Source organism: Cetorhinus maximus, chromosome 9 (genome assembly GCF_964194155.1).
Source record: "Cetorhinus maximus chromosome 9, sCetMax3.hap1.1, whole genome shotgun sequence".
Classification (NCBI taxonomy): Eukaryota; Metazoa; Chordata; class Chondrichthyes; order Lamniformes; family Cetorhinidae; genus Cetorhinus; species Cetorhinus maximus.
In genome coordinates this window covers 17,701,198-17,824,610 of record NC_135887.1, presented here as the reverse complement: position 1 = coordinate 17,824,610, position 123,413 = coordinate 17,701,198, and the positions used below count along the sequence as shown (strand labels likewise).

The 123,413-nt window shown below is 44.5% G+C and overlaps 2 protein-coding genes across 2 annotated transcripts in view; both read right to left on the bottom strand.

Annotated features, from left to right (window-relative positions):
- Nucleotides 1-48,714: 48,714 nt before the first annotated feature.
- Nucleotides 48,715-94,366, bottom strand: LOC144684162 (multidrug and toxin extrusion protein 1-like). The gene is made up of 17 exons (XM_078547823.1): nt 94,220-94,366; nt 93,518-93,619; nt 92,093-92,196; nt 88,055-88,222; nt 87,582-87,624; nt 82,129-82,173; nt 78,757-78,854; nt 78,545-78,642; nt 77,865-77,978; nt 71,372-71,439; nt 68,060-68,168; nt 57,240-57,315; nt 57,065-57,134; nt 53,677-53,809; nt 53,036-53,130; nt 50,288-50,410; nt 48,715-49,010 (listed from the first exon to the last, which is right to left on the bottom strand). Exons 1-17 carry the CDS (start codon nt 94,364-94,366, stop codon nt 48,843-48,845), a joined length of 1,761 nt encoding a protein of 586 aa, XP_078403949.1. The 3' UTR covers nt 48,715-48,842.
- A 14,354-nt stretch (nt 94,367-108,720) lies between these two features.
- LOC144684291 (multidrug and toxin extrusion protein 2-like) overlaps nt 108,721-123,413 on the bottom strand; it is a 63,841-nt gene continuing 49,148 nt past the window's right edge. Inside the window, 4 exon segments of the mRNA XM_078547919.1 lie at nt 108,721-108,959; nt 114,080-114,155; nt 115,674-115,767; nt 115,880-115,977. Coding sequence (XP_078404045.1) covers nt 108,721-108,959; nt 114,080-114,155; nt 115,674-115,767; nt 115,880-115,977 — 507 coding nt within the window.

Sequence of the window (123,413 nt, the reverse complement as noted above, 5' to 3'; positions counted from 1 at the left end):
TAGAATTAGGGCCCGAATCTTCTTGTCGGTGTGTGGGGCGGGACCCGCTCGCCTACGCGTAAAATCACGCGTGGTGATGTCGGGCGTGCGTCCCGACGTCACCGCGTGTCATTCCGATCTTCAGTTCGTCGGGCGCGCACTGGAGTCAGCTGTGTGCCCCCCGAACTGTCAAAAGCCTATTAAAGCCATTTAAATAGGAATTAAAAGAATTAACAGAGCTGCCCATCCTACTGTAAGGTTGGTGGGCAGGTGAAGAGCCCAGGCGGCCTTCGCATTTATCATGAAGCCTCATCCATGGTCAGGATGAGGTTTCATGAAAGCTTCATAAATCAAATAACAATTTTTATTAAAATTCATTGACATGTACCGGCTCATGTGACACTGTCACACAAGGGGACATGTCTGAATAATTTTTTTCCTTTATTTCAAATGATAACCAAAATAATCTTTCTGAGGCAGCTCCATGCCTCGGAGATTTCTGTGCTCGTGCACGCATGCACAAAAGAGCGCAAGCCCCGACTCTCCCTTCCTCCCCCCGCCTGCACAGGGAGCGCTCAGCGCTTCCGGGTGCGCGTCACGCTGGGCGGGCCTTAATTGGCCCGCCCACGTAAAACGGTGGCGCGCAGCCAATCCCGGGCGGTGATCGGCTGTGTTCCTGCCTGCCCCCCACTCCTGCTCAGCCCCCCTGACGAGGAGAAAATTCTCCCCTAGAAGTTAAAACGTTCGTAAGTGAGTCTGGAGGGCAGAGGAAACAGGCTAGATAAGAAAGAAGTGAGTTTAGCAAGGCTAAATGGAATATATTTTAATGCAAGGAACCTGAGGAATAAGACAGACGAGCTGAGGGCACATATAGGTACGTGGGAATATTATATCATAGCTATGAGCGATATTTGGCTAAAAGAAGGGCAGGATTGGCAGCTCAACATTCCTGGTTAAAGGGTATTCAGATGAGATAGAGCAAGGTATAGAAGAGGAGGGGGGGTCGCAATATTGATCAAGGAATCAATCATACCATTGAGGAGGGATGATATCCTGGAAGGATCATCAAATGAGGCCCTATGGGTAGAAGCAAAAAACATAAAGAAGGGGCAAACACGCTGTTGAGTGTGTGCTATAGGCCCCCAAACAGTCAGGGAGAGATAGAGGATCAAATATGTAATCAAATTTCAGAGAAGTGTAAGAATAATAAGGCAGTAATGGTAGGGGATTTTAACTACTCAAATATTAACCGGTATAGTTTTAGCGTGCAACGTAGGGAGGGAGCAAAATTCTTAAGTTGCATCCAGGAGAACTTTCTTAGCCAGTATGTAGAAAGCCCAAAAGGGGAGGGGACAGTTCTGGACCTTATATTCGGAAATGAGCCCGGGCAGGTGGAAGGCATATCAGTAGGGGAGCAGATTGGAGATAGTGACCATAATTCAGTTAGATGTAGGGCAGTTGTGGAAAAGGATAAGGTTGGGCCAGGAATAAAAGTTCTAAACTGGGGAAAGGCTAATTTTACTAAGATGAGATACGACTTGGCCCAAGTGGACTGGGAGCAGCGACTTGCAGATGAAACTGTCAGAGCAGTGGAAGGCATTCAAGGAGGAAATAGTGAGAGTACAGGGCACATATGTTTCCGTAAAGACAAAGTGGGGTACCAAATCCAGAGAACCCTGGATGTCAAGGGACATAAAGATTAGGATTAAGAAAAAAAGAGAAGCTTATGGCAGGTACCGAGGCCTCAATACTGCAGAGTCCCGAGAGGAGTATAAAAAGTGCAAGGGGGAATTTAAAAAGGAAATTAGGAAAGCTAAGAGGATGCATGAGAAAGCATTGGTAGATAGAATTAAGGAAAACCCAAAGGGTTTTTAAAAATATATAAAGAACAAGAGAATAACTAGGGAAAGAGTAGGGCCAATTGGGGACCATAGAGGTAATCTGTGTGTGGTCCCGGAAGACGTGGGTACAATTCTCAATGAATACTTTGCGTCGGTCTTCACAATGGAAAAGGACGACGCAGGTATAGACACCAGGTTGGAGGACTGTGAAATATTAGAAGAAATTGACATAGAGAGAGAGAGAGGAGATACTAGCAGGTTTAGCGGCTTTAAAAGTGGGTAAATCCACAGGCCCGAGTGAGATGTATCCCAGGCTGTTGAGGGAGGCAAGGGAAGAGATATCAAGGGCCCTGGCAGTAATTTTCAAATCCTCTCTGGCCACAGGTGAGGTGCCAGAGCACTGGAGGACTGCTAACGTTGTCCCATTATTAAAAAAGGGAGGAAGGGATAGACCAGGAAATTACAGGCCAGTCAGTCTAACCTCGGTGATGGGGAAGTTACTAGAAAGAATTCTGAAGGACAGACATATCTGCACTTGGAGAGACACGGATTAATCCGTAACAGTCAGCACTGATTTGTTTAGGGAAGGTCGTGTTTGACAAATTTGATCGAATTTTTTGAGAAGGTAACCAGGAGTGTTGATGAGGGTAATGCATTTGATGTGATCTACATGGACTTTAGCAAGGCTTTTGATAAGGTCCCTCATGGCAGACTGGTCAAGAAAGTAAGAGCCCATGTGATCCAAGGCAAAGTGGCACCTTGGATCCAAAATTTGCTGAGAGGCAGGAAGCAGAGGGTGATGGTAGAGGGATGTTTCTGTGACTGGAAGTCTGTTTCCAGTGGGGTTCCACAGAGCTCTGTGCTGGGGCCCTTGCTGTTTGTGGTGTACATAAATGATTTGGAATTAAATGTAGGGGTATGATCAAGAAGTTTGCGGATGACATGAAAATTGGTAAAGTGGTAAATAGTGTGGAGGATAGCCGTAAACTGCAGGAGGATATCAATGGACTGGTCAGGTGGGCAGAGCAGTGACAAATGGAATTCAATATGGAAAAGTGTGAGGTAATGCACTTGGGGAGGGATAAAAAGGCAAGGGATTACACTATGAATGGTAGGACCCTGGAAAGTACTGAAGATCAGAGGGACCTTGGTGTGCATATCCACAGATCCCTGAAGGTAGCAAGGCAGGTAGATAAGGTGATTAATAAGGGATATGGAATGCTTGCCTTTATTAGCCAAGGCACAGAATACAAGAGCAGGGAGGTTATCCTGGAACTGTTTAAAACACTGCTTAGGCCACAACTGGAGTACTGCATGCAGTTCTGGTCACCACATTATAGGAAGAATGTGATTGCACTGGAGAGGGTGCAGAGGAGATTTACCAGGATGCTGCCTGGGCTGGAGGGTCTGAGCTATGAAGAAAGATTGGATGAGCTGGGGTTGTTTTCCTTGAAGCAGCGAAAGTTGAGAGGAGACCTGATAGAGGTGCATAAGATTATGAGGGTCATAGATAGGGTGGATAGGAAGGCACTTTTTCCATTAGTAGAGGGTTCAATAACCAGGGGGCAGAGATTTAAGGTAAGAGGTAGAAGGCTAAGAGGGGAGTTGTGGAGAAATATTTTCACCCAGAGTGTGCTGGGAGTCTGGAACTCACTGCCTGAAAGGGTGGTTGAGTCAGAAACTCTCATAATATTTAAGAAGTATTTAAATATTCACTTGCCTTGCCATAGCCTCCAGGGCTATGGGCCTAGTGCTGGAAATAGGATTAGTGTAGTTAGATCTTTGTCGACTGGTGCGGACACAATGGGTCTAATGGCCTCTTTCTGTGCTGTAAACGTTTATAAATCTATGAGTCTATAACCAAATCACTGAATAGAGCTTAACAGTTTCACAGCAGTCCCTTAAATGGATTTTGTTCCCTCTGATTGAAAAACTGTTCATGTTTTATTGAGCCCTTATAGAGTGGCATCCTTGAGAGTTAAGAGTTTTCCCAGTTTGAATAATCTTTTTTCTAAGTTTAAAAATAGTGGTGAAATCAAAAAAACTCTTCAAAATGGAGATGTTACGGCATAAACCAGTGTTTTACAGATTAAAATAATTGAGTTATTTTCAATTTAATTGTAAGATAAACTATAAGAGCAACTTGCATCACTTTATTCAAAAATAGAGGGAGACAGAAAGCAGGAAACTACAGGCCAGGTAGCTTAACTGGCTTGGGAAAATGTTAGAAGCTATTATTAAAGGCATTATAGCAGGGCACTTTGATAAATTCAAGGTGATCAGGCAGAGTCAACATGGTTTTGTGAAAGGGAAATCATATTTAACCAATTTATTGGAGTTCTTTGAAGAAGTAACATGTGCTGTGGATAAAGGGAAACCAGTGGATGTACGCTTCTTAGATTTTCGGAAGGCGCTTGATAAATTGCCACATCAAATGTTATTGTGGAATATAAAAGCTCATGGTGTAGGGGGTAACATACTAGCATGGATAGAAGATTGGCTAGCTAACAGGAGACAGAAGTTAGGCATAAAAGTGTCTTTTTCTGGATGGCAAGGTGTAATGAGCGGTGTGCCACAGGGATCAATGCTGGGACCTCAACTTTTTACAATATATATAAATGACTTGGGCGAAGGGATGAAGGTATGATTGCTAAATTTGCTGATGACATAAAGATAGGTGGGAAAATAAGATGTGAAAAGGACATAAGGAAATTACAGAGGGGTCTAGATAGGTTAAGTGAATGGGCAAAGATCTGGCAATTGAAGTATAATGTGGGAAAATGTGAAATGTTCCATTTTGGCAGGAAAAATAAAAGAGAAGCAGATTATCTCAATGGTGAGAGATTGCAGAGTTCTGTGATGCAGAGAGATCTGGGTGTCCTAGCGCATGAATCGCAAAAGGCTAGTATTCAGATACAGCAAGTAATTAGGAAAGCTAATAGGATGTTATCATTTATTGCGAGGGGAATTGAATACAAAAGTAGAGAGGTTATGCTTCAGTTATGCAGGGCATTAGTGAGACCACATCTGGAGTACTGTGTACAGTATTGGTCACCTTATTTAAGAAAGGATGTAAATGCATTGGAAGCAGTTCAGGGAAGGCTTACCAGACTAATACCTGGAATGGGCAGGCTCTTTTATGAGGAAAGGTTGGACAGACTAGGCTTGTATCCACTGGAGTTTAGAAGAGTAAAAGGCGACTTGATTGAAACATATAAGATCCTGAGGGGACTTGACAGGGTGGATGTGAAGAGGATGTTTCCTCTTGTGGGAGAATCTAGAACTAGAGGTCACTGTTTTAAAATAAGGGGATCATCCATTTAAGATAGAAATGAGGGGAAACTTTTTCTCTCAGAGGATCATGGGTCTTGGAGATCTTTCTCTAAAGACAGCGAAAGCAAAATCTTTGAATATTTTTAAGTCAGAAGTAGATAGATTCTTGATAAGCAGGGGGTTGAAAGGCTATCACGGGTAGGTGGGAATGTGGAGCTGAGGTTATATTCAGATCAGCCAAGATCTTATTAAATGGCGGAGCAGGCTCGAGGGGCCGAATGGCCTACTCCTGCTCCCAATTCGTATGTTCATAAATATGGAAAGGTATTTGAAAATGGTTTGCATTAAGGAGAAAGAAAGGAGCAACAAAGGGGAAATTAGAGAAGATTACAATGGAGGTGCTGAAGGCATGCTTTGAAGAGAACTGTTCTAAATTGGATTCTGAAAACCGAGAGGAAAGTGACAGACAAATGGACTAAAGTAAGCAGTTCCGGAGGACAAGTGCAGGGTAACCATCAATAATAGAGTGAAGGGAGTGGTACCAGGAGTAGCACAAATATCAGAAGAGTGGCACTGACAGATGTGAATGGATATGTAAGGAGGATATCACTGAGGTACAGAGAGGCAAGGCCTTGAAGAGATTTGACAGCCATTGTGAAAACCTTGACATTAATTCAATTTCACATATAAACCCTGTGGAACTTGGCAAGGGCTGGGGAAGTGGAGGCTCACCCATACAAACAGGCATGTCCGCAAACAATTGGTCGAATTTTATAAGTATGATATCTGCATCCATAAACACAACAAAGTCTAACATGCCCTGAGACAGGATGTAAAAATACCTGTAACACTTGTTATGCCACAAAAAATTCAATCAGCATATGACATTGAGTTATATTGTACCATTTTGTATCCCTCTATCAGGGAGTTGAAGCCTTTAGTCTGAGTACATTTTCTGTCCATTGACTAGGAATGGACAATGAATTGAGCACATATTTTGGCAGAACTCCAACTTTTCTTTTCCAAATCCTAAATTTTAACAATGACATGCCTGTTAACTTCGATTGAAATATTTTTTTTCAGCCACACTGTACAATATTTCACATGCACACAAAACACAGACGTATTGTATAATTTGGAAACAATTGTTACAAATACAACTGTATTGAAGTTTTATGCCTGATCACATCAAACATGTCAGGAAGCAATGCATCTCGTTCATATATTGATTAAAGAAACAGTCTATTTATCAATATGCAGAAACAATAAGTAAATAAAGCGCACAATTCAAACTCTGTTAATGGCGCTGGTTTAAGTATCATTAATTCACTTTGTGCTGGTCCAGACATAATCTGGTCGGGCAAAAAGCAAATTACTGCAGATACTGAAAATCTGAACCTCTCCATCTCCTAGAAAATGTAGAAAACACTCAGCAAGTAAGGCAGCCTGAGTAGAGAGAGAAACTTCTTGGCAACTTGATCTTTCTCTCTGTGAGCATTTCTACCTTATTGGATAATGCTGAGATACAGATTTTCTCAAGCCAGGGCTGTTGACCAGTATAAATGTTTAACTGCAATAATAATTAATGTAGGTGTATGGTAAGCAGAGTGGTTATATACTGGCCGAGTAATCCAGAGGCTGAGACTAATGATCTGGAGACACGAGTTCAAATCCCACCATGGCAGCTAGGGAATTTAATTAATTAAATACATCTGGAATGAAGATCTAGTATCAGTAAGGGTGATCACAAAATTACCAAATTGTCATATGAAAAGATCATCTCATTCACAAATGTCCTACAGAGGAGGAAATCTGCCATCTTTGGCCTGGCTTATATGGGACTCTGGACTTATTGACTATCTTTACTGCTCTCTGAAATGGCCACTCACTTGCATTCAAGAATGCAACTCACCACCAACTTCACAAGGGCAGTCAGAGATGGGCAATAAATGCTGATCTTGCCAGCAACGCTCACATCCTATGAATGAATAAAATACTCCTTGGAAAGGACTTGGTATTATGAAGGTGTGAGATAGCTACTTCCTGATTACGAAAAATCCAACATGTGCATTTGATATGAAAACAGAAAGTGCCGGAAACATTCAGCAGGCCTGGCAGCATCTGTGGAGAAGGAAACAGAGTTAATATTTCTATCCTGTTCTGTGAAGAGTCACATTGGACTTGCGATGTTAACTCTGTTTCTCTCTCCGCAGATGCTTTCAGACCTGCTGAGATTTTCCAGCACTTTCTGGTTTTATTTCAGATGTCCAGCATCCACAAGTGTGTTGCTTTTATTTATTTACATACACTTGATATTTCTTTTCATGAATCCTAATGGAAGGCAAGTCAACGCAGGTCACAAAGGATTGACAATAGGCAGCAAGAATTTTATTAAACCGTTATTCACAAAGCTGGACTGATTGGGAGCACAACTATAATGAGAAATTCAGTGAGGCTTCACAGTAATGATAGGGTCCTCTACAAGTATATATGGTCTCAGCTGAGTGCAGAGTGATAGTGCACCAGTACAGAGTGGTAAAAACATCGATGTTGATTATAAATTCATTGAGGGATTAGCATCGAGTCATTTTTTTGTACAAGATGTTTGCACTGAATGAAAGCAACGGAACTTAAAGCATCCAAAAACAGGAGGTGATAAATAATCAGTGTGTAGTATATACCCAGTCAAGTCTCTTTAATTCAGCATGGCAGCAGTAGATCTTCACCTACTGGGGAAGGGAGAACGCTTCCCTTTAATCCAGTAGTCGAGCCATGTCAATAGTTTGAAGTGCAAATCAACTTTTAGCTTTGGAGTCAAAGGTTGGCTTTGGATTCATTTCAAAAGGGGTAAAGACTACGGGCGGGACTTTCCAGCCACGCCAGCCGCCATGATCACCCGATCCCGTCGAAAGTCAATGGGCTTTTGCCTGGGCCGGTGAATCTCCTGCGGAGCGTTCCTCCACAACGGGACCAGAAAATCCCAGCCTAGCATTTAAAGGGCACTTTTCATGAACACTTTACAGTCAATGAAGTACTTTTTGAAGTGTAGTCGCTGTTGTGGGAAACACGGCAGCCAATTCGCACACAGCAAACTACCGCAATGAGAAAATGATCAGGTAATCTGTTTTGGTGATGGTGATTGAGGGCTAAATATTGACCAGGGACAACTCCCCTGCTCTTCTTTGCAATAGTGCTTTAGGATCTTTTATGCCCACCTGAGAGGGCAGATGCAGCCTTAGTTTAATGTCTCATTGGAAAGACGCTGACAGGGCAGCGCTCTCTCAGTACTGGGATGTCAGCCTTTATTTTTCTGCTCAAGTCCCTGCCTTCTGATTCAGAGGCCACAGTGCTACCAACTGAGACACAGCTGTATGAAACAATGCACATCGAGCCAGAAACGTTCATTTAATAGTGTTTCCATAATATTGTACTTAATTCATTTTAGTATAATATTTGAATCTTTTAATCAAAATCCTCTTGTTTCAACTGGTCATTACCTGACATGGCTGTTACCCGCTGGCCTTAGGCATGCAAAGCTAAAGTTTGCCAGTTGACATAAATTAGATTTGAAATGATTAAGACAGAAACAAATTTGTCACTGCATCAAAATGGCAATATTCACTGCATCAATATTGCTGATGACAGAATTGAAAACAAAAAAATTCTGGAAATGCTCAGCAGGTCTGGTAGCATCTGTGGAGCGAGAAGGAAAAAAGACATTGGGTGGAATCATGTTGAGGAGTCGGGGTCTTGCCTGCTGGCTGGAGAGCTGGCGAGAGACCAGCACTGCCTCTTTTTGGGGAGGTCTGTCGAACCACAACAGATAACCTTTATTACAGAAAGCTTTTCAGGTACTATAAGTTCGATCAGGCCTCTTGCCAGGAATCTCCACCCCATCGAATGATCGCGCTTGGGGCTTATTGGTCGGAGCCTCCCATGACATCACATGACCCCCGGTAGACAGCAGGGAAGGCTCTACCTTCAGTTACCACAATTGTATTAGACAAACTAAATATATGATGAATAATTAATATATCATGAATAATTAATATATCATGAATAATAAATTAAATATATATGGAAGTTCATAACCCAAAATACCACTAAATTTGTTGGCAACTGCTTCAATTCTGCAGCCATGTTTAAAATAAATTTCCACGTCAAATCATAGACTTTAAAATCTCTAGATTAAAGAAAGACCTTCCTCATTTCCCAGCAAAGCTTAAAACCTGCTTCCATCTTGGGTTCTAAGAGACTGACCAGGAATTTTTTTGGATTATATAACTTTGGTTGCTTTCGTGCAAAGCTCTTGTACAACAAAATAACAATGCTAATGTTTAACATTAACAAGAGTCAAAATCTGATGATTGTGGCAGGTTTATTCATGTATCCTGAATACAGTAGGTTTTGAATAATGTATGTCTAACAGACAGAAGGGAGGTGAGGGACTTTTTTTTAATGCGGCGAGTTGTTGTGGTCTGGGATGCGCTGCCTGAAAGAGTATTGGGAGCAGGTCCAATGGTAACTTTCAGAAGGGAGATGAATATAAACCCAAAAATGAAAGAAGAGCTAACGAATGGGACTAATTGGAAAAATAGGCATGATGGACCAAATGGTCTCCTTCTGCATTGGAGCATTCAGTGAAAATCTACGAATGGCTGTTTTTCTGCAGTTTATTGGTTTGCTAGCTCCACTTGTGCCAGTGTTAGAGTTCCATGTAGAGCTGATAATGCTGAGTTCTACTAGCAGCCTGGCATTGACCTCTGGTCAGGCAAAATGTATGTACTGGCATCCAGATTCCGGTTAGCATTTTTGTAACATGAGCAAAGGGGACAGTTATGCGCTAGTGTAACATTTAAAAATGATACTTAAAAAGTTCCGCAAGCACGGCAAAGCTAAATTAATGCAAGATGACCTTAATGAGGTGGCTTCAAATTGTGACCCAAACTTCATATGACTTTAATTCATTAACTTCATTCCCCACTTTTGAACCTAAGAGATGCTATTTTGAGTAGTTTTATCCCTCATACACCCTTTGATTCAGTTTGGAAATTCAGGAGTACATATATATATATAAACAGTCATCCCATGTTAAATTAGGAAAGCATCCCTATTACAGGAATTTTAAACTACTTTAGCTGTACAGGATTATGTGTTTTATAAATAAAAAGAGTTGTGATGGGAGAAAATCTCTTACTCTTCAGAAATTAAGGTTGTCTATTGTAAACAGATAAAGTTGATTGTATTTAGCAGATAAGTGGAACTTTTCTACTAGGAGTTCAAATATAGATTGTTTTGTCTTTTGGCATGTGTAAGATTCAAAAGATGTTTGCCAAATTTCCCATTAGAATATGTTAAATTTCAAGGTTTTTAAACTTTTTTTTAATCAAAATGCTGCTATTAGTTTAAGATCAGTGCACAAGGGCAAAGTAGTTTGAGAACATCAATGATCTGGGAACATACATTTGAACCAACAGCCAGGATTAGATAAAGTGGCCATGTTTCTCTCAAATACCACTTCAATTGGGATTTATTAATACATTCTGACATCATTGACAAATAACTGCTTTGGCCTGGGGTTTGATGTGAGTGGTGGAGGAACAGTTTTTGCTGTTCATGTTGTGTAACACTTCCCACAGGCATTTTGTAGGTTTGTCAGTGCAGTTTTCCAGTCTTCCAGTGTCAGTTTGAATTCAGCGACCTTTATAGGTGACCTGTGGCAGGGTAAGCAGCAGGGAGATTGGTCAATCAATTGGACTGAAGAATCCTTACAGACAGCATAGCATAAAGTAGAAAACAGGAAATATAAATTACATTTAAATTATTGTGCAGGAAGCAAAGATTGGGCCATAGACATGGAATTAAGAGAAATACATACACAACAAAACTCAGAAAATTATTTCAAAAGTATATCATTTTAAAATCTGCAAAAGTAACATTTTCCAAAGGATTGAAACTTCACATTTTTAAAATTATTTTTTCAGGGCCAGAGAGGATGTTCATCAGGTATTATCACTTATTATGTTGTTTAAAACCTAGTCACTCTTGATGAACAAAGTTTAAGTTTTTCATCAGTCTTTAGTTTGACAGACAGAGCTAAGCAATTCCACAACCAATGGATCAGGTCTAAGCTCTATAGGCCTGTCATATCCAGTCATGAATGCTGGTGGACAATTAAACAACTAACTGGAGGAGAAAGCTGTACAAATACCTCCATTCTTAACATTGAGGAAGCCTAGCACATAAATGCAAAAGACAAGGCTGCAGCATTAGCAGCCATCTTTAGCAAGAAGTGCCAATTGGATGATTCATCTCGGCCTCCTCCTGAGGTCTCCAGTGTCACAGATGCCAGTCTTCACCCAATTCAATTAACTCAACATGATTTCGAGAAACGGCTGAAGGCACTGGATACTGCAAAGGATATGGGCCCTGATGTTCTGGCAATAGTACTGAAGACTTGTGCTCCAGAACTAGCTGCGCCCCTAACCAAGTGGTTCTAATGCACCTACAATACTGGCAACAACGCTGTAATGTGGAAAACTGCCCAGGAATGCCGTGTCGGCAAAAAGAAGGACAAATCCAACTTGGCCAATTACCACCCCATAAGTCTACTCTCGATCATCAGTGATATGATAGAAAGTGTCAACAACAGTGCTATCAAGCGGCACTTACTCAGCAACAGCCTGCTCACTGGTGCCCAGTTTGGGTTCCACCAAGGCCATTCAACTCCTGGGCCTGAATTTTCCTATCGTTGATTTGGGGGTGGGGCCTGCTCGCTGACGGGAAAATGACACGGGATGACATCGGGAGGAATCCCCAACGTCATCCCGGTCCCTTTAAATCTTTAGGAAGGCGGGCGGACAGTGAAATCAGCTGTCCGCCCGCCGACCTGTCAATGGCCAATTGAGGTAATTAAGATAATTAAAGACCTGCCCGTCCAACCTTAAGGCTGGTGGGCAGGCCAGGAGCCCCAGCACCTGATAATGCATGAAACCTCATCCACTGGCGGGATGAGGTTTCATGTCCGTTTTTAAACGTTAATAAATTTTATATGGTATTTATTAACATGTCCCATCTCGTGTGACATTGTCACATGAGGGGGACATGTTATTAATTTTTTTATTTTTCTATTTTTTAACTTTGTAACACTTTCACTGATCTCCCTGAGACAGCACTTAGTCTCAGGGAGCAGTGCACACTTTGACAGATGGGGAATCCCTCCCCCCCCGCACAGGAAGCACATAGCGCTTCCCGTCGGGCAGGCCGCTGGGTGGGCTTTAATTGGCCCGCCCACTTAAAATGGCGGCGGGGCCCACTTCGGCGGCGGAGTTCGGCTGCCCACCTGCCCACCCAGGGCAAAATTCTGCCCCTGAAATCGTTACAGCCTATGTCCAAACATGGATAAAAAAGCTAAACTCAAGAGGTGAGGTGAAAGGGACTGCCCTTGAAATCAAGGCAGCCTTTGACTAAGTGTGGCATCAAGGAGCCCTAGCAAATCTGGAGTCAATGGGAATCAGGAGGAAAACTCTCCACTGGTTGGAGTCATACCAAGCACAAAGCAAGATGGTTGTGATTGTTGGAAGTCAATTGTTTTAGTCCTGGGACATTGCTGCAGGAGTTCCTCAAGGTAGTGTCCTATGCCCAGCCATTTCAGCTGTTATCAGTGACCTTCCCTCCAATATAAAATCAGAATTGAGGATGTTTGCTGATGATTGCACAATGTTCAGCACCATTCGCGACTCCTCAGATAATGAAGCAATCCTTGTCCAAATGCAGCAAGACATGGAGAATATTCAGACTTGGACAATATTCGTAAGTGGCAAGTAACATTCACACCACACAAATGCCAGGCAACAACCATCTCCTACAAGAAAGAATCTAACCATCTCCCCTTGACATTAAATGATATTACCATTTCTGAATGCCCCATTACGAACATCCTGGGGGCTACCATTAACCAGAAACTGAACTGGATCAGCCATATAAGTACTGTGGCTACAAGAGCAGGTCAGAGGCTGGGAAGTTTGTAACAAGTTACTCACCTCCTGAATCCCCAAAGCTTGTGAACCTTCTACAAGACACAAATCAGAAATGTGATGGAATACTCTCCATTTGCCTGGATGAATGCAGCTCCAGCAACATTCAAGAAGCTCAACACCATTCAAGACAAAACAACCACATGTTGGCACCCAATCCAACACCTTATGTTATGAAAATATAATATTTTTCATAATATTATTGTGCTTTATTGTAAAAGTGGGTTAATAGTGGGGTTTGGATTAGTTTCCCTATGTGTATGTGTGTGGGGGGTGGATTTAATTGAATTGGAAGACAGCTGGTCTGGAAGCTTTGAGTTATCAACAAGAAGCTTAGTTTGAAATGCTGACTGTGTAAACATGGCTGAAGTTTTAGAATGTGAGGTGTAAGGAAAATGTTTTAGATAAATTAGGTTAGTTTGAATTTCAAAGAGATGGTAAGATGTTACACCAAGCCAGAAGAAGCTAAGCCAAACAGTGGGTTAATTTGTTCCCAAAGGTTGCTGATAAAATTAGCACTATGAAAATATTTATATTTTGAGAAAGGTAAAGTTCCAAAGACATATCTGAACAATGAAATTTGCATGAGAATGGGAGAAACATGTATAAAGGAGATGAGGCTATGTGTAAGAGGAGAAGACATTCTAAGATCGAATCACGCGTGAAAAGCCTCCACAGCCTCTGTGCATCAAGTTGTTGTCCACAGAAACCGAAGCTAAGGAAACTCACTTTGAATATCACTGTCCAGGGTATTGTGTGGCTTTGCCTGGGCCTGTTTAAATCTATTTGCTTTCTCTCTTGCCTCAACAGAGATGTAAATGGGAACCAGGTTAATTAGGAGTTTTAGGAGTAATAATTTGTAATAATTCGTAGACCTATGTATGTGTTTGAAATCTTTTCTTTTGTTAATAAATGTTTAATTTAGTTTTCTAAAAACCTCTGAAGTTGTGGTAGCCTTATTACTTCCGAATTCAGGGCACATATCTCAAAATAAAATACAAGTTGCAAAACAGTTGTGACAGTGTGATCAAGTTTCCCTCATGGATTTGATCTGCCTGGCACACATCATCTGCCACATCATAACTAATTGGGGGCTTTTTGCGGGATATATTTGAAATTCCTTGATTGGTTTGGAGTTGGTGAATCTTAAGGTTCGAGTACGAGAGGCACTTTGAATTCAGGATTGGTGTGAGGTATTTTTAAAGTGGTGAAACTGCAAAAATGGCTGTATCCATGGCTAAGATTTTTTTTAGGAGTAGAAGGTATAACTCTGATTGGTTTACAAAAGGCAGCTAAGGTAAGTTAACAAAGTTGGTGGATAAGCTGCAGTTGAGGTTACCTGTAGGGGCAAAGGAAGCAGAATGGATAGCATAGCATTTAAAGTTGGAAGGAATACCTGCCAGTAGTGAGTCACAGCTGCAGGTAGTGAGACTTCAGTTAGAAATGAAGAGGCTTGAATTTGAACAAGCAAAGAAAATGAGAAAGCTTGAACTAGAGGCAGCTGCAGAAAAAGAAAGGACAGAGAAAGGAAAAGAAAAGGAAAGAGAAAGTGCATTCCAAAGGGAACTGGCAGAAAGGCAGGAGAAAGAAAAAAAGACAAGAAAGGGAATTTGAAACCGTGAAGTCAGAAAAGAAAGAGCGAATGAAGGAAAGAGACAGAGTACCAGCTTAAAAAGCTGGATTTTAAAAAAAGAGACGTCAGATGCTGAGGAAAGTTCTGATGATGAGAAAACCTTTAACCTAAAACCTAGTGGGGAGATGTTTAAATTTGTGCAAGCTCTTCCGAAGTTTGAGGAAAGAGACGCATTCTTTATTTCATTTGTGAAGATAGTTAAACAGATGAACTGGCACAGGAAAACTGGACATTGTTGTTACATTCTAGGTTGTGGGTAGAGCACTTGAGGTTTATGCTTCACTGTCAGAAGAAATGTCAATGGACTATGATATGGTAAAAAAAAATAGGCTATTTTGAGAGCATATAAGATTGTTCCTGAGGCATACAGGCAGAAATTTAGGAATATGAGAAAACAGCCTGGGCAAACTTATGTTGATAAAAGCAAAACGCTGTGGATGCTGGAAATCTGAAGCTAAAATAGAAAATGCTGGAAAACCTCAGCAGGACTAACAGCATCTGTGGAGAGAAAGACAGAGTTAACATTTCGAGTCCGTATGACTCTTCTCTTGCTGAGTTTTTTCAAACTTATATTGAGTTTGAGAGAGTAAAACAAAGTAATTTTGACTGGTGGATATGAGCATTAAAGATAGAGACAACATATGCAGCTCTTAGAGAAGTAATTCTTTTGGAAGAATTTAAAGATTCAATTCCTTTGGTAGTGAAAACTCATGTGGAGGAACAGAGGGTCAAAACGGTAAGACAAGCAGCAGAGATAGCTGATTCATAGATCTAAACATTTTTTGTCACCCTTTTTAAATCCAAGAAGGTTGAGAAGGTCCTTGAGAGGGTGGAAGGCAGGAGCGATTCAATGACAAAGAGGATAATGATGCAAGGCCACAGGGAATGGGACAAGTAAAGAAATAAAAGATGGGTCTGGAGGAGGCATAAGCAGAATCAATATGTAAAAAATGGGGACAATGTTTATGATCTGAACTCGTTGATCTTAGTGCTGAATCCAGAAGGCTGTAAAGTGCCTGATTGAAAGATGAGACGCAGTTCCTTGAGCTTCCATTGAGAGTGGGGTGGAGGATTAACACACTGCTGCTAATGAACTAAAGCCAGCTATAATCTGAACTGTGATGAATCAAATGTCCAACAAGGAAAAGTCACCATAAAGTACTCCAGGAGTCACTGAAAAAATGCCCCACTTGTGTAAGGTATTGAGTCATGTACTTTCCCAGTTTTTGACCACAGTTGGAGTGTCAGAATACATGATAAAACACCTCTGCACTGCTGGAACCAAGGAATCTTTCAGGGTCATGTCCTTTGCAAACAGAAAGAGCGTGTCCATGCATTGTATCTTTTTCAACTAAACAAAAGCTTGGGGTACAGCCATTCCCTAGTTCATTTCCCATGGCAATGCTTTGACCAAGCAGAATCATCTTGTCTGGTTTCAATTTAAACAAAAGCTTGGCAGTTAACTGTTTCCTGGTGCATTCTCCATGACCAATCAGAGTCAAGCTGCCTGGTTTAAATTTCAAACAATGCTTGTGAGTTACCATCAACTGGTGCATTCTTCATGGCAACACCTCTACCAATCAGAGTCCACTTGCCAACCAATCAGCACCTTCTTCTCATGCAGTATAAATTGTTGTTTCCTTTGACATTTAGTATTCTTGCGCATCTGTCCTGATGAGTGAAAGATGAAAAGTTTCAACAGCATGTCTTTTATCAGCAATACTCAAGTTCTGTACTACCAAGTGACTGTACATAATAAAATACATGTATGAATTTACATATCAATGGGAAAAAAAATCAAAATTAAAATAGACCTAACTCTACATTATTGCATTTTAAAACTTTTTTACTATAATTCTGTCAGTAGAGTTATTTTTAAAACAAATTTAATTTAAGGTGTGTAGAATTAAGACAATGGGCAGAATTTTACCGTCGGCGAGCAGGGGGCGGGGCCCACTTGCTGACGCCTAAAATTATGTGGGATGACATCGGGTGGAACCCCCAACATCATCCCGCCCCATTTAAATTTTCAGGAAGGCGGGGGCACAGCGAAATCAGCTGCGGGCCCGCCAACCTGTCAATGGCCACTTGAGGCCGTTGACAGGATCAATTAACCAATTAAAGGACCCACCCTTCCATCCTTAAGGTCGGCGGGTTGGCCAGGAGCCCCGACGGCAACTAGAAAAAACATGAAACCTCATCCAGCGGCGGGATGAGGTTTCATGCAGGGTTTAAAAAATTGTAATAAAGTTGTTCTATAAATTATGAATATGTCCCAACTCATGTGACATTGTCACATGAGGGGACATGTAAGGGATTTTTCTTTTCTCTATTTTTAATATTTTTAAAAGTTGAGGCGATTTCCCTGAGGCTGCACTTAGCCTCAGGGAGATGAGTGCGCTCTTTCGTGCGCATGCACGAAAGAGTGCACTCTCGATTTTAGGGATTCCCCCCCGCCTGCATAGGGTGCACATAGCGCTTCCCGGCGGACGTCACGCTGGGTGGGCCTTCATTGGCCCACCCATGTAAAATGGCGGTGCGGCCCGCTTCGCTGGCGGGGATCGGCTTCCCGCCCGCTGGACATTGCGTTGGGCCCGCCCGTCCGACAGGCAGAAAATTCTGCCCAATATGTTTGGCTATTGATTCTCATGATAAAGAAATAGCTTCTAATAGAGTGACCATTCAAAAATTTATCATCTCACCTATATTAGAAACAATAATGATTGCAACCGTTAAACCTGATCGTTGAACCAGAGGCATTATCCATAACCAGCCGCGTAAAAATATCACTCAAATGTGTTAATTTAGAGCACAATGATGTTTTTTGTTAAAGTAACCATTTGGAACCATTTAAGTGCAGCATAGTGATTAACCTTTTAATCCCGCAATAAAAACGTGGCTCTTACTTTTCTTGACCTCATTTTTTCAGGCTTTTTTCATGATAATGTGATCCAACGGGAAAAGGTTGGGAGCCTCAACTGAGATGTTAAAAAGCCGCATGCAGCTCCCGAGCTGCAGGTTGCAGACCCCCGGCCTGGACAGTAGTGTTGGTGAGATATATGGAGAGCATCACAGCCAATCCTAAAGTCAAAAACAGAACACGATGGAAATACTCAGCAGGTCAGACAGCATCTGGGGAGAGAGGAACAGAGGCCAGAATTTTTCCCTCGCCAGGCCAGCTTGGCAGGAGCGGGTGGGGGTGGTCAGGAGTCCGGCCGCTGCCCGCGATTGGCTCCGCTCCGCGATTTCACACGGGGGAGGGCCAATTAAGGCTCGTCCTCATGGATAGCGAGCGACAGCGCTCAGCACTACCTGTGTGGGCGGGGGGGTGGATAGCGGGCCTGGTGCGCAGTTCGTGCATGCACGCAAAAGAGCGCTTCAATCTCCCTGAGACACGGAGCTGGAAAAAATAATAAAGACAGTAAAAATTTTTTAAAAACACGTCCCATCTCATAGTTCGTGTTTATTTGCTTTAGGAAACCTCATCCTGCTCGTGGATGAGGTTTCCTAAAAAAATGTAAAGGCCGCTTGGCCTTTTCGCCTGGCCCCGCCGACCGTTAGGTTGGACAGGCAGCGTTAATTTGATTTTAATTAGCTTGTTAATGGCCTTACTAGGCCTTTCAATTAGCTGGAGTCGGCTGCGCGTCCACCGAGCGAAATATCGCGCGAGTGCGCAATGACATCGGGACGCACGCCTGACGTCATCGCGCGGCATATTACGCTCGGGTATGTCAGGCGCACGCCTGCCCGTACCCCGAATGTAAAATTCTGCCCAGAGTCAATTCTTCAGGTTGATGACCTCTCATCAGCCAATTCTAATACCGTCATCACCCCGTTTTCCTGCAGAGATGATTGGCCATCATCACCAAGCTGAATTTTGCCCTTGCTTGGCACTGGGGCACTGAGGTAAATTGGAGTGTCTCTCCACTTTACCCTCAGCTTAGGTTAGCTAACACAGCAGTCACTGGGATTGAACCTGGGACCTTGATGGATGATATGGCACACTGACACATGAGGCAGTGCATTCATCTACTGAGCTTTCAGGCAGTTTCCTTTTATTAGCAAATGTAGCACACTCAGCACAGATTCTTAAGTTAGCCAGCTACGCAATGGGCTGTGGATGATCTGTGCACACAGCATACAGTCGACCTGAATGTTGGTCTAACGCAAGTCACACTCAAAATTCTGCACCGCATGTAAAAGTTGATTATATTTTCCATCCCGGTTGTGATCATTACACTAGCTGTTATCAACCCAGTCATTCGAACATTAAACCAAGGCCTCACCTGAACTCTTGCATGGAGGTAGAAGGTCCCATGGCATTACTTTGAAGAAGAGGAGGGGAATTACCCCGTGTGTCCTGCCAATATTATTCCCTCAACCAACATTCACTATAACAGATTATCTGGTCATTATCACGTTGCTATTTGTGGGACCTTGCTGTGCGTAAGTTGGCGGCAGTGTTTCCTACTTTACAACAGCGACTACATTTCAAAAAGTACTTCATTTGCCGTAAAGTGCTTTGGGACATGCTGAGATTGTGACAGGTGCCTTGTAAATGTAAGTCCATCTTTCTTTTAAGAACTTTTTTCTATGTTTGTTCTTAGGCAATATTCCTTTATCATTTAGAAATCAGATACCTTCAAAATCAGGTACAATCACTGAATACTAATATTTACATTTTAGAAGATCAATTTTAATTCATGTTTAACATGTATAATGAATTCTCCAAGTTTTATTTTGCTTAATTTGGTTTTTACGATGATCGATTCCATCAGCTTTGGTTGGCAATGCAATGAGCCGCTTGTGACTATCCTTCAAACTGAGTCCTCATATGTCAGAATGCCCATGATTGCTTTTTTACTGACTTGTTAATGGTTCTCTCTCTTCAGGCACTCTCACCTTTTCCTTCAAATCTGCTGACATTCCCCCTCTCCTCAGAAAAATCAACCTTTGACCGCACAGTGCTTGCAAACTACTGCCCATCTCCTACCTCCCTTTCCTCTCCAAAATCACTGAACCTGTGTTCACCTCCCAAACCCACGTCTATTTTTCCCCGGAACTCCATGTTTGAATCCCTCTAATCAGATACCTGCCCCTGCCACAGTATCATCCTGGTTTTTATTAAAGTCAAAATGACTTCTTATGTGGTTTTAACAAAGGTAAACTATCCTTCTTTGTCCCTTTCAATCATTCTGTGGTTTTACGCGGTTTACCACACCATCCTCTGATGCTCAGTGTCAGCTACTAATTTTTAATTTGACAACTCCCTGCTCTGGCAGCTCCTCAAAGTGGTCATTCATGTATGAACCCAGTGAGAACTGTCTGGGCGTGAGGATACAACATTCCAATGCTGTAACCATCTGACATTGACGCACATACTTTAACTCATCAATACAGAATAGCAATCGAGCAAAGAAACCCTGATTTATTTATATTTTCCTCTCACAGATTCGTGTTAAACAGTGCCACATTATGTGCCATTTTATGCTGTAGACTTGTGTCCACTGGGTAAGAACCGAGATCAGGCTAGCTCCAACAAGATCACATCCTAGTATCCAATCTTTGATCATTTTTTCTCTTCCTCCATAGCACTTAGTCACAATCCAAAGAGGTTAATGAGCTGTAGGGATTAACAGTCTTTTTTTAAAATGAGAGTATAGATCACATTGGATTATTTTATGAGGTCACACCTGCAGTTGCATCTCCTTGAAACATAGAAATAGAAAAACATAGAAAATCTATGGCTCTGAAGAAGGCCATTCGATCCATCATGTCTGTGCTAGCCATAAAAGAGCAATCTAGCCTAGTCCCGCCACCAACTCCTGGTCCATAGCCCTGTAGATTTTGGCGCTTCAAGTGCAATTTCAAGAATTAAAATGTGATGAGGGCTTTTGTCTCTAACACCCTTTAGGCAATGAGTTCCAGACACCCACCACCCTCTGAATAAATAGCTTTCTCCTCAACTCCCCTCTAATTCTCTGCCAATTACTTTAATCTATGTCCCCTGGTTATTGACCTCTCTGCTATGTGAAATAGGTCCTTCGTATCCACTCTATCTAGGCCCTCATAATTCTGTGCTTCTCAATTGAAGACCAATCCAAATAGTCCCACTCATCGACTCTTTCTAGATGTCCCTGCAGCTTCTCCTCCTTCAAGTATTTATCCAATTCTCTTTTGAACCTTGCATAAGAAAGTCCTGCCTCGTGTTGTCTCTGATTTTACCAATCACGTTCAATCTGTTTCCTCTGGTTGTCAACCCTTCAGACACTGGAAACAGTTTCTCTTTATTTACTTCATCTAAACCCTTCAGGATTTTGAACACCTCCATCATATCTCCTCTTAGCTTTCTTTGCTTTAAGGAGAACAATCCCAGCTTCTCCAATCTATTGATACAAACCTCCATCCCTGGAACCATTCTAGTAAATCTCTTCTGTACCCTTTCCAAAGCTTTTGCATTCTTCCTAAAGTGTGGTATCCAGAATTAGACATAACAATCCAGCTGGGGCTAAGCTAGTGTTTTATGTAGGTTTAGCCTAACTACCTGGATGCCTCCATTTGTTAAGCCCAGGATCGCATATGTTTTGTTCCCTACTTTTTTAACCTGCAAAGTGTTAGGGGGAAATTAAAAATGCTAAAAGAGAACACTGTAAGAAATTACTGAAAAACCCTAAAATCTCCAGGCAGACATGGCTGTTAAACATATTAAGAGTTGAAGATTACCAGATGAACATTGCACAGCCTTGAGAGTCAGACTGGAAGACACAAGCAGGACATAAATTAGATTAGGTGTACTCCCCTCTCTCATAGGGAAGGGGCAGATGGTTGTAGCTTAGATATGGGAAGACATACAATGGACAAAGAGGGGGCTTTGATGAAACACAAACAGTCTTGAGCTGTGAGAACCAAGGTCTTTGTGTATGTGTTTTAATTTTGATCAGATAATATAATTATGTATACCTCCTTTAGAATAGTTGGTTAACAAAATAACATGTTTATGTACTCAATAGGGTAGAGTTAGCATGAGACCGGTGTGTCGGTTACCGATTGGTTGTATTCAAATGTACTCAAATGTATTATGATAAGAAAAAGTACAAAAGTAGTGAAATGTAATCAATCTGGGAGCTGGGTCATTCTTAGGAATGATTGCGGCTCCCTTGCACATGCTTGAATAAAACTGGTTAAAGGAAGCTTGAGTCTCTGTGGTTGCTGTGTGATCGGGGATTGTAATTTCTCCTCTTCAACTGGCCTATGTGGTAGTTGCTGGGTTGGAGGGAGTACCCTCTTCAAAAGGTTTGTGCACAAAAGCCCCCAGGCCTTTCTGTTCTTGCACTCCCTAATTATACCATTTAGCATATCTCCTCGCCCTTCCGTTTCAACCAATCCCTCATTTTTTACTCCGTGTCTTCTCCTGTTGGATCTGTATGGTATATGTAACATGCCCATCCTGTCTATGGCGACACCATATCACATCCAGGTTATTTTTCAATTGGCAATACCGTGATTAACCGACTCTGCGTTTTTTGTTCTCACTCTAGGGGATCATCATGCCACAGATACTCACTGGTTTCATAGCCAACATTTTCAATGCTGCAACGAATTACCTTCTGTTGAATGTGCTGGCTCTGGGAGTGCAGTAAGTAGCAAATAAATTTCTTCTTCTTTGAAACATAGAAGTATAAACATCTGATTTGTGATCTTTCTTTAATGCAGCTTATTCTTGTCTTTGTTTTTCACTTTGCTCGCATGAAAGGGGGAAAGAGTGATAAACTGAGTATCAGAGTTGCCTATAACATTGGTGCCACTGTCACTGAGCTGGCAGCAGATGTGCTTGCTTCACAGAGCAATAGAACACGAGTCTGGTTTGGAATGTGGAGAAGATCCAAGTAATCTGAGCTTGTGTAGCACATGGACTCAGTTTCCAGTTACACTTGCATACAAGCATAGGAATTTGTACTCAGTAACCCTTTCCAATAGAGTATGGGCTTGCATCGCAGTTCAGTTGGCCAACACAACTGAAGAAGATTATCCTTCATTAGCCAACCGCCCCCCCACCCCCGGTCCCACTCCCAGCAACATCTTACTGTCATTTCCCACCATCCCATTCTCATCTCAACATTCCACCCCGTCACAAAGCGAGCAGACATGTAACCTGTTTCCAGTCTTTTGTCAATTCCTGTTCTTGTTTGAACATAGACTGCGGGTAGAATTTCATGTCCAGTTCTGCCGCTGTACATCAGCAAAGAGATTAAGGCCATGAAAGTGCAGAAGAAATTGATGATGCCTAAAAATGAGGGGCTACAGTTACGAAGAGAGGCTAGGAAAATTGGGCCATTTTAATTAGAACTGAGAGTTCATGAGGAGATGTTACAAAGACGTTCAAAATGATGAAATGCTTTGATGAAAAATTCTTTCCACTGGGTGTTCCGTCTAGAAGTTGAAAGCATACATTTAAAATCATAATCTAAAGATAAAGGGAGAAGTTAGTGGATTATTTTACGCAGAGGGTTAATAAAACGTGGACTACCCTATCAAAAACAATGGTGAAAGCAGAACGCATAATAACTTCTAAAGATAAATGTTAAAAAGGTGTAGGGAAAGCCCCTGGAGTGGATAGTTCATTCAGAGAACTGACACAGATGCATTGGCCTGAACACTTCTGTGATATAAAATTCCCTCATTCTAAGATCAGTCACGGTTAATTTTCCTCCTCATCCCCTATTCTACTTGGAACCTGAGTGACATCTTGCATTTTGGGCCTTGGTTCTTTGTCTTGGTTTTCCAGTTGAATTAATTGAACCAGCACAAGTTTAGTAAAGAACACTGGATGCAATTGTTGTGTTGCTGTAAAGATGTACCAATCACTCATAAGAGATTTGGTAAACATGATGGTGTGGGCTCATTTATTAAGATTAGGCACATGAGAACAGTTATACATAGGTATAAAGCTTGAAGACATCAGACTGTCTGTGCGCTCTGCTCAAAGCAAAAGCAAAACTAAGACTGGATCACATGACACATGACACATGTAATGTCATGCTGACATATCTTAAAGGCATATTACAACACCAATGCCACTGTACAGAAGTATCTTCTTCTTCAGAATAATGACTGACCTGTGAGAATTAAAACCCAAGACTAAGGGCAGAATTTTACAGCCCCGCTTCGATGGGGTCGGGACCATAAAATGCAGCAAACCGTTCAAAAATACATTGACTTCGGTGAGACCGTAAAATCCTCCAGGCATAAAATTTCGCCCTAAGATTAAGAACTTTCAGAAATTCTCTTATGTTCATTTAGTTTACCTGTACAATGTATTAGTGGACCATAGTGTAGAATTGGTTCACATTCTTATTGCCCCGGACATTGAGCTGTGTGTTTCTGTTGGGCTTATAGGTGGAAAGTTGCTTAACCAGAAAAAGTGAACATTTGGCAGGATTTCCAATCCTTCGTTCCCCCAATCGCTATGGCACAGAAACATTGGGTTGGGTTATGGAAGCTCCCACTTGTACATAGAACACCAGGAACAATGACATCTTTTGTATGTAAAGATAGACTTTCGAGTCCTCAACTTGGGAAAGACACCTCTTACAGTCAGGCATTTGGCACACAGCGATTGCACATTGGAACATGGCAGACTCTAGTGAGCTTATACAGAATAACACCCGGTCGGCAATGTATTCCAAAGCAGTGGAATGTCGAGGAGTTAAAATGGCATTTGCCAAAGCTGTGTCCAACTCATATCGTGTTGCTACCTTGAGACATATTACATTTTAATTAATTAGATGTTAAATTTTGCTGTATGATGTACACAAACTGCTTGCACCTGTTTACGGTTTTCCATTTTTCTATGAGGAACAGGAGCAGGTCATTCAGCCCTCAAGCCTGTTCTGCCGTTCAGTTAGATCATAGCTGAGGCATATCAGAATGCCACCGACTCTCCTTGGCTGACAATGATAAACACCCAGCTCAAAACACATGCTTTGAACACAAGGTGTTGAGCCGTTAGTTGAGTGGTAATATCAGACTCCACGGGCAGAATTTAGCCCTCGATGGGTGGACAAGCAGCTGAACTCTGCCGCCGAAACAGGTCCCACCGCCATTTTGAATGGGCGGGCCAATTAAGGCCCGTCCAGCGACCTGCCTGACGGGAAGCGCTATGCGCTTCCTGTGCGGCGGGGGGGGGGGATTCCCCAACTGTCAATGGTCAACTAGCACGAAAGGCTCACTGAAAAGGTTCAGCGCTGCCGGGGTGAGGGTGGAAGGAGGGCGAGTGGGGTAGCCTGCCTATGCATGGGGAAGACAAAGGGAAATAAAGATTTAATAAACAATATAAACATGTCCCCACATGTGACTCAGTCACATGTTTAAAATGAAGTGGAAACATCTTTCTTGCGTTTTTTGCTGACCGTTGGAAACCTCGTTCCGCCCGTGGATGAGGTTTCGTGAAAAATGCAAAGGCCGCCTGGCCTATTTGCCCACCCGCCAACTGAACGGCTGAGTGGGCAGTGAAAAATACAACTCAATTAATCATTTAAGGGCCTTAATAGGCACCTTAATGGTCAGCGAGCGCGCTGCTGATACTCGCGCGTGCCCGCCCACTGAAAGAACGTGAGAGTGCACGGTGACGTTGGGACAATCGCCCGATGTCATTGCGTGTGATTTTACACCTGATCGGGTCGGGCTCGCACCCACCCGACAAATGTAAAATCTTGCCCCAAGGCTAATGGACCCCCAAAGCAGGTGAGCCTGGGGTCTTGGGCCAGGTGGATTTGGGTAGGTCTGCGAGATAGGTGTGGGTTTGCGGTTGGGTTCAAGGGAGGGGGCATGAAGACAGGAAGCGGGTGGTTCAACCTAGGAGGCTGCCCCACAATTGGCAAAGGGCAGCCCCCGAAGAGCGACCCTCTTCCTTCCCACCCTTTAAACAGTTGAGTGAAAAATTCAGGCTTCGCACTCCTGCCTGGCTGCCATTGCCAAATAGTTTATGACATGGGCAATGTATTATCAGGGTCAATTGGCTTGATAACAAACCTAATTGACCTTTGATTACTCATTTAAATATGGCTGGTGGGCAGCCGATTTCAGTGCCCACCCACCCCCCCCATATTATGGGTGTGAGCTCGAGGATGGGCTAAAAGGTGGTGGGATGGGCACCCACCCTATTTTATGTGCCCCTCAACAGGAAATATGCCCACTGGAGCATGTAAAATTCAGCCCAAAGTTTGAATCCATTATAATAGGCTATAAAAATTCTCATCTTTCTTTTGAAATCCCTCCATTTTCTTCCCCAACTTAACCGAGACCTTTTCACCCTCCCTTCCGATTCTGGCTTCTCACCCATTCCCGGTTTTAATCGCTCCACCACTGGGGGCTGTGTCTTCAGCTGCCTGGGTCCTAAGCTCTGAAATTCACCCTCTCAACCTCACTGCCTCTCTCCGAGAGAGGAATGAGCAATGAATCACAACTCTGGTGACATCCTCGCTGCAGTGTGCCATGAGTAGAGGCTCTTGGAGGTCTGTGAGCTCTGTTGAGGTTCCTGGGCGATGGTGAGTTTGGCTGCAAATGTTTCGGAGTAAAACATGACTATGCCTCCTGTTTATCGGGTCCCCATCAAAATTTCTACTATGCTCCCACAAACCAACAGAGCCAATCTATCCTTGTTGCTGTTGTCCCACCTGCACTCTGATTCAGTGTCAAATATTCCGAAAGAGTTTTGGTGGGTTGAACTTTATTTGAACTCAACTTTCACATGCGAATTGGTGTTTCTCAGAGGCTCAGCTGCTGCCAATGTCGCCTCCCAGTACTGTTTAGTTATTCTCCTGTTTGTATACATACGATGGAGAAAGTTGCACGTTGAAACCTGGTCAGGTAATTTACAGACTATCTGTGAGTAACACTTGTTTCTTCAAATGACTCTTAATTATTTGCTTTGCACTTTTCTACGCCCCTCTGGACCTTGTTCAGATTCACTCCCCTGGCTCTCTGGTACCTTGCACAAGTGCCCATGCTGGGAGTGTAAACGTTATGTCCACCCAGGGGAGCATGGGCTAACTGATCCTGACCTGCTCACACTCAATTGTTGGGTGGGATCACTGGATGTAGAAAATAAAAGCTCATTGTGCAGGTGGTAACATATTGTCATGGATAGAAGATTGGCTAGCTAACAGGAAGCAGAAAGCTGGGATTAATTGGTCTTTTTCTGGTTGGCAGGATGTGACGAGTGGTGTGCCACAGGGATCAGTGCTGGGGCCTCAACTTTTTACAATTTATATAAATGACTTGGATGAAGGGACCAAAGGAATGGGTGCTAAATTTGCTGATGAAACAAAGGTAGGTAGGAAAATAAATTGTGAAGAAGACATAAGGGGGCTACAAAGTGACATAGATAGGTTAAGTGAGCGGGTAAAGATCTGGCAAATGGAATATATAATGTGGGCAAATGTGAAATTGTTCATTTTGGCAAGAAGAATAAAAAAGAAGCCTATTATCTAAATGGTGAGAGATTGCAGAGCTCTGAGATTCAGAGGGATCTGGGTGTCCTAGTGCATGAACCACAAAAGGTTAGTATGAGGGTACAGTAGGTAATTATGAAAGCTAATAGAATGTTATCATTTATTATGAGGGGAATTGATTACAAAAGTAGGGAGGTTATGCTTCAGTTGTACAGGGCATTGTTGAGACCACATCTAAAGTAATGTGTACACTACTGGTCTGTTTTTTAAGGAAAGATGTAAATGTGTTAGAAGCAGTTCAGAGAAGGTTTACTAGACTAATACTAGGAATGGGCAGGTTGTCTTATGAGGAGAGGCTGGACAGGTTAGGCTTGTATCCACTGGAATTTAGAAGAGTAAGAGGCGACTTAATTGAAACCTTTAAGATCCTGAGGGGCCTTGACAGGCTGGATGTGGAGAGGATGTTTCCTCTTGTGGGAGAATCTAGAACTAGGGATCACTATTTAAAAATAAAATTCTGTGGCCATCAAGGCCTGAAGTGAGACTTGAACCCAGAGTTTCTGGCGACATTACACTGTGCCACAGAACCCCCAGATAGTGCTTTACCATAGCAAAATATCTCAAGGCATTTCACAACAGTGTTATCAATCAAAGTTTGACACCAGGCCACAGAAGGAGATATCAGGTAGGTTTGAAGGAACATATTAGAGCAGGAGAGAGAGGCAGAGAGGTTTAGGGAGGGAATTCCAGAGCTTAAAGGCTGGGCAGCTGAAGGCACGGCCACCAATGGCGGAGTGATTAAAATCAGAGATGCTCAAGAGTCTAGGATTGGAGGAGCACAGAGATCTTGGAGACTTGTAAGGCTGAGGGAAGTTGCAGAGATAGGGAGGGATGAGGTCATGGAGGGATTTGAAAATAAGGGTGAGAATTTTAAAATTGGGATGCTTCAGGGCCAGGAAACAATGCAGGTCAGCGTGCATAGGGGTAATGGGTGAATGGGGCTTGGTTTGAGTTAAGATACTGGTTTGCTTTCTGCTGCATTTCATCCCTCTGTAACAAGGACAAGGCATGAAGCAGAGAGTGAGGGAGATGACACTGATAATAAGATGGGGCGGTGAGGAAGCTTGAAGGTTCCATTGCCATTAACATGAGTTGCCGGCAGCCGGAGCTATTTGGCAACAGTTCACTGAAAGGTATTCCAGCTGAATACTCCATAAGCAGTCTGATCCAGCTGGCTTCCATGATGGCCAATGGTTGAAATGGGTCCAGGCGTATTGTCGTTTTGAGAGATGGAAATGGGTTCCATTCTGCGACCGCCATTGGTACTGGACTTCAGCTCAGAAATCTGCTGAACCACAAAAGAACAGACTAAGACACCTGGGACTCAGGTGAAGCTCCTTTCAATTTGGTCTTCCAGGCTGCCCAAGGCACGTGAAATGGTGGAATCCAAAACCTGGCTTATATTTACATGAACATTCCTCAGAGCTTCTGTTACTGGTGCTGGTGTGAAGGCTTCAGCTGCCGTAACCTTTGAGTTGACCCCACCTTCATAGTTGACTGCAGACTTTTGATGCAATGCTCCTGGATCACACCCAAGTTGTTTGTGGACTTTTCCATACTCTCTGACAAATCCAATGCAATCAACGTTTGCTAATGCAGGGGAATGCTCTTGAAGACTGGGCACTCCAGTCGCTAGGATACAAGCTGACACTTCTGTAAGTTGGAGGCTGTACCGAAAAGAGCCTATACGGCTCCTCCCTAGAGGCCAGGATCTGGGATGTGAGGATTAAACGAGAGAGAGACTCAGCCATTTTCAGCCTGAGAAGGAAGCATCCGAGATAAACACATGAAATAGAAAATTGTATGGGAAAGTTAAATCTGAAATAATACTTGAAGTTAAATTGTGAGCAGGCCAAAGGTGCATAAATAGGTGCATGAAGGAGAAAGGAATGGAATAATACTTGGATGGGATTTGATAAAGAAGGATGCGAAGAGGCTCATGTGGGGAACAAACATGGACCGGTTGAGCTGAATGACCTGTTTCTGTGTAATCAAACACCAACCTACCCAACTTCTCAAAACCCCTGGCCCTTTTAATAGGGGATTCACCGTCTCTCAAATTGGGACGATGTTAATTACACTATAGGAATTGAATATGGACTGTAACTGCAATCCATTCATTTTAGGCTGGGGATTAATACCTTCTCCCCTTGTCAGCCACCCTGTTCTCTGTATCCCTTCAACACCTCATCCCTGTGAGGTCACACTGTTAAACAATACCCACTGTCCTTTATCAAATAAGGTGATTGAAAAGTTAGAGCAAAAGAAACAAATCAAATATCATCAAAGGCAACGAGGACTGACCAACTTCTCCTTCCTAACCCCACTACTTGATATTTGCCCTGGAAAGTGCAGAGCTGGAGGAGAGAACAAGTGGGCTATAAAAATGCCCCCTGGTCAAAAAGGGGGGCTGTGCATCATGGCTAAAACTTTTCTTCCCAACTCCATTGGCATTAACATGAGACTTATTGTGGGAAGAAAGGTGGCAAGGGTGTTTCTTCAAATTTAAATTTCGCTTGTGGATATTTCACTTTACATTTGTTTTAATTTTTTTACTTGTGCTTCACTGTTATCTGTTGAGACTAGCTTAGTCAGAAACATTCCTGGTCAGCCACATGATGGAAAGAAACTGGACCCTCTACCGTCACTATCCATAGCTCCTGGGCTACAACATGCTTGTAAAAATGTATGCTGCCACAGCTATTTGGACTCCTTGGGGGTGCTGGTTGGTTCAGTTGGCTGCAGGTGTGGATCAGATTGGTGCCAACAGCATGGGGCTCGATCCCCGTTCCGACTGCAGTGGATTCGGGACATGCCTCCTTGTCCTACCCATGGTGGAGGCCACAGTCACCAGCCTTCAGGCAGAGAACTGAAGAAGAAGCTGAGTTCTGATGGAGAGTCTTACGGACTCGAAACGTTAACTCTGTCTTTCTTTCCACAGATGCTGTCAGACCTGCTGAGTTTTCCAGCAATTTTTGTTTTTGTTTCAGATTTCCCAGCATCCGCAGTATTTTGGTTTCACATTAAAGAAGCTTAGTCAGTGAGCTAAATGTACTGGCACGCCTCATGATTGCCACGCTTCCCATCTAATGCAGCCACTCTGCATGTCACGTTTGTCACTCTTTCGGGCTCCATAAAACTGCACTCTCACCCTGCCCCAAGATTTTGCATGTGGCCAAGGTCAACCTAAGCAGCTCCAGCCCTTATCCCTTCACAAGAGAAAATCATCCCCACATCAGTCACAAGGAGGCATAAGTTCAAGGTGAGGGGCCGGAGGTTTAGGGGGGATGTGAGGAAAATCTTTTTTACCCAGAGGGTGGTGACGGTCTGGAATGCACTGCCTGGGAGGGTGGTGGAGGCGGGTTGCCTCACATCCTTTAAAAAGTACCTGGATGAGCACTTGGCACATTCAAGGCTATGGGCCAAGTGCTGGTAAATGGGATTAGGTAGGTAGGTCAGGTGTTTCTCACATGTCGGTGCAGACTCGATGGGCCGAAGGGCCTTTTCTGCACTGTGATTCTGTGATTCTGTGATCTGTTTTCCTAATTACATCAAAAGAAGATTGAAAAATCTTTTGCAATGAAACTTTTTTTTTTGAGGAGCATGAATGTGACAAGGTGAAGTGGTGGGGCACAGCCTCATTTCCGCAGGGTATCTGAGCCCTTGAACGTTGGTGCTAAGCACAGGATAAGCACGGCACCTCAGCAATTAGAGAAGGGAAGAATCTGAGGGGTGAGCCATCACCATGCCATTCTACCTTCATTATGGAGGTAGGTTCTGTGCAGCAATAGGAGACCTGGAAGCTGACCCCTCACCCACTCTCTCTCAGCTGCAGGAGAAGTGGGTCCCAGGATGAGTGGGGGGAGGAGAGAAAAATGAGGGAGGGGCAGTTAGAGGCTGACTTCCAGCTGGCAAAGGACAATAAACTTGGTTGGCTTCTGTTGAAATGTTAATTCCTTCTAAATACAGTTTTTGTCTCCTTTATGCTTATTCACTACAACCAAGTCTCTCATGTTTCATTTCTCATTCACAGGAATAATTAGTGAAGTTGAACTTGGAGCCCATCTTTTCCTTGAGAGTAGGTTTATTCACAGCATGCAGCATTACAGATCTCTGCTGCCTAGCTACCCACGCACCATTCCAGCTGACTCTCTTTATATGTGCTCTCAATGCCCACCAATCAACCATTAACATTCATCATTTTTCTCACTGATTGAATCAAATCAGCACAGCTTAAAGCAGGTTAAATGGAACCATTTGGATCATGTTTAGACCAAATTGCTATGGTTAATCAATTTTATTGTTCTCAGGAACCAATCTGTGAAAAATGGCTGAATTTTAAAAAAAAAATAATAATAATAGTACCTGTTTACAAAGAAGGGCATGTTCCCATAGTCTCAAGAGGCTTAAAAGAGGGTTTACACTTTCACAGACAAGACTATTTCAATAAGTGGGTTGGGGGGAGCAAGTATTGCTATTACTAAGGTTGGCTGGTCTTGGGTCTGGGACTAAAGCATGCCTGCACCAATGTTGTCTCCAAATCTACTTAGTATAACAGTCACATATAGGCATAGACTAGTCAGTCCGAATGGACTGCTTCTGTGCCATAGAGTTTACGTAAATGCAATGCAGGAAAAATACATTCTGCTCATAGGAAAGAACAAACTACGCACTAGCAAGACTCCATGGATGAATAGAGACATAGAGGAACAATTCAGGGTTAGAAGAGAGGCATTCATTACGTACATAGGCTGCAGAGAAGGCAGGATAACAGGGTATACATAGAGATTAAGAGAGCTAAATCAAAAAACAATTAGGAAGGCTAAGAGGAATTTGAAATTAATTATGAAGGAACATAAAATACTAAAATATTTTATAAGCACATCAGTAAAAAATGAAGGCTGTGAAGGGAATAGGATCATTAAGGAATAGCCAGGATAATGCCACAGACAACAATAGAGAAAGCAGAAATATTAAACAACTATTTTGCTTTGGTATTTATCAGTGGCAAAAATGACATTGAAATTACGCTGAGTGAGATGAGCAACGAGGTAAGTGCATTGAAAATAAAAAGGGGGATGCATTGAATAAGCTAAGCAAACTCGAAGAGGATAAAGCCCTTTGTCTAGATGGATTCTTCCTCAGTTCTCTGCACTAAGGCACGTCCGACACACAGCACCACGATCTCCACCATGGGTAGGGTAAGGAGGCAGGATCCGATTCCACCCCAGCCGGAAAGGGGATTGAAACTAAAAATCTCTTTGGCTCTTTCCGCCTACAGTACTGGCGTACTTTGGAAGGATTTACAAGTTAATATTCAACCTGTTTGGCCACATTATGATGGCTCCTTTCTTGACCATCAGGTCTTGGAGTGGGGCTTGAACCTGGAGCTTCTGGCCCAGAGGCAGGAATGTTCCCCACAAAAGACCTCCCCCTAAATGGATTGCATCCATGTATTTTAAAATAATTTAAGAAAGAAATAGCAAATGCATCGCTACATATATTTAATTCTTTGATAGGAAAAGAGTAATGCCAGAGGACTGCTGGATAGCTAATATAATTTTTACATTTAAGGAGGGGAAGAGAACATGTCCAGGGAATTATAGACCAATCAGCTTAACATTGGTAGTATGACAAATACTTACCAAAGGAGAGAATAGAAGAGCATCTAGCAATGAGAAATAATAATGAATAGTCTGCATTAATAGCAAAAGGGACCAACGTTATTGAATTTTTTGAGGAGGTAACAGAGAGGATAGACAATGGTAATCTAGTAGATGTAATTTATCTGAATTTTCAAAAGGCCTTCAATAAGATGTCCCACAATAGACTAATGAAAAAGGACAGGAGGTGTGGATTCAGGGGACATGTAGCAGAATGGATTGCTAGCTCACTTCAAGACAGAAAGTGGAGAGTGGGAGTAAAAGGTAGTTATTTAGGGTGGAATAAGGCGGAAAGTGATGTTCCACAAGGATCAGTAGTAGGAGCTCTGCTCTTCATAACTTACAATAATGGTTTGGATTTGCAGATGACACCAAATTGGGGTTGGGAAATAGTCAATACTGAGGACGACTGCAACTAATTACAGGAGGACATTAATAAACTTGCAGAATGAGCAAATAATTGGCAAATGAAATTCAATGCAGCAAAAATTGAGGTAGCAAGGATAGAGAGGTCACTTATTACTTGGAAGGTTGGGTAGAGGAACAAAGGGATCTCAGAGTACAAATACACCAATCATTAAAAGCTGCGCCACAAGTTAGACTTAAGCCAATTAAAATAAAAGCAAACCCAGCGCCAGACTTTATTTCTAGAGGGATAGGGTTGAAAATTAGGGAAGTTATCCTCAACCTGTGTTGAACTTTGGTTAGGTTAGATTTAAGACTACTGCGTGCAGTTCTGATCAGCAAATTATAAACAACTATCAATGTCCTAAGGGTTACCATTGACCAGAAACTGAACTGGACTCACCTCCTGACACCTCAAAGCCTGTCCATCATTTACAAGGCACAATTCAGTGGAGTGTGATGGAATATTCTCCACTTGCCTGGATGAGTGCAGCTCCAACAACACACAAGAATCTCGACACCATCCAAGACAAAGCAGCCTGCTTCATTGGCATCCCATCCACAAACATTCACTCCCTCCACCACCGACACACAGTAGCAGCAGTGTGTACCATCTACAAGATGGACTGCAGGAACTCACCAAGGCTCCTTAGACAGCACCTTCCAAACCCACGACCACAGCAGAGCAACAGATAGATGGGAACACCACCACCTGGAAGTTACCCTCCAAGTCACTCACCATCCTGACTTGGGAATATATCGCCGTTCCTTCACTGTCGCTGGGTCAAAATCCTGGAACTCCCTTCCTAACAACACTGTGGGTGTACCTACACCACATGGACTGCAGCGGTTCAAGAAGGCAGCTCACCACCACCTTCTCAAGGGCAATTAGGGATGAGCAATAAATGCTGGCCTAGTTAGTGACACCCCCATCCCATGATAAACCCCAAAATAAATAAATAAAATAAAAAAGATATAGAGGCACTGGAGATGATGCAGAGAAGATTTGCAAGGTTGATACCAGAAATGTTTGGGTATCCATACCAGCAAAGAATTGACAGACTGGATCTCTTTTCTCTTGAAAAATGAAAGCTGAGGGGTGACCTAAAAGAGTCTTTAAAATTCTAAAAGGTTTTGACAGACTGGGTAAAGGAAGAATGTTTCCTCTTCTGGGGAAAAGTGTACCCAGAGGCCATCAATATAAGGCAGTCACCAAGAAATCCAATAGGGAATTCAAAAGGAATTTCTTTACCTGAGGAATGGTGAGGATGTGGAACTCACTGCTACAGGGAGTAGTTGAAATGAATACCATAGATGCATATGAGGGAGAAGGGAAAAGAGGGTTATGATGATAGATTTAGATAAGGAAAGATGAGGGAAGGCTGGAGTGGAACATAAACACTGGTATGGACTGATCAGGCTGTTTCTGTGCCATATATCCTGCATAATTCTATGTAGTGTCACCTTTCTTCCACAGATACCTCAGGGATTCAGTGTAGCTGCAACTGTTCATGTGGGTTGCACACTGGGTGCTGGAAAACCAGAGAGAGCTAAAACCTCTGCTAAAGTTGCTTTGTGGTGCACCGGTGAGTCCCTCATTTGCAATTCATCGCACTGTTGACAATAATGTGCTCGTTCAAGTAAGGGAATGTTCACCTCACTCTTCATCCATGTGTCTCTTCCTTGTTGTTTGCTTTTGATCTGATAATGTTCATACCGTGAAACACTTCCACGAACACTGTGGCCTGAATTTTACCCTCGGGGTGCGCCTGAGGCTGATGCAGTCGGAAGCAGATTTAATACCCGCTCTCGGCTGAGTTTGCGCTGTGAACGTGATCTTACACTGGGTGGCCAGTGAAGGCCCGCCCAGCGTGAAACGTGTCCGCAGGATGTGTTTTCTGCGTGCAGGGTTGGGAACGCGTCGGGTCCAATGGGGACCCAGCAGTGTGTTCAAAAACGGAAGAGGCAGCTCCCTGAAGGCTGCCAGGAGTTGTGAGGGAGTGCTGAGGGAACTGTCTGAAAGGAATCCAACAAATGGCCTGGTGTGCAGTCATGGCGTCAGCACCTGCCAACTGGCACTGAAACCTGCCCTGCCAAGGCTGGGATGTCAGCACGACTGGCCTCAATGCATTGCAGGGTGAGATGTGCCACAGTGACACAGCCCACCTAATGCCTGGGTGGGCAGGGGGGTGGAGGGATGGTGGGGAGGGAACCAGGAAAGGACCTTCAGGGAGATGGAGCACTAATGAGGCTATTTTTCCCTGTCAGGTGAAGAGGAGTCTTAACGCTGCGGAGCGCCGCAGAACAGGTGGAGGAGTGCCAAATCCGTGTATCCTCGCTAAGCACAAGAGCAATGCGCTGGTGCTGGAGTGCCACTGGCCAGCTCGCTCCTCCGGTCGCAGTGAGGTGGGGTCTCGGATGAAGGTAGAAGTGCAGGTGACAGATGTGTGTGGGGTGGGTACTGGAAATATAACAGGCTCCTCTCACCAGAAACTGAACTGTCGTAGCCAGAGAGCCCATTGAAGCTCCAATGCAGATGGCACCATGCAGCAGGTCTCCACTGTCTCCTCAGCCTGCCGAGCGTGCAAAGTGACTATGATGATTGAATGCACTGATCTTTTGTCTTCCTCCCACAGATGCGTCATCTGCAGGAGCCACCGGTGACCCCGAGGATCCATTGAGCGCCGAGGAAATCAGCACATCCGCACCAGTGTCACACTGTCTCTCTGAACCAGGCACCAGCGCAGATACTCACACGTCGGTGGGCATTAGATATTCAGCAGAGCTGAATAATGTACAGTGGCGATGGAACATCACACTCGCATGAAGAGCTGGCAGAGGCAGAGAGGTCCCATGGAGCCGACAGTGGGAGCACAGCTGGAGACCAGGACCATGCTGCATCCGAGGCAGATGATGAGCCTCTGGAGTTGTCCATCAGGTGGCAGATGCTGGATGTCCAGCGGGATGCGCAAGGAGAACTGGCAGAGATCCATGAGGGTCTGCATGTCACCATGGTCTCCGTCATGGAGGAGTCCATGTGGAGCATGAGTTCTGCATTGACCCTTAACACCGAGTGTACAGCCTCCTCCATGGAGAGAGTGGTGACTCTCCCGGAGAGGCAGCTTCAGGAGCAGACTCAGGGGCTCCTGGGGTTGCACTCGGACTTGCAAACTCTCGCACAGGCAGTGAGCTCAGGGAGCAGGCAGGTTCAAACACTGGCAGATGAGCTGCCTGTCATCTCCATGGGCCTCTCTCTGGGTCCTCTGGACCAGGGCACCAGCTCCTCCTCCCCTCTGCCAGTGGCCGCTATGTCTGATGATGCCGCGGTGACTGAGGAGTGCCCAGCTATGGGGCTGGATGCACCCTCCCAGGCAGAGCCTGCTCAGGCTCCGGCAGCCAGAGGACGACCTCCAAGGTCATCGGGGCCACCGGGACAGCAGAGTCAGCAGCTGCCTCCAACGCCACTGTCAGCGAGGGGGGGGCACCCAGACACAGCACCCACAGACATAAGTTGAAGGCACCTTGAGCACAACAGGGATTGTCACGGGTGACATTTTTTGCGTTAATTATTTTGACTCTTGTGTTCGGGATGGACACTTTGTTTGTTCTTTGTTTGTTCGTGTGAAGTAACAAACATTTATTTGATTAAATGGGCTGAGTTGGCCGGATGGTTTGAATAGGTGCCAGATACAGCATTGACTTGTAAAGGTCTGGCATTGTGTGGTGCTGGCGTTGTGTTGGGTTCTCATTAATTGATTGTTAGCAAAGGAGAGAGCACCATTGGCTTGATGAGCCATCAATGCCATTGGATGCCTAGCAGAAGGTTCACTGGATCAAAGCATCCCTGGTTTCCCTGCCTTCTGATTGTGGCCTCAATTTCACATTCCTGTCTGCCTCCCCATAGCCCTTGACTCCCCTGTCGATCAAAAATCTATCTTACTCAGCCTTGAATATATTCAGTGACCCAGCCTGCAATTCTCTCTGGGGAAGAGAATTCCACAGACTAATGACCTTCTGAGAGAGAAAAAAATTCTCCTCACCTCAATCTTAAATGGGAGAGCTCTAATTTATAAACAATGTCCCCTATGTCCATATTTCCCTACAAGGAGAAACATCCTTTCAGCACCCACTCTGTCAAATCCCCTCAGGATCTAAAATGTTTCAATAAGATCACCTCCCATTCTTCTAAACTCCAATAGACTCCAAGTCAGGAGATCAGGATCCAGTAATTATCTCTGATCCATGCTCTCTCTGGAGCACAGATTCTCTATCAGGAACATGGTTTCATGAAACCTGTCTCTTGGTTTCCAGGTGTAATATTTAACTTACAATATTTCAATACCATTTCACTTCACAGAGGTCTATTCAGGAAACATTGCAGTCATTGATGTCGGTCCAGTGGAGAATAACGTAGTCAGGGAACAACTGAAAGAGGAGAGCTCGGCCGCAAAAACAAATGTTCGAGGAATTTTATCTGTGAAACAACTGATCATTCATCGTGGACTAACCTTCCTTTCAGGACCACTTGTACTGACATTTGGACTATTGCTAAAGAACATGTAGACTCCAGCGAGCTTTGCAGAGACAAGCAGGAATCTAGGTCACTTTCTGTGGCCAGGGAAGCAGCAATGAGAGGCTTTGACCAACAGACTAAGGAAAACCAAAGTTTGTGCAGAACATGATTGTCACTGTAGGCAAACTGGGAGATTCCAACCTTCTACTAACAGACAGGGTAGCATTGACAATGTTCAGCTCTGAGCAGATTCCCGAGGATCTGATGGACAGTTCACATTCCAGTCAGACTCTACGGAAATGAGGAAGTCATATTCACTTTATTGCTCGGTGAAATGAACTGGTGGGGCTGATTGGCTAGCTGTTACAGAAATTGCCTAATCTTCAATGAGAATTGAACAGATTCTATAATGGGACATGCAACCTGCACAGTCAGGTTATCATGTAAGTGGTGAGGGTGTAAAATGACTCTTCTGTATGCCATCTCATTATTAGCGTTCTTGTCAACAATGAACGAGAAAGGGATGTCCACATCTTAAAGTTTTGAGGAAAGACCATTCAACCAGACTGCATTGTTGACTCTGTTTCTAACTGGTTGCCTCATTACAACATTGGGATAACAGCTACCGTTATTCAGGGGACCATGTATCTAAATTCTTACCTTCCTTCCTTCACAACAAATAAACATTTACTCTTATTTCTAATTGAATGGTTCCTCTATCATTTTTTTTCCATTTTCATATATGATATTATTTATCTGGCAATATAATAAACCCGTATGCATATATTCATGTACACAATAACATTTCAAAAGTACCTAATTGGCTGCGAAATGTTTTGGGACACCGAGGACGTGAAAGGTGCTATATAAATGCAAGTCCTTTCCTTTTCCCTTTGCATTGATTGCATTCCCTTTACTTGCTGAGACCAGTAATTATCTACATTAACCTGTATCCTGAAATGTTAACCTTATAAGACCTGCTGATTCTCTGAACTTATGCTCCAGGCAAGTATGACACATTTGTGAAATCAATCCTATGTCAGGTGCCCCCAGTAAGGGGTGCCACTCACAGAGAGCGCTGTTTGGGGAATCACACACCTACACACCTTCAGTTCCTCATCTTTTAAAACACACATGTTCAACAGGTCAAAGGTAGCATCCCATTTTTTTTTATACTCTCTCGTTGAAAAAGAACAAAGAACAAAGAACAGAGAAAAGTACAGCACAGGAAAGGCCCTTCGGCCCTCCAAGCCTGCGCCGATCATATTGCCCGTCAACTAAAACATTTTGCACTTCCAGGGTCCGTATCCCTCTATTCCCATCCTATTCATGTATTTGTCAAGCTGCCTCTTAAACACCACTATCGTACCTGCTTCCACCACCTCCTCTGGCAGCGAATTCCAGATATTCACTACCCTCTGCGTAAAAAACTTGCCCCGCACATCTCCTCTATAGTTTTCTCCTCTCACCTTAAATCTATGTCCCCTAGTAACTGACTCTTCCACTCTGGGAAAAAGCTTCTGACTATCTACTCTGTCCATGCCACTCGTAATTTTGTAAACTTCTAACAAGTCGCCCCTCAATCTCCGTCGCTCTAGTGAGAACAATCCGAGTTTCTCCAACCTATCCTCATAGCTAATAACCTCCAGATCAGGCAGCATCCTGGTAAACCTCCTCTGCACCCTCTCCAATGCCTCCATATCCTTCTGGTAATGTGGCGACCAGAATTGCACGCAATATTCCAAGTGTGGCCTAACCAAGGTTCTATACAGCTGCATCATGACTTCCCAGCTTTTATACTCAATACCCCTGCCAATGAAGGCAAGCATGCCATATGCCTTCCTGACTACCTTATCCACCTGCGTTGCCACTTTCAGTGACCTGTGGACCTGTACACCCAGATCCCTCTGCTCGTCGATGCACTTAAGCTCTGCCATTTACTGTATAATTCCTGCCTGTATTAGATCTTCCAAAATGCATTACCTCGCATTTGTCCGGATTAAACTCCATCTGCCATTTCTCTGCCCAAGTCTCCAATCGATCTATATCCCGTTGTATCCTTTGACAATCCTCTTCACTGTCTGCAGCTCCTCCAACCTTAGTGTCGTCTGCAAACTTACTAATTAGCCCAGTTACATTTTCCTCCAAATCATTTATGTATACTACAAACAGCAAAGGTCCCAGCACTGATCCCTGCGGAACTCCACTAGTCACAGCTCTCCGTTCAGAAAAGCACTCTTCCACTGCTACCCTCTGTCTTCTATGACCAAGCCAATTCTGTATCCATCTTGCCAGCTCACCTCTGATCCCGTGCGACTTTACCTTCTGTACCAGTCTGCCATGAGGGACCTTGTCAAAGGCATTACTGAAATCCATGTATATAACATCCACTGCCCTTCCATCGTCGATCATCTTTGTCACTTCCTCGAAAAACTCGATCAAGTTAGTGAGACACGACCTCCCCTTCACAAAACCATGCTACCTCTCACTAATATGCCCATTTGCTTCCAAATGGTAGTAAATCCTGTCACGAAGAATCTTCTCCAATAATTTCCCTACAACTGTTGAGTGTTTAGTTATTAGACAGAGGGCCTTCAAAAGCAGAGCCCTCCAAAAAAAAGCTTACAACACAAAGTTGTCTTTACATTTGTCTATCCAAATTATAACTAGATCTTCTCTCATACAAAGTGTGCTCAAGTATGCAGAATTTTATCTATCCAGGTTTTTCATTTAAATTTAAATGCAGAAACAAGAAAGGAGGATAAAATTAAGAAAGCGCTCACATGACTATTTTTGAAATTTCAGGATAACTGTTAGCCCAGTTGGTAGGTTTGTTTTCCTTCCTTTCTCGATGAGGCTGGAAAACAATTCCATGGCCATTAGCAGCCTTACAGTTCCTTGTCCAAGTCAGAATTCATTAGGACTGGTGAGGTATTTGGGGATCCCAGTCAAACATAACCCACATTCAGAGATAGGTGCCCACTTTTCAGTAAAAGTCAAAGGTCATGGATAGAAACCTGCACTAATTTTCCCCCTTCACCAGACCAAGAACATTGAAACCAACTATCACCATCCTAGTAGATTGGCTGAATCAGGACAGTTGGGGGGATTTGAATCTTGGACCTACCTGCTCTTTGTGACTCAGCTCCACTCTAAGCAATGTGGTTATTAACTGAGCCATTAAGGGAGCAGTGAACAGCCTACAATAAACTTCTCTTCCTAAATTCAACTTCATTCTTCGTGCAGTGCAGGTTTATTCAAATGCTTCGATTAAAGCATACTTTTCACAGTTCAGTAATATTACAAGCCAGCAAGGGCTCTACAACGCTTATGACTGTCTCCAACTTAGATTTCAAATTCCATGAGGAACAAATTCAATCCTAGACTGGCTGCTGACCAAAGCGATCAACAAGAATGAACATTTGCAGCACTGACAACACAATTAGGTCTTGTAGTTTGAATATTTTCTTTAAATGTCATGAACAAAAGGTGCTGGATTGGAGAAAAGCAAATTTTAGGGACTGAAGAGCTCCAGCTTTAACTAGGTGGACAAAGCTGGGAGACAAATACCAGACCAATGCTGGGAATTAATTAAAAACATTTGAGGCCAAAGTTTCATGAATAAGCAGATTACATCAAAATTGAAGTCTAAAGAAATCAGTATGCAACAAAAGTTAATGCAAGTGTTAGGAACATATCTTTTTAATTTCTGTCAGACTGTGGAAAAATTACAATGGCTGCAGTTTGAAAGACATGTCCACTGGGACAGGTTAGAGATACATACAATGTTGTAGTCCTGGAACAGAGTGTGCCATGAAAGACAGGATGGTGCCGAAAGGAGTCCTGGATCAAGGGAGCCGCCTGACAACAGCATTTTAATTGGCTACTGACCAGGTTTTGTGTGGCAGCAATGCATCTGAATAGCTCCTAGCCTGAAAGGAACAAGACCTAAAACTTCTTTCTCCTACGTGTGGAAGATTTCAGTAATTCCACAATAATAGCTAGCTGGTTTTTTTTCTCCTCATATTTCTATTACCTGCTCTCTCTCTGAGGAAAAAGGAAAAATGGAAAACCACTGTTAGAGACATTGAAAAGCAAGGTCTCAACCAGCGAACTAAATACTCAAAGTGCTGGAAAACCACCTCGTGTCATCAAAAAGAACTGAAAGAAATTTGGAGGACATCAATCAAAATCGATCCATCGAATCCTGTACTCCAGAATTGGTACTGTTTGAAGTATTGAACTGTTTTATCCAATCCTTAAAATCCAGGTTTTGTGTGTCCTGTGTGTTGTGCATGTGTCGTGCATGTCGTGCGTGTGTCGTGTGTGTCGTGCGTGTGTGTGTCCTGCGTGTCGTGCGTGTGTGTGTGTCCTGCATGTCGTGCATGTGTGTGTCCTGCATGTCGTGCGTGTGTGTGTCCTGCATGTCGTGCGTGCACGTGTGTGTCATGCGTGCATGTCGTGCGTCTTGTGTGACGCGCGTCTTGCGTGTCAAAAATCAATAAATTTTTTAAAAGTCAATAAGTCAGAGGTGGGTAAACAGCCCCTGATGGGGAATTGTAACTAAAACAAAACATCAAAAAAATCAAATCAAAATGTCATTTCCAGGGGTGAAGATGCGCCCCAGCCCCAGCCCCAGCGATGCCCACCAGTCACAGAAGGCCTCCAGTGTACCAACGGGCACCACGTGCTTCCTCTGCAGGGCCACCCGGTCACAAACTTGGCTGCAGTAGAGGGACAGGCAGTCGGGCTGGATGACCCCCCTCGGCCACCCACTGCCCGGACCTGTTGATGGCCACCTTGGCCAGGCCCAGGAGCAGGATTACGAGGAGATCTTCCTCCCTCCCCGCAATCCCCCCACTCCACACCGGGTGACCAAAGATCAGGAGCGTGGGGCTGAAGTGCAACCAAAGATTGAGGAGCAGCCCCTTCAAATAATAAAAAGAGGCTGCAACCTCTGGCATTATATGTATACATAGAACACAGACTTCCCCTTAGCTGCTGAAAACACATGCGGCCTAGGAGTCCGTGAATCGCCTTAATCTCCTAATGCATGGCACTGCTGCATGCAACAACCTTCAAGCCAGGTTCCTGATGGAAAAAGGGAGGCCTCCCACATAGTGAGCCTTCCACTGGGGACCTCCCGATTTTTCTTTCCGTTTACAATGCTAATTAACCAGGCTCCAGTGCATCAGGTTCTGACAGCATTTCGAAGCACGGAAAGGCACTCATTTTCCCCCTCACCAGGTCCGGCCCAGAGGAATCGACCCTGGGTGGGGAGAATCAGAAAACTTAACCGATTGGGAGAAAGCACAGAGCATGACAGAGGAGCAGCTGCACAGTATAAGTGACCCCCACCGCCACCCACCCCCCTGTCCCCCCCCGGTTGAAGAGCTTTGGGATCCAGACCAAACATGTCCTGCATTGGAAAAATGAGATGCTGGCAGAGCATCAATCACTTGTGCAGTCACTGGGGGTCACAGCAGACCGCTGCAAACAGCAACTCAAATTGAGAAGATGACATTGAGCCAGATCGTTTTACCTCACTGCAGTCTTCCTGGGAATTTTCAAAAAATTCATTCATGGGATGTGGGCTTCAATGGTTGGGCCAGCATTTATTGCCCATCCCTAGTTGCCCTTGAGAAGGTGGTGGTGTGCTATCTTCTTGAACCGCTGCAGTCCATGTGGTGTAGGTACACCCACAGTGCTGTTAGGAAGGGAGTTCCAGGATTTTGACCCAGTGACAGTGAAGGAACAGCGATATATTTCCAAATCAGGATGGTGAGTGGCTTGGAGGGAAACTTCCAGGTGGTGGTGTTCCCATGTGTCTGCTGCCCTTGTCCTTCTAGATGGTAGTGGTCGTAGGTTTGGAAGATACTGTTGAAGGAGCCTTGGTGAGTTTCTGCAAGGCATCTTGTAGATGGTACACACTGCTGCCGCTGTGCATTGGTGGTGGAGGGAGTGAGTGTTTGTGGATGGGGTGCCAATTAAACGAGCTGCTTTGTCCTGGATGGTGTCAAGCTTCTTGAGTGTTGTTGGAGCTGCACTTGTCCAGGCAAGTGGGAAGTATTCCATCACACTCCTGACTTGTGCCTTGTAGATTGTGGACAGGCTTTGGGGAGTCAGGAGGTGAGTTACTCGCTGCAGGATTCACAGCCTCTGACCTGCTCTTGTAGTCACAGTATTTATATGGCTAGTCCAGTTCAGTTTCTGGTTAATGGTAACCCTCAGGATGCTGATGGTGGGGGATTCAGCGATGGTAATGCCACTGAATGACAAGAGGCAATGGTTAGATTCTCTCTTGTTGGAGATGGTCATTGCCTGGCATTTGTGTGGCATGAATGTCGGTTCAGGCCTGGATACTGTCCAGGACTTGCTGCATTTGCACATGGACTGCTTCAGTATCTGAGGAGTCCCGAATGGTGCTGAGCATTGTGCAATCATCAGCAAACATCCCCACTCTGACCTTATGATGGAAGGAAGGTCATTGATGAAACAGCTGAAGATGTTTGGGCCGAGGACACTACCCTGAGGAACTCCTGCAGTGATGTCCTGGAACTGAGATGACTGACATCCAACAACCACAACCATCTTCCTTTGTGCTAGGTATAACTACAACCAGTGGAGCTTTCCCCCTGATTCCCATTGACTCCAGTTTTGCTAGGGCTCCTTCATGCCATACTCGGTCAAATGCAGCCTTGGTGTCAAGGGCACCTCATCTCTGGAGTTCGGCTCTTTTGTCCATGTTTGAACAAAGGCTGTGATGAGGTCAGGAGCTGAGTGATGCTGGCGGAACCCAAATTGAGTGTCAGTGAGCTGATCATTGCTAAGCAAGTGGCGTGCTGTTGATTACCCCTTTCATCACTTTACTGATGATCAAGAGTAGACCAATGGGGCGATAATTGGCTGGGTTGGATTTGACCTGCTATTTGTGTACAGGACATGCCTGGGCAATTTTCCACATTGCTGGATAGATGCCAGTGTTGTAGCTGTACTGGAACAGCTTGGCTAGGGACACAGCAAGTTCTGGAGCACAAGTCTTCAGTACTATTGCTGGAATATTGTCAGGGCGCATAGCCTTTGCAGTGTCCAGTGCCTCTAGCTGTTTCTTGATATCATATGCAGTGAATTGCATTGGCTGAATCTGGCATCTGTGATGCTGGAGAGCAAAGGAGGAAGCTGAGATGGATCATCCACTTGGCACTTCTGGCTGAAGTTTGTTGGAAATTCTTCAGCCTTGTCTTTTGCGCTGATGTGCTGGGTTCCTCCATCATTGAGGATGGGGATATTTGTGGAGCTTCCTCCCCCAATGAGTTGTTTAATTGTCCACCACCATTAACAACTGGATGTGATAGGACTGCAGGGCTTAGATCTGATCCATTGATTGCAGAGTCCTGTATCTCTGTCTATTGTTTGCTGCTAATGTTGTCTGGCACGCAAGTAGTCCTGTTTTGTAGCTTCATCAGGTTGACACCTCATTTTTAGTTATGCATGGTGCTACTCCTGGCATACCCCTCTGCACTCCCTATTGAACCAGGGTTGATCCTCTGGCTTGAAGGCAATGGTAGTGTCGGAAATATCCTGGGTCGTGAGGTTACAGATTGTGTTCGAGTACAATTCTGCTACTGCTGATGGTCCACAGCGCCTCATGGATGCTCAGTCTTGAGTTGCTAGATCTGTTTAGAATCTATCCCATTTAGCACCCATGTGAGAGGACAAATCCTCCTGACCGTAACATTGCCTTGAGACAGTTCTCCATAGAAGACCTGTTTGGGAATTATGTAGTCATCTATGCAGGAGACATGTCCTGCATACCTAAGTGGAATTTTCCAGAGGGTGGTCTCAATGCTTTTTGAACCCGGCACAATGGACGAGCTCATTGTTTGTGATTGCCTTTGAGTTCTCATGATGGACCTTGGGTGGCTTTGGTGAAAGAATTAAAGAGCTTTGATGTGGGAGTTAATAGAGATGTTCAAAATTACAAAGAGATTTGGTAGGGGAGACAAGGAGAAACAGTTTCCACTGGTTGTCACCATAGGATGCAGATTTAAGTTGATTGGCAAAAGAACCAGAGGAGGGATGAAGAGAATTCTTTTACTCAGCAAGTTGTTATGGCCTGAAAGCACGATGGAAACAGATTCAATATTGTAACTTTCAAAAGATGAATACTTGAAAAGGGTGAGTACTTGAAAAGGAAAAGGAAAAATTTGCAGAGCCAAAGGGAAAGAGCAAGTGAAAGAATGAAAATAGACTGTTTGTTCAAAAATACACAGACACGATAAGCTGAATGGCCTCTTTCTATGCTGTCACGGCCCACTATAGTGATAACAATTTTGATCATGTTGAATAAATAGGTAGTTTGGAATGAATGGACTCTTTCTTTACTCTTTCTTATCACTTTTTGATAACCAATAGTTTATTTTGCAGTAATAACTCCAAAGCACAACTTAATCTTGGTAAATATATAACAGCTTTGCTGTTGAAAATTTTGCTTAGATCAAGAACTCAAGAGGCCAGATTACAAGCCAAGAATTTTCCAAGCTTTAGTTCACAGTCTACTTCATAATTTCATAATTCATCATGGAACTGAGTGACAGAAAATACTTCATAAAGTCACATTTTTCCCGATAATGATTCGACTTTTGTGTCCTGCTGCTGTCACAGGAAGTCACGAGATATTGGTCGGGGGTGGGGGGGGGGGGGTTGCATTTGAATGATCCTAACTCATTTAGCAGAAAGAGCCTACAGTCCAGCAACTGTTGCTTGACTAAATTCCAGGACTTTGTGCTTCCATTGCTCCGCCCATTCAAATTGTGAAAAATCTCCCTGACTACAGTCCTGAATTTGCCTACTATCTGATTAGGCCATACTTGCCCTTCCTTAACCGTCATGCTAAAGCTTAACGAGCGTTTTTTCCTGCACCATTTGCTATATTTTTCACCTCTGAGGTAAAACGTCACTTAGCCGCCTTCTCTGAAACATTGAATTGGCCAAGTTTTGCCAGGCTTTCCAAATAAATTCAAATTTTCCAACATTCAATCTCATGGCTCTTCTAGGTGACATCTGTGGCTCGACGGGTGGCACTCATAGCCCTGAGTTAAGTTCTATTTGAAGTATTAAAGCACAAAACCTGGCTGACACTCCAGCACAGCTCTGAAGGAAGGATGCAGCACCCTTAGAGTTGTTGTCTTAGGAGTGAGGCACTAAACTAAAGTCCTGCCTGCCATCTCAATTAGATGTAAAAGATCCCATAGCACTATTTCAAAGAAGAGTAAGGAGGTTCTCCTTGGTGTCCTGGCTGTTATTTATCCCTCAACCAACATCACTAAAACATTGCTGGCTGTAAGAGTTTGCTTTGTGCAAACTGGCTAATGTGTTTCCTATAATACAACACTGACTACACTTCAAAAATACTTCATTGCCTTTAAAGTGCTTTGGAGTGTCCTTAGGCTGTGAAAGATACAGTATTGAAAGTAACTCTTGTTTTCTCCTCTGCCTCATCTCCAGGTTTTGAATTCTTCTTTGTGTCTTGATAAACTGGCCACAGGCCAGAAAACCTTGCAGTTTTAGCATGGCAACCTCTGAATTGTATTCCACTACTTGAGCTCTATATATCAGCATCCTATCCACATCCTATCTACTTTGTTGATGCCGGTTCTGCAATGACTGAATATATTCATTAGTAATGATCCAGATCTCTTTCAACTTTACTTGCATTTATAAAGCATGGCAATGCCACACATGGTGGAGAGTGCCCTCAGTGTGAAGACAGGACTTTGTCTCCACAAGGCCTGTGTGGTGGTCACTCCAACCAACACTGTCATGAATAGATATATCTGCAACAGATAGATTGGTGAGGCCGAGGTCAACTATGTTATCCCTTTGTGGTGGTTGTGGTGATGGCATAGTGGTATTGTCACTGGGTTAATAATCTAGAGACTTAGGGTAATTCTCTGGGGACCTGGGTTCAAATCCTACCATGGCAGATGGTGGAATTTGAATTCAATAAAAATCTGGAATTAAAAGTCTAATGATGACCATGAAACCATTGTTAATTGTTGTAAAAACCCATCTGGTTTGCTAATGTCCTTTAGGGAAGGAAATCTGCTGGCCTACATGTGACTCCAGATCCACAGCAATGTGGTTGGCTTGTAAATGTTCTCTGAGCAAGGGCAATTCAGGATGGGCACTGGCCTAGCCAGTGACACCCACATCCCATGAATGAATAAAAAAAATAGCCTGGCCTGCCAGCAGTATCCTTTGGGACACAGTTAGTTTGATCATTGGTGGTACTACCAAGCCACTCTTGGCAATGGACATGGAAGCCTCTGTACCAAAGTACATTTTATGCTCTTTCTACAAGTGTTTGCTGCACTTATGTTCACCATGGATCAATACCGATTCATCATCTGAGGTTAGGTGGTAATCAGCAGGAGGTTTCCCTGCTTATGTTTGACCAGAAGCTATAAGACTGTATGAGGTCTGAGTTTAATGCTGAAGACTCCCATGGCCACCTCATCGCAACTGACTGTAATTAACTGTTCCCCCAAATCTGGAGGGCCACTTCTACTGATGAAACAAAACATATCCAGGGAGAGTGATGAAGCAGTCTGGGATGTTGGTCAATGGATATGACTAAGTGAGGGTGTTTCTATTTCATTTCAGACATCCACACCCTGGTCACAAGAGTGGCAGCCTGCTCACTGGGACTCTGGCATGGCCACTGAATGGGAAAATGGTCTCCTCAAAACTCACAGCTTAACACTGTCCAATTGAGATTTCAACCGTTCGTGAGGCATTTGGAAATCTGTTCATAGCTGATCATTGTTAATAATTCTTTCTTTATTATTTACTTGACAGTTGATTGGAGTTCATCAGTAGCAACAGGTTTTGTGTGAACTTTGGCCTCTGTTGTCCTTTGGGCACAGTCTTACTATTCATGCTGCAGAAAATAATCTTGCTTTGTCTCTCCATTGTTCACTGGGGTCTACATGTCCTTTGCAAGAATGAAGTGTATCACCAGTCCAATTGCCAGTACAAGTGGCCCTGAAAGGAAGGCTAGGCCACGACGAATGATCAGTTGTTTTGTGGACAAGATTTCTCCAACCGTGGTCACTCCAGCGTCCACAACGGAAGACTCATCTGTCACCTGGTCCTTGTTTATCTGTTGTTCCAATTGACAAACATTGGGAATTGGATTCACTGCGCTGTTTCCTGTGTTCACTTCTGTGAAGGAAAGTCACATTGAAAAGTTGTAAGTACGTGATAGTACCAGTTGATCCAATTGTTTCTTGGAGAGCTGGTGATCAGACCAATGATCTCCTCCATGACCACCAGTCATTGGCAATACCACATGATCTATATACAGGAGATTCATCCTGTCAAAAACACAGTGACCAATTTAAGTTCTTGGGCCCCTAATTTTGGATTATTTCAATACAGGGTCTCCCTATTCATTGTCTACAGAGAGTTGGCTGTGTAGCCCTCCCAACAAAGTTTAAGGGGCCATCTCAAAACATTATTTAACAGTAGATTAACTTCAAGCACATATACATTGCCTCTTTTCTTTGACCATTTATATTTCTATTTACAGTTCAGATCCCTCCAGGATCCAACTGAGATTTGAGCCACTAATGGGCTATTAGGTGAAAACCATTACTTCACAACCATGTAGTCACATAGCTAGAAAGCTGACCAAAGATTGGCAAAAGTTCAACAACCAAATCATTGGCGGATTTGACCATCAATCACCGCAGGTCAGTTTAAACCACAGCTCTACTGGTCCATCAGAAGTTAGATTGCTGAGTACTGGAAATCCCAGAAGTCACCAATAGCTTATTCAAGAACAATGGCAATAAAACAGAAATGGCCTCTCACCCTTTCTATGTGCCTCTACTTCCAGTTTCCTGTGTATTACATAACTTTATTCATTTGTATCTATGCACTAATCTCAGAGCTTTGATTTTAAAGTTATTGTTGCTTCACTGATCTCTAACATGGGTTGGGATCTAAACTAGGGGATGAATCAGGATGGGGTGCCTAATCACAGCAGATTTCCTAAGCATCTTTTGCAGTGGGAATTTCTGGCAGCACAATTTAGTTTGATAGATGACGTTGAATAATTTAATGAAAATATACCATCAATGTTTCTCACTCTAGTCATATTTGTTAATTGAAAAGTGTAGTCCTTATGGTTTTATTTAGTGTGTAATGTACCTTTATGAATAATACTGGTTAGGAAGGATCACTTGATCTGTAGTAACCAATAGGAGAGTAGCGTGGGCTACCTCAGCAGACAGTGTAGAGATAGAGTTGGAGTTGAAAGCACATGTGTAGTTGCTGCTGAGTATATTGTAAATAAATTTAATGTCCCCACTTAAGAAGCGTCTGCAGTTCAACTCTATTACTAATACTACAACTCGGCCACCCTACAACAGAAAGTGATTTAAAGTCAGCACAATGATCTTTTTTACCTGTTGAAATTTCCTGGATGTGGCCACCAGAGGCACTATTTGAGGCATCCACATCTTTTTCCACACCTGCGTTAATCAGAGCCTTTCAACAAAGCACAAAATCATCATGAAATGTGAACGCTGGGTATATCTGCTAGTTTTTGGGAATTAGTTTAATACTAATTGCACACTTAGCCCAGTTTGGAGACCTGGCATTTCAAGTCTTGCATCAGGCGATAGCTCAGTGACATATTGTCCTGGATTTTCATAGTTAGAGGCTAAACAAGGACAGTCGCCACTAACATTGAAGAGAACTGCCCACAGAAATCTAGCGATCTAGGGATCTAGTGATCTCTGTGGCGGGAAATTCCCCTTTCTCTATTGCAGTTTAAATCTGGCGCTAAGCCAATGAAATGTCTTGGTGTGCAGCAGCAGTGATGTCAGCAAGCAGATAGATAACCCATCAAATTGATGAATTCACATACAGAAAACCAGGAAGTTAAAAGCACTTAAAATCGTTCACTTTCAGATAGCTGAATAAATGTGTGACTCAGTTCCTGACTTCATCACAGCCTTGGTTCAAACATGGAGAAAAGAGCTTAACTCCAGAGATGAGGTGAACGTGACTGCTCTTGACATCAAGGCTGCATTTGATCAAGTGTGGCCTCAAGGAGCCCTAGCAAAACTGATGTCAATGGAATTCAGAGGGAAAACTCTCCACTGGCTGGAGTCATACCTAGCACAAAGGAAGATGGCTGTGGTTGTTAGAGTCAGTCATTTCAGCTCCAGGACATAATTGCAGGAGTTCCTCAGGGTAGTGACCTCAGCCCAACCATCTTCAGCTACTTCATCAATGACTTTCCTTCCATCTTAAGGTCAGATACTGAAGCAGTCCATGTCCAAATGCAATAGGACCTGAACAACATCCAGGCTTGTACTGATAAGTGGCAAGTAACATTCATGCCACACAAGTACCAGGCAATGACCATCTCCAAAATGAGAGGATCTAACCAACACCCCTTGACATTCAATAGCATTACTATCTCTGAATCCCTCAGTATCAACATCCTGGGGGTTACCACTGACCAGAAACTGAACAGGACTAGCCATATAAATACGGTGGCTACAAGAGGAGGTCAGACGCAAGGAATCCTGCAGCGAGTAACTCACCTCCTGATTCCCCAAAGCCTGTCCAACATCTACAAGGCACAAGAAGCTTGACACCATCTGGTGTCCACTTACTTGGCATCCCATCCACAAACATTCACTCCCTCCACTACCGGCGCACAGTGGCAGCAGTGTGTACCACCTACAAGATGCACTTCAGAAACTCACAAAGTCGCCTTCAGCAGCACCTTCTAAAACCACGACCACTACCATCTAGAAGGACAAGGACAGCAGACACATGGGAACACCACCACCTGGAAGTTCCCCTCCAAGCCATTCACCATCCTAAGTTGGAAATATATCGCTGTTCCTTCACTGTGGCTGGGTCAAAACCATGGAACTCCCTCCCTAACAGCAGTGTGGGTGTACCTACATTCAATGGACTGCAGCGGTTCAAGGAGGCAGCTCACCACCGCCTTCTCAAGGCCATTAGGGATGGGCAATAAATGCTGGCCTAGCCAATGAAGCCTGCATCCCTTGAATGAATAAAAAAAAATAGAAGCTAAAATAATGATAAACTGATCTTACGAAAAATAAATCAATTTTTTTTTAAATGTGGAATTTGTTCATCATTGTGGAGACATTTGACATTCCACAAACATGAAGTTAGCTTTTCAGGGCTATTGAGGTTGTTTAGCAGTAGTTCTAAAGTTAGCATATTGTTACAAACCTAGTTACGCCAAGTTGTGTTTCTCAGGGTTTGAAAACTATGACTAACAGTGCTAGAGGAATGGCTTTCATCAATTAAGGATTGCAATGGAGATTACAACCCGTAGAAATCTCTACAGCGGAGGAGTGTAGTCTGACCAGTAACAACTTTTCCACTTTCAAATTTCCACTTTATTCTGCACATGCGCTGACTCCCAAAGTTGTTGTCAGTTTAAGAAGAGCAATGAGTAAAAGAATTTACACTTTCTTTTTGGGTAGCATAGTAACGCAGTGGGTAGCATCCCTGCCTCTGAGCCAGAAGCTCCAAGTTCAAGGCCCACTCCAGGACTTGATGGCCACGGGGGTTGCATTCATAATGCAGGCAAACAGGTTGAGTATCAACTTGTAAATCCTTCCAACACACACCAATGGAAGGTGGCAAGAGCGGGAGAGATTCCTGGTCAGTCATGTGATGCAAAGAAAATTGGATCTGCTACCATCACTATTCCTAGCTCCAGGCTACAACATGCATGTAAAAATGTATGTTGCCACAGCAACTCGGGCTCCTTGAGGGGCTGGTTGGCTCAGTTGGCTAAATGGCTGGTGTGGATCAGATTGGTGCCAACAGCACGAAGTTTGATCCCCGTTCTGGCTGGGGTGGATCCAGGACTTGCCTCCTTGCCCTACCCATTGTGGGTCGGACCTGCCCTCAGGCAGGGAGGAGAAGGGGGAAGAAGTAGCCCCCTGGTGGCCAGATGAGGAAAGACATTGGGAGATGTGTGGGGAACTTGGGGACTACTCGTTCTGCCACCTGGGTACGGTGAATGGCACAAGGAGAGAACAGGGTGGGAAGAAAAGAAAAACTTACAAAGAAAAATTGGTGTCATAAATTACCTCCATTGTCTGCTCTTACCTGATTGGATGCTTCGTTCCAGTTGATTCTGTAAATCACTGTCAGAAAGAAAACTAATTGTACAAGCACGCAAATGAGCATTCCGGACCAGAGTCCTGCAAAATAATAATGGTACAGTGAGCATGGAGACAATGCTGTTGAGTTTTCCTTCCACTGCTATTCCTTTATGGAATATTTCGGTCTTTATCAGATGGCTGGTGTCAGCCTGCACAGAGCTACTGGTCCACATTTGGCCTCAGCACCACTGGATTCTGGAGGGGAAGGATTTAGCCAGAAATCCCACTCCTGATTGATATATAATGATCTGTTCCTGCATGAAAGCTGGGTGTGACCCTTGACTCGACTCAGCTGTGATGCTCTCCTCCTGCCAATATTCCAGTATCTATGGTTACAGATGAAAAATGGCCATGGGAGGAAGGTGCCCTATCTAATGGGACAGAGTGAGGATTGATAAAGATTGGCCCCAAAATCACACAGGGCTGGTTAGACTCATGCTATACCCCAGAGACGGAACTTCTGCCCAACTACACTCTCCTTGAGGTGATCTTGAAATGGAATGGTATCTTCAGTACATTAAAGAGAGTGGGTGGAGGGTAATAATTTCTGGTAAAGAACAAAGGGAAAACTATCTAAATTCCTACCAAATACACCCTGCTTTGCAGCAAACATCAGTGCGATTCCAATGGGAAGCCCAATTATGTAGTATCCAACTAGGTTACCGATAGCTCCCAGTTTCTGCTTCCCAGCTCCTCTTAACACTCCACCAAGTACACCCTGTAGAATAGACAAACGGAATATATTACAGTGATTGCACAACAATCTGTTGTGGTTTCTACAGGAAGAAAACAAAACCTAGTGACTTAACATGTCCCCAAATAATTCAGAACCAATGATTTACAGTTTGAACACTGACATTTATGTTATGCAGGGAATAGCTCATGTGGTCAACTAGCTTTCATATATTGTAGACATTAATGATATAAAGTAAAAACTCATTTCTCAATTAATAACATCAAAGCACACAGGGTAATTAGATCTCTCAAAAAGGCTGTGGATCCTGGAGATACTGGAGCTTTCAAGGCTGAAAAGATTTTTGTTGTGTAATGGTATCAAGGATTATGGATTCAAGGCAGGAAAATAGATTTCAGGTACAGATCAGTGATGATATAATTAACTGGTGGAGCAGACCCAAGGGGTTGAATGGCCTCCTTCTGCTCCTATGATCCTATGTGGCTGTTGGCTCTGCAGCTGCAGTCTCCATTACAATATGATAACAGCAACTACATTCCACTGCTGTGGGCTCCATGTTTCAAACTGATCCCATCATCTTTAATAAAACTTCAGCTTAAAAAATCAATTAAAATTAAAAACTACAGGGAAGCTGAAACAGACATACTTCAAACCAAAGGAGGAAAAAGACAATGAGGATCAATTTCCTGAGGGGCTTCTCCTACTGTAAGGTCAGCAGTGGTTCTGTTGAGCCCTTTTTAATTGCCAAGTGGGCAATTCCACTTAGCCACCTCCAGCAGTCCCGTCTATCATCACTGTCAGTATCCCTCCAATTTGCATCACTCCTGCTGATGTTAAGGAGCAACTGTACACAGCAAAGACTTTGATATTGTGGAAGACCAGTGCACCAGAGCTAACCGTTCTCCAGAGCTAACCGTTCTCCAACCAATTGTTTCAATACAGCTATGAGATCAGCTTCTACCCAATAATTTGGGACCCCAAGTATCTATTATTCTCAACACACAGGATAAATCTAACCCAGTTAATTGTTGCCCTAATGGCTATCTCTCAATCATTTGAGATCAATCAAAAAATGATTGTAAATTTTACAGCATGGAGTTCACATAGTGTTCACATCACACAAAAGCCATTTGAACCATGTGAATCTCCTTACACTCCGCATTTTTTTATTCATTCATGGGATGTGGACATTGTTGGCAAGTCGAATATTTAGGTGCATCCTTTATTGCCCTTGCGAAAATGGTAGTGAGCCACCTTCTTGAACTGCTGCAATCTATGTGGTGTGGGTAATCTCAGAGTGCTGTTTATGAGGTCATTCCAGGATCGAGACCCAGTGACATGGAAGGAATGGCACTATAGTTCAAAGTCAGAATGGTGTACGGCTTGGAGGGGAACTTGCTGCCTTGTCTTTCTAGGTGGTAATGGTTATGATTTTGGAAGGACCTGTTGAAGAAACGTTGGTCAGTTGTTGCACTGTATCTTGTAGATGGTACACACTGCTGCCACTGTGCAGAGGGAGTGAATATTTAGGGTGGTGAATGGGGTGCTAATCAAGTGGTTTGCTTTGTCCTGGATGGTGTCGAGCTTCTTGGGTGTTGTTGGAGCTGCACTCACCCAGGTAAGTGGGGAGTATTCCATCACACTCCTGACTTGTGTCTTGGAGATGCCTTTGGGAAAACATGAGGTGAGTTACTTGGTATAGCCTCTGACTTGCTCTTGTAGCTACAGTATTTATGTAGCTGGTCAAGTTAGGTTTCTGGTAAATGGAAACCTCCAGGATGTTAATGGTGGAGGAAATCAATGGTGGCAGTGCCACTGAATGTCAAAAGGACATTCCTTATGTTAGATTCTCTCTTGTTGGAGAGGGTCATTGCCTGGCACATGGAATATTACTTGCCACTTATCAGCCAAAACTTGCATGTTCTTTCAGCCTTGCTGCACATGGAAGGGGACTGCTTCATTATCTGAGGAGTCACAATAAATAATGAACATTGTCCAATCATCAGCGACCATCCCCACTTCTGACCTTATGATGGAGAGAAGGTCATTGATGAAGCAGCTGAAGATGGTTGGGCCTTGGACACTATCCTGAAGAACTTCTGCAGTGATGTCCTGAGATGATTTGGCCTCCAACAATCACAACCATCTTCCTTTGCACAAGATATGACTCCTACAAATGGAAAGTTTTCCTCCCTCATTCCCATTGACTTCAATTTTACTAGGGCTGCTTGAGGCCACACTTAGTCAAATGCTGCCTTGATGTCAAGGGCAGCCAATCTCACCTCATTTCTGGAATGCGGCACTTTCTTCCATGTTTGGACCAAGATTGTAATGAGACCTGGAGCTGAGTGCTTCTGGCAGAACCCAAATTGGGCATTGGTTATTGCTGAGCAAGTGTCGCTTGTTAGCACTGTCCACAGCACCTTCCAACACTTTGCTCATGATCAAGAGTAGACCAATGGAGCGGTAATTGACTGGGTTGGTTTGTTCTGCATTTGGTGGGCAGGACATATCTGGGCAATTTTCCACAATGTCGGATAGATGCTCGTATAGTAGCTGTACTGGAACAGCTTGGCTAGGGCTGGGTGTAGTTCTGGAGCACAAGTCTTCAATATTACAGCCAGGAGGTTTTTGGGGCCCATAACCTTTGTTACATCCCGTGCACACAGCCACTTCTTCATATCACGTGGAGTGAGTTGAATTGGCTGAAGACTGGCATCTCTGATGCCAGGGGCCACAGGAGGAGGTCAAAATTAATCATTGGCACTTTAGGTACTTTCTCTTTTGTATGGGTGTGCTGTGCTCTGCTATCATTGAGGATGGGTGTTCCTGGAGTCTCCTCCTCCAAGTTAATTGTTCAATTATCTACCACCATTCACGCCTGGACATGGCAAGAATGCAGAGCTTTCATCTGATCTATCATTTGGATCTTCATCTCATTTCAGTAATATATCCTCCTGTTCCTTTCTGCCTCGTGCATTTATCTAGTTCCCTCTTAAGTGCATCAATGCTGTTCACCTCAACAGCACCATGTGACAGTAAGTTCCACATTCTCACCACCTTCTGGGTGCAGAAATTTCTCCTAAGTCCCTACTGGGTTTATTAGCAACTGGCTTATATTTATGGCTTTCAGTTCTGGCCTTGCCGCAAGTGGGATTATCTTCTCTACATCTAGACTATCAAACTCTTTCAGCTCAAAGACCCCTATCAGGTCACCAGCCCCACCTCACCCATCCTACCTCCTCTTTTGTAATAATGCACAGATACTGAAATACTCACCGTAGTGGCATTAAAAAAATGAAAAGCAGCAGATTGTGGAATGATGTCTGCAACTAAGTGAACAATTTCTCTGGAAAATGAAAAGAAGGATATTTCAGAGCTTTCAAATGATTCTGGGTTCATTTTGTAAATGTCTGTTGATGAGTTTTTATGCTTGAAGAGTTTTTTTACTTACTTGTCACTGGTGAAGATATAGCCCACCACGTTCTTTATTGCTCCAAGTATCATTGTATTTACTAAGGAGATGCACACTGTGCAAGTAAATATATATGTAAAAGAATTCTCATCAAATAATCACAGAATCACGGAATCACAGTGCAGAAGAGGCCCTTCGGCCCATCGGGTCTGCACCAACACATGAGAAACACCTGACCTACCTACCTAATCCCATTTACCAGCACGTGGCCCATAGCCTTGAATGTTATGACGTGCCAAGTGCTCATCCAGGTACTTTTTAAAGGATGTGAAGCAACCCGCCTCCACCACCCTCCCAGGCAGCGCATTCCAGACCGTCACCACCCTCTGGGTATAAAAGTTTTTCCTCACATCCCCCCTAAACCTCCTGCCCCTCACCTTGAACTTATGCCCCCTTGTGACTGACCCTTCAACTAAGGGGAAAAGCTGCTCCCTATCCATCCCGTCCATGGCCCTCATAATCTTGTACACCTTGATCAGGTTGCCCCTCAGTCATCTATGCTCCAATGAAAACAACCCAAATCAATCCAACTTCTCTTCATAACTTAAATGTTTCATCCCAGGCAACATCCTGGTGAATCTCCTCTGCACCCCCTCCAGTGCAATCACATCCTTCCTATAATGTGGTGACCAGAACTGCACACAGTACTCCAGCTGTGGCCTCACCAAAGTTCTATACAACTCCAACAAGACCTCCCTACTTTTGTAATCTATGCCTCGATTGATAAAGGCGAGTGTCCCATATGCCTTTTTCACCACCCCACTAACATGCCTCTCCGCCTTCAGAGATCTATGGACACACACGCCAAGGTCCCTTTGTTCCTCAGAACTTCCTAGTGTCATGCCGGTCATTGAAATTGACGAATTACTCCTTCCAAAGTGTATCACCTCTTATTTTTCAGGGTTAAATTCCATCTGCCACTTATCTGCCCATTTGACCATCCTGTCTATATCTTCCTGTAGCTTAAGACACTCAACCTCACTGTTAACCACCCAGCCAATCTTTGTGTCATCCGCAAACTTACTAATCCTACCCCCTACATAGTCATCTGTGTCGTTTATATAAATGACAAATAATAGGGGACCCAGCACAGATCCCTGTGGTACACCACTGGACACTGGCTTCCAGTCACTAAAGCGTCCTTCTGTCATCACCCTCTGACTCCTACAACTAAGTCAATTTTGAATCCGCCTTATCAAATAACCTGTATCCCATGTGCATTTGCCTTCTTTATAAGTCTCCCATGTGGGACCTTGTCAAAGGCTTTGCTGAAATCCATATAAACTACATCAACTGCACTATTCTCATCTACACACCTGGTCACCTCCTCAAAAAATTCAATCAAATTTTTTAGGCATGACCTCCCTCTGACAAAGCAATGCTAACTATCCCTGATCAAACCTTGCCTCTCCAAGTGGAGATAGATTATCTCCTTCAGAATTTTCTCCAATAGTTTCCCTGCCACTGATGTGAGACTCACTGGCCTGTAGTTCCCTGGCTTATCTCTACAACCCTTCTTAAATAGCGGAATCACTTCAGCTGTTCTCCAGTCCTCTGGCACCTCCCCCGTGGCCAGAGAGCCCCTGCGATCTCCCTTGCTTCCCTCAGCAGTCTGGGACCCAAATCATCTGGACCTGGAGATTTGTCCACTTTTAAGCCTGACAACACCTCCAGTACCTTGTCACTCCCTATAACAATTTGCTTAAGAACCTAGCAGTCTCTCTCCCCGAGTTCAATACCTTCATCCTCATTCTCTTGGGTGAAGATGGACGTGAAGTATTCATTCAACACTCTAGCGATGTCCTCTGGCTCCACCCATAGATTGCCCACTTGGTCCCTTATGGGCCCTACTCTTTTCCTGGTTACCCTCTTCCCATTGATATACTTATAGAATATCTTGGGATTTCCCTACTTTTACCAGCCAGAGCTTTCTCATATCCCCTCTTTGCTCTCCTAATTGCTTTCTTAAGCTCCACCCTGCACTGTCTGTACTCCACTAATGCCTCTGCTGATTTACTTCCCTTGTACCTGCTAAAAGCCTCTCTTTTCTTTCTCATCGTAACCTGAATATCTCTGGTCATCCACGGTTCTCTGGGCTTGTTACTCCTTCCTATCACCCTAGAGGGAACATGTTGAGCCTGTACCCTCCCATTTCCTTTTTGAACACCCCCCACTGTTCCTCTGTAGATTTCCCCACAAGTAACTGTTCCCAGTCTACCTTGGCCAGATCCTGCCTTATTTTACTAAAATCCACTCTCCCCCAATCCAAAACATTTTTTTGCAACTTGTCGATTTCTTTGTCCATAACAAACTTAAACTGTACCATGTTGTGGTCGCTATCGCCAAAATGCTCGCCCACCACCACCTCAGCCACCTGCCCGGCTTCATTCCCCAGAATTAGGTCCAGCAATGCACCGTCCCTTGTTGGGCCCTCTACATACTGACCTAAAAAGTTCTCCTGTACACATTTCAAGAAATCCACTCCATCCAAGCCCTTAACACTATGTCTATCCCAATTAATGTTGGGAAAGTTGAAATTACCTAATATAATTACCCTATTATTATTGTTTGTACACACCTCCACAAATTGTGCACATATTTGCTCCTCAATTTCCCGCTGACTATCTGGGGGTCTATAATAAACACCTAACAATGTGGTTGCCTTTTTTTATTCCTAAGTTCTACCCACAAAACTTCATTCGATGCCCCCTCCAAGATATCATCTCTCCTTACTGCAGTAACTGACTCCTTAACTAATAATGCAACACCTCCTCCTCTTTTACCCCCTCCCCTGTCTCGCCTGAAGATTCTACATCCGGGAATATTGAGCTGCCAATCCTGCCCTTCCCTCAACCACGTCCAGTGATGGCTACTATATCACAATTCCACGTGTCAACCTTCACCCTTAAATCATCCGTTTTACCTGTAATACTCCTGGCATTAAAGTAGAGGCCATCCAGCCTTGCCTTACTCCCTTGAAACTTATTGTAGCTGTACTTGCTCTGACTTGATTGTTTTACTGTATTATGATGTGTCCCTATTCTGCTAACATTCTGTGTCCCTCCCCCTGCTGAATTAGTTTAAACTCCTCCCAACATCACTAGTAAACCCGCCCGCAAGGATGTTAGTCCCGGTCTGGTTCAGATGTAGACTGTCCCGCTTGTACAGGTCCCACCTTCCCCAGAAACGGTCCCAGTGATCCAGGAATCTAAAACCCTCCCTCCTGCACCAACTCTTAAGCCACGTATTCATCTGCGCTATTCTCCTATTTCTGAGCTCGCTAGCACGTGGCACTGGGAGTAATCCAGAGATCACAACCCGAAAGGTCTTGCTTTTTAGTCTACTTCCTGAATTCTTGATGCAAGACCTCATCCCTCTTTCTACCTATATCATTGGTACCAACATGTACCATGACCTCTGCCTTATCACCCTCCCCCTTCAGGATGCCCTGCAGCTGTGCAGTGACATCCCGGACCTTGGCACCAGGGAGGTAACACATCATCCTGGAGTCAGGTTGACGGCCACAGCAGCGCTTTTCTGTTCCCCTGACTATAGAATCCCCTATTACTATTGCTCTTCCTCCCTTCCTCCCATCCTGTACAGACAGGCTGCTTGTGGTGCCAGAAGCTTGGCTCTGTCCGCACTCCCTGGAGGAACCAGCACCCTCATCAGCCTCCAAAACGGAATACTGATTTGTGAGCGAGACCCCAGGGGACTCCTAACTACCTGCCTGTTTCTCTTGGACTGCCTGGTGGTCACCCATTCCCTTCCTTCCTCAAGACCCTTCAGCTGCGGTGTGACCACCGCCATAAACGTGCTATCCATGATGCTCTCAGACTTGCGGATGCTCCACAGTGTCCCCAGCCGCTTTTCCAGCTCTGAAACCCGAGCCTTCCAGGAGCTGCAGCTGGACATGCTTCCTGCACACATGCTGGTCCTGGGCACTGGAAATGTCCCCGGCTTCCCACATGGAGTACGAGGAGCACGCCATGGCTTTGAGCGCTCCTGCCATGACTTATCCCTTTAAATTAAACCTTTTAAGTCAATTACTGCAGGGCCCTTCTTTCCTGATCCTCGTTACTGTAGAATATACAAACTGTAAACCACAAAAAGACCTTAAACTATAAGCGATTAAAGTAGTAAATACCTTACCCACTACTTACCGGTGATTCCTTTCCCTTGTAGCCTCTCCTGCTGCAGCACGCTCTGAAGATTTAAGAAGTTGGATAGCAAGGAAAAAGTGCAAAGAGCACCTCGTCCCCTTTGCACTGAATTCCCGCATTGCACCAAATTCCGAATACCCACTCTGGCTGTGCCCCACTCAGGATGTGCTCGCTCTCCTGTTCCTGTGCAAGCACACTGTAGTGTGCTTCTAGAAAGTCCCTTTCTTAAATAGAGCTGAGTTGACTCACCACTAGTTACGCTTCAAATAGGAATTAACACCTATTCAGGCCCTATTCAGGTTTCAGGTAATTGACAGTTAACTGTCACACAGTCAGCTGAGTCAGCTACCTTACCAACCTTTTAACTAGACTACTGAACTTACAAAAATTGAAGAGAAAGACTTACCAGTTCAATTCCCGCTTTGCGCCAAATTCCCAATACCCACTCTGGCTGTGCCCCACTCAGGATGTGCTCTCTCTCCTGTTTGTGTGCAAGCGTAATCTAATTGAAGTTCCGGACAATCTTTCTGAAGAAAATTGCTGTTGCAGTTTATTCTTTCCTCCTCTTTTTCCAAAACAGGACCTCCCCACCTCCCTTCTGTTTCCCTGGGTATCGATTCCCTGACAGATTCAGTTTGATGGGACCCATCTCCTCCCTGATCCTCCCCTTAACTCGCAAGGGAGCTTCTCCCTTGTTAAATCTAGACAGCGAATGTCCACCTATTTGACTGTTGGTGGAGGACGCATCGCCGTTAGGGCTGGCCGCATCCTCCTTGTCCACACCCACACCCTGGATAACCATCAGGAGCAGGGCCTATGGCTGATTTTCCCCCTCCCTAATCCAGACTGTTGAGATCGGCCTCTAACTGGCATCCCAGTGGAGATCGACTAACTCAGCACAGATCAGACATCAAACATTTGTGATCATCTCATCTCTATAAAATATACACAGGAAACAGAAAACGTTGGAAAAAACTGAGCAGACTAGGTAGCCTCTGTGGAGAGGGAAAGAGAGTTAGACATTTCATCGGAATCAGCAAAAAGTTAGAAACGGAACAGATTTGAAAACAGGTAGAGAGGCAGCGAAATAGGGAAGGGAGGGTGGAATGAAAGGGAAGCTCTGTGATGGGGTTAGGAGGCAGGAGTGATTAAACAACAAAAAGCATGATGGTGCAAGGCAAAGCGGCGGTGGTAGGTCAAGGCAAGATACAGAGGGCTGGTCTCGGGGAGCTCTAAATAGCAACAGCAGCGTCATTACCAAAACCTGCACCTGGGAAAATGGAGCGTTAGTTATGGGGCTGAATCATCTGGTCCCATTGGCGGCAGGCATCATGGCAGACGGGGGTCGGGGGGGAGGACAATTCGGCGTGGAGGGCAGAAATCAGTTCCACACCAGCGTGAAATCACAGCGGGTCATCCGATGGTGTCCACCATGGCGGAACGCGAATCCCACTGGAGGCCGGCATGGACACGATTTGCATCCCGCCAATGAGATGCAAAGTAAGGCCCAACCGGAATCGTCGCCCCCCCCCCACCCCCACCCACGCCAGATTTACCGTTACGCCAGTGGGAAAACACGCCGACCCAGAACACATCTGGACAACCGTGACATGTAGAAGTCAGGACTTATCGTTAGGGCCTTGCTCACATTGCGGACATCCGAGGAGCAGAAGATGCTGGAGCCCGACAGATACCGACAGGGCCCTGGAGGAACTTGTGCATCGCATGCTGGGTGGATCCTCATGGACAAGGGCTCCATCACGATGCAGCTCACGGAAGGTGGGAGGCCTCTGTTGATGCTTTGGGCCTGCTTCGGACCATCACGGTCTTGACCATGGGCTGCTATGAATGATTGATGACGGGGGTTGGGGGGGGGAGAGAGGAAGGTTTAGCTGTGAGTGGGAGAGGAAGGTGTACTGGGGGAGGTGAGGGTGGGCGGGGGGAGACAAAGGTGTCAGGGTAGGTGAGGTTGGGAGGTGGGGGGAAGGGGCATGAAGGTGTCAGGGGGGTGAGGTGGGGATGGGGTGGAGGGAGTATGGGGAGGAAGGACTATGGGGAGGAGGGTGTAATGGGGAGAACACAGCAAGCGAGGAGATAGGTGTAAGGGGGAGGAAACTATAAGGGAGGGAGTTCAGAGGGGGAAGGTGTCTGGGGGGAGAAGGGAGTTCGAAAGGGGGAAGGTGCCTGGATGGAGGAGGGAGTAAGGTTGGAGGAGGGAGCAAGTGTGGGGGGTAATGTCCAGGGGAACATGCAAGGGAAGGGTCCGTGGAGTCAATGACTGCCTCCTAGGGAGAAAACTGAGAGTGGGCTGGGTAGCAGGGAATGATGCATGTGAGAGGGAGCTGGTAGGATGGGAAGGTGAGGGTGCTCAGTAATGGTAGAAGGGATGGTGAGGGTGGCTGGTGGGCCATTGGAGGCAGACACGGTCCCTGGGGGTGGGAAGGAGGAGGTCAGGGAGGCCAACATGGATGGGGGTGGGGTTCTCAGGAAGGTAGGGAATGTGCACATTCACCTGGATATCCTGGAATGACAAGGGTTCGGGTTGGTAGGTGATGGTGGGGAGGTGGAAGGTGACGCCAGGGGAGGTCAACAGTGATAGGGGTAAGGACATGGGTGACTGGGGGAGGGGAAAAGATGAGGGAGCAAACAATGAACTCGATCAGAATTTCTTAATTTTTCTTGGTCTACCATTTCTTCTAGGTGCTGCCCTGACATCCGCTCAGAGATGGAGGCAGCCTGCGCAATGGTTGGCCCTGTTGTCTCTGATGACTTTGGCATGCGTCCTCTGGAGATCCAGGGCCTTGAGGGCCCCGGCTTGCTTTGGCTGTCCTCCTCAGAGGGAAAGGACAGCCTCTGAGATTTCTGACTGGGTGACCCAGAGGTGTCCAGCTGCCACTCCCCCTCCCTTCGGGTGCCCGGAGGCCCCAGACTGAGCCCTTGAGGAGAAGGAGCACCTGGAGGGACATTGAGGTGCCCTGTTTCCCTCTCGTGTTGCCACTGCAGGAACTCACCCATGGCTACTGCGATGGAGTGCAGGTCTGTGTGCATCTCCATGTTCTGCTGGACAAGAGTCTCCGTGGCATCCTCCATCCTTCCCATGGAGACCTCCAAATAAGCACATGCGGGCACCACTCCATCAGAGAGCAGGCAGACACACTCCTCCAACTCGCGTGCCACTCTGTTGAGGGCTTCCAAGAGCTCTGCGTGACGTTCCCCCGCTTTCTGCTGACTCTCCACGATGAATTGGAAGGCTGAATCCAGAGGTTCGTCATCTGACTTGGACCTCACAGATGCCTTGTCCACAGCAGTCCTCCAAGTGCCGGGGAGCTCGGCTGAACCTGCCTCCTCCTGCTGCGGACACATGTCCATGTGGTGACCACCAGATTGTGAACCTGAGCCTGTTCTAGATCTTGGTTCCACTGAAGTAGATGTGTGTCTCTGCGCTGATGGAGGGTGTGGGTTAACACTGTGATGGGTCCTTCAGGCTGTTTATTTCCAGCTCTTCAATGGGGGAGGTGTCCTCTTGGCTGGAGGTGAGAACTAGGATGGAGCTGAGGGACTGGCTGGCTGAGGGTGTCAATCACTCAGCAGAGCTCCCTGTGAACCAACGCAGAGATAATTAGTGCATGGCAGCAGAGTCAAAGGCAGGAGAGAGAGAGCACTCACAGCTGAATTGAGGGAGGGATGATGTGGTGAAGGATCCTCATGCAGGTATTTGCCGCCCACGGCCCTGTCACTACAGGCACAGTCCACGTCCCCACCAGTCAGTGCGATGACACGCTCCTCAAAGTGAGTGAGGGGCCTAATGTGGGCCACTCCACCCCCAGTCTGGGACCTCTCCCTGTTGTTGTGAGCCAACTTCTCCTGCGTGAAAACCGATGGAGAGAATGTGAGCAGGATGCATGGCACTGTGTGGAATGTTTGTGTGGTGAGCAGAGACCATGGATGGGAGGAGGATGTGAGCCCCAGAGGATATGAGCCTGATGGAGATGTGAGGGTGTGTGTGAGAGTTAGTGGTGTTGCCCCTTGAGGTGTGAGATCCCTGTGGGTGTGTGATGGGTTTGTGAGTGTGTGAGTTGAGAGCGATGAGGTGATTGACTTACCCTGGCAGAACGGATGAGACCATTCATCCTCTCCCTGCACTGGATGGCTGGCCTCTGTGCTCTGGCGGTGCTGACCACCACTGCCACCGCCTCCCAGGCCGGATCAGTGATTTGGGTGGACCTCCTGTGGCCAGAGCGGGGGTAGAGGACATCGCGGCAGCCTTCCCCTGCACCCAGCAGGCGCTCCAGAGAAGCATCACTAAATTTGGGGGCTGCCGTCTGCTTTGCTTTCGGGGCCATGTGTCGCCTGGAACAGTCCTGGTCAGTATTCTTGAAGTGGGCTGCGCTCTGGTGCGCTTTAAATATGGCACCCGGAGCGAGGAAGCACTGAGGTCACCGGGAAGGAGATGATATGGCATGAAACCCGCCATTGTAGCCAGTGGGTAAAACATCTTTTTTCATACCCACCACGCACTTAGTGCAAATCTGGAGTGATTCTACCCTTGGTCTAAAATTATTGAACTCAATGTTGAGTCCTGATGTTTACTGAGGCCCAAATTTTCTCTGAGCCAAAAGGGCATTTCACCTTAACCAAAATGGCGCCGGAGCCCTGATTCCAGAAGTCCCACCCCTAAACCCAGCACCCACTATTTTCACCGGGGAAGGAACAGGGGCCGTTGTATTTTGCACATCCATGGTTCATGGTGGTAGCTGCACATGTAGAAGTTCAGTTACCTTCAAGCAGATGCAATTTGCATTACTGCCCAATAGGGAAAAAACAGCTAGGACCCAGTATTCTTATTTCCCAGTTTTCACTGGTGTTCCATTTTAAGGTATACAAGACCAGTTTGGACCAGTATTCTTATTTCCCGCTTTTTACTGTTTTTTCATTCTGGGTGGGACGTCCAAAACATGACTCGTGGGCTTTAGACATTGGAGGAAAAGGTCTAAAGCTGTCAGAGTTATTTAGAGAGTATTATTAGGGTGCCATTTTGGAGAGCTCCAGGTATCCCTTCAGGGGAGTTAAGATGCCCCTTGGGAGAGTTAAGATATTCTTTAGAAGAGGTAAGGTGCCCCTTGGGAGAGTTAAGGTATACTTTGGAAGAGGTAAGGTGCCCCTTGGGAGAGTTAAGGTGCCCTTTGGGATTGTTAATAGTAGACATGAATGTGCATAAAAAGTGGATAAGCCCCGTGGATCTGTCAAACTGTCAAGTAATTTAAATCCACAAGCCCTTTAAATTCTTTGAAAAAAGTATGCTGTGGTTGCTTGCCATTTCACTAGCTGTTTGTTGACATAAACCTAAGGGTTATCATTATAGAATTAATGCTGCATGACTGATTCCACAACCCATCATTATTACAGTGGGGTCCTGTAAATTCACAGTTTGATTGACAACTCACAGTGGTTACATAGCCTTTAAAGTGGGGCTATGAATACATGTTTGTTTTAGTAAGGAATTAAGTACTTGAAGGGAACATTTGTTTTTTAAGGGATTAAGTAAGTACTTGAAGGAAGTTAATTGCAATGAATGTTTTTTTTTTATGAATGAGAGTTTATTTTTAAATAGTGATGTTTACAATAGACACTTACACCTTTATTTTCTTTCATCTCACTATGGGTCCTGAGGTCTGGCCATGGTGGATACTGGGTAAGTTGGCATATAGGATGTAAGGGCAAAGGATGGCAGGTGAGGGGTCATGGGTTGGCATGGGATGACACTAAGTAGGCATAGGGGCAAGAAAGGGCCTTGGGGTTGATAGAGCTGTGTAGTGTGGCATGAGTTGGCATGAATGTGGAGTGTGTGGGCATGAGGGGGTGTGAAGGGTGAGGGCTGGAGGGCTATTTTGTTTCCTTGTTTTTATTGTAGCTGGGATGAAATCTCAGAGCATCGAGGCTGATCTCTACAAATGATCTTGATGCAGACATTTTTGGCTGTTTCAGCAACAGCCACAAGTTCAGAAGTGGAACCATTTGCTGATGGTTGCTGCAGTCTGCAATTCCATTTCTGACTCCACCAATAATGAAGCAGCCTACAGAAAGATTTGGATAACATCCAGGCTTGGGCTGGTAAATGACCGTTAACATTTGCACCATGTAAGGGCCAGTTTAATCACCATCTCAAACAAGAGAAAACCCGGGCATCTAACTTCAATAGCACGACCATGGCTGAATGTCCCATCACCAGCTCCTGATGAATCACCATTGCCCAGAAACTTAACTAGAGCAGCTATATCAACACCTTGGCTACAGGAGCGGGGCAGAGACTGGGCAGTCTGGTCACTTAAAGCCTCTCCACCATCTACAAAAAATTCAAATCAGGGCTGTGAAATTATACTCACCACTGATATAATCACAACATCACTCAGCACCACCCAATAAGTGATTGTTCCCCTGCTATTAGACTCAATAGCCACTCCCTTCACTGCTTCCACACTGTGACTGCAATATGTACGATCTACAGGATGCAGCAAGCTGCTAAAGTAACATCAACAACATCTCCACCTCCTGTGACTGCTGCCACAGAGAAGGAGATGACTCTCAATGGAGAAGAATAACCAGTTTTATTCGATGAGTTTAAATTACTAGACTTACCAATGCAGTATATTGCAACTTTAGCAGAGTTTACAGCCTTCTCTGGATTACCGGCACCCAGCGCGTTACCCACATGAACAGTTGCAGCCACCCTGTATCCTACAGAAACCTGCAGGAGAAAGAAGATAAACACCGTCTCAAATTAATCTGTTGCTGACAGTGACTACTCCATCAATATACCTGTGGGTGGATGTATCACCAAACAGATCAGGAAGGTCAGAGGTTCAGTCCCTCCTTTGTGCTGAGTTACCTGATCTCAGTTGGGAAGTGGTTGGTTTTGTAATTAACCTCATTACCCACCACCCCCAACCCCACCCCCTTCATCACCCTCCGGGTCTCCGGATGGAATAAAATCAGTCAGAGTTTCTGTTCTTAATTACTATCTGTTAACCCAACCACTAGATATCTAATACATGAATACCAAAAGCATGAAACGGATCTGCACTGGCTGTAATTCCTTCCTTTTTGTCCTCTGTGCCCACCATCAAATTGCCTTATGATGCTCAGTATAATCCCATGCTAACCTCATCCCTCCTTATCTCTACAACCTCCTTTAAGATTACAACTTTCCACAATCTCTGCATTCCTCCAATTCCAGCCTCTTGCCCATCATTCCAACACTGACAGATTCGCCTTTGGCTGTGTAGTCTCTAACATCCGGAATTCACGACCTGAATGCTTCTGCCTGTCTTTCTGTCCATCCTTTAAGGCAGTGGGTCTCAAACAGCTTTGGCCACGGACCGCTTTGGCAGAGCCAAAGAGCCTGCAGGCCACTCCCCAGCCCGGCCCCACCCCACTTTTGTGCAAAAGGTCTCATCAGAGTTAATGGGAAGGATGGCTCTGCTTTTGATGAGGCAGCGATGAGGTGCTGTCTGATTCCAAGACGGGGAACTTCAGCCAGGTGTCGGGCTCCATGTTCAGCGAGTTCCCCTTCTTTGCTTTCAGCCCAGAAGTGTTGAAAATGCAGCAGTTTGATGTTGGGGACAGCAGCAGATGCTTCAGAGCTGTGTGGCGAGTGCAGGATACTTGCACCGTGTATGCAGCCAAAAGTCCATCCAGCTATTCTCACTGGATGCCAGCTTCAGTGACTTGGGTGTTGGACCAGCCTGTGGGCCACCTGGAGGACCCTCACGAATCACCCAGCAGTCCGAGGATCACACTTTGAGAACCACTGCTTTAAGACAGTCCCTAAAACTAACGTTAACAAATTTTGCCTGATAATGTTCCTGTGAAGTGACTTGGGTCATTTTACTTTGTTAATGCTCCTTCTAAAAGCATTGTTATTGTTGAAGAATGACCCCTTAAAAGAGGTACTAGAAAGCTCATTCACTTCAGCTTTCACTAGATCACCTGCTGGAAAGCTCCTCCACAGTCCATATTGGTGTCAGGAGCACGCATCACCATTGCTGTTAAAGCCATCAGTTCTATTTCCGTTCTACAATTTATCTGCACAGGAGAAGGCGGAGATGAAAAGCGGTTTCACAAAATAACAGAGAAGTTTGATGATGTTACCAAGTTAAGAGGCCTGGCAAAGGGAGGAATGATATAGAGGATTACAGGGAGATCAGGCAGGTTAATAGAGTGGGCAGATAGATGGAAAATACAGTATAATGCTGAGAAACCTGGCGGCAGAATAATTTGGTTACAAAGAAACAACAGTGCAAGATAAAATACACTATACGGTCAGATTATTGACACAGTGGAGGAACTGAGAGATCTCAGGGTGCTGATATGTCGATTTTAAAACGAGGGTCTGCAGTTGGAAATGGCCATAAAAAGGCAAATAAGATTGTGAGTTTCATATAAAAGCTCAGGATTAATGTTGAGTTTCTACAAGATGTTAGTAATGTCACAATTGAAATATTGCATGCAGTCCAGAAACCTCACGTTAGAAACACAAAAAGGCCACCACAACGGTTCGCAGAAACGTTTTTAGGAACGAGAGGCTAAGCTACAAATAAACAGCTTGAACATTTGAGGTTTTCGTCATTGGAGCAGAAGATATTGAGGCAGAATGCGACTGAGGATTCCAAAAGTATGGCCAGAATCTTCGAGTCAGCGTGTGGGGTTGGGGGCAGGGCCCACGCGCTGACGAGTAAAATGATGCGCAGTGATGTTGGGCGTGCGTCCCAACGTCACCGCGCGTCATTCAGATATTGAGTTTGGCGGGCACGCATCGGAGTTGGCTGCGCGGCCGCCGGACTGTCAAAGGCCTGTTAAGGCCATTTAAACAGCAATTAATCTAATTAACTGAGCTGCCCGTCCAACCTTAAGGTTGGCGGGGGGCAGGCAAAAAGCCCAGGCGGCCTTCGCATTTATCATGAAACCTCATCCACGGGCGGGATGAGGTTTCATGAAGGTTTTTAAAGTTTCATAAAAATATTAAATAAAATTCATTGACCTGTCCCAGCTCATGTCACATGAGGGGACAAGTCGTAAAAATTTTTTTTTCCCTTTATTAAAATTTTCAAAAATCAAACTAATCTCCCTGAGGCGGCTCTGTGCCTCAGGGAGATTTCTGCGCTCTTGAAAAGAAAAAGCGCAAGCCCCGACTCAGCCTCCTCCCCCGCAACCCGCACAGGGAGCGCACAGCTAGGTGGGCCTTAATTGGCCCGCCCACATAAAATGGCGGCGCGCAACCAATCACGGGCGGCAATCAGCTGCGTGCCCACACCCGTCCAACCCACCACCCCCCCACCCCACAAAGGAAAGAAAATTCTCCCCTATGAAAACGTTTTGAGAGGGTAAATGGTGAAAATCGCTTTCACCGGGAACAAAGAGGGAAAGCTCTGGATTAATGTAGAAGAACAAAGGGAAGGAGTAATAAGAAACGTTTCTCAGACAGGATGATTAGAACACAGAATACTTTACCACAAGGAGCTATTGAAGGAGAGACCATAACCTGATTTAGAGTGGAATTGTCCAAGTACTAGAAAAGGATGTACATAAAACAATGTGATGTTAGGGCATAGAAATGGAATTTTAGAAGGTAGATCTGGTTGAAGGACTAACACCATTGCAGCAAAATGGGTTGAATCGTCTCCTTCTTTGATGAATTTTAATGACTCTTCAAGGGACTCTACAAGTTAACAAATAGATTAGTGACATTATTGCTTTTCAGCTGAGTTTGCATTGAGCTTTAGAGGTGCTATACTGGAAGTGCAGTAAAAGGAGGAGAATGTTTAACCTTCATTTGAAGCCTTTTCCAGGTGCTAAGAGTAATTTTGTCCCCTTGTGTTAAAATTGCTATTCTTTGGTCAAGCGTGCAATAGGTATGTAAGTGTTGCCCATGTATGAAATATTCGTCCTTACCCCGTAAGGTATTGTTATAACCTGGTAAGCAATGGACTGGGCTCCAAGTTGAACTTCATTAATTAGCCCTGTGAACAGGAAGGGAACAAACAGTAAATTAAACTTTATTGAAGCAAACGAATATCAAAAGAGAAAATATATTATGTAGTATTAACCTTTCAACAGAAGCCAAGCCAACTTCTGGCATTTTTACTTATGGGGGTGAGTGCCAACCTCTAATGACCCTCCCCTCACCATTTCCACCTCACTCCTACCACTCCACTCGACCTGAATCTGAGAGAGTGGGAGGTGTCGGGGTTCCAGTTGTCTGCCAATGTCACTGAGAAGTCACTTCCAGGATACAATAAGAATGATCTGAAAATGGCTTTCCCTTCAATTTCCTCCTCTCCCGAGGAGCAGCGTTTGACCTACAAGTTGTTACTGCCCAGGGCAGCCCATGGTGAGATCAGCAACTCAGCAAAGTAGAGAATTGACCGTCACTCCCTGGTGCCACTGCTAAAAAAGGATAGTTTATTTAGTGTGTGTGTGATGTAATAGGAATGATAGGCATAGTCCGCGATGTGCGACAGAGCAGGAACATGTTCGTGGACTGAGACTTCATAGAATCATTGACTCTTACAACACTGAGGAGGCCACTCACCCCATCATGTCTGTGCCAGCTCTTTAAAATTGCTGTCCAATTTAGTCCATCATGCTACAAACGCAAAATTGATACAAGACAATAAGTGAAATTTTTCACTTGGCGGGCGGGCACGCGCCCGACCTGGCCAAGCGTAAAATGATGCGCGATGATGTCGGGCATCCTCATGTCACCGTGCACTCCTGCGATATCTCAGTCAGCGGGTGCACACCAGAGTCGGCAGCACGCCCACCGACAATTAAAGGGCCTATTAAGGCCATTAAAAGTTAATTGAAGTAAATTTTTCGTTGCCCGTCCACCTTAGACCAATGGTCGATGAGACTCCTTCTGTGTTTCCTACATTACAAAATAACTATACTTCAAGAGCACTTCCCTGACTGTAAATTATTCTGGAATATCCTGAGGGCTCTGCACGAATGTAAGTCTTTCCAAATGAGTCCGACATGTCATATGTCACTGGTCATAAGTGCACAGAAGGAGACTCACTGTATCCGTTAATCTGAGACACTGGGACAGATTTTTGCAGAGTCTGGAAGACTGTGCCAGCTTTCAAAGATGGTAGACAGGACCCAGAGGCAGAGGTCTCACCCTTAATTCTGGCAGATCCAATTTTTGCCTGTGGGGAAAGGGGCGGGGCATGATTCACACAGGGTGGGAAACCCGAAATCTGTTGAAACTTAGGTCTGGATTTTTATCTTTGAGGCAGGTAGCGGGGGTCAGGAAATTTCTCTGCTCAGTGTGCCCGCCTTGGCAAAAAGTGCCATCAAAGACTGGATGTTTGTTCCAGTGGGGCAGGAGCTAACTGGGGGCTGGGCCCACCAGCTTTGGGAAGAATTGGAGGCAGCAACAGGGGCTGCAGGGTGCCGGGTGGGTTGCTAAAATGCCTGCTTCAGTGCTCTGGGACATCGTCCCAGTTATAATAAAAACAGCAAGACCCTCTAGCCCTCATCCCTCATACCCCCTCACCCCCACACACTCCCCATGCCCCATCAGTGTCACCTCATATCCCCTACCCACACCCCCATGGCCCATCATACCCCCCCATACCAAGCTATACCTCTCCAACCCCGTTGGCCCCTCATACTCTCCATGTCAAACTATGGCACTCCCATGCCCATTTGCCCACTATACACTCTGTATAGAACCACTGAACCCTATAGTTACAACAGTATATGTTAAAAAAGATTTAAAAGTTCAGTCATTCATTCCTAAAAATTGTTTTTACTAGAGCCCAGTACAATTGTCAATCACCCAGACCTTTTAAAATGCCAATAGCAGAAACTGCAAGCACTTGAAACTTCTTTATCTTGTGTAAATAAACATTGTGAAATTGATAGAATAGATCAGAGAGCCAAAACTGTCAGTCAAGCAGTACTTTCCCAGGGGTGCAGCTGTTTCAGCACGCTAATGGATGTCTGAGCTCTCAACCAAGCCTCATTGTGCATTCTATGTAATCTATGAAAGTATTGTCTCAGCAAGGGGTTCTGAGTTCACAGTTTTACTAACAGTTTAAAGAGGTCACTAAAGGATTAACTGTCTTTGATGTGGCTACTGTGTAGGTGTGTTTGTTGTGAATAACACATTAACCACCTGAGGAGAATTAAAAGCTTAGAATGGTTTTCATGAATGGGAGCATTTTTCACTATCATATGTGCATGCGTGAGAGATGTATTAGAGTGTTAGACATTTATTTACTTTTTTCATCTTCACACGAGTCCTGAAGTCTTCCCATGATGGATACTGGGTAAGTGGTTAAGGAAGTGGCATGAGGCGTGGGTGAGGCAGTGTGAGGGATAAGGGCTAGAGGGCCTAACAGTTTTTGAAACAAATGGGGCAAAGTCCCAGAGAACTGAGGCAAACCTTCTAACCATTCTGCCTCAACACTTGCTCACCTCCATGGCCCCCTACGATCTGCTTCTGGGGTTGGCATGCCGGACTCCATCTAGTCTCAGCCTCCCTGGAGCGGAAATTGGGACTAAAAGAGGGCTGAATATTACTGGTGGGGTGCATAGCTCGCATACCCACCCTACCCACAGAAGCTGGCCTGGAGTTGATTTGCTCCATGCTGACCTGCCCTGTAGAGGCAAGTGAATGCCGAGGCAGACTGGCTAGAAGGCTTGCCTCAGTTCTCTGGGACCTTGCCCCATTTGTTTCAGAAACCGTTAGGCCCTCCAGCTCTTATCCCTCACACTGCGGGCAGGCTAAACGAGGGTCAAGTAGGACTTCAACCCTTCACTGGGGAGGAAGTCCTGCCCTCTGGAGCTCCTAGTCAATCCGATGGGCAGGCAGCTCCATCAGTCCCGGCAGCGCCAAGACCGCGACAGTGGCAGCTGCCGGGACTGCAAGCGGATGGCCCATGGACTCTCGGAGCAGGTAAGTCCAGGGTCTTGGGCAGGGGGGGTTTTGGGCAGGTCGGGGTGAGAGGGGTAGGTTTAAGGCTGCAGGTGGATCAGAAGGAAGAGGGTGTTTGATCTTGGTTGTGGGGGGAGGCCCCACAGTTAGCAAAGGGCAACCCCCGAAGGTCGAACACTCCCTTCCTTCCCACCAGTTGAAGAACTTTATTCACTCCCTCTTGATGGCCCACACAAAACATTTTATGGTCTGGGAAGGGCATTATCAGGGCAAATTGGCTTGGTAACAAGCTTTTTTGACCCTTGATTACTTGTTTGTATTTTTTTATGGGATGTGGGCTCAGCCAGCATTTACTGCCCATCCCTAATTGGACATTTAAGAGTCAACCACATGGCTGTGGTTCTGGAGTCACTGTAGGCCAGAACCACAGATTCCCTTCCCTAAAGGGGACCAGTGAACCAGATGGGTTTTTACTTTAGGTCATTAGACTTTCAATTCCAGATTCTTATTGAATTCAAATTCTACCAACTGCTGTGGTGGGATTCGAACCCAGGTCCCCAGAGAATTACCCTGGGTCTACTGGATTACCAGTTCAGTGACAATACTGCTACCACCTCCCCATATGGTAGGCTGGTTGCCGATTTTGACACATGCCTACCCCCATATTATGGGGGTGAGCCTGGGGGTGGGCAGGAAAGTGGTGGGGTGGAGACCTGCCCTATTTTACATTCCCCCCACCCCCACAAATCATGCCTGGCAGGGGCACGTAAAGTACAACCCAGTGTCCTTTCAACTGCTACTGCTGCTCCTCCAGTCACAGGTTCTGTCTCTCTGGGTTCAGTGTGTTTTGGTTGTATTTGAAGGAGTTCCCTGCTCTGCCACAGCTTCCCATGAACACATGGTGCTTGAGCAGGTTGGAAAAGCCGAATGGATGCAAGGAGACAACAGGTTTGCAGCTATGAGTTTGCAGCTTGGAGGAGGTTCAAACCGAGCCAGAGGGAGGGAAAAAAAAACTTTCCATGGGGAAAAGAACTGTACCCTGGGGCCAATGGATAACCAATAGATCAGCAGCAATGAGCTTACCACAATGAGGCAGTGAGAAAAAGCGGAAGACAGAGATTTAGAGTGTAACAGAACCATAAGCAAAGAAGGGCCCTACACAAGAATGAGAGACAGACAGATGGGCAAACAGGGAGATACGCACACATGTACGCACAGGGAGAGAGGGACACACACAGGGGTGACGGAGATTGGAGGAAGTAGAGAAAGAACACAGAAAGAGAGCTAGAGTCAAGGAGAGAGAGAGAGTTATGTTTAAAGCTCACCGTGCAAATGAAACTTTTTTATACATAGGATCAAAATTGATTAGAAAATATATATATATTAAAAAGTTAACGTAAAGGTTTTTTTTGCTGTTTAAAAGTTGTTTATCTATTCATAAGTAAATAAACAGGCTTCAGTATGCATAGGGAATGGATGATGTCTGTTTGGGATTGAAATGCAATCATGTACTGAAGGTCCTACCTGGCTTGCTGTAGTCATGTGGCCTCTGCCATGAGGCACAGACTGGGTCAGCCATGTTAGATTCAGTTCTAAGAAAGACATTTTACTAGAAGCGCGATAGAGAATGAACTCGTAACCATGTTGGTTAATCAAAATCAAAAATGCTGGTTACCTAAGAGTTCCGTGTTTTCAACCAATCAGGATTATCCTGGTTGGTCTCATTATGATGTGGGTGTTGAGGTCTCGCGAGGGGTGGTGGAGCACGCAAATCTAGTGAGCAGCGCTGAGGGAACACGGTGCTGATGAACAGTAGAAGGAGGAGATCAAAGTGAAGGCAAGCCCCGGATAACAGCCACCCATGCAGTTGACAATTTTTAACATTTGTGTGAGAGTGGGGCTGATGGGGAACAAGTGTTAGTATTGTATTAATTTTCAAAAGTTAATTGTGGGGGTTGAGGGTGTTGGGCACAAAGCTGAAGATTCATCTAGGGCGATTAATACTCTTGCACTGGCCCTGACTGAAGTTGAGTGATTAAGATTGGCTTCACTCTTTGTGTCTAGCCAGTTAAGACTGAAGTTCTTTATATGTGAAGATCATCTCCCTAGCCTCTAAGGGTGGAGAGAAATAGAGGGTGAGTCATTCTCAGCAAAACAAATTAACCAACCACCAAACATTGGTTGAAGAAGAGTCACACGGACTCGAAACATTAACTCTGCTTCTCTCTCCACAGATGCTGCCAGACCTGCTGAGTTTTCCAGCATTTTCTGTTTTTATTATTTATTTTATATGTAAAGGAAACCAGTCAGGTTCCCCAAAAGCAAGGACACATGAATATTGGATTATATCGGCAACTCATATCAAACATTGATTTTAATACATGATGAGGGTCCACGTTTGTAAAGTGATGGCATAAAAGAAATCTTGATTTGCCAGATAGACTCCTGTTGCTTTAGCTTTTCTAATGGGTTCACTGGGATAAAGCTCCATGTCGATTTGATTGCACCATGGGCCATATGCTGAATCTATCACTAAAACTCTTCCTTCAATGATACATTGTGTGATTTTATAGTTGCTGTTTAATCTGCAGTTTCTTTGGTTATTTGCCTTCTACTGATTTGGCTGTCTTATGGTAATACTCTTGATGTTACCTTGCTATAAGCTATCACTTGGTCCTTGCTTTGTCTGCATATGGGGAAGTGTGGATTGTGATTTGACTGAAGGGAAGACAGCGGGGATGAAATTTAAATTGTGCGGAGAGGAAAAAGGTGAGAGTGAGTTGGCAGCACCTTTTACACCCCACGGAAAAGGCAATCATGTGGATTGACTATTGCCTGTTCTATAATCCCAGACAAAGCAAATTTCCCTCCCAATTCATATTCAGTACGTTTGTGAACAATCGTAAACCCCACTGCCAGGAGAAGAGTGGGCTTAATTGCTTGTCTCCTTTGAGTGTATCTGCTCTACCTTTTGCTGACTGGCTGCCTTTGCCTTCTCTGCAGCTTACTTTTTCAAAGATTAGTTGTTGGGATGTGAGCACCACTGGCAAGGCCAGCATTTATTGACCATCCCTAATTTCCCTTGAGAAGGGAATGGTGACCAGCCTTCTCAAACCACTGCATTTCATGTGGTGTAGCAATTTAATACAACTGAGTGGTTTGCTGGACCATTTCAGAAAGGAGTTAAGAGTCAACTATATCGCTGTAGGCCAGACCAAGTAAGGATGGCAGATTTCCTCTCCTGAAGGGCATTAGTGAATCAAATGGGCGTTGACAACAATGTAGTAGTTGCATGATAATTACTAATGAGACTAGCATTTTGTTCAAAATGGATTAACGGAGCATAAAATCCCCCAGCGGCTCTGACGGGATTTAAACTCAAGTTACCTGAGCATTTGTCTGGAGCTCTGGATTACTAGTTCAGTAACATTACCACTATGCTACCATGCCCCTAATATAGTGAAAGGCACATTTTTCTTAGAAGTGAGGTGGTTTATTTACCTACAACGAATGTTCCAATGTGAAATGACCACCATTCCATGCATAGCATAAACATGCCAGGGATTGCCAGTCGTGTAAAATGGCCCCACTCCTGCAGGCAGTCAGCAGACCATCCTACATATATATATATATATATATAAAAAAGGGGCAGTTACTAACACAGTAGAACATGTCTAGCAAGTACAAAAGGAGAAAGGAAAGTAAGGCTGACAGAAAAACATTCATATCGTCCAGCTAGCCTCAGCTTTCAAACTGCCCCTTTTACCAGGCAATTTGTGCAGAGCAGCAGTCATTGTGAGAAATTGTAGCCGCGCTGCATGGCCCCAGTTACGCAAGGACATATTCACCCCCTCTGTGGTCAGCAGCCTGTTGGCTCTCCACGTCTCGAGCACACCACAGAGCATGGCCGTTTGTGTAAGAGTCTGGGAAGGTGACAGAACATGAACCAGGAGAGGAAGGGAGGAACAGGGAGAAAAGTAGGAAATAAATCAATAAATTGGGACCTTCAAAATGAGCGTTTTACACAGAGAGGGGATTGAATAAGACAAGACCCTGTCCAGTGTTTCTTTCTGTGGATTTCACTGGAAAGGGGAATTGGATGAGGTGTGCCCTGGGTAGCTAATTGGATATTGTCCATCTCACATCATTGCCAAAAATGTAAATTACCTTCAGGATCCTACCTGCCCAGGTCTTAACATGCAACTTTTTCCATCGAATGTACACAAACAGGAGGATAGCCTGACAGTACTGAGAGAGAACACTGGCAGCAGCCGAGCCCCTGAGGAACAAGTTCACATATTAAAGGCAGCTTCAAATAAAGACTGGCTCATTGTTCACTGAAAGATTCATTTAATAGATGCTTTAAAAAAAATTAAAGTTGTTTGCTACTTACGCCACTCCCAGCATCAGCACATAGAGGAAGAGATAATTGACTACAGCATTGAAGATGTTGGTTATGAGAGCAACGAAAATTTGAGGCATGATGATCCCCTGATTTGGGAACAAAACAATAAAGTCATTCTTGGAATTGCCCTTCAATAAACATAGAAACTAGGAGCAGGAATAGGCCATTTGGCCCATCAAGCCTGCTCCGCCATTCATTATGATCATAGTTGATTCTCTATCTCAACGCCATATTCCCACTTTCTCTCCATACCCCTAGATGCTCCTAATATCCAAAACATTATCAATTTCTTTCTTAAATATACTCAGTGACCCGGCTTCTGTGGTAGAGGTTCACTACCCTCTGAGTGAAGAAATTTTTCCTCACCTCAGTCCTAAATGGCCTGCCCCGTATCCTGAGACTGTGGACCCTCGTTCTAGACTCCCCAACCAGGGGAAACATCCTCCCTGCATCTCGTCTGTCTAGCCCTGTTAGAATTTTATACACCGTTTCAGTCAGATCCCCCCTCATTCTTCTAAATTCTAGTGAATATAGGCCCAGTAGAACCAATCTCCCCTCATACGACAGTCCTGCCATCCCCAATATTAGTCTAGTGAACCTTTGCTGCACTCCCTCAATGGCAAGTATATCCTTTCTTAGGTAGGGAGACAAAAACTACGTGCAATACTCTTGGTGTGGTCTCACCAAAGCCCTGTATAACTGCAGTAAGACATCCCTACTTCTGAACTCAAATCCTCTAGCAATGAAGGCCAACGTACTATTTGCCTTCCGAATTACTTGCTGCACCTGCATGTTTACTTTCATTGACTGGTGTACAAGGACACCCAGATCCATTTGTACATCCACATTTCCCAAGATATCACTATTTAAATAATACTCTGCCTTTCTGTTTTTCACACCAAAGCGTATAACTTCACATTTATCCACGTTATACTGCATCTGCTACGTGTTTGCCCACACACACAACTTGTCTAAATCGCCCTGAAACCTCCTTGCATCCTCCTCACAACTCACAACACCGCCCAGTTTTGTGTTGTCAGCAAACTTGGAAATATTGTATTTGACTTCATCATATAAGTCATTTATATATACCGTGAATAGCTGGGGCCCAAGCACTGATCCCTGCGGTACACCACTAGTCACCACCTGCCATCCGGAAAAAGACCCATTTATTCCCACTCTCTGTTTCTGGTCTGTCAACCAATTCTCAATCCATGCCAGTATAAAACGCAATAATAAACCAACAGAGTGTGTGGCATGCTGTCAAAATAGGGCAAGATAGAGTGCAACTGGTCTCCCAATGTCCATGTTTGGGGTACAATTTTCCCCCGATCTAGGAGGATCACTTTTCCCTCACTTGGATCAGGTTCATCGCTGGAATTTCTCTGATTTTAGGTGTGGTCGACGTGTTCACATTTGCAGTTAGATCATCAAATTCCCTGTGCACAGGGAGTTACTCCATCTATCATTGTGCTCCCCCAGAGTGCAGGAGATTTGAATCCACTGGTTTATTCAATAGCCTGCTATCTCTCTGGTAAGTGACTCATTCAACCATTCCCACGATGCTGCCATTCCACGCTCTCTGTATTGGATTCAGCAATTGAACAATCAATAAATAATGGAATATAAGGGTGCCTCCTCTGATAACTCTCTCCCTAACAGGTGTACGTGTGTCTGTGTGTGCATGTGTGTGCAATGGCATTGACAACTATATGTTCACCAACAATGATATCTTACAGCTCACCACCAACTAGGAACATAATCAGACCAGCCATATCAACACTGTAGCTACAAGACAGGATGGATATTGAGCACTTTGCAGTGTGAGTCATCTTCTATCCCCTCAAACCTCTCCATTATATGAATGCCGTGAATCTGGTGAAACATTGAACAGTCAGCTGGAGGGCAACAACTAAATTAGCACTCATAAAGCTTGATTTGCTTTATTGGTTCCCCTATACTCTGTATCCATCCGCTGTACCACTGATGCATTGAAGGTTGTTGCAGTATCTACTGTCTATAGGATGCCCTGAACATTCACACCCAGTTTACTTTTGACAGTACATCTCCCCACACCTAGTACCAACAAAAAAAAGCAACAATGTATTGGGAACACCAATAAAAAAGCAAAATACTGCAGAAGCTGGAAATCTGAACTAAGAACAAAAATTGTTGGAAAATCTCAGCAGGTCAGGCAGCATCTGTGGAGAGAGAAACGGTCAATGGCCTTTCATCAGAACTGAAGGAAGATAAAGATGTAAGGGTTTTTAAGTCCGTGGAAAGAGGAAGGGGGCAGGGAGAATGAAGGAGAAGGTCTGTGATAGGGTGGAGGGCAGGGGGGATTAAATAACAAGAGCTTTCATGATGCAACAGCCAATGAAATTGGTAATGGATATAGTAAAGAAACAAAGGTTGTGTAAATGTGGCTGTGGAAGCGGATTTTTTTTTTTCAGATACCTGATCAACTCCACCCTGTGCAGGTTCTGTCCTGTCCCACATCACCCTGACTTGGACATGAGTAGCTGGTCTTTATTGTCCTGGGTCAATATCCTGGAATTGCCTACCTAACAGCATTGAGGGAGCAGCAGCACTACATGGACTGCAGTGTTTCAAGGAGGCTCTCAGGGTAAATAAGGATGAACAATAAATGTGGCTTTTCCAGCATTGCCCACATCCTGAGGACGGACTGAAAGAAGGTCGGACATCACCCCACTGGGGGAATTGAGAATCAAAATGCCAACACATTTGACTGGATAGTGATAGAATGACATTTAAAACAAAAAAAAAGCGTAATTTTCACATTCACAGTCTGGGCGATAATGGCCTGCCCAGTGTAGAAGCCACCCGATTTTATCCCTTTGATTTCGGTGTCATGAGAATTGGGCGAGTTTTACATTGGCAACCGACTCCACCAGATTACTGACCAGGCAGTGAAGGGGGAAATGATCCCCACTTGATCCTTTTGGGCCGAGAAACTAGTTTCATTTCTTTAGCCACAAGGGGTATTTGAGATGAATAGCACAGACAGTTAGAGTAAAACTAGATAATCACACAGGGGTGTGGGGTGGAGCAGTGAGAGGATCGAAGGAAATGTTTATCAGGTTAAATGAAGAAGGGTGGGATGAGGCTCCAGCTGAGCATAAACACCACATATTAAGCCAAATGGTCAGTTTATACACTGTAAATACCTTGCAATTGTGGCCACTTTTTCCAAACTACCTCCTGAAATAGTATGAATCATCTGCCCAATTGTGGTTGGCTATCAAAATTGGCGAAATTCAACCAAAGGTTCCCAAGTTATATCTTATTGCATAATTACTAAAGTAATTTCATGCACACTCCAACATTCAGAGACTTTACCTGATTCTGAAGGTAGCTGTTCTCTAAGGCATGAAGAAATGTTGCCTGAGAAAGAATATTGAAAATAATTAGCAGCAGACCGTGCATCAATCACTATTGAAATAGAAAAAAAAGTTACATTCACACTTCCTTCAAAAATTCGAACCAGACCTGCGTTGGGGTTATGGTCAATGTGATTGTAGACAATTTGCTCAGGTCTTGTATGGCTCAAGCTATGGCTGCTTAGAACTTGAAAAATCAAAATGTTGCATTATGGCGCTAGTTGGTAACACCTTTACCTCTGAGTCAGAGGATCATGGGTCCAAGACCCATTCCTGAAATGTGAACACAAAAATCTAAGCTGACACTCCCTGTGTAGGATTGAGGGGGTGCTGTGTAGGATAAGGGTGTTCAGCAGAGTAAGGGTTAATGTGGGACTGGAGAACAGTACCACCCATGGTATGATGTAGAGAGTCACACAATAGTAGGCTGTCTATGGAGTAGAGTCTGGAAGGGGCCAGCATGGAGACAGCACCCATGCATGGCAGTGCCTTGGACATGTACATAGTTATGGGTTACCAATGGACAGTTAATGTTCAACTATACAAGCCTCCAGACCTCTGAGTGAGACACCAAACATCCGTTACAATATATTGGTAGCGAAGGATGGAGTCTGAAATCCAAGAGAAGCTGGTGAAGGAACCCAGAATCTCAAAGCATAAAGATGCAAAGAAACCGAAGCCTGATCTGAGAGAAGTGCATCTAAATTGAAGACATAGGCCAGGATTTTTCGGCCCTCCCCCCACAGCAGGGCCCATCACGGGCAGGAACAGAAAATTTGGCGAGCCAGCCAAAAGTCCATTGACTTTCAGCAGCACCTGAAAATTCCAGCTGGAGGCAGGACTGCACTTCACCTAAAAAGAAATTGAAGACACAGTTGGAGAGTGCCTAAATAAAAAGTTCCATTGTGCACACATGGGGCCCGCTCGCCGACGCATAAAATGACGCGCGTTGACATTGTGCGGAACTCCCGACGTCACCGTGCCCCATTAAAATTTTCAGGTAGGCAGGGGTGCAGCAAAATCAGCTGCGTGCCCACCGACCTGTCAATGGCCAATTGAGGCCATTGACAGGGTCAATTAAGTAACTAAAGGACCTGCCCGTCCAACCTTAAGGTTGGCGGGCAGGCCAGGAGCCCCGGCGCGAATTAGAAAAAGCATGAAATCTCATCCAAGGGCGGGATGAGGTTTCACTGTAGGTTTTTAAAATTTTAATAAAGTTTCTGTAAAAATTAGGGATATGTCCTAACTCATGTGACATTGTCACATGAGGGGACATGTTAGGGAAATTTTATTTTTCTATTTTTAGGTTTTTAACATTTAGAGCCGATCTCCCTGAGGCTGCACTTAGCCTCAGGGAGATGAGCGAGCAGAGCGCTTCTGTGTGGACGTCACGCTGGGCGGGTGTTAATTGGCCCACCCACGTAACATGGCGCAGTGCCCCCAATCGGGGGCGCTGGCCGCAAGTGCACCTGTGTGCACCTGGCCTTCAACTTCGCCCCTGACAGGGGTAAAATTCAGCCCATGGAGGCTGAAGGACTCCACCAGGGCATGTGAAGACCCAATACCAGACCTGATCGAACACAAAGTCAAGGGACCTAGCTAGGTCTAAAAAGGCTGGGCAAAATTCAAGAAGCAAAAAAAGGCTGAAAGGCAGCAAAAGAATGCACCGAGCAGGCGAAAAGCCAGGCCTGATAAAAGGCACGGGCAAAGTCAAAGGACCTGGCCAGATCATAAGAAGACTGAGCAAAATTCAAAAACGGGAAAATAGGCTGAAAATGAAAGAATAATATATTGCGCAGATGAAAAGCCAGACCTGAGTGAAAGCAGAGTCAACAGCCCTAGCCAAATCACAAAAAGGGTGAGCAAAAAAAAAAACAGTTAAAAAGCTGAACTTAGCTTTTTAAATTGACAGCCATCAGGATCAGCACATCCTGAGTGTAGCAAGAAGAAAGCTGCAGTGAGGGTCCCAGCCGGCACCATAACATGAAGTGGGTGAGTGGAACTGAGAAAAAAAGTTAAAAGTTCGACTTTGAGTTTAGTCCCAGGCTTAAAAATCCAGCGGCTGGTCCAAACAAATTATTTTGAAGAGCTCCTGTCCAGAGAATAATTTTTTTTAAAATGGCTCATCAGCACAGTAAGAGCCCACAAAAAACTGACCAAGCACTGGAAGAACAGAGAGAGAAAAAACAGCAGCTGCAGAGCCATCTTGAAGAGAAAGCAAAAATTAAAGAGGTGCTCACCTGTTACAAAAAACGACCATAGATAGAAAATTAAAACTAGCAGACCAGTTTAGGCTAAGACAAAGGCCAAAACAGACACAAGATTGGGGGTCTTGGAGAAGGGGATTTTTAAATTATCAGACCACATCAGGATTAAATAAGAAATCAGATGAAGTATAAGTTAATACATTTTTATACTTGTTTGTTATATTTGTGGATGAAGTGATTCTAAACCAAGGTGTAGATGAATCCTCAACCACATTTGGTGAAATTTTAAAGTCTTTGACAAATATTTTAAACTCCAAATTGTGGAGAGTACAGCTCATAAAGTAAGGTCTACAACACCCATGATAAAGCATCGTAGAAGGCAGAAGACCCCAGAGCGTGAAAGACAGAAGACCCCATGCCGAGGAAGACAGGAGAGCCTAGGCCAAGGGAGACAATACTCAAGCTAACCACAAGATGGTCACAGACCATGCCAAATCAATGAAGTGCAAGAGCTGAAGAGTTTAGTGCAGAAGTAAGAAAAGGCTGGGAAGCAGCCGAAAGGCTTAAAATAGAGCTTTTTGAAAATGCCGACACATTACCCAAACTGCAACAGCAGGCAGAAGTGCAGAGCGAGCAGCTGGCTGTGAATGAAGGAAAGCTATGTGATGTAACCCAAAAGAAACAAAACCTGCAAAAAGGAAATGAAGCTATTCCACAGGAAAATGTTCATATCAAGTCTGAGTTTAAGGAACTCAGCCAGAAGTGCAGCCAAATGCAACAGCGGGCAAAACAGATACTCAAAGAAGTCACTGCCCTGAAAGACTCTTTGAAGAATCAAAACGTGGGCATGGAGAAACATGAGGAGCTATAAAAGATGTTGAATTCTACTTCAGCAAAAGTAGCATTGGAGCTATCAGAAGCAACAAAGCAATGCACTGAAGCACAGCATGAAAGAGGTCACCAAGAAAAGAAACAGATGAAAGAACAGCTGATTGTTCTTCAAGATCAAATGCAAAAGCAGTACATGAAGAAACAAAAACCGTCTTAAACTGTAGAATGGAAGGGCAGCAGAAGAAACTCATGGAGTTTCTGTTGAATTTCAAGAAAACTCAAGACGAAGCAATTGAGCTTCACAAAGAAAAGTAAAACCTGATGAAGTACGTTCACATACTACAAGGATTCCTCAGGTCAAAGTTTGTTCCTCTGGAACATTATGAAGAGAAGCAAAATGAATTTAATGTCACTCTCAACAAACTGAAGAACCAGTTGGCAGAGAACACTCAGCAATGTTCAATATTCCATGAGGAAGCCAAGAGGTACAAGAAAGAAACTGAACAGCTGAAGAACCAGCTGAATGGAAAAGAGGAGGCATTGAAAGGAGAAATGATGGAACTTGCCAAGCTGCCAGCGGATAACGAAGCCATAAGTAGCACAATTACGGAACTGAAACAAGTTAAGACTTCAACGGAGACAGACCTGGCCAACAGTGAAAGGAAAATGAAGGACAAGGACAAAGCTCTGCTGCAGACAAAGAAGGAAAAGACAGAGATAAGATCGGAAAATGTAAATTCAACACTGAAGCTCAAGGAACTGGAAGAAAAAGCATAGGATCCCATGACAGAAGTTTGACAAGTCCTTCCTGGTATTCTGGCCAACATTTATCCCTTAGTCAACATCTTTAAAAAAAACAGATGATCTAATCATTTATCACATTGCTCTTTGTGAGAACTTGCTGTACACAAATTGGTCGCCGAGTTTCCTACATTAAAAAAGGGAACTACACTTCAAAAGTACTTCACTGTCCGTAAAATGATTTAAATGTCCTGAGGTTAAGAAAGGCTATATAAATGCATGTCTTTCTTTCCAGATTGAAGGGCGCCAAGGGGCTAAGTAGATAAATGCGCCAAGCTATTCTGTTACTGAGTCAACTTGGAAAGCTGAGGATTGGGCTTGGATAGCCTAGTTGACACTGTTATGACCTTAGCAATCCGGGATCATGGAGGTTAAGAAGTGAGCCAGTCTTGATGGTCAGTCACTCATGATGGAAAGCGGGTGTGTGTGTACAATGGATGAGGCAGGGATGGGTTCACCCATGTTACTCTTCATGATCAAGAGCCTGCTAACACTCACTCTCACTCTGCGCTTGGAAAATAGACCTTTACATTCATCTAGACTGGGCAAACCAAATTTGCAGTAATAATTCATGGAATGCATCCAAGATAGCTTCCTAGGGGAGCATGTCAGAGAATCAACCAGCAGACAGACTGTTTCAGATCTAGTTTTGGGGAATGAGAAAGGGTTAACTGTTGTAAATGAGCCTCAGGGCCGGGTGATCATAGTATGATAGAGTTTTATATTGAGTTTGAGACGGATTTAGTTAAGTACAAAACTTTGGGCCTAAATTGAAATAGAATAATTGTGGGTACAAGGGGAGGGTTGGCCAAGTTAAATTTGGAAACTAGTTTATAGGCTATGACAGTAGGTAGGCAATGGCAAACATATAAAGAATTAATTCATAATTCACAATTGATTTTCCATTGCTCTAAAGAATAAACCTCCATAGTGGTCTAAACGTGGCCAAAAAGAGTTAGTGAAGGCATTAAAGGAAGAGGCTTCAAGTGTATGGGAAAAATGAGAGATTCTACAAATAGGACGCAGCATTTAAAGGGCACAGAGACTGCACATGAGCCTATATATGTGCTGCGAGTGATGCTGAGGCATTTGTAAGAGTTATCTTTGTTGATAAGTGAAATTCATTGCTTTCATTGAAATACCATTTGTGTGTTAATGCATGCCTGATTTATGTTGATTTTGGGTTGATTGTTACAGTAAAAGTTTTAAAAAGTGAAATCTTGTCAATCAGTTGGGGCCTAATTTCTTTATTGATCTCTGCAGGGATCGTAACACATATAGAGAACAGCAATATGGGTGAGATACTAAAGCTCTAATGGCACCTTTTAATTAAGGACTTCTCCTGTTATCTAGCCATGGGGGCTGAGTCATTATGGTTCCCAGCTGAGGTCAGCTTAGGGGACCATCCTGATAAGGTTAGCTCGATGGATTTCTCCAGGTAGTCACAGGTGAATCCACTGTGATTTTTGCTGACTAGACTCTTTTGGTTTGTCTACATTTCAGGTAATGAATGACGTTAGCTGTCTAACAACCTGTCTGCATGTGTGTTTGCTATCTATAATAATTTACTTACGGGAAGGCCAGGACAAGACAGCGTCACAAACAGCTGTGTTAACCTGTGAGAAAAATAAAATATAATGGTAACAATAGGGAAACCATAGGACATCACCACCTGTAACCAAAGGTAAACTCGAACCGAGGTAGCAAAATCACGCAGCATTAGTGAAGTACCCTGTACCAACAGTTGGTGCCATAGCAATGAAGACAGCAAGTTAGACCTGGCACATAGCAGAGTCACAGCCAATAACTTCTGTGGGAGATAAAATATAAGAAGGAAAATATTATACCATAGAAATGGTCATGCAACTCTGATGTTTCTACAAACATCTGCTCTGGTGCAACATTCATACATATTTCATTTGTAATTAACATTGATTTTACTGTCTCATTTACATGTGTAAGGGAACAAACACCTTTTTTAAGCAGCTGTCCAGGATGCCTGCAAGTTGGAATAAAATTATAATGGAAAATGGAGAAGACTCTCACTTGGCCACTGCAGGAGACTGTTTGAAAGCCAACAGGATGTGCTCGATGTTTATGAAGATGGCCCAGCAGGGAAAGCAGACTATCATGAGAATGAGAATCCCTCTTTGGAGAATCACTCCAATTCGCTTCCAGTTCTTGCTGCCGTATGTCTGAAAATCAGAACAAGAGCTTTGTTAAAGTGAATTGTATCGATAGTGAATGTTATATCATATTCTGATGGATACCGCTTTTTTACAACAACTGCATCAAAAAAGTAAATAACATATTTATCTGCCTTAACCAAAACCATAATAGAACTATTGGATACCATTCTTGCCCTTGCCAAGGTTTGTTCAAATCACAAGTGCACCTGAACCAGTTACACCTCAGCAACTATCTCATTGGTCACAGACTTTAAACATCTCTCTCTATACTTCGGCATATGATCATCAATCCCTTTCCTAACCAAATATCCATCGGACTTGGTTATAAAGCTGTTAATCAACAAAACATTAACAGCTTAGGTGAGGCTCTATTCCAGATATTCTTACACTGCAGGCACGGGAGAGCTGGTCTTAACCCAAGTCTTGTTCATTTCATTATGTCAAATCCTTTAATTTGTGTTCACGGTCCATTTAATTAAACACTAAGCACTGGAATGCTGCTTTGGGCTGCATTAGAGTGCTTCAGTTGGAGTTTCTTGAGAGAGGGACTTTTAAGGGTTAATTTCTATCTAAAGTCTGGTCTTTCTTTAATTTAGCAACTAACTAAAAGTTGCTCTTTGGGTTGGCAGAAGGTGAGTTTCAGTCCAGATTTAAGACAGGGGTTATACAGGCTCTGCTTGCAGTTGCAACTAGTAAATTAATTAACTGGCTTAAACAGGTTTTCAGAAGCTAGATTCAGACAGCATAAAAGCAAGCCATCTACAGTGCTGCTTACGGTGACACTGGAGTGCTGATTTGGGCTGCATTAAAGTGCTTCAGTTGGAGTTTGGTGAGAGAGGGAGTTTGCTGAAGAGGGTGAGAGGTGATTCTTTCATTTTCTACCATTCCTCAGTAAGAAGAGCAGCGGCCTTAAGTACGACCTGATAAGCATGCCTTCCTAGTTTATTCTCTAAACTAGAGGAAGTAAAAGTAAAGGGAGTAATTTAAGGGAAAGTCATGGCAGGGCAGCTCAGCCAAATGGAATGTTCCTCCTGTGCAATGTGGGAAGTCAGGGACACTTCTAGTGTCCAGGGTGACCATGTGTGCAGAAAGCGTCTCCAGCTACTGAAAATCGGTGTTTTGGAGCTGGATCTGTGCCTGGAGTCACTGTGGAGCATCCGCAAGGAGGAGATCATTGTGGATAGCACATACAGTGAGGTGATCACACTGCAGGTAAAGAGTGCACAGGCAGAAAGGGAATGGGTGACCACCAGGCAGAGTACAAACACTAGGTGGGTAATGCAGGAGTCCCCTGGGTCCAACTCCTTCGCTAACAGTCTTTCCTTTTTGGATAATGCTGGGGGAGATGGTTTCTCAGGGAAATGCAGCAAGAGCCAAGTCCGTGGCACTACGAGTGGCTCATCTGCACAGAGTGGGGCAAAAAGAGTGGAACAGCAAGAGTGATAGGGGATTCTATCGTAAGGGGAACAGATAAACATTCTTGCGGCCACAGATGTGATACCAGGATGGTATGTTGCCTCCCTAGTGCCAGGGTCAGGGATGTCACTGAGCAGCCGCAGGACATTCTGAAGGGGGAGGGTGAACAACCAGAGGTTGTGGTCCATATCGGTATCAACAATATAGGTAAAAAGAGGGAGGAGGTCCTGAAAGCAGGATATAGGGAGCTAGGAAATAAATTAAAAAGCAGGACCTCAAAGATAGTAATCTCAGGATTACTCCCAGTGCAACGTGCTAGCGAGATCAGGAGTAGGAGAATAGATCAGTTGAATGCATGGCTGGAGAGATGGTGTAGGAGGGAGAGATTTGGATTCCTGAGGCATTGGGACTGCTTCTGGGAAGATGGGACCTGCACAAGCTGGACAGGTTGCACCCCAGCAGGACTGGGACAATATCCTCACAGGGATATTCACTAGTACTTTGGGGGAGCGTTTGAACTAGATTGGCAGGGGGATGGGAACTTGAGTGAGGAGACACAAGGGAGGGAAACCAAGATAGGAATGAAAGACAGGAAAGTAGAAAGCAAAAGTGGAAAACAGAGGAAACAATGGTTAACAACAAATAAGGCCATAGTACAAAAGAAGATGTGTAAAAATGTTAAAAAGACAAGTCTAAAGGCACTGTAGCTGAATACACGGAGCATTTGCAACAAGGTAGATGAATTAACAGCGCAAACAGTTGTAAATGGGTATGGTATGATTGCGATTACGGGGACATGGTTGCAGGGTGACCAAGGTTGGGAACTGAATATCCAAGGAGACTCAATATTTAAAATGAATAGGCAAAAAGGTAAAGGAGATGGCATGGCATTATTAGTTTTTATTCTTTCATGGGATGTGGGGATCCTTGACTAGGCCAGCATTTATTGACCATCCCTAATTGCCCTTGTTCAGAGGGCATTTGAGAGTCAACCAAATTACTGTGGGTCTGGAGTCACACCTAGGCCAGAGCAGGTAAGGACAGCAGATTTCCTTCCCCAAAGGACATTAGTGAACCAGATGGGTTTTTAAAACAATCAGTAATGGTTTTGTGGTCACCTGTTCCTCAGCATTTCAAAATGCTGGTTAATGTGTTCTCTGATCTGCTTTCAATTAATTTACTATCGGTCATTTTGCATCACCTCCGAAGTTGAATTTCACATCCAATGTCCTTACCTATTCAAAATCACTGGATTATTTTCCTATCCATAGTTTAAGATTGTTAAATCCAATTGTAGCAGCTTTGCACTGGCTGAGATTGGCAGGATGTGATGAGTGGAGTCCTGCAGGGGTCTTTGTTGTGGACTCAACTTTTTACAATTTATACCAATGACTTAGATGAAGGGAGTGAAGGCATGGTAGCTAAATTTGCTGATGACACAAAGATAGGTAGGAAAGTATATTGTGAAGAGGACATAAGGGGGTTGCAGATGGATATAGATAAGCTGAGCGAGTGGGCAAAAACCTGGCAGATGGAGTAAAATGTAAGAAAATGTGAGGTTGTTCACTTTGGCAGGAAGAATAAAAATGCAGAGATAACTTAAACAGAGTACAGCTGCAGAATCCCAAGGTGCAGAGGGATCTAGGTGTTCTACTGCATGAGTCACAAAATGTTAGTATGCAGGTACAGCAAATAATTAAGGCTAATGGAATGCTATCCTTTATTATGAGAGGAATTCAACATAAAAGTAAGGATGTTATGCTTCATTTATACAGGGCACTGGTGAGACTGCACCTCGAATACTGTGTGCAGTTTTGGTCTCCTTATTTAAGGAAGGATGTAAGTTGTAGGTGGTTCAGAGGAATGATACCTGGAGTGAGTGGGTTGTCTCATGAAGAAAGGTTAGACAGACTGCACTTGTTTCCACTGGAGTTTAGAAGAGTGAGGGGTGATTTGATTGTAGTACATAAGATCCTGAATGGTATTGACATGGTGGATGTGAAAAGAATGTTTTCTCTTGTGAGTGAGTCCAGAGCTAGGGGGCACTGTTTTAAAATTAAGGATTGCCCTGTTAGGGCAGAGATGAGGAGAATTTTTTTCTCTTGGAGGGTAGTGTGGCTTTGGAACTCTCTGCCTCTGAAGGTGGTGGAGGTGGAGTCAATTAATATTTTTAAGGCAGAGGCAGATAGATTATTGTTAGGCAAGGGAATCAAAGGATATCAGAGGTAGACGGGAATGTGGAATTCGAAACGCAAACAGATGAGCCATGATCTTATTGAATGGCGGAGCAGGCTCAAGGGGCCAAATGGCCTACTTCTACTCCTATTTTGTATGTTCGTAAGACATTCCAGGAATTGTATTTGGTACTTTCCTGGTCCATGTAGTTCAAATTAACACAGGGGATCAAGCTTCACAGAGCCTATATTTTAAACATTTATTCTTCCCTGTGATAGCGAATTAATTTTTGAGAAGACATCACTGCCCATTGTACAGCTTGGAGTTAGTTGCACCTACCTGAGATATGAGTGTGTCACACGCTGTAGACAACCCAATACCTATGGAGATACCCGATATAATTAATGCCTGTCCAAAAGAAATAAAGAAAAGGAAACATTAAGCAAGATCGCCCTGGATGTCACCAACTTGCTACAAAATAATTCAAAACATGGAGGGATTATATATAAATGAATAAAATGCCTTATTTTTTTTGCTCTTCTTTCTTTTCCTTTTCTCTTCTCCTTCCTATCAGGTTCCAATTCTTGTTAATCTTTTGTTTACTCCAGACTCGACTGTTTCAATGTTTCTCTGACCAGCATCCAATCTTCCACCCTCCCTAAATTGAGCTCATACAAAACTTTGCTGCCCGTATCCGAATTCGCACCAAGCCTCCTTCAGTTATGATAAATGTTCCTGTTAAACTTAAACAGCAACCCAGTATTTCCCATGTATGCCGAGCACAAGACAGTCCATCTAAATTACTCTGTATGCGGCCATGCAAAAAACGTAAAGATCCTGTGCTTTTAAATTAATGGGCCATGCACAATAAAAGTCATTACAGGGGACATAGCCCATGATCCCTGTTTTAATAGACGTACATTGGCTTCTGATCTGGCAATCCCAAATTTAGAATTCTTATCCTGATGTTAAAAATAGCTTCAGCCTTCCCTATTTCTGTAACCTGTTCCATCCTTACAACCCTTCAAGACCCCATCTCCTTCCCTTCCCTCACCCCAACATTGGTGGCTCTGCTTTCAGCTGCCTGGGCCCAGTATCTGGAATTCTCATCCTAAAACTTTTTGTCTTTCCAACTCTCTTCAACTGCTTCAAGGACGCTCCTTCAAACTTATCTTTTTGATGGAACTTTTGGTCACCTATCCTTGTGATTTCTTGGCTCGGTGTCTGATTACACTCCTGTGGAGTGTCTTGGGGCGGCTTACTGTGTTAAGGTGTTATATAAATGCAAGTTGTTGTTGGTGTTGGTACAGTTCCATGAGCCTCAGCAGTCCAAGAATGCCTTGCACAAGTGACCAGTCCTCATGTGTGATCCAAGTGGCTGCCAGAGGATTATCTGCCCATGAAGAGCATTCAGACTGAGCCCAATCTCATTCTCACCCAATGTCCACACACGTCGGACTTCCAGGGTGGCTCATTGACAAAGGTGATGAGCTGGGATTCCTAGCTGGTGTTTCTGTCCTTTAGCCTAGGGCCACTGAAGCAACTGCTGCTCTCTTGCTGTCCTTCCATTGAGAGCAGCAGGTAACGCCCAGGCTTTTTCACAAGGAGCAATTCATCAGCTGGTAAAGGCACTAAGCTTCAAACTGATCGGAAGAAATGCAATTCCATCACTATTTTATAGAGGATACATTATGATGAATAAATGTGCACATTCTGAATATAAACTCACCGCTGAGGCAAGACTAATTACGTCCAATTCAATTTTTCCTAAATGTCCACAGAACGCGGAGCTGACAATATTTATTAGAAACATCATCAGCTCTGTCAAAAACTGTCAAAGGAAAATTAATGACAAGTAATATAATAATTGGCCATTTAACTTTGGTCAAACTCTCTTACAGTTTTACTCTAATTAAACTGATCATAAAACAATTGTCTTTTTTTCTTCAAAAAGCTGACACAATTTTAAATTGATTTCAAAGAGCCTTTCAAGACTATGAAGGAAAGTGGAAAAGTTGATCCAGGCAAATCATTCGCTAATGAAGGATTCAAATATCAGGATACACAAATTAGAAATAATCGTCTTTGAAGTAGTACAACAAAATCAAGCAGAAGAATTTCACCTTCAGCGTAGGAAGTTATGGAATAAGTTATCAGGTAAAGTTATTGAAAGAGAATTTCTAAATGGGTTCAGCAAAATGAATTGTGCAAGTTAAATTGGTGAAAGGAATTTTAAAGGTATGCTCAATGAAGGTGATTGAATAAATGGTACAATTGAAAGGAATTAAATAATTGGGCGTAGAGATGCGAGTTGCATTAGTGAGTCCATTGAAGGAGATGATATAAACGGGCTTTGTAGACAGTGAGATATGTTTCTGGAGAGTGCAGTGTGTGAAGAATACGGTGAGAAGCTAGGTAGGTGTAAACTCACCACCCGCCCAGCCAGTCCGGAAATGTGTTTCACTTCCTGCCAGAAGTTGATGGGTATCAACCTCCTTATTTTCCTCAGGAACAGGTTACCATGAGTTCCACATGTCTGGGCAACATTGTCAGAGCTTGGTTGCACTGAGCTCTCCATTTTTCCAATTCTTCACTGCAAACAAAAAAACAAACCAGTTATTTTACTTCTCTCGTTTGGATGTCCCCTCCCTGACGCCCCATTCTCCCAACCGTGCATTGGGTTTCACCGCCACCCTTCTGATGTAATAGATGGTTACAATCTTAAATCCAGTTTCCCACCCGGACTTCTGGTCATGATTAATATTTACCAATCGTCCTATCAGAGCTGCAGGGTTGCATCATCTACATTTCAGGTTCAATGCTTTTGCACGATTTCTGCATATAAATAATCAAATATTAATTAAATTGGTTCTTAAAACTTCTAAAGTTTCATTAATGAATGATTCTTTAATGCTGCACTGTTGACTGGTGTCCACTTTCAGGTAGGATGAGGGTGAAGGATTTACTCAATATTCTCTAGCTTGTGAACTACACTGAGAAGCTGGACTCATACATTGTGTCTGTTGACATGGCTTGAGGTTCAATCCATTTTTTGTAACTGTTGACACAGCCTTAAGCCAATTTTTTTATCCAAGCTGATACTGGTCCTCCTATTCCATGAGCCTCAATTTTGTTAATCAGCCTTTTATGTGGTACTTTGTCTTGGGCTTTCTTATAATCCACATGGACAATATCCATTGCATTCCCATCATTAACTACATCAAAATGTTCGATGAGATTAGTCAAGCATGATCTGCCTTTTACAAATCTGCCCTGGCTCTTCTTAATTAACACAAGCCTCTCCAAATCCGTGGTGATTCTTCTCCCTGAGTATTGTTTCTAAAACCTTACCCACCACTGATATTAAACTGAATGACCTGTAGTTACTAGGAATGTCCTTACATCCTTTCTGGAATAAGGGTGTCACATTTGCCACTCCCCAATCCTCTGGCACTTCCCTCATTCCTAGGGAAAAATGGAAGATCATGGTAAGCCCTTCCACTACCTCCACCCGCACTCTCGCAATCTGGGATGCATGCCACCTGACCAGGCAGTTTATCCACTCTAAGCATTGCAAGCCTTTCCAGTAAATCCTTATCAATTTTCACCGCATTCATTAGCTCTATCGCTTCCGCTTCTACTGACATTTCATCACCTTTCTCTTCCTTAGTGCCCGCCACTCTATAGTTCTTGCACATCTTTGTGATTCTTCTCGCAGATTTGCTCCTCTATCTCTCTCCTCTTGAACTGTTGTAGTCCATGTGAAAAAGGTTCTCCTACAATTCTGTCTTATTGTAGGTATTAGTCCCAGCGCTTAAATTTAACAGGTTTACAAGCACCACTTACCTCGAACAATTATAGATGCATGCATAAACGTTTAACATGCTACGTAGGCTTCAAACTGGGTTTGTGAATTGGCAATGAGTGGAAGTTAAATCAGGTGGATTTCTCTAAATGGCAGTCGACCCATAACACCAGTTTTAAGCCTGGCTGGCAAATTGAAAACATACCCCAGTGACTACACGTCAGGTACCATTAAGGCTGTTAAGTGCTTTGAAACATCCTGAGGATGTGAAAGGTGCTATCTAAAGGCTTTTTCTTCAGCATACCATAAAAACAAATATGTACACATCCCACGCAACAACAAATGGGTGAACCCTCCAAGATTTGACCATTTAATGCTCCTTGCCCAGTGTTATTCTCGAGTTTTGGTTAGCTAAATTAACTCTTTCTACATCATTTCACGTACGGTGTGAGGGGAACCGTGCAATCGACTTCTGAATTAACCCTGGAAAGATCTAATTAAACCAACTGATGCCCTGAGCTCAGGTTTAATTGACTGAAATTTCAGTCAGTGGTGGACACCACCCTCACAGACTTGTTATCTTCACCATTTTCAAATCCTACTCTGATTCAGGGACATCCATTTGTCCAGGAAAAGAAACGTAAGAGGTCTAGAGTTTGAATAATGCCAGATAGCATTGTGATCTGGCCGATAGAGGTAAGAATTCTGTCCACTCACAACAAAACACTAAGGCCGGAATTTTCCCGGCCTGTTGGTGTCAGGTACCATGGCAGGCTGGGGTGTGGGGAGCAATTCGGCTCCAGGGACAGAAATTGGTTTCAGGCCGGCGTGAAAGCACAACGGGATGATCCGACGGTTTGTGCCATGACGCCACGCAAATCCCACTGGAGGCTGGCGTGAACCCGATTTACGCCTCGATGCAGAGTAAGGCCCCCAACCGGAATCGATCCCCACGCCAGATTTTCCATTACGCCAGTGGGAAAACACGCCGACCCAGACACACATCCAGACAAGTCTGACGTGCAGAAGTCGGGACTTACCGTTAGGGCCTTGCCCACATCGCGGACATCCGAGGAGGGGAAGATGCTGGAGCCCTGCAGCTACGGGGCCCTGGAGGAACACGGGCATCGCTTGCTGGGTGGATCCTCATGGACAAGGCCTCCGTCACGATGCAGCTCACGGAAGGTGGGAGGCCTCCATTGATGCTTCGGGTCTGCTTCGGAACATCACGGTCTTGGCCATGGGATGCTATGGATAACCGGCGAGACGGGAGGAGAGGAAAATCTAGATGTGAGTGGGAGAGGAAGGTGTACCGGGGTTGGGAGAGGGGGCTGGGTGAGGTTGGAAGCACGAGGAGTGAAGGTGTCAGGGAGAGTGAGGCTGGGTGGGGGGGAGGTGGATGGCAAAAGTGTTGGGGGTTGTGAGATTGGGAAAGGGGAATGCGAGAGGAGGAGGGTGCGACAGGGGAGAATGCGGCAAGTGCGGAGGTGGGTGTAAGGGGGAGCAAGATGTAAGGATGTGAGTTCAGAGGGGGGAAGGAGTTCGGAGGGGGGAAGGTGTCTGGGGGAAGGAGGGAGTAAAGGTGGAGGAAATTGTCCAGGGGATGAAGGAGTAAGGGTGGAGGAGGGATTAAGGGAGGGGTGGGGGTTGTCCAGGTGAACATACAAGGGAGGGGTCTGTGGAGTCAATGACTGCCTCCTGGAGAGTGATCTAGGGTGAGCATGGTAGAAGAGGATGGTAAGTATGAGAGGGGGCAGAGGGAGCCCTAGGGTGGGAGGGTGAGGGTACATCGCTAGCAATAGAAGGGATGGCAAGGGTGGTTGGTGGGGACTCGGAGGCAAATATCGACCCTGGGGGGTGGGAAGGAGGAGGTTGGGGTGGTCAATGTGGATGGGGGTGGAATTCTCGAGAAGGAAGGGAATGTGCAGATTCACCTGGACATCCTGGAAGGAAAAGGTTTCGGGTTGGTAGGTGATGGTGGGGAGGTGGAAGGTGATGCCAAGGCGATTAACAGTGATGGGGGAAAGGGCATGGGTGACTGGGGGAGGGGAAAGGACTGGTGAGCTGATCCAAAACTTAACTACTACCACTGTTGTCAAAATCGAAAACGAGCAAAGCCTCGTGTTGGACGGGCACAGGTACTGCATGGGAGTGCGATCAGTTGGTGGGCAGAGATGCAGCTCAGCTCAGATGGACAACTGAACGAGAAGCCCAGCAGGCAGCATTGAAAATGCTCAGGACAGTGAGGTGAGTGTGATGGATGAAGGCTCCGCATGTGTAGGAGAGTGCTTGCACCAGGCTCCGAAAGGCCCTGCCACACACATGCTTCTCATTCCAGAATCATTTGTGTCCAGCAGCATGCAGCTAAACTGCTAGTAGTGGGGGATGCAGTGGGAGGACTCATGAAGCCTGTCAATGAAGCTGAAAGACAACCTTACCCATTATTCAGTGAAAGTGAATATATTTTCAGATTATAAAGTGACAAAATGTGTTCGCCCCTGCAACCACATGTGATCAAAATTTCTTAACTTTTCTAGGCCTACCACTTCTTCTAGGTGCTGCTCTGACATCCGCAGCAGGGTGGAGACAGCCTGTGCAGCGGTTGGCCCTGTTGCCTCTGATGACTTTGCCATTGGTCCTTTGGAGAGTTGAGGCCTTGAGGGCCCCAGCTTGCTTTGGCTGCCCTCCTGTGGACCAGCCAAAGCATGGCTCATTTTCTGGTTGGCAGGATGTGATGAGTGGTATGGCACAGGGATCAGTGCTGGGGCCTCAACTTTTTATAATTTATTTAAACGATTCGGATGAAGGGACCGGTGGTATGGTTGCTAATTTTGCTGATGACTCAAAGATAGGTAGGAAAGTAAGTTGCAAAGAGGATGTAAGGAGGCTATAAAACGATATAGAGAAGTTTGGTGAGCGGGCTAAGATCTGGCAAATGGAGTATAATGTAAGAAAATGTGAGGTTTTTCACCTTGGCAGGAGGGATAAAAAGGAGGCATCTTATCTAAACATTGAGGGATTGCAGAGCTCTGAGATGCAGAGGGATCTGGGTGTCCAAGTGCATGAATCACAAAAGATTAGTATGCAGGTGCAGCAAGTAAGTAGCAGTTAATAGAATGCTATCATTTATTATGAGGGGAATGGAAAAAAAAGCAGAGAGGTTATGCTTCAGTTGTACAGGGCACCAGTGAGACCACATCTGGAGTACTGTGTATAGTATTGGTCACCTTATTTAAGGAAAGATGTAAATGCATTAAAGCAGTTCAGAGAAGGTTTACTAGACTAGTACCTGGAATGGGCAGGTTGTCTTATGTGGAAAGGCTGGACAGACTAGGCATGTATCTGCTGGAGTTTAGAAGAGTAAGAGGTGACTTGATTGAGGAGACTTGACAGGGTGAATATGGAAAGAATATTTCTTCTTGTGGGAGAATCTAGAACCCTGGGTCTCTCTTTCAAAATAAGGGGTCGCTCATTTAGGACAGAGATAAGGAAGTTTTTTTTCTCACAGAGGGCTGTGAGACTTTGAAATTCTTTTCCTCCAAAGGTGGTTGAGGCAGAGTCTTTGAATATCCTAAAGGCAGAGGTAGATAGATTCTTGATAAGCAAGGGAGTCAAAGGTTATCAGGGATAGGCAAGAATATGAGGTTAAAACCAAATTAGCCATGATCTTATTGAATGGCGGAGCAGGCTTGAGGGGCCGAGTGGCCTAATCCTGCTCCTAATTCTTATGTATGTTCGTTTGTATGTATGTTCGTATGCTCTGTGGTGACAGAGGACAGGGTTGAGGGGATCACGGGCAAAGGGGGCTCGGAGGGAGAGGACAGCTTTTGAGATTCCAGAATGGATGACCCAGGGGTGACCAGCTGCCACTCCTCCTCCCTCTGGGTGCCCGAGGGCCCTGGTCTGACTCCTTGAGGGGAAGGAGCACCTGGAGGAATGTCGAGGTGCCCCATTTCTCTCTCGCGTAGCCACTGCAGGAAATCACCCATGGCTACCACAACTGAGTGCAGGTCTCCACACATCTCCGCGTTCTGCTGGACCAGGTTCTCCATGATGTCCGCCACCCTTCCCAGGAGACCTCCATATAAGTAATTGTGAGCACCGCTTCATCAGAGAGCAGGTGGACACATTCCTCCTACTTGTGCGCCACTCTGTTGAGGGCTTCCAACAGCACTGCGTGATGTTCCCCCATCTTCTGCTGACTCTCCAGGATGAGTTGGAAGGCCGAGTCCAGAGGCTCGTCATCTGACTCAGGATTCATAGGCGCCTCTTCCCCAGCAGTCCCCCGAGTGCCGGGGAGCTCGGCTGAACCTGCCTCCTCCTGCTGCACACAGTGACCACCAAATTGTGAACCCAAGCCTGCTCTATATCCAGGTCCCACCGAGGTGTGTGTCTCTGCACCGGTAGAGGGTGTGGGTAAGCGCTGTGACAGGTCTTCCAGGCTGCTTATTCCCAGTCTTCAATGGAGGAGGTGTCCTTTTGGCTGGAGGTGAGGACATAGGTGCAGCTGAGGGACTGGCTGGCTGAGGGTGTCAGTCGCTTGGCAGAGCTCCCTGTGAACCAATGTAGAGATAATTAGTGCATGGCAGCAGAGTCAGCAGCAGGAGAGAGAGCACTCACAGTTGCATTGAGAGTGGATGATGTGGTGCAGGATTATCATGTGGGTGTTCGCCACCGACCTCACTGTCACCACAGGCACGGTCCACGTCCTCACCAGTCAGCGCGATGACACGCTCCTCAAAGTGAGTGAGGGGCCTAATGTGGGCCACTCCACCCTCAGTCTGGGACCTCCCCCTGCTGCTGTGAGCCAACTTCTCCTGCGTGAAAACAGATGGAGAGAGTGTGAGCAGGATGCATGGCACTGTGTGGAATGTTTGTGTGGTGAGTGGAGCCATGGACAGCAGGAGGATGTGAGCCCCAGAGGGTCTGAGTCTGATGGAGATGTGAGGGTGTGTGTGAGAGTTAGTGGTGTTGTCCCTTGAGGCGTGAGATCCCTGTGGGTGTGTGATGGGTTTGTGAGTGTGTGAGTTGAGAGTGATGAGGTGGTTGACTTACCCTGGCAGAACGGATGAGACCATTCATCCTCTCCCTGCACTGGATGGCTGACCTCATTACTCTCAACCACACGCACACTTCTCAATGCTTGCAGCCCAGGACTGCTTCAGTGAAGACATGGCCCCAAAAACCAAGAAAAGTGTAGCCCCTTGATTCAGTGATGCATCTTGGGATGCCTTCTGGATGCAGTGGAGGCCACCACAATGTCCTCTACCCCGCCTCCCTCCCGCTCTGGACATAAAAGGCCCATCAGTCTCACCACTCTGGCTTTGGAGGCGGTGGGCAGTGGTGGTCAGTGCCAATGCTGCACACAAGGAGTTGGCCAGCCAGTGCAGAAAACGGATGAATTATCTCATTCGTGCTGCCAGTGTAAGGAAACCATCTCATCACTGTAAACTCACACACTCACCAGGCCATCACACATTCACTGGTATCTCACTCACTGCCAGCTCAAGGGAAATCACCACTCACTCTCTCTCACACACACCCTCACATCTCCATCCGACCTCATCTCCTCTGGAGACTGCCTCCTCAGCCCTCACCATCTTGAGGCCACTTGCACAGGTCAACATGTGTCCCTCACACACACACCCTGGGATATCCCCCTTCCCCAGTGCAGCCCTCACCCTGCAGCCTCTTCCCTTTCCTGAGGCACCTCTCCCCCTTCCCCAAGCAAGCCCTGGCCCTGCAGCCGCTGAAAAGCCACCCCCGCCTTACGGCTGCTCTGGTAGGTGAGCCCCCCCCTAAAAGTGATGTGGTGCTGCCTGCGAAGCCTGGCGCTGATGACCACGAGCGCTGCCCAAAGCGAGGTTGGCAACCAAACCTCGAAGTCCTGAGCAAAGTGCCAGGTGCACCTTGCTCATGTACAGTTGTGAAACACGTCAGCGTGCAATCAGACCAACGTGCTCGGGTGATCCAGCGTGGAGGCATGATTCCGGTGAGCAGGACTTATAACCAGATGCTAAAGGATTGAAATTCGGTTCCTGACCTGCAGCAGTTTGAAATGCGGCTTGCCATTGACGGGTTGAACGGACGATCACGGACTGGTTTCAAGATGGCGTGAAACCAATTTTTGGCCTTCTCACCATATTATCACCCCCACCCCTCCCCACTCCCCACCCCGCACCCTGCCCGCACCTGATGCCTGATGCAAAAGGGGCTGGAAAACTCTGGCCTATGTGTCAACGTGAATGGTAACATAAATATACAATGAACTAAATAATACAATGCACTTGCATTTGCCCAAAACCTTAATGTTAAGTTAATTTTGTCATAACCTACACAGCCAATTATTGTTCAGAGCTGCGCTGGGCTGAGATTAAGTGACAATGGGCAGGATCCTCTGCTGTTTAGGATGTGAACGTGAGTCAGGATTATTTCTGAGTCCTGGCCCTGCTCTGACTGCCAGGGTGCCCGTCTGGGAGACCTTCCTGGAGGAAGCCAATTGAGAGGCTCCCTCTGGGGCCACCGTCCGATTAAGGGTGGTGGGCAGGTCCCCAGAGGCAGCCCTACTGCTGGAGGTGGAGGGGAGACTCGAGGGAAACTTCATCCGGCGACACCCTCTGAAGATGTTTGGATTTGTTTTTTTTTTAATTCTCTGGCCACAGCTGTGATGTCGCCCCTTCAGTGTAGGGCCCCTCCGGCAGTGGGGAGATCCTGGCGTTGCGCCCACACAACCCACAAATGGTCAGTTCGTTATGCGGATGGCTACCCGCTGCTGACCAGGCGAGTAACCTCTGGGTGACCCGCCTCCAGGCAGATCACCCAGAGTCGGGAACGTGCTAGCCCCTGACCTGATGCGTATTTCCCTGAAGTTTCTCCTTGCCCCATTTTAAATCCTTCCCCCGGCGGGATCAGGATGATTCCGTCCACGCCCTGAAGCCCGTGCAACTTTGATTGTGAGTTTCTGCCTGTTCCCACAGTGTAAATGCGGGGACATTTCACATTGTCGGCTCGGTCACATGGCAGACGTGAAGTGATGTTCACAACCGACGAAGGGTCTGGATGGGTGATAAACATCGAGGAAAACAGGCTGAAGTTGGAAGTCAGAATGGCACTGCACATACACTGCTTTTGCGTCACAACTGTGTGGAAAACTTGGCACTTTTTTTTTGCTGATGTTGGTCTTTTAATAATTACTTTATATCCCTGCACCAAATTTAGTTTACTGCTCTCCCAAAAACTCCACAATATGTCCAGCTGTTCCAGAGACTCTGGAGCTGAGGATTTACTATTGTAGCTTTCCCCACCCTCTCCGCACACTGCCTCCCCACCTCCCAAAATAAAATCTACCTTTTTCTCGATCCACGATATAAAGCTGAACAGTCTTCTGTGTCCTTTGGTCTCGATGTATCAGGATCAGTAACTTTAGATCGCAGGAGCTCTCCAAAGTCACAGTCGCAAGAGAAGATTAACTGATGTTTGTGGAGATGGAGCAGAAATAACTGTTAAAGACAGTGTTCACTGAGGAGGATCCTTAACTTCTCTGCCCCTAATAAACCTGGTTGACTTGAAATATAATAAAAGACCGTGCAAAAGGTTTCCAGGTTAAGGGGTGGTGTTCTAACCTAAGTTCCGCTCGCGTGGTCTTAATATTTGTGAAACCTAAACTACTCCAATACAAAGAGCCAAATGGATACACAAATATTGTTTTACACTTGGAGTTGGTATGTTATTTATTAAATCTGAGACTGCTTAATTCACTAATGCATAATCTAGCATGTGATGTTTAGCTTTTGTCATAAGATGATTAATTCAAAATTTTAAGAGATGGCCAATAAACTGTTTTCAAAGCGTAGTCACTGTTGTAATGTTGGAAATGCCACATCCAATTTGTGCACAGCAAGATTCCACAAATAGCAATGTGAAAATGACGGATAATCTGTTTTAGTGATGTGGAGAGAGGGCTAAATATTGACAGGAAACAAGGGATAGCTCCCTTAGTTGGCTTTTAAATGGTGGACCCTTTACATCCAATTCAGACAGCAAATGGGGCCTCAGTTTGCTGCCTTATCTGAAAGCCCCACCGACAGTGCAGCACTCCTTCAGTACTGCACTGATGTGTCAGCCTGGATTATGTGCTCAATCAGGTGGATGATGGAGAAAGGTCAGGGGAGAAGATAGACTTTGCAATTCTGTTTACTTTTCACACACTTTTAAGTGGGTTACCTCAAATTTATAATAGACTAGTTGGTCAGAATTATCTGTATATTGAACTTTAAATAATAATCTCTTCTGCTTCCACTTGAATAGGGTGTTGTTCTTTGGTGATTTTGTGCACTACTGGGAACTATAATTAATGTGGTTGGTTATATCTTCACCACTGACAAGTTACAAATAGGACTCAATTCTACAGACTTGAATATTGCCGAAAAGAGAGACATGTTGCCCAAGTTTTTCATCTTGCACTCATCAGGACAAACACAAGAATGCCAAATTTCAAACTATTACAACAATTTATACTACAGGAGAAAAGGGTGCTGGTTGGTTGGCAAGTTGACTTTGATTGGCCAAGGCTTTGTCATGAAGAAAGTAACGGGGAACTATAGGTTCCCCAAGCTCCCAAGTAATTCAATAAAGGGGTAAGGCTTGAATATAATCCTTTTGTTTGCAGAGGAGGGGTCCCTCACCTTTCTTTTGAATTACCCAGAAGTTTGGGGAGCCTACAGTTCCCTGTTGATTTCTCCATTGCAATACCTCAGCCAATCCAGTTAATTTGCCAATCAAACCGGCCCCCCTTATTTCCTTTATTACTTTGTTTTAAATGATGTGATCATTTGAAATTTGGCATTAGCACAAGAAACAGGAGCAGGAGTAGACCACACGGCCCATCGAGCCTGCCCCGCCATTCAATGCGATCATGGCTGATCTTGGGCTTCAACTCCATTTTCCCACCTGCTCTCCATATCCCTTGACCCCCTGAGACCAAAAATCAGTCTATCCCAGCCTTAAATGTATTCAACTCTGGAGCATCCACTGCCCTCTGTAGTAGAGATTTCCAAAGATTCACAACCCTTGAGTGAAGTAATTTCACCTCATCTCAGTCCTAAATGATAGGCCCCTTATCCTGAGACTGTGCCCCCATGTTTTAGATTCCCCAACCAATGGAAACAATCTCTCAGCATTCACCCTATCAAACCCTTCAGAATTTTAAAGGTTTCAATGAGTTTGCCTCTCATTCTTCTAAACTCCAGAGAATATAAACCCAATTTACTCAGCCTCTCATCATAGGACAACCTCCTCATCCCAGGGACCAATTTAGTGATCCTTCAGTGTACTGCCTCCAATGCAAGTATATCCTTTCTTAAACATGGAGACTGAAGCTGAATATGGTATTCCAGATGTGGTCTCACCAAAACCCTGAACAACTGTAGCAAGATTTCTTTATTTTTGTACTCCAATCCCCTTGTAATAAAGTCCAACTTGCCATTTTCCCTTTTATTTTTATTCATTCATGGGACGTGAGCATTGTTGTCTAGACCAGCATTTGTTGGCTATCCCTAATAGCCCTTGAGAAGGTGGTGCTGCCTTCTTGAACCGCTGCAGTCCATTTGGTCATGTGATGTAGGTACACCCACAGAGCTGTTAGAGAGGGAGTTCCAGGATTTTGACCCAGCGACAGTGAAGGAACGGTGATATATTTCCAAGTCAGGATGGTGTGTGACTTGAAGGGGAACTTGCAGGTGGTGGTGTTCCCCATCTATCTGCTACCTTTGTCCTTCTAGGTGATAGAGGTCGCAGGGTTAGTAGATGCTGTCAAAGAAGCCTTCCTAATTGCTGGCTGCACCCTGTCTGCTCTGTGTTCTTTGTGCTGGCACACCCAAGTCTCTTTGAACATCAACACTTACAAGTTTCTCATCCTTTAAAAAACATTCTACCTTTCTATTCTTATGACCAAAGTGGATAAGTTCACACTTCCTTATGTTATACTCCATCTGCCATCTTGTTACCCACTCACTTGTCTTGCATTTGTTCAGATGAGTGCAAGATGAAAATGTTTGCCAAAAAGTCCCTCTTTTCAACAATATTCAAGTTCAATTCTGCAAACATTCAAAACTGGACAGCATATAGTTTACAAAGTAAATTCAGCAATGCCTGAAATCTCTCTTGACACTGTGCTCTCCCTCTTACAGAGAAATTATTCAATTAGTTGCAGAATACCATTAATCGCTACTAACCAATTGTTTGATGCTTTGGCTGTCATTACTTCAACAGATCCATTAAGAATTTATTCAAATAGTTTTCGCTCGATATTAAGATTGTTGGGGAAATTTTCTCCTTCCAGTGCAGCCTGTGCCCAGTGGCTTTACCTGAACAACTGTTTTATGATTTTGAAAATTCAGAAACAGGGTTTATATTTTTCACTTCTAAAACATTTTTACTAAAGTGATGAAGATAGTGAGCTGGCAACAGGAAGCTTCATGCTGTAAAAATCATTGGAGCAGGAGGAGGCCATTCAGCCCCTCGAGCCTGCCCCACCATTCAATCAGACCATGGCTAATCTGTATCTCAACTCCATTGGCTCCTTATTCTTGATACCTTTATCTCAAAGAAAGTAAAACTGATGATGCGGTAACTGTAACATGTTTCATTTGTTTATTACACAGTGTGTGAATGGTGGGGTGTTGAGGGGAGTTGGGAAACAAAGACGGGGAGCTATTGGTAATCTAGTGGGATTTTATCTCCTTGGCTTTCCCATTGGAATCTCACTGATGTTTGCTACAAAATTTGGTATCAGAGGTAGGAAATTGTTTACTAATATGTTTCTTTCTTCTTTTCTTCTGAAGGCTTGGTGACTTTCTGGGTTTCTCTCCCACCAACACCAGCTAACCTCTGTTACCTCACCCCAGTGGCTGTTCTTTCTGTGTGAACATAGCCAATCAGTGTTGACCTTGGTGTTTGGAAGGACATTGAGCCTCCTTCTGATTCTCACTCCATGTCCACACAGACACATTTACCAGCGTTGGCCACAACCAGGAGCAGGAACACTGGCTGGTTTCATTTCTCGCTCCTTCCTAACCCAGTGGCCCTGATGCACATTTTACCACTACCAACGTGATGCTGGCTGAGATCTCCTAACTTGACCAGGAGAAGGGGTCAAATATGAGACCTACTGCTTTATAGGCCGTAGACTATCTCACACCTTAAACATGAAGGGAGTGCTAAAATGGATTAATGTTCTAGCGTTACTAGGGTTGATAATTAACGAGCAAAGATTCGAGATGATTTGCAAAAGAAACAGGGGGCGACGAGGAGGGTGAGATGCTGTATCTGGGGTGTGCTGCCTGAAAGGGTGGTAGAAGCAGATTCAATAATAACTTTCAAAAGGGCAGTAACACTTTGAGATTTGCCTCTAATCTGTTCTGCAGGACTAAAATCAAAAGTTCTGACTCCCAGCATACATAATGTGCACTACAAGGCAAATGAGGACTTGTGTTCTTCCCTAATGAAGATTGATTTGTGGTTTGTTTAAGATCTATGCAGACGGGAAGAGAGATGTGGATGCCTCTTCCAGTGTCGCTGGTGGTCAAACTGAGGATATTTTAACAAGTGGGAACAATCTTAAGGCTGTCCTTAATCAGGTTATTTAATTTAAAACACAGGGAATCTTTTACAGTAGAATATTTACCAATGGGTGTGTGGTAGGGAGCGACAGAATGCAATTATAATGGTTTACGCAAGGCGTTTCCATTATAAAGATAGTCATGAGAATTTCTTAATGGGTACAAACTGTCCTGGATTGTGTGCCAATGTAAGATTTAGTTCATTAAACTGCTGACTATCCAACTCCCTTACCTGGTTTCTATTGTTAATCTACTTCAAAAGTGCCATCCTCACCGCCTCCTCAAAAAATAAGCAGTGAGCCCTCAGTCCGTACAAACTACTGCCCCATTTCACTCCAGTCCTTGAATGTGCAATCACCTCTCAAATCCTCCCAGAATTCTTTGTTTGAACTCCTCCAATCAGGTTTCTGCTCTGTCGCAGGACTGAAATGACTCCTATCAAAGTTACAAATGACATCCTATATGATTGTAACAAAAGTAAACCATCGCTTCTTATCATTTTCACTTGACAAGGTTAGTCACACAATACTCTTCACTGTCATCTGTTGGGTGGGACTGCACTCACCTGGTTCCATTCTTACCTGTGTGCCAGCTATATGTCCCTCAGGGCACAGCTAGTTTAAACAGTGGCGGTACCAACAAGCTCTTGGTGATGGACATAGAAACCTCCAAAAATAAAGTATGTTCCGTGCCCTTTTCACCCTCAGTGCTTCCTCCACCTGGTGTTCACCTTGGAACAATCCTGATTCATCCTCTGAAGAAGGGTGGAAGGTGGGAATCAGTGAGGAGTTTCCTTACTTATGTTTGACCAAAAGCTATGACACTGCTTGAAGTCTGAGGGCTTTCTGTGCACACCCATCACCTACACAGTAATGTTTCCCCACCTCTGGAGGGTCTGTCCTGCTGGTGGAAGAAACATTTCCAGTGAGAGCCATGGAGGAGTCTACAACTTTGGTTAATGGGCCTGACTAAGTCAGGCTGTTTCTATTTGGTCTCTGGCGTTCACACCCTGATCACAAGAGTGGTAGCTTGCTCACTGGGGCTTTGGCACAACAATTGAATTGGAAATGGTCTTTCAAACCCTAAATCTTAACACTATCCAACTGAGATGTCAACAGTTCATAAGATATTTGCAAATCTGTTCAAACTGATCACTTTTAATATTTTTGCTTGATTATATATTATTATATAATTATAATTAATTATATTAATAACTTTTTTTAAAAATTCATTCATGGGATGTGGGCATCACTGGCTAGCCATCCCTAATTGCCCTTGAGAAGTTGGTGGTGAGCTGCCTTCTTGAACCAGTCCATGTGCTGCAGTCCATGTAGTGTAGGTACGCTCACAGTGCTGTTAGGGAGGCAGTTCCAGGATTTTGACCCAGCAACAGGTGATTGGGGTTTCTCAGAAGCTACAGTCAGATTTTGTGTGAACTTTGGCCTCTGTTGTCCTTTGGTCACAATCTTACTATTCATCTTGCTTTGTCTCTCCATTGCTCACTGGGGTCTACAGCCCCTTTGCAAGAATGAAGTGTATCACCAGTCCCATTGCCAGAATGAGTGGCCCTGAAAGGAAGGCTAGGCCACGACGAATGATCAGTTGTTTTGTGGACAGGATTTCTCCAACCGTGGTCGCTCCAGTGTCCAGAATGGAACACTCATCTGTCACCCGGTCCTTGTTTATCTTTTGTTCCATTTGACAAACATTGGGCATCAAAACAACTGCGCTGTTTTCTGTGTCCGCTTCTGTGAAGGAAAGTCACATTGAAAAGTTGTAAGTACATGATGATACCAGTTCATCCAATTGATTTTAGGAAGGCTGGTGATCAGACCAAAGATCTCTTCAACGACCACCAGCCATTTTTTTCCCACATGATCTATATACAGGAGATCAGTCCTGTCAGGAGTATGGTCTCCTAGTTTTGGATTTCTTCAATGCAGAGGTTTTTGACTCACTGTCTGCTGAGGTTTGGCTCTGTACCTCAACAAAGTCACAGGGGCCATCTCAAAACGACACTTAACAGCAGACCAAATTGCACACATATGAACATACAAATTAGGAGCAGGAGTAGGCCATTCGCCCCCTCGAGCCTGCTCCCCGTTCAATAAGATCAAGGCTGATCTGAATGTAACCTCAACTCCACATTCCCACCTACCCCGATAAGAATCTAAGTAGCTGTGTCTTAAAAATATTCAAAGACTCTGCTTCCACTGTCTTTGAGGAAGGGAGTTCAGCAGGCTCATGGTCCCGTGAGAGAAAAAAAATCATCCTCATCTCTGTCTTCAATGGGCCACCCCTTATTTTTAAACAGTGACCCCCTAATTCCAGATTCTCCCACAAGAGGAAACATCCTCTCCACATCCACCCTGTCAAGTCCCCATAGGATTTTATTTATTTCAATCAAGTTGCCTCTTACTTTTCTAAACTCCAGTGGATACAAGCCTAGCTTGTCCAAACTTTCTTCATAAGATAACCCTCCCATCCCAGGTATTAGTCTAGTAAACCTCCTCTGAACTGCTTCCAATGCACTTACATCCTTTCTTAAACAATGAGACCAATCCTGTTTCTAGTAGTCTAGAAGTGATCTCACCAGTGCCCTCTATCTTCACTGCACAGTGTTAACACAACACAGGAGAATCAGTGATGAGTGATAAGCTCAACTTGATTAGTGTACAGAACAGGTGTTCTCCGACTGTGGGAGAGACCAACATGTCCCACTGGTCAGCCAACACCCACCTCAAGTTAGGCAGCTCCCGACTAGTAAGATGCTGCCCCGCCACAGTCCATCTGGAGCTTAGAGTCTCTGCTCAACAAGTGAATAGAATCCATTGCACCAGGCAAACAAACAAAACAAATGAAAAGAAAGAAGATGCCAACGCTTCGACTGGTAATCTGGAACATCGGGACTGTGTGTACGGATTTACAGGTGTCTTGCAGCTGGTCAATAACACACGCAAGGGAACTGTGATCGATATAAAACTCTACAGGCTGAACATTGACATAACCTCCCTCCAAGAAAGCAGGCTCACAGAGAGCTGATCACTGAAAAAAAATTTACATATTCATCTGGCAGGGTAAGAGTTCAGAGGAAATGCATGAGCGAGGCATAGCCATCACATTAAGGAACTTTCTACGTTCGATGAATGGTTCAGAACATGTTTTCTCCATCTATCTCTCAATTCAAACAGGGCCAGTTAACCTCATTAGTATCTATGCTCCAACACTGTGCTCCACTACAGAGTTGAAAGACCAGTTCTATGAGGAGCTTGAGACTGCTATCAGCAGAATCCCTAAGTTAGAACATCTTTACCTACTGGGGGAGGTCAATGCAAGAATGGGCGTGCACCATGAAGTATGGTCTCCTCCCTCAGATATCATGGCATGGGAAAGAAAAACGAGAATGGGCAGAGACTACTTGAGCTTTGCTGCTACCATGATCTTTGTGTGACCAACATAGCTTCTTTCAGAACAAACCGTGCCATAAGGTTTCCTGGAGATATCCAAGATCAGGGCATTGGCACCAGCTGGATCTGATCATCACCAGACGCGACTCTCTGAGCAGCATTCTCAACACACGTGGGTGAGGATGCAATCCTTGAAGCTTTTTCATTCAAAGCAGAAATGTCACCAATGTCATCCATACTGCCTTCCTCAACTCGATCGAACAGCTGCACTCCAGCATTCCCACACAGAGTGAAGAAGTGAAATGGAACATACTTTGAGACACCATCTACAATACCTCACTCTCAACATATAGGAAGCAAGAGCAGAAGCACACTGATGGGTTTAAGTTTAACATCACTATGACGGAACCTGTCATTGAAACCAAGTGCTTTGTTCTCATTAATTACCAGAGAGATCCGAGCGAGAAGACTCTGAATGCACTAAAAGCTGCATGAAGTAAAGTCCAACAGCAAGGTATGCGCAATGACTACTGGTTACAACTTTGCCAGAATATCCAGGGTGCGGGTGATAGGTGCTTCAGTCTTGGTAATGTCATTGAATGTCAAGGCAAGATGATTAGATTCTCTCTTTTTGGAGATACAGTCATTGCCTGGCCCTTGTGTGGCACAAATATTACTTGCCACTTATAACCCCATGCCCGAGTGTTGTCCAGGTCTTGCTGCATGTGGACATCAGTATCTGAGGGGTCACGAATGAACACTGTGCGACCATCAGTGAGTATTCCTTCTTCTGACCTTATGATGGAAGGAAGGCCATTGATAAAGCAGCCAAAGATGGTTGAGCCCAGGGCACTACCCTAAGGAGCTCCTGCAGCAATGCCCGAGACTGAGATGATTAGCCTCCAACAACCACAATCATCTTCCTTTGTGCTAGGTATGGCTCCAACCAGTAGAGTTTTTCCCCAATTTTACAAGGGCTCCTTGATGTCACACTCGGCCAAATGCTGCTTTGATGCCAAGGGCAGCGATTTGCACATTACCTGTTGAATTCCACTCTCATCCATGTTTGGACTGAGGCTATAATAAGGTGTGGGCCACATGGCCCTGGATGAACCCAAACTGAACACTGGTGAGCAGGTTATTGCTGTGTAAGTGCCATTTATTATTACTACCAACAACAACTTCCGTCATTTTGCTGATGATCAAGAGTAGACTGATGGAGCAGTAATTGGTCAGATTTGATTTTTCCTGCTTTTTGTGGATAGGACATTCCACATTGTTGGGTAGATGCCAGTGTTGTAGCTGTACTGGAACAACTTGGCCAGAGGCGTGGCTAGTTCTGGAGCACATGTCTCCAGTACTGCTGCCGGGATGATGTCAGGGCTCATAGCCTTGAGTATCCAGTGCCTTCAGCTGTTTCTTGTTATCACGTGGAATGAATTGAATTGGCTGAAGACTGGTGTCTGGGGACCTCAGGAGGAGCCCAAGGTGAATCACCCACTTGGTATTTCTGGCTGAAGGTAGTTGTATATGCATCATCCTTAAGCATTTTGGGACGTTTAGCTTTGGTAAAGGCGCTATATAAAAGCAATATTATTGACAATGGTCCCTTAGATGAGGTATTAGAAAGTTCCTAGCAAAAATTTGAAAGCGATCCCAATGTACACAGCACTTGGATCACTTGATGGAAAATGCTTCCACATGAAACAAACAATCCATATTTGTGTGAGGAGTGACAATGTTCAAAATGCAGATCCCTTTAAGAATAAACCAGGACAAGTTTCCGGGTGAATTGAGAGCAGATGATGTTCATTGAAGCCTGTACTTAGGAGCTGGGTTTTGCCCAATGGGGTACCTGGCTTTGGAACAGGGAGGGAGTTCGGAAGGGAAGAGTGGAAACTGGTACTTGTACTGAATTACAGTTTAACAATAAAACAGCTGTGATTCACAGAATGTCTTCTGCTTGCCTGATACGGTATATGGATATCTACTGTTCAACAAGGAGCACGCATTACCATTGCTGTCAAAGCCATCAGTCCCACTTCTGCAATACAATTTATTCGGTACATAAGAAGGCAGAGATGAAAAGTAGCATCATAAAATAACATTGAAGTTTGCTGATGTTACCAAGTTAAGAGGCATAGCAAACTGGGGAAGGATACAGGCGATTGCAAGGGAATGTAAGCAGGTTAGCAGTGTGGGAAGATGGGTGGCAAATGCAGTTTAATGCTAAGAAATTTGGTCATTTTGCAGCATCAGTGAAAGGAAGTGTACACTATATAGTTAGATTGTTAACACAGTGGAGAGATTGAAGGATAACAGGATGCTGATATGTCGACTTTAAAATGAGTGAGTAGTTAGAAATAACCATAAAAAACAGATGAGATTCCAAGTTTTATATTTAGACATATTAAATATAAAAGCATGGGAGTGATGTTGAATTGCTGCAAGCTATTAGTTAGGTTGCAATTGAAATATTGCACCCATTCCAAACACCTCATATTAAGGACACAAAAAGGGCAATGCAAAGGTTCACTGGAATGGTACAAGGGATGAGAGTTCATAGCTACAAATAACAACTGAAAAACTGGGGCTTTCATCCCTGAAAGAGAAAAGGTTAAAGGACAATCAGATCAAGGATTCCAAAAATATAGAAAACTTTGACAGAGTAAATGGTGAAAATTGCTTTTGCTGGTAACAACAAGGCATAGCTCAGGATTAACAAAGGGGAGGCTTTATATGGGGAGGTGGTGGCATAGTGGTATTGTCACTGGACTGGTAACTCAGTGTAATGCTCTGGGGACCTGGGTTCAAATCCCACCATAGTAGAATTTGAATTCAATAAATATCTGGAATTATAAGTCTAATGATGACTATGAAGCTGTTGTTCATTATCATAAAAGTTCATCTGTGGTCCTTACCAATGTGGTTGACTCTTAAAAGTGTCCTCTGAACAAGAGCAATTAGGGATGGGTAATAAATGCTGGCCTAGCATTCATCCAATGAATTAAAAAAAAATGAGAGGGATATTAGAACATGGAATACTTTAACATAAGTTAAAGGGTGAGACAATAAGATCATTTATCAGTACTTAGCAAGGAAGGATATAAAAGAGCAAAGAAATGGGATTGTAGAAGATAGCTCCAGTTCAAGAGTTAGCACCATTGCTAATTCTCAATTAAAAAGATTAAATTTTCTTAACTCTTTAAATGTATGATGAAAAGCTTTAAAAAATGTGATAGTGGTATTATTGATAATGTATTCCAATTGTCTGTTCAGACCCTATTACATAGGATGGAATAGTCCTTTATTGTAAGTGGAGTAAAAATAGGAGAATGTTTAGCCTTCGTGTAGTGCATTCTCCAGAAGGGTAATACTTACATATGTTAAAACTGTTATTCTTTAGTCAAACATGCTTTAGGCATATAAGTACCATCCTTGTACAGAATGTTCATCCTTACCACGTACTCTGTTAGTACAATCTGATAAAAAAATGGTCTGGGCTCCAGGCTGAACTTCATTTGTTAGCCCTGTGAACTAGAAGGAAACAATCAGTAAACTAAACATTACTGAAGCAAACAATTATTAAGAGAGAAAAATATATGATTGGATTGGGAATTAAGTTGTGAACAGAAAACAAATTTCTTGTAATTTTATTTTCAGGTGCAAAGTTACCAAACTCTAAACACTCCCAACCCCTCAATGCTCTCCCTCCAGGGACCTGCATCTGAGGGGATGAGGAAGTGACATGGGTCCATCCGTCAGCCAATAAGAATGGCTTTCCCTCCAATTTGCTCCTCCTCTAAGGAGCAGTGCCTGTCCTCCAAGTTGCTGCTCCCCATGGCAACCCATGTGAGATCATCACCTGAACAAGGTACAGAAATAACCTTCATCTTCTAGTTCAATGTGCTCAGGGTGTGCATTTGTGAACCATTGTAAACCTCTCTGCCATAAGTGGGTGGCGTGTCCTTGCTTGTCTCCTTTCAATGTATTTATTTGCTCTACATTTTGTCGACTGACACTTGTCACCATCTTGCCAAGTTCACAGAAGTGGAAGCTGTACTTTTCTTTGCAATGGGATAGTGTATTTACCTACAAGGAATGTTCCAATGTGAATTGTCCAACGTTCATTACATATCATAAACATGCTAGGAATTGCCAGTCGTAGAAAATGGCTCCACTCCTGCACGCAGTCAGTAGACGAACCTAGATATAGAGAAACGACGGAGTTACTAACACAGTATAGGAAGGGTCTGAGAAATGCACAAGGAGAAAGGGAGATAGGGCAGACAGAAAAACATTTGTATCATCCAGATCACTTCAGCTTTCAAACTGGCCCTGGGTTTTGCCCTGGGCTCTTTCACCATGCAATGTGTCTGTGTTGGGGGTGATTCTCCAATCCATAAGAAACAGCACTCACAGGATGCGCATTGTGAGAAATCATGGCCGTGCTGGGTGGCCCCAGTTATGTGGGGAGACATTTTGCCTCTGATCTCCTCAGTGGTCAGTAGCCGGCTGGGGAGATTGTGACACAGTGATAATGCCACTACCAGCAATCCAGCGGCCCAGCCCAAATCTGTCGTCCTTACCCGGGTCTGACTCTAGACCCAGAGCAATGTAGTTGACTCTTAAACAGTCTTCTGACATGGCCCTGGAAAGCACTCAGTTCAGGAGAGTTTGGGGTGGGCAACAAATGCTGGCCTTGCCAAAAAGCCTGTTGACTCTTCCTGATTAGACTCATGCAGGAAGCATGACCATTCGTACAAGAAATTGGCAGCATCCATGGGAATGTTGACATAGTATGGTGCAGGAGATGAAGGGAGGAAGAGAGAGAAAAGTAGGAAACAAATCTGTAAATAAGGGCCTTCAAAACATGTGAATGTTTCACACAGAGAGGGGATTGAATCTAATGCCAATTAAATGCTCAAGCCAATTTTCCTTCCCATGCATTTAATTGGAGAGTGGAATTGGATAGGGTCTATCATGAGGGGCTAATTAGATATCGTCCATTTCACATCTTTGCCCAAAGTGTAAATTACCCTCTCTGAAACCTACCCAGGTCTCAACATACAAGTTTTTCCATTGAATGTATCCAAACAGGGTAATAGCCTGACAGTACTGAGAAATAACACTGGCAGCAGCCAAGCCCCTGAAAAACAAGTTTGCATGTTAAAGATGGCTTCAACTAAAGTCTGGGTCATCATCCAGTGAAAGATTCATTTATCAGACATTCAAAATGTTTAAAGTTGTTTGCTACTTACGGCACTCCCAGCATCAGCACAAAGAGGAAGAGATCATTGGTGGCAGCGTTGAGGATGTTGGCTATGAGACCAGTGAAAGCCTGAAGCATGATGATCCCCTGAGGTGGGAACAAAACAATAAAGTCATTCCTGGAATTGCCCTTCAATAAACCAACAGGGTGTGTGGCATGGTGCCAAGATAGGGCAAGATAGGGTGCAGCTGCTCTCCCAATGTCCATGTTTGGAGTACAATGTGCCCCACACATGTAGGGTGGAGGTTCTCGAGTCAGGGTTCTACTCTCTCTCCTTCTGCTTTTCTTCTCCAGAGCGCAGGAGATTAGAAACCACTAGTTTATTCAAGAGCCTGCTATCTCCCTGATAAGTGTCTCATGCAACCATTCCCCACTGTGCTGACAATCCATGCTCTCTGTGTTAGATGAAACAATGGAACAATCAACAAATAAGGGATAGTAAGGGTTTCTCCTTTGAGATCTTGCTCCCTTATGAGGTAGGTGTGTTCGTGTGTGTGCATGTGTGTGTGTGTGTGTGTGTGTGTGTGGGGCTATGATGTGGTAGGTGGTGCATGCCAGGTGGACCAAATCCACAAAGGAAACCTAGCCACACTATTACAATGGTTTTGAAATTTGCATTTATTATAAGAAGATTTGTGCACTGAATTCAGAAGTAATGAGTCCAATAACAACTTTAGAAATTTAAAAAATTAAATTAAAACATTTATTAACAAAAGAATTTAAATATTTACATAACATTACAGTTACTTGATATTATAACAAATCCCTTATTAACCTAACTCCCAACTACACACCCACTTTAAGGCAACAGTCCAAAATAGATTTTAAATTTAAATAGGCAATCCAGCAAGGCTACAACAGCACCCACTCAATAATGGAATTCCAAAGGCTTTTAACTTTAGTTACTGGAGCAAGACTTCTTCAGAGTGGCTAGAAGCTTTCCCCAAGTCTCGTTCACACAGTGTACCTTTCCAGATTTTCCACGGCCCCACCCCCACACAGCCTCACATCCTTCTCTATACGTGTTTCTCTCTTTTAATGTGTAAAATCCCATTGTTCTACATGTCTTTGGAAATTTACTTTTCCCATAAAATAAAAATCTTTTATGTTGACAATATGACCTTTTCCTTTTGGGAAAAATAAATGTAATAACCTTGCCCTATTTATCTTGTTAGTTGTAAACATCCTACCGTCCCTTTGAAAATCAAACAACCCCTTCACTTATCTTAAAATGAGAATTTCCTTCACACTTAATCTATGGAACTTTCATCTGAACTTATCCATCTCCATTCTCACAGGTCACTCACCATCCTGACTTGGAAATAAATTGCCGTTCCTTCACTGTCACTGGGTCAAAATCCTGGAACTCCCCCCCTAACAGCACTGTGGGTGTACCTATACCACATGGACTGCAGATGTTCAAGAAGGCAGCTCACCACCACCTTCTCAAGAGCAATTAGGGATGGGCAATAAATGCTGACCCAGCCAGTGACGCCCACATCCCATGGGTGAATTTTTAAAGAATTTCAAATGTCTGTTTTAAACCTACTCTTTTGATAATTTCAATCTTGTAGTCTAAGGATCTCTAGTTTAATTAAATCAGTCACAGAGATAGAACCATCCACACTCACACCCATAAACCTATGAAAAATACAGTAGTTTTGTGACAGTGTACAGTGCCAGTACACTGAGGTACACCTTCTGTCCAGCCCGCCTGCACACCCGACATCCTCTGCGCTCATTCCGGGGTCTCCCAGTCTGACTCCCAGGGAACCCCGCCGCCCCAGAGAGTTTGACCTGTTGGACCACTTTCACCCGCGTCAGGTTTGAGGGGCTGGGAAATGTCCCGACTTTGCGTTCCCAACCTGGGAGCAAAAATCCCAGCCATACTGTCAAAAGCCAGCTGGATGTGAGTCTGCAATGCATCCTGTCAATCCTAGATACCGTAGACTGAGCCACACTGGTAGAGGGTTTGGATACTGTGGCCTGGATTCGCTCTATCATAAAAACCCATTTACTTTCCTTCAGCTACATTATCCCAAATATTTCACTGAATTGCAAAATTCCTTATTTATTTAATTTTTTTTTACACACTCCAGACAGTTTTTTTTCAAGGAGTTAAAGAGGAGAAGTGGTAAATGCCTTGGCAGCTCCCTTTGGCAGTTCATCTTACGACAAATTAGATGGCTCTTTTTGACAGTTCCAATAAGCTTGACAGTTCCAATGAATGTATGCACTTTTTACGCACAATCATGCCTAATTTTAAAAACGCCAAAGGACACCTTACCAAACATATGAACAAGGAGCAGGAGTGAGGCCACTCGGTCCCTCGAACCTGCTCTGCCATTTAATAAGATCATGGCTGATCTGATAGTAACCTCAAACCTGCATCCCGCCTACCCCCGATAACCTTTCACCCCCTTGCTTACCAAGAATCTATCCACCTCTGCCTTAAAAATATTCAAAGACTCTGCTCTCACCGCAATTTCAGGATGAGAGTTCCAAAGACTCACGACCCTCTGAGAGAAATAATTTTGCCTCATCTCCATTTTAAATGGACCACCCCTTATTTTTATACAGTGACCCCTTTTTCTAGATTCTCCCACAAGAGGAAACATCCTCTCCACATCCACCCTGTCAAGACCCCTCAGGATCTTATATGTTTCAATCAAGTCGCCTCTTACTCTTCTAAACTCCAGTGGATACAAGTCTAGCCTGTCCAACCTTTCCTCATAAGACAACCCACCCATTCCAGGTATTAGTCTGGTAAACCTTCTCTGAACTACTTCCAATGCAGTTGACCAATGGGCAGCTGACCTCCCCCAGAGGGATCCCGGGGCTGTATCCACAGGAAACTTACCTCCCCAGAAGGGTAGCTGGCTATACAAATTAATCCACAAAATTCAGACCTACTCCTACCAGGTCTAACCTTCACACTTTGGGTTTCAGACACCTCTCACATCAAAATAACACATGAGTGGAGGCAGAGGCTGATATCTATGGGCGACTGCCTCAGTGAAATGGACATGCACGAAATGCGACCTGACCTCCTTCCCAACCCCCAAAAATAGTCGGTGCCGTGTCCGAGGGCTATTTCCGGGCTCGTCAGCCATTTCCGCAACAACTGAGAGGCTCTCCATCGTTGTAAAAATCCAGACCTAAATCTCCCCATCAAACCCCATGACCTCTACCACCAGTCTTGTGTTGAGGTTATGTTCAACCCGAACCGCAGGCTGCTTGCATAGGTTCTTGTATGGCCCAAGCTGTAGCTTGAAAAGACCAAGCTCTGCATGGCCTTGTCAGCTGTGGCTCAGTGAGCAGCGCTCTTCCTTCTGGGTCAGGTGGCCGTGTGTTCCAGCTCCATTCCAAGGACACGAGTGCAAAAGTTGAGACTGACACTCCTACTGCAGGACGGAGGGAATGCTGCATTGTTGGGGGTGCCATCTTTCAGATGAGATTTTAAACCTGCTGCATTAGGTGGATTAAGATCGCATGGTTCTCAATCAAAGAACAGTGGGATCCTCCCTGGTTAATATTTATCCCTCAATCAACATAGCAAATAGTACAGGTTATCTTGTGATTTATTATATTGCTGCTTGGGGGAGCTTGCTGGTCATAAACTGACTGCCGTATTCCCTGCATTACAACAGCAATGACTCTTCAAAAGTGCTTCATTACTTATAAAGCACTTTAAGATGTTCTGAGATCAGGAGAGGTGCCAAAGAAAAAGTATTTTTCTTTCTTTCTCTATTTAAGGGTGTCAAGGAGCTCCCCCCAATGGTACAGGAGGTAAATGCACAAATATTTTGTTACTGAGTCAACTCGGAAGCATGAAGATTGGGCAGACTCCCACAAAGTGCCTGACATATTGTCAACAGCCTCAGAAATCCTGACCATGAAAGTTAGGAAATGATAACCAGTTTCTTATGATGGAAAGAGTGTATGTGATTATGTGTGTGTGTGATTGCGTGCGTTTGTATATGTGATTTTGTGTGTGTGTGGGTGCGTGGGTGTTTCTGTGTGTGATTGCATGTGTTTGTGCGTGTGATTCTGTGTGTTTGTGTGTGTGATTGTGTGTGTTTGTGTGTGTGTTTGTGTGTGTGGTTGTTTGTTTGTGTGTGTGATTGCTTGTGTTTGTGTGTGTGATTGTTTGTGTTTGTATGTGTGTTTGTGTGTGTGATTGCTTGTGTTTGTGTGATTGCGTGTGTTTGTGTGTGTGATTGTGTGTGTTTGTATGTGTGTTTGTGTGTGTGATTGCTTGTGTTTGTGTGATTGCGTGTGTTTGTGTGTGTGATTTTGTGTGTGTGTGAGAGATTATATATGGGTGATTGTGGGTGTTTGTGTGTGTGATTGCGTGTGTTTGTGTGTGTGATTGCGTATGTTTGTGTGTGTGATTGCGTGTGTTTGTGTGTGTGATTGCGTGTGTTTGTGTGTGTGATTGTGTGTTTTTGTGTGTGTGATTGCGTGTGTTTGTGTGTGTGATTGCGTGTGTGATTGTGTGTTTTTGTGTGTGTTTGTGTGTGTGATTGCGTATGTTTGTGTGTGTGATTGCGTATGTTTGTGTGTGTGATTGCGTGTGTTTGTGTGTGTGATTGCGTGTGTTTGTGTGTGTGATTGCGTGTGTTTGTGTGTGTGATTGCGTGTTTTTGTGTGTGTGATTGTGTGTGTTTGTGTGTGTGATTGTGTGTTTTTGTGTGTGTTTGTGTGTGTGATTGCGTATGTTTGTGTGTGTGATTGCGTATGTTTGTGTGTGTGATTGTGTGTGTTTGTGTGTGTGAATGCGTGTGTTTGTGTGTGTGATTGCGTGTGTTTGTGTGTGTGATTGCGTGTGTTTGTGTGTGTGATTGTGTGTTTTTGTGTGTGTGATTGTGTGTGTTTGTGTGTGTGATTTTGTGTGTTTGTGTGTGTGATTTTGTGTGTGTGAGAGATTATATATGGGTGATTGTGGGTGTTTGTGTGTGTGATTGCGTGTGTTTGTGTGTGTGATTGCGTGTGTAATTGTGTGTGTTTGTGTGTGTGATTGTGTGTGTGATTGCGTGTGTTTGTGTGTGATTGTGTGTGTGATTGTGTGCGCTTGTGTGTGTGATTGCTTGTGTTTGTGTGTGTGATTTTGTGTGTGTGAGAGATTATATATGGGTGATTGTGGGTGTTTGTGTGTGTGATTGCGTGTGTTTGTGTGTGTGATTGCGTGTGTAATTGTGTGTGTTTGTGCGTGTGATTGCGTGTGTGATTGCGTGTGTTTGTGTGTGATTGTGTGTGTGATTGTGTGCGCTTGTGTGTGTGATTGCTTGTGTTTGTGTGTTTGATTTTGTGTGTGTGAGAGATTATATATGGGTGTTTGTGTGTGTGATTGTGAGTGTTTGTGTGTGTTTGTGTGTGTGAGATTATGTATGTGTGTGTGAGATTATGTATGTGTGTGATTGTGTGTGTGATTGTGTGTGTAAATTGTGTGTGTGATTGTGGTTGTTTGTGTGTGTGAGATTGTGTGTGTGAGATTATGTGTGTGAGATTGTGTGTGTTTGATTGTGTGTGTTTGATTGTGTGTGTGTGATTGTGTGTGTGTGTGTGTGTGAGTGCAATTATGTGTGGGTATTTGTGTGTGTGATTGTGGGTGTTTGTGTGTGTGATTGTGTGTGTGTGTGATTGTGTGTGCGTGTGATTGTGTGTGCGTGTGATTGTGTGTGTGCGTGTGATTGTGTGTGTGCGTGTGTGATTGTGTGTGCGCGCGTGTGATTGTGTGTGTGCGCGTGTGATTGTGTGTGTGCGCGTGTGATTGTGTGTGTGCGCGTGTGATTGTGTGTGTGCGCGTGTGATTGTGTGTGTGCGCGTGTGATTGTATGCGCGTGTGATTGTGTGTGTGCGTGTGATTGTGTGTGCGTGTGATTGTGTGTGTGCGCGTGTGATTGTGTGTGTGCGCGTGTGATTGTGTGTGTGCGCGTGTGATTGTGTGTGTGCGCGTGTGATTGTGTGTGTGCGCGTGTGATTGTGTGCGCGCGCGTGTGATTGTGTGTGTGCGCGTGTGATTGTGTGTGTGCGCGTGTGATTGTGTGTGTGCGTGTGATTGTGTGTGCGTGTGATTGTGTGTGTGTGCGTGTGATTGTGTGTGTGTGCGTGTGATTGTGTGTGTGCGCGTGTGATTGTGTGTGTGCGCGTGTGATTGTGTGTGCGCGTGTGATTGTGTGCGCGTGTGATTGTGTGCGCGCGCGTGTGATTGTGTGCGCGCGCGTGTGATTGTGTGCGCGCGCGTGTGATTGTGTGTGCGCGCGTGTGATTGTGTGTGCGCGCGTGTGATTGTGTGTGTGCGCGTGTGATTGTGTGTGTGTGCGTGCGATTGTGTGTGCGTGCGATTGTGTGTGCGTGCGATTGTGTGTGCGTGCGATTGTGTGTGCGTGCGATTGTGTGTGCGTGTGATTGTGTGTGCGTGTGATTGTGTGCATGTGCGTGTGATTGTGTGTGTGCGTGCGTGTGATTGTGTGCGTGTGCGTGTGATTGTGTGTGTGTGCGTGTGATTGTGTGTGTGATTGTGTGCGTTCGTGTGATTATGTGTGCGTGTGATTATGTGCGCGCACGTGATTATGTGTGCACGCGTGTGATTATGTGTGTGCGCGTGTGATTATGTGTGTGCGCGTGTGTTTATGTGTGTTTGATTGTGTGTGTGAGATTATGTGTGTGAGATTATGTGTGTGAGATTATGTGTGTGAGATTATGTGTGTGAGATTATGTGTGTTTGATTGTGTCTGTTTGATTGTGTGTGCTTGATTGTGTGTGCTTGATTGTGTGTGTTTGTGTGCGTTTGTGTGCGTTTGTGTGTGCTTACGTGTGTGATTGTGGGTGTTTGTGTGTGTGAGATTATGTGTGTGTGTTTGTGTGTGTGTGATTATGTGTGTGTGATTATGTGTGTGTGATTATGTGTGTGTGATTATGTGTGTGTGATTGTGTGTGATTGTGTGTGTGTGATTGTATGCGTGTGATTGTATGCGTGCGTGTGATTATGTGTGCGCGTGTGTGATTATGTGTACGCGCGTGTGATTATGTGTGTGCGCGTGTGATTGTGTGTGCGCGCGTGTGATTGTGTGTGCGCGTGTGTGATTGTGTGCGCGCGTGTGATTGTGTGCGCGCGTGTGATTATGTGTGCGCACGTGTGATTATGTGTGCACGCGTGTGATTATGTGTACGCGCGTGTGATTATGTGTGTGCGCGTGTGATTGTGTGTGCGCGCGTGTGATTGTGTGTGCGCACGTGTGACTGTGTGTGTGCGCGCGTGTTATTATGTGTGTGCGCGTGTGATTATGTGCGCGCGCGTGTGATTATGTGTGTGTGCGTGTGATTATGTGTGTGTGCATGTGATTGTGTGTGTGCGCGTGTGATTATGTGTGTGCGTGTGTGATTGTGTGTGTGCGCATGTGATTATGTGTGTGTGCATGTGATTGTGTGTGTGCGCGTGTGATTATGTGTGTGCGTGTGTGATTGTGTGTGTGCGCATGTGATTATGTGTGTGTGCATGCGATTGTGTGTGTGCGCGT

What these genes read in the sequence shown, in the direction of transcription:
- LOC144684162 (XM_078547823.1), bottom strand. Translation starts at nt 94,366, where the DNA reads ATGGAGAGCTCAGTGCAACCAAGCTCTGACAATGTTGCCCAGACATGT. An exon ending in ACAGCTACCTTCAGAATCAG is followed by an intron (nt 78,855 to 82,128) that starts GTAAAGTCTCTG and finishes TTCCCAAATCAG; the next exon opens with GGGATCATCATGCCTCAAAT. An exon ending in TATATCTTCACCAGTGACAA is followed by an intron (nt 57,135 to 57,239) that starts GTAAGTAAAAAA and finishes TTCATTTTCCAG; the next exon opens with AGAAATTGTTCACTTAGTTG.